Raw genomic sequence first — 142,928 nt, forward strand, 5'->3', positions numbered from 1 at the left:
CCCCGACCCTGTCCCCCCCGTGTGTCCCCGACCCTGTCCCCCCCGTGTGTCCCCGACCCTGTCCCCCCCGTGTGTCCCCGACCCTGTCCCCCCCGTGTGTCCCCGACCCTGTCCCCCCCGTGTGTCCCCGACCCTGTCCCCCCCGTGTGTCCCCGACCCTGTCCCCCCCGTGTGTCCCCGACCCTGTCCCCCCCGTGTGTCCCCGACCCTTTCCCCCCGTGTGTCCCCGACCCTGTCCCCCCCGTGTGTCCCCGACCCTGTCCCCCCCGTGTGTCCCCGACCCTGTCCCCCCCGTGTGTCCCCGACCCTGTCCCCCCCGTGTGTCCCCGACCCTGTCCCCCCCGTGTGTCCCCGACCCTGTCCCCCCCGTGTGTCCCCGACCCTGTCCCCCCCGTGTGTCCCCGACCCTGTCCCCCCCGTGTGTCCCCGACCCTGTCCCCCCCGTGTGTCCCCGACCCTGTCCCCCCCGTGTGTCCCCGACCCTGTCCCCCCCGTGTGTCCCCGACCCTGTCCCCCCCGTGTGTCCCCGACCCTGTCCCCCCCGTGTGTCCCCGACCCTGTCCCCCCCCGTGTGTCCCCGACCCTGTCCCCCCCCGTGTGTCCCCGACCCTGTCCCCCCCGTGTGTCCCCGACCCTGTCCCCCCCGTGTGTCCCCGACCCTGTCCCCCCCGTGTGTCCCCGACCCTGTCCCCCCCGTGTGTCCCCGACCCTGTCCCCCCCGTGTGTCCCCGACCCTGTCCCCCCCGTGTGTCCCCGACCCTGTCCCCCCCGTGTGTCCCCGACCCTGTCCCCCCCGTGTGTCCCCGACCCTGTCCCCCCCGTGTGTCCCCGACCCTGTCCCCCCCGTGTGTCCCCGACCCTGTCCCCCCCGTGTGTCCCCGACCCTGTCCCCCCCGTGTGTCCCCGACCCTGTCCCCCCCGTGTGTCCCCGACCCTGTCCCCCCCGTGTGTCCCCGACCCTGTCCCCCCCGTGTGTCCCCGACCCTGTCCCCCCCGTGTGTCCCCGACCCTGTCCCCCCCGTGTGTCCCCGACCCTGTCCCCCCCGTGTGTCCCCGACCCTGTCCCCCCCGTGTGTCCCCGACCCTGTCCCCCCCGTGTGTCCCCGACCCTGTCCCCCCCGTGTGTCCCCGACCCTGTCCCCCCCGTGTGTCCCCGACCCTGTCCCCCCCGTGTGTCCCCGACCCTGTCCCCCCCGTGTGTCCCCGACCCTGTCCCCCCCGTGTGTCCCCGACCCTGTCCCCCCCGTGTGTCCCCGACCCTGTCCCCCCCGTGTGTCCCCGACCCTGTCCCCCCCGTGTGTCCCCGACCCTGTCCCCCCCGTGTGTCCCCGACCCTGTCCCCCCCGTGTGTCCCCGACCCTGTCCCCCCCGTGTGTCCCCGACCCTGTCCCCCCCGTGTGTCCCCGACCCTGTCCCCCCCGTGTGTCCCCGACCCTGTCCCCCCCGTGTGTCCCCGACCCTGTCCCCCCCGTGTGTCCCCGACCCTGTCCCCCACGTGTGTCCCCGACCCTGTCCCCCACGTGTGTCCCCGACCCTGTCCCCCACGTGTGTCCCCGACCCTGTCCCCACCGTGTGTCCCCGACCCTGTCCCCCCCCGTGTGGAAACTAATATCCAGTCGCTAATTCACAGCCCTTCCTCCGGACAATTACATTTCGGGTCAGACTCCCTGAGGACGTGTTTAAAAAATGATCTGAATACAGAACATGTTTTGATAATGTTACTGTCTGTTGCTTTTGCTCATTTTATGTCGGGTGCTATTAAATTTAATTTTGATCTAACTTATGACAACAAATTAGTTTAAAGGAGATATCGATGGCCCTGATGCTGAGTCCCTTTGGTAAATTGAGGTGATAATTGTGATCTGGAATTGAGTTGTGATGTTGGGAAGTCAGTTCCCGCTTCACTTCAGCCGTTTTCCTCATTTGACCAATTTACCAATTAGAGTAAACGGATATTTAATCACATTGAGCAGCTCCTCTCTGAACTTACTCTGGGTCACTGTGCAAATGGCCGTGTTCGTGCAGGAACTCAGAAGCTGAAGCATAATTCCCGCTTGTTCGAAGGTTGCAAAAGGGTTATAGAAAGATCTGTGTTTAAAGATGCTTTTAATTCGATAACATAAAAAATATACGACCGTTGTCATCCAGAGCAGGATAAAACTGCCGGATATGGCAAAAAGTAAAACGATGGACCTTCTGCGGTTCTTCATCTCAGGGTCCTTGTCATTCTCACCATTGCTGAGGTCCCGGAGGCTCCTTCGGGCCCGACTGGCCACTAAAATGCGTCTGACGGTGAGAGCATTAAACAATAAAATCAAACAGAATGGAAGCAACGGGGTTAACAGCTGTTCAATCCAAGAAAATGCGATCCATGTGGGTAGATTATAAAACTGTGATGATACAAGGCAACCCCACGGTATATTGTTAATTGTTACATACGGATACGAATTATACACGAAGGGCCGGGGAATGTTCTTTAAACCGAACAGCGCGCTCAAAGTCACGATAATCACAAGTGAAGTTTTCTCGGTGCAATATTTTGTTTTCAGCTTCTGACAACTAATGGCTACAAAACGATCAAAGGTAAAAGCGACCGTTAACCAAACAGAACTGTCTGTGGCAGTAGGAGCCAGGAAGAGAATGAATCTGCAAACAGGAGTGTAGAGCAGGAAAGTGTCCCGCCAATAAAGATGAGCAATCCGATATAAGATCACATTACAGGCAATCACCAGGAGATCCGCCGTCGCCATGGCCACCAGGTAGCGAGTGATACATTTGGAGAGACCGCACTTTCCACGGGACAGGATCACAATCGCCAGCAAGTTCACTGAGAGAAAGAGAGAAACAGAAACAGTGAAATCACCAACCGGGCTGATCAATGAGCTCTCAGTTTAACCGATGTACATGGGCTATGATTGTGTTTATTTATTGGTTTTGCCCCTTGGCTTCTGCCTTCTGTTCCGAAGGAGCAGCTCATTCTGGGAGGTTCCTTTCGGGTGACGGTGGCCCCGGGATCCCTCACCCGACAGCTGAGTCCTCACTTGTGATCCTTGAGATTAAGTTTATTCAGTCGATTCCGACACTGGGAGGTCCACGGGACAGGACGTCAACAAATTTGAAAGCAAATGCGACAAGATAATTTCCCGTAAATTAGGCAGACAGGCAGGTGGAATGGGCGGGACATGGCAGATGAAATTTAATGCAGAGAATTGTGAAGTGATACATTTTGGCAGGAAGCATAAGGAGAGGAAATATAAGCTAAATGGTACAATTCTAAAGGTGGTGCAGGAACGGAGAGATCTGGGGATATATGTGCACAATTCTTTCAAAAAGGAATTGGATAAATACTTGAAAGGAAAGAAAATTGCAGGGCTGCGGGGAAATGGGACTAACTGGATTGCTCTGACAAAGAGCCGGCACCGGCTCGATGGGCCGAATGGCCGCCTCTGTGCTGTAACAACTCTATGATTCTAAGAGATGGATCCCAGAAGCCGCGCTATATAAGAACAAATGACCGCCAACTCTCATTCATGTTCTCCAGCTAAACCCCTCTTGAATTAATGCCAAGTCTGGTTTCCCCCACTCTCCACAATAACATACATGGGCAGCAGCATGCAGTCATTAGTACATAAGTACATAAGAACATAAGCAATAGAAGCAGGAGTAGGCCATCCAGCCCCTCGATCCTGCTCCGACATTCAATAAGATCATGGCTGATCTTCGACCTCAACTCCACTTTCCCGCCCGGTTCATTCTCTTGGAATCTAAAAATCTATCGATCTCAGTTTTGAATATATTCAATGACTCAGCATCCACAGCCGACTGGGGTGGAGAATTCCAAAGATTCACAACCCTTGGAGTGAAGAAATTCCTCCTCATCTCAGTCTTAAATGTCTGACTCCTTATCCTGAGTCAATTATCTCTAGTTCTGGACTCTTCAGCCAGGGGAAACAGCCTCACAGCATCTACCCTGTCAAGCCCTCTCAGAATCTTACATATTTCAATGAGATCACCTCTCAATCTTCTGAACTCCAGAGAGTATAGGTCCATTCTACTCAATCGCTCCTCACAACCCTCTCATCCCAGGAATTAATCGAGCGAACCTTCTATTTATAAGCTATAGTTCAATTGGGAGCACTCTCGCCTCTGAGTCAAATGGTGGTGGGTTCAAAGCCCCATTCCACGAAAGTTGCACCAACAATCTCGGCCGATCTTCCAGTGTCGGACTGAGGGTGTTGCTCTGTCAGTAGATACTGTCTTTCAACCAACATCACTAAGAAATCAAATTATTTGGTGATTATCACATGGCTATTTGTGGGACTGTACTATGAGCAAATGAGCTGCTGTGGTTCCTACATTACAACAGCAGCTACACTTCAAAAGTACTTTATTGGTTGTAAAGCGCTTTGGCAGGTCGGGAAAGGCGTTAGGTAAATGCAAGACTTTCTTTCTTTTCTTCATTGCATCCCCTCGAAGACAAGTATATCCTTCCTTAGGTAAGGAGACCAAAACTGTACACAGTATCCAGGTGTGGTCTCACCAAAGCCATGCACAATTGCAGCAAGACTTCCTTACTCTTGTACTCCAACCCCTTGCAATAAAGGCCAACATTCCATTTGCCTTCCCAATTGCTTGCTGTAACTGCATGTTAACTTTCTGTGTTTTGTGTACAAGGACACACAAATCCCTCTGAACATCTACATTTAATAGTTTCTTATCATTTAAAAAAAATCTGTTTTTCTATTCTTCCTACCAAAGTGAATAACCTCACATTTCCCCACATTATACTCCATCTGCCACCTTCTTGCCCACTCACTTAACCTGTCCATCTCCCTTTGCTCACTCTTTGTGTCCTTCTCACAGCTTACTTTCCCACCTAGCTTTGTATCGTCAGCAAACTTGGATACACTACACTCGGTCCCTTTATCTAAGTCATTCATATAGATTGAAAATAGCTGTGGCCCAAGCACTGATCCTTGTGACACCCTACAAGTTACAGCCTGCTAACCTGAGAATGATCCGTTTATTCCAACAGTCACCTTTTTTCACCAAGCCCTTACAATACTTTAAACATCAAATGCATAAAAGTCCTGTAAAGTCATTGCAGGATTATAATTATGATCTGAGAGGAACATTTGATGGGAATACAAGATTGTACCTTCAACTCAGGAGGACAGTTTCTGTCACATGTTTTATTTATCTGATGCGTATTCCATTTGTTCCCTGTCCTTCTATCCTGAAGACACTGAATCATGCCGGGATACACAGCCGCAATCTGCTCTCCGGAACCCCAGGCGATCGGTCCTCGGGAAACACAACAATCTCACCCGGTCCTTCCTCACCCGATCTCCACAACAGGCGCGCTTTCCACCAGGAGGTAGTGGATTACACTCAGGACTGTGCGCCCTGCCTGTTTTACCCCTGCCTGGCCAGGGAGCACCAAGGACACATTTAGACCCCAGACTCGACAGGTCAGCACAGAGCGAGGGTGAGTTACTCGGTGCATTGACCAATGGGATAAGAATGAAAGTTTTAGCTGTATCACAAAACTTTGCAAAATAACATTCTATGTTTACCAGACTCAGCGTTGAAATAGTTCAATGTTCTGTTACTTACACCATACGTGCTGATAATGACCTACCAGGTAACCCAATTGCTGCGAGAATAGGGTAATAAACTGCTTCTGTCTCTGCAATTGCAGGCACATGCATTTCTCTGTGGAGACGATTAATTTCGATGCTGTAAAGAGGTATGCGGACTTCAATGTCAGGTAACGAAGTTAAAGCAGCGAGATACTTATAGTTTAAGTAAACCTCTCATGAGACAATTAGATCGCATATCTGCTGATATTACTTACAGACTCTTGAACAAACAGGTTTTGGTCCCATCTGACCTTTGACTATCACAATCATTAAGGAGACGGAACATTACACATCGACCAGCTGAGTAACCTTTTGGAACAATGAATTGTACAAAGGCAGAGCCACAATTTCTAAGTTAAATATATTAAATGAAGATTCAAACCACAAGCACACCGTGCAAGAAATATCGAAACTCAGTTCACCAATGTGAAAGTTCTACTTGAATTTTCTGTACTCCCATTGCCAGCCTGGTCCGACTATTCCCTCTATCGCCACCGGTAGTTTGTGAATTGTAATTCAGTTTAAATGGAAAAAAACAAAATTAACCTGGAACAAAAAGTGACCACGAAGCTGTCAGGTTATCCTAAGTGGTTCACTATTGTCGTTTAAGGCAGGAAACCTGCCGTGCTTACCGGTCTGGCCTATACGTGATGATGAACTGCCCTCTGAAATGGCCAAGCAAGACACTCAGTTGAATCAAACCGCTATAAAAAAGGTTAAGGAGAATAAAATCGGACGGATCACTTGGCTGCCTCCTGAGCATCGAATTCGGACATGACAAAGGCACACCCAGCCCAGTCGAGCATGAAAACTCTTCCAACATCTGGGGACTGGCGCCAAAGTTGGGACAGCAGTCCCACATTCTAGTCAATCTTACAGAATCAAAGCTATCAGCAAAAGTCCCACCATCATCCTTGGGTACATCCTCCCCACCGGCAGGCCTGACCCACCTGAAGTGGATATACAGTGTGGTGCGAGTGACCCTGTAATTCTTCAACATTGTCTCTGGACCACATGAAGTCTCAAGGCCTCAGGTCAAACATGGGCAAGAAAACCTCTTGCTGATTATCACCTATCACCTCGCCTCAACTGATGAATCAGTTCTCCTCCATGTTGAACACCACTTGGAGGAAGCACAGAATATACTTTGGGTGGGGATTTCAATGTCAGTCACCAAAAGCGGCTCAGTAAAACCACCATTGACAGAGCTGGCAGAATCCTGAAGAATATAGCTACTAGACTGGGCTTGTGACAGATAGTGACAGAAACAACACGAGGTAACAATCTACTTGACACCGTCCTCACCAATCCACCTGTCACCAATGCATCTGTTCATGACAGTATTGGTGGGAGTGACCACCGCACAGTTCTTGTGGAGACCAGGTCCCAACGAGGAAGCCCTCCATCGTGTCATGTGACATTCTCAACTTGCTAAATAGGAAAGATTAAGAACAGATCTAGCAGCTCATAACTGGGCATTCACGAGGCACTGTTTTGCCATTGGCAGCAGCAGAATTTTAATCCACCACAATCCGTAACCTCATGTCCCGGCATATCTCTCACTCCTCCATCACCATCAAGCCAACCCTGGTTCAATGAGTAGTGAAAAAGTGCATCTCTGGATCAGCATCAGGTGTAGCGGAAAATGAGATGTCAACCTGGTGAAGCTTCAACACAGGACTACATGCTAAACAGCGGAATCAGTAGGCGATAGACAGCTAAATGATCCCATAACCAACGTATCTGGTCCAAATTCTGCAGTCCTGCCATATCCAATCAAAAATGGTGGCGGAGAATTAAGAAATTAACGGGACGCAGAGGCTCCCTGAACATAAGAAATAGGAGCAGGAGTAGGCCAATCGGCCCCTCGAGCCTGCTCCGCCATTCAATAAGATCATGGCTGATCTGATCTTAACCTCAAATCTAAATTCATGTCCAATTTCCTGCCCGCTCCCCGTAACCCCTAATTCCCTTTACTTCTAGGAAACTGTCTATTTCTGTTTTAAATTTATTTAATGATGTAGCTTCCACAGCTTCCTGGGGCAGCAAATTCCACAGACCGACTACCCTCTGAGTGAAGAAGTTTCTCCTCATCTCAGTTTTGAAAGAGCACCCCCTTATTCTAAGATTATGCCCCCTCGTTCTAGTTTCACCCATCCTTGGGAACATCCTTACCGCATCCACCCGATCAAGCCCCTTCACAATCTAATATGTTTCAATAAGATCGCCTCTCATTCTTCTGAACTCCAATGAGTAGAGTCCCAATCTACTCAACCTCTCCTCATATGTCCGCCCCCTCATCCCCGGGAAAAAGAGAGAAAGAGAGAGAGACAAAGAATGGCCAGTTGTATTAAAAACAGATAACTTTTTTTTTCTCTTTTTTCTCCCCCCCGGTGGGATTACATGTAGCGTGACACGAACCCACGATCCCGGTTGAGGCCGTCCTCATGGGTGCGGAACTTGGCTATCAATTTCTGCTCGACGATTTTGCGTTGTCGTGTGTCTCGAAGGCCGCCTTGGAGAACGCTTACCCGAAGATCGGAGGCTGAATGTCCTTGACAGCTGAAGTGTTCCCCGACTGGGAGGGAACCCTCCTGTCTGGCGATTGTTGTGCGGTGTCCGTTCATCCGTTGTCGCAGTGTCTGCATGGTCTCGCCAATGTACCATGCTCCGGGGCATCCTTTCCTGCAACGTATGAGGTAGACAGGCACCTTAGCCAGTGCGTGCAGTTTCTCCTGATTTACTCTATCAAAACCCCTCTTAATTTTGAACACGTGGATTACTTCTACCCTTAACCTTCATTGCTCCAAGCAGAACAATCCCAGGTTCTCGATTCTCTCCACACAACTAAACCCCATCCCTGGTATAATTCTGAAAATCTCCTCTCCATCCTCTCCAAGACCTTGACCTCCTTAATAAATTATAGTGAGATGAACTAACATATCACAGGCCAGGGATCCAACTTGCCCTGTGGGGCTCAGTACCACACGGGTGAATCCAGGTAACTTAGCTCAGGCCGAGGACTGAGCCTCGGCTTTTCTTGCTCCGTGTCTCAGGAGCACACCTCGTGAGATCAGCTCACTCAGTACAGGCTGGAGATTGAACATGTGCCCATCCTGCTCTGTGTGGGACTCAGTAGCACACCAGTTGAGATCAGCTCACTCAGCACAGGCCGGGATGTTGGAGAGAGAGACAGAGACTCGTGTTGTGATCTGTAACTTTTTATAAACACTTCAGTTTATTTCACTCCGTGTCCAACACCGTGCGATCTCCCCTGGTGTGTCAGCTTTCTGTGTTTATACAGAGTGTAATGTATTGAATTGTCTCTTGGATCACACGGGGTGGTAGACGGGGGTCTGTGTGCGGAGGGTTCAGGGGGTGAGCTCTGATTCCCGCCCTCTTCTGGATTGAAAGGAGAAAAGAATGAATGAGAGAGAGAAGCGATGTGGGAGAAGGGATGATGGAAGGATTTGTCCATGAACCTGATTAAAGTGGCCCAAAAACAAGATAATATTAAGATATCATCAGCAGAACATTAATACAAGCTGTAAAACAAAAGCAAAATACTGCAGGTGCTGGAAATCTGAAGTAAAAACAGAAAATGCTGGAAATACTCAGCAGGTCAGGCAGCATCTGTGGAGAGAGTTCTGATGAAAGGTCATCGACCTGAAAGGATGTTTCTCTCTCCACAGATGCTGCCTGACCTGCTGAGTGTTTCCCGCATTTTCTGTTTTTATTATTAATATAACCTGAGCTCGGTCGAGCGTTTGTTGTTCGATTCACTGATAAAGCTGGGAATTGAGGGGAAGCTGGTTCATGGCGAACCCCAGCTCTGAATCCCCCCGGCAGAGAGTTCAAGGAATGTTTAATATAAATGAGATTCAACGACAGTCTCAGAAAATCTCTCCTTGATGTGAGGAATGAGCGGGAGGGGCAATTCCACCCGGGGTTATATTTTATTCCAAGAGGCTGACCCAAAAGATCAGTTTGCAGTGGGGCCGAAATAGCTCAGTTGGGAGAGCGTTAGACTGAAGATCTAAAGGTCCCTGGTTCGATCCCGGGTTTCGGCAGTTTTGGGTTATTTTGTTTCTTCTTTTTTGGGCCGATTCTCGAACATTTATTCACACTGACATTTTTACCCGACACTGAACGGTTGGGGATGGAATAGAGAGACATCAAGGATGTCTGTATTTCGCTTTTATTTCTCTATTTCCTTCTGCCTTTCTCTCTGGTTTTTGTCTCTCTCGGTGCCCGATGAACATTTGATTTGATGCATTTGTCCTAAACTGATGCCTTTTCCACATCTCAGGGCGGTCAGACACGCTCTGTCTGTCTGTTACTGCTTGTGACCATTAACAGGAACAGGCCGCGAGTTAAACATTTATCAGCAAACCGCCAGAGAGATAACACAGCGGGAATAAAACACATTGCCTCACATTGTTAGACACCGAGTGACACAGCTTGTAATGTGTGTCAGTAAACAGACCCGGAAAACAGAGTCCGAGAAAGGAAAGAAATAGAGAGATAGAAAAGAGTCATAAAAAGAAAGAAAACCCTTTCTCCACCCCAACAACAACAACAACTTGCATTTATATCGCGCCTTTAACGGAGTAAAACGTCCCAAGGCGCTTCACAGGAGCGATTATCAAACAAAATGTGACACGGAGCCACATAAGGAGATATTGGGACAGGTGAGGTAGGTTTTAAGTGTCTTAAGGGAGGAGAGAGAGGTAGAGAGGCGGGGAGGTTTAGGGAGGGAAATCCAGAGCTTTGGGCCCAGTCGGTTGATGCGCAAGAGGCCTGAATTGGAGGAGCTCAGAGATCTCGGAGGGTTGTAGGGGTGGAGGAGGTTTCAGAGATCGGGAGGGGCGAGGTCATGGAGGGATTTGAACACAAAGATGAGAATTTAAAATTTGAGATGTTGGTGGACTGGGAGCCAATGTAGGTCAGCGAGCAGAAGGGTTCTCCTCCTGAACGGTGGTTTGAATATTTGGAGGGGGAGGTGATAAGTAGCTCGATTTGATATCATGATCCCACTTTTCAACTCAGTTGGAGATGGGGGCGGTAGTTTGCAAGGACCGAGGGGTCAAGGGTGAGTTTTTTGAGGAGGGTGTGATGACGCCAGATTTGAAGGGGAGGGGGACAGTACCTGAGGAGAGGGAACCGTTCACAATATTGGGCTTACATGCTGGCCAAGAAGGGAAGTTGGGGGGTCAGCAGTTTTGTATGAATCGGGTCGAAGGAGTAGGGGGTGGGTCTCATGGTCAAGATGAGCGCGGAGAGAAACTAGAGAAAGATGTGAGTTCAGGGCTGCGGCAGGGGGAACCTTAGGGGAAGTTTGGCTTGTGGGCTGGGGAAAGGGAGAGAAGCAGCAGAGGCAGCTGAACGGATGGTCTCAGTCTTAGTGACAAAGAAATCCATGAGCTCCTCGCACTTGTTGTTGGAGGTGAGGGGGGAGGGGCAGAGGAGAGGGGTTTAAGAAGATGGTTTGTAGTGAAGAGAAGCCGGGGTTATCTTTACATTCCAGGATGATCCTGGAATAGTGAGCAGTTTTGGCAGAGAGCAGGACCTGATGGAGCTTTAAGTGTTCCCGCCAGATCTGGCGATGAATGGCTGAACCAGTTGTCCGCCATAAACGTTCAAGTCTGCGACCTTGGTCTTAAAGGATGGGAGATGAGGCTGCACATCACATCCCTTAAACATTGTTACCCGTTTCTGTCTGAAACTAGTGAGTGTGTAAATAGAAAGGAACAGAAAAAAAACATTTTAATCCATCAAACTTAATTCTGATCATTATTATAGCATAAAACCTGAACAGCCCATCCCTCAAACACTGATATAAAACCAGTCCCAGGACCCTGAGCCGCTGTGAAAATGCTGTGATCCCGACCTGATTCGAACTCGCAGTTTTCTGATCGGGAGTCAAACGCTTTCGGTTTTGGCACGAGTTAAAGCCGGGTCCGTAAGAGGGAGATCGGTACCGACCGCCGCCGGGACTCTCGGAGGGCGAGAGGCGGAAGCAGCAGCAGCCAGACCGCCTCAACAACAGCTCAGGATCCCCGCTCTCTAATCCAGCCGCTGCCGGCCGAGAGCTGCCGGTCCCGGCCTGAGCCGTGTCTGGGAGCCGCCTGCCGGTCTCTCTTTACTGAACGGGACCGATCCAGGTCCAGCTCACACACAGGCCCAGGAATCCCACTCCGGACAGATTCACTTCTTTAAACCTTGTTTAGATTCAGTGAATTGGGATTTAATTCAATCCTCATCTGCCCTCCGCTCTGTCAGTTCAGGACTTTATTTAAACCGATACTTGGAGCTCTGTTTTACAGGGTGTCGGCTGTTTCAGTATTTCTCAGTCCCACTACTCCCATTAATAACACTTTTTGCTGCTAACTGCTGCTTGATACAAAGTGCCCAGGAATTAGAGAATTTCTCCCGGGGATCGGGGAACTGACTCGGATTCGGCTCAACCCTCAAATCCACAAAGTTTTTGTCACTGCTGCTGTACAGGATTAAAGGAAGGGACCGAACCAGAAGCGGTTTTAAATTATTACTGACAAATCAGGGTCAAAGGCAAAGGATACAGTCTGCTTATCTGCAGGGCTGAGTCCCTGCCCGCTTCACTGTCTGTCTGTCTGTCTCCCGGTCTATCTGTCTGATTGAGTCTCTGTCTTATTCTCTGTTTATTTTTGTTTGCTGACTGGGACCGGACACGTTCTCTGACACCAGTGCTCCCGTCAGACACCTTCAATTTCGGCTTCTTGATTAACACTTTTTTCATGGTATTTAAGGAGGATTTGGGGCAAGTGGGAGCTGAAACTGAGAATCTCTCCCGGCTGTCGCTGGCTGAAGAGACGGGCGTTATTTTGTTTGAAAACTGACGCTCGGAACTTTCCCTTCGAGAAGTGCGACAGGAGATTGTGGTTGGTGGCAGTTGTCGGGGAAATTCAGAGGAGAGGGAGGAAAGCGTTCGTGCAAAACGGGCGTTAGAGCAAAGCAGGCGTTAGTGCAAAGCAGGCGTTAGTGCAAAACGGGCGTTGGAGCAAAACGGGCGTTCGAGCAAAGCAGGCGTTAGTGCAAAACGGGCGTTGGAGCAAAACGGGCGTTAGTGCAAAACGGGTGTTCGAGCTAAGCAGGCGTTAGTGCAAAACGGGCGTTAGAGCTAAGCAGGCGTTAGTGCAAAACGGGCGTTAGAGCTAAGCAGGCGGTAGCGCAAAACGGGCGTTAGAGCTAAGCAGGCGGTAGCGCGAAACGGGCGTTAGAGCTAAGCAGGCGGTAGCTCAAATCGAGCATTAGAACAAAACGGGCGTTAGAGCAATTGCAGCCATTTTACATTCTGCCATTTATTTTCTTGGGGTCATTTTAACTTTCGGCAATTGTATAAAACGGGCTCTATGGGAATGGCCGCCCGTTCTACACCCGCCTCACTTTCCTTTTCATTCACTTCAATAGAAAGGAGACTCGGGCGAGGTCTTGGATTTTCAATTTGCCCGGGTGTAAAACTGGCGTTACGGATCCGCCGCCCCTCCGAGAAACTGCCGGATTTTCATTCCCACTGATCGAAATTGAAATGGGAAATTGAGCAGTTTCTATAACGAATAGTGGATCCAGAACGCCAGTTTTACGCAGGGGATTAAAACTGTTCATCTACCCGGACCTGTGATCATCAATGAATTTCCATAACGTACGATGAGCAAATTTAGGCGGTGACTTCAGATTGAATTGAGTTGTGATGTTGGGAAGTCAGTTCCAGCTCCACGGCAGCCGTTTTCCTCTTTTGACTAATTTACCAATTAGAGTAAACGGATATTTAATCGCATTGAGCAGCTCCTCTCTGAACTTACTCTGGGTCACTGTGTAAATGGCCGTGTTCGTACAGGAACTCAGAAGCTGAAGCAGAATTCCCGCTTGTTGAAAGGTTGCAAAAGTGTAATAGAAAGATCTGTGGTTAAAAGTGGCTCTAATTCAAGTTACAACTCAGTTGCACCTTTCTCTCTCCCACTGTTGGTGTTTCTCCGTTTCACTCATTATTCTCAGTCACCCCTCTCTCTATCACTCTGCCGGCCCCTCTCTGTGTCACTCATTATTCTCAGTCACCCCTCTCTCTGTCACTCTGCCGGCCCCTCTCTGTGTCACTCATTATTCTCAGTCACCCCTCTCTCCATCACTCTGCCGACCTCTCTCGCAGTGTCTCTCTATGTCACTCATTATTCTCAGTCATCCCTCTCTACCTCCATCTCCTGCTGCCTCTCTCTGTATCACTCATTATTGTCGGTTATGACTCACTCTCTCCCACTGTTGGTGTGTCTCTATATCACCCACTCTACTCAGTTGTGCATCTCCAAATCCCTCATCCACTGTCTCTCTGCGTCACTCGCTGCATCAAGTACACACATTCACCATCAGAAACATTAATAAAGCAGATTCTGTCTTAAATATTCTCTGGTAATTTGACGGATGAACCATTTACAGGAGAACATTGACGGGTATTTAGGACATCCTTATACGGTGTTTGCAGAAAGTAACCAAGACTTTATTGGACAGCTCAACACAAATTATTTTTCTTGAATATAAAAACTTCTCAATTTTCTTGACATTAACAAAATTGATTTATTTGAATTCTGCCAGTGATGTGTTAATGTGGAAGGTGTTTGGTGACAATATCACTTAAATCTCCAAAATAAGTGAATCTGAGACACTTTCAGGAGCAGCCGTTGATCATCAAAGTGGAGTCAGTCGACATCAGTTATCCAAACGGTTGTGTAGACAACACTCTCCATAAATCCTTCACAATCAGCCTGCATCCAACCGAGCCTCACTAATACAGAGAGGGGCTCTGATTTGGGTCAATCTGGTTCAATAAACCCGAAAGTTTATAGAGACTAAAATAACCAAAGGGAAAGTTTTTAAATTGTGCAATCTTGAAATAGAGCAAGTGTCTTGGGAATGTGGAGCTGATCAGTCAGTGCCTGCAGGAGAAAGTGCCCGACTCAGGATATTGTGGAAGGGGCTCTCCAGGAACATTCAGCTCTCTGATTGACCTGCTGTACATTTCTGGCATTCTCGGGTTTTAATGAAAAAAGGACAGAAATCATCAGGCGAGTCGGGCACTTCCGCTGTTCGTCTCTTTGTCTGATTCTGTTCAACTCACAGCGACATCCACAAAACTAACGCTGTATAAGAGCGGTTGATTTTCGTTCACAAATCCATTTCCAACGCGTGACGCAGCAATCGTCGTTCCAGCCCCAGTAATCGGTGGTGGCGCAGTTCTCATCCTCACAGTGTGCGCTCTTGTGGTTGTTCGGTTCACCTCTGCGCCAAAATCTGTAGGGACCAATCAAAGATCCACACAAATAAGTGCGGCGTAAATATGCCTTTTAGTTAAATGGAAGTGAATATTTAGTTGTCTCCGATTGGAATCCAGTTCCTCAGTTATAGAAATTGACCTCCTCATAACCTCAATCACTCGGCACTATAGGTGTCTCAGGGGCTCAGTCCCCTTTCCAGGGGCTAATGTGCTGCACAGGAACAGAAGGCCCTGGGTTCCAGTGCTGGCTTGTCTGGAGTCAGCTGATTGGAAAGGTTGGTGGTGGGTGATGGATTTATCCTCAGTCATCCCTGAGCACAGGGTGGATTCAGACCCCTGACCCAATCCCAATCGCTGCCCAGTGGCCTCGGCTGCAAACCAATGAGGTGAATGTTTGAGGTTCTCCGACTGCGCTGCCGTAACTTTGGTGGGATTTCGGCGGAAACCCCATTCACGTGTCTAAATGGACGTCAGACAAAGTTACAGCAGCAGAGTGGGAGAGTCCGGAGGAAATTCAGCCCCGCACGTCTGAGGGCCATCTGTCCAGGAGAGGGAAGGATCTGCTCTGCTGGGTCCGACGGACAGAGCCTGTCAAAGCTCATTGGGGGTGAATTCACCATGGGCCGTGGCACAAAATGGGCGGTAATGAATTGGGAGCAGGTCCGAGAAATTACCGAATATCTGGGGGTTTCTGCGGATCTTCTCCGAGGTTACTGTCGGCCAATGGAGAGAACCACAGAGGGAATTACTGGCCAATAGTAATGAGCATTTCCCATTGGTACAGAAGTACAGGGTTTATCGGGGATGTTAGTGTAGGGGTTAAAGGATACACTGGTGTAGTGATGATAGGGGACGGTTATGTAGGGATTATCGGGTTTGGTGTAGGGGTTATAGGGTACGGGTGATTAAGGGTTGTAGGGTACGGGGGATTAAGGGTTATAGGGTACCCAGGTGTTGGCCAGAGGCTGCAGAAACCTATTGAGGTTAATTCGAATTGCTAACAAAGACACAGACTTTTGAACTGGGGTGACCTGGAGTTCAGTCACTGGTCTGAACTGGCCAGAACCGGTTTGAATTCGTTCCGCTTCTTACAGGGACAAAGGAACTGTGATGAGACACCAGTCCTTATTTAGAAAAGGAGTATGAGGTGATGCTACCTCGGCCCTTGGAACAGAGCCAATCAGGGGATGACATCGATCACTCCAGCAACTTTGAGCCAACCAGAGAAGACAGCATCTTTCGAAAAGACAGACTTGGGAATAAAACTGAAGAATTGCTGGCTTGGTCGCAGTTTGTTTGTGAGGGAGACTCCGGAGACTGACCATCGTGGAAGTAGGGACCCTACGTCAGGGACGTAGAGACGATGTCGGGAGTGAGAGAGAGAATTGCCTGGCCAGCAGTATCTCTCCTTTCCGGGTAATATAATATCCTTTCTATTCTGTGACCACTCAGGGAGTGTTTGTCAGAGAAACCTAGTGGGTGTGCTTTTAAATCCTAATACTCAGGGAGTGTTAGTCAGGGAATCCTAGTTTGAGTATAAAACTATATAACCTGCTGTAAACTGCATACCTATATCTAACTAGACGTATAAGCGGTATGTACATGATCTAATAACGATAATAAAGCAAATTGAGAATTAAGAGAGAATTGACTCTTCCTCTGTGTACTAAGCCAAAACCGTTAACCGGTGACTTCCGGTCAACACAGGATTAAGGGTTATAAGGTATGGTAGTGTCTGGATTATAGGGTACGGTAGTTTAGGGGTTATATGGTACAGTAGTTTAGAGGATATAGGTTGATAGGGTATGGTAGTGTAGGGGTTATAGGGTACGGTTCTGTAGGTACCCTATAACCTGTATATGTTAGTGCAGAGGTTATAGGGTATGGCCTTGTAGTGGTTATAAGAGTACGGTAATGTAGGGGTTCTAGGGTACTGAAGTATGGGAGTTAACGGTATGTTAGTGATTATGCAGCACTAGTTACAGCCTGCCAACCTGAAAATGATCCGTTTATTCCTACTCTTTGTTTTATGTCCGTTAACTAATCCTCTATCCATGCTAATGTACTACCCCCAACCCCATGAGCCCTCGTCTTGCAACAATCTTTTGTGTGGCACCTTATCAAATTTCTTTAGAAAATCCAAATATACGACATCTACTGGTTCCCCTTTATCTACCCTGCTGGCTACATCCTCAAAAAACTCCAATAAATTTGTCAAACACGATTTCCCTTTCATAAAATCATGTTGACTCTGCTTAATCATATTATGATTTTCTAAGTGCCCTGTTACCACTTCCTTAATAATAGATTCCAGCATTATCCTGACCACTGATGTCAGGCTAACTGGCCTGTAGATCCCAGTTTTCTCACTCCCTCCTTTCTTGAATAGTGGTGTTACATTTGCTACCTTCCAATCCAAGAGGACCGTTCTCGAATCTAGGGAATTTTGGAAGATCAGAACCAATGCATTCATGATCTCTGCAGCCACCTCTTTTAGAACACAAAATATAGGCCATCAGGTCCAGGGGATTTGATGTCTTTTAGTCCCATTAATTTCTCCAGTACTTTTTCTTTATTAATATTAATTACCTTAAATTCCTCAATCTCATTAGACCCTTGGTTTCCCACTATTTCTGGGGTTTTTTTGTGACTTCTACTGTGAAGACAGATACAAAATATTTATTTAACGTCTCTGCCATTTCCTTATTCCCCATTATAATTTCTCCTGCCTCACCCTCTAAGGGACTCACGTTTACTTTTGCTACTCTCTTTCTTTTTATATACTTGTAGAAGCTCTTACAATTGTTTTTATATTATTTGCTAATTTACTCTCATATTCGATTTTCTCCCTCTTTATCAATTTTTTTGCTCATCCTTTGCTGATTTCTATAACTCTCCCAATCCTCAGGCTTACTACGCTTCTTCGCAACATCATAGGCTTCTTCTTTTAATCTATTACTATCCTTAACTTTAGTTAGCCATGGACAGATCACTTTTCCCATGGAGTTTTTATTCCTCAATAGAATGTATATTTGTTGAGAATTATGAAATATTTCTTTAAATGTCCGCCATTGTTGATGTACCATCATATCTTTTAATCTAATTTCCCAAGTAACCTGAGCCAACTCACCCCTCATACCTATTTAATTGGCTTTGTTTAAGTTTAAGACTTCAGTTTCAGACTTGAGTTCATCACTCTGGAACTAAATGTGAAATTCTATCATATTATGATCACTCTGCCACAGAGGATCCCTTACAATGAGATTACTAATTAACCCTGGCCCATTACACAAGACAAGATCTAAAATAGCCTGTTCCCTGGTTGATTCCACCAAGTATTGTTCTAGGAAACCGTCTCGAATGCATTCCATGAGCTAGTCCTCCAAATTACTTTTGCCAATTTGATTTGCCCAATCCACATTGAGATTATAAAGTCCCCCCGATTATTGCTTTACCTTTGTTACAAGCTCCTCTCATTTCTTGATTAATATTTTGTCCAACAGTATAACTACTGTAGCGGGGCCTATAAACAACTCCCACCAATATTTTCTGCAGCTTGTTATTTCTTATCTCCACCCATACTGATTCTACTTCCTGATTTTCCGAGCCAAGATCCTTTCTCACTGCTATCTTAATGTCATCCTTTATTATCAGGGCTACCCCACCCCACAACTTTTCCATTTTGTTTCTCTTTTCCAAAAGTCAAGTACCCGGAATATTTATTTCCCAACCTGGGTCACCTTGCAACCACGTCTCAGTAATGGCCATTATCAAACCCATTTATCTCTATTTGTGCCATTAATTCGTCTATCTTGTTACGAATGCTTCATGCATTCAAATGAATCGTCTTTAATTTTAACTTTTTAACTTTTTACTCTGATGTGACCTTATTCACTGACGCATTATTACCTCAAAACTCTCTGTCTCTTCCTGACACACTCTGCTTATCTTTAGGCAAATCGCAACACCTGACTTTTCTCTTTAGATTTATAAATTTACCCTTTCCTGAAACCATCCCGCCCCCCTGCAACTTTTTAGTTTAAAGCCCTATCTACCGCCCTAGTTATTCGATTCGCCAGGACACTGGTCCCAGCCCGGTTTAAGTGGAGCCCATTCCAATGGAATAGCTCCCTCTGTTCCCAGTACTGGTGCCAGTGCCCCATGAATTGAAACCCCTGTCTCCCACATCACTCTTTGAGCCACGCATTTAACTCTCTGAATTGTTCGACCTTCTGCCAATTTGCGTGTGGCTCAGGTAGTAATCCAGAGATTATTACCTTTGAGCTTCTGCTTATTAATTTGGACCCGAGCTCCTCAAACTCCCTCAGCAGAACCTCATTCCCAGTTCTACCTATGTTGTTGGTTCCCACGTGGACCACAACAGCTGGATCCTCCCCTCATGCTCCAAGTTCTTCTCCAGACACGAGGAGATATCCTTAACCCTGGCACCGGGTGGACAGCTCAGCCTTCGGGGTCCCGGTTGCGGCTGCAGAGAACAGTCGCCATCCCCCTGACTATACTAATCCCCACCACTACCACATTCCTTTTTACTCCCCCCGCTTGAATGGCCTCCTGTACCACGGTGCCGTGGTCAGTTTGCCCATCCTCCCCACAGTCTTTCTTCTCATTCACACAGGTAGCAAGTATCTCGCACCTCTTGGACAAGGTCAAGGGCTGAGGCTCCTCCCTCACTACACCCTGGGTCCCCATACCTGCCTGACTCACAGTCACATCCTCCTGTCCCTGACCACTGACCAAATCTAAACTATGATCTAAACTAAGGGGTATGACTGCCTCTTGGATCAAAGTGTCCAGATAACTCTCCCCCTCCCTGATGCATCGCAATGTTTGCAGCTCAGACTCCAGCTCAACAACTCTGAGCCGAAGTTCCTCGAGTTGTGAACACTTACTGCAGATGTGGTTGCTCAGGATCTTGCTGGTCTCCACCAACTCCCACATACTGCAGTGACGACAAACCACCACCTGTCCTGCCATCTCTCTCTAACCTTGATTTATATCGTTAATTAGATAAAGTCTTTATTCACTCGATATTGTTAGTTCTATTAACAGTTAGTTTATCTAGTTTAAGTTCTGAATTTAATAAAATAACAGCGAGTTATAGTTTCCAAGCTCTTGGTTTGAACGACTGCCCGAGATCAGAGAGCAAAAAAAGCGGCAACACTCACCAACCAACCACCTGCCCGCTGTCCCGTGGCCTCACTCCTCCATTAGTTTTTGGTTTTGATTTCAGCCTTTAATAGGGAGCGTTTCCTGGGCCTCCCGCTCAGGTCCGCTCTCCCACGCTACTCAACTTATAAGTTACAGTGGTTATAGAATATGGTAGAGCGCGGGCCGTGGGGGCACGGGAGAGCGCGGGCCGCGGGGGTACGGTGGAGCGCGGGCTGCGGGGGCGCGGCAGAGCGCGGGCCGTGGGGGTACGGTGGAGCGCGGGCCGTGGGGGTACGGTGGAGCGCGGGCCGCGGGGGTACGGTGGAGCGCGGGCCGCGGGGGTACGGTGGAGCGTGGGCCGTGGGGGCGCGGCGGAGCGCGGGCCGTGGGGGTACGGCGGAGCGCGGGCCGTGGGGGTACGGTGGAGCGCGGGCCGCGGGGGTACGGTAGTGCGCGGGCCGCGGGGGTACGGTAGTGCGCGGGCCGCGGGGGTACGGTGGAGCGCGGGCCGCGGGGGTACGGTAGAGCGCGGGCCGCGGGGGTACGGTAGTGCGCGGGCCGCGGGGGTACGGGAGAGCGCGGGCCGCGGGGGTACGGTGGACCGCGGGCCGCGGGGGTACGGTGGAGCGCGGGCCGCGGGGGCACGGGAGAGCGCGGGCCGCGGGGGTACGGTGGAGCGCGGGCCGCGGGGGCACGGGAGAGCGCGGGCCGCGGGGGTACGGTGGAGCGCGGGCCGCGGGGGCACGGGAGAGCGCGGGCCGCGGGGGTACGGTAGTGCGCGGGCCGCGGGGGTACGGTGGAGCGCGGGCCGCGGGGGTACGGTGGAGCGCGGGCCGCGGGGGTACGGTACTGCGCGGGCCGCGGGGGTACGGTGGAGCGCGGGCCGCGGGGGCACGGTCGTGCGCGGGCCGCGGGGGTACGGTGGAGCGCGGGCCGCGGGGGTACGGTAGTGCGCGGGCCGCGGGGGCGCGGGTGTTACAGGTAAAATAGTGCACGGGTTATAGTGTTCGGTAGTGAAGAGTTAAATATCCTTTTATCATTTCCTACTGCAGTTGATAATTCAGTCGGGAACTACACGCTGTGCGGTTCATTTTCATTCTTCCCGCCCGACGGTAAACGGGTGACAGGAGATCCGCCGCCCGGCTGACATTCCGCTCGATAGTCGTTCCCATCGAAGTGAGTGGAGATTAAAATCCTACAGAATGTAAAACCACCGGCCGATTCGCTCCCGCCCGTTTTATCCCGACGGTAAAAGTGAACATTCAGCCCAGAATGGTTTTTCAGGCCCCACCCCCGGCCCAGGGGCTAATTTTAACATTTTCACAAAGACAATTGGAAAGGAAAATGGTGGGAGGTGTAGAACGGGCGGCCGATCCGATATCGCCCGTTTTACACTATCGCCTGAAGTTAAAATGAAGCCCAGACTGTTCCTTGTACAGTCAGACTGTGCAGACTAATCACACAGTGAACATTAGAACCGACAAACACACGGGATTTTATCCCGGGAATCTGATTGGATTTGAGGTCGAGCTCCGAAGATCACTGAGCCGAGGTCTCACCACCCAGTTTCCCGGGAATATTGTTCTGCGTCCCCTCCATTCACTCACACCTCTCAGTACTCACTCAGGTTCAGAGAGCGGGCCTGCACCATCCACCCATTGCCAGGTGCCTTCCTTTTCCTCGTCCGTCAATCCAATCCAATGTGCATAATATCCGCCCTTAACAAAATCCTTCAGGGAATGTGAAAATATTACACAGCTTGTAAGATTATTATTAATTGAAAAACTAGGAGCAGGGTCAGTGCTTATTGTGTAACACTGCTCAATGGTTATAGACAATAAGGAAGGAGACAAGGCAATTAAATAACAGTGAGTATGTGATGTTTAACTTGTTTTTTAAAAATATGTTGATTGTAGGAGGAAGAGAAAAAAGAAAGAAAGGAAAGTAACCCCGCTGTTCAAGAAAGGAGGGAGAGAGAAAACAGGGAACTACAGGCCAGTTAGACTGACATCAGTCATCGGGAAAATGCTGGAATCCATTATTGAGGAAGTGGTAACAGGGCACTGAGAAAATCATTATATGATTAGGCCGAGTCAACATGGTTTTATGAAAGGGAAATCATGTTTGAGAAATCTATTAGAGTTTTTTGAGGATGTAACTAGCAGGGTCGATAAAGGGGAACCAGTGCATGTCGTATATTTGGATTTTCAAAAGACATTTGATAAGGTGCCACATAAAAGGTTCTTACGCAAGGTCAGGGCTCATGGGGTTGGTTAATGGACAGAAAACAGAGAGTAGGGATAAACGGGTCATTTTCAGATTGGCAGGCTGTAATTAATGAGGTGCCACAAGGATCAGTTTTGGGCCTCAGCTATTTACAAACTATATTAATGACTTAAATGAAGGGATCGAGCGTAATGTATCCAGGGATCGAGCGTAATGTATCCAGGTTTGCTGACGATACAAAGCTGGTGGGAAAGTAAGCGGTGAGGAGGAAAGGGATTATAGACAGGTTAAATGAGCGGGCAAGATGGTGGCAGATGGAGTATAACGTGGGGAAATGTGAGGTTATTCACTTTGGTCGGAAGAATGGAACAACAGAATATTTTTTAAATGGTGAGATACTATTAAATGTTGGTGTTCAGAGAGATTTGGGTGTCCTCGTACAAGAAACACCAAGTTAACATGCAGGTACAACAAGCAATTAGGACGGCAAATGGCATGTTGGCCTTTATTGCAAGGGAGCTGGAGTACAAGAGTAAGGAAGTCTTACTGCAATTGTATAGGGCTTTGGTGGGACCACACCTGGAGTACTGTGTACAGTTTTGGTCTCCTTATCTAAGGAAGGATATACTTGCCTTAAAGGCAGCGCAACGAAGGTTCACCAGATTGATTCCTGGGATGAGAGGGATGTTCTATGAGGAGAGATTGAGTAGAATGGGCCTATATTCTCTGGAGTTTAGAAGAATGAGAGGTGATCTCAGTGAAACATATAAGATTCTGAGGGGGCTTGATAGGGTCGATGCTGAGAGGCTGTTTCCCCTGGCTGGAGATTCTAGAACTAGGGGGCATGGTCTCAGGATAAGTGGTCGGCCATTTAAGACTGAGATGAGGAGGAATTTCTTCACTCAGAGTTGTGAATCTTTGGAATTCTCGACCACAGAGGGCTGTGGATGCTGTGTCATTGAGTGTATTCAAGGATGAGAGAGATAGATTTTTGCAATTTGGGGGAATCAAGGGATATGGGGATCGGGCAGGAAAGAGGAGTTGAGGTCAATGATCAGCCATGATCTGATTGAATGACGGAGCAGGCTCGAGGGGCCGTATGGCCTACTCCTGCTCCTTATTGTTATGTTCTTATGTTCCTAAATAAAGAAAGACCTTGCATTTATACAACGCCTTTCACGACCTCAGGACGCACCAAAACATTTCACAGCCAATTAAGTACATTTAAAGATTAGTGACTTTTGAAATGAGGGGAAACGCAGCAGCTAGTTTGAGCACAGCAGGACACCACAGTAATTAGATAATGACCAGATCAACTGGTTTAGTGATGTTGGTTGAGAATAAGTAATAGCCAGGATGCCGGAAGATCTCCCCTGCTCTTCTTCGAATAGTGCCATGGGATCTTTTACACCCACCTGAGAGGGCAGATAGAGCCTTGGTTTCATAGCATCATAGAATGATACAGCACAGAAGAAGGCCATTTGGTCCATTGTGCCTTTGAAAGAGCTATCCAATTCGTCCCATTCCCCTGCCCTTTCCCCATCGCTCTGCAAATTTTTCCCCTTCAAGTATTTATCCAACTCTCTTTTGAAAGTTATTATTGAGTCTGCTTCCACCACCCTTTCAGGCAGTGCATTCCAGATCATAACAACTCGCTGTTTAAAACAATTTCTCCTCATCTCCCCTGTGGCTCTTTTGCCAATTACTTTAAATCTCGTTCTGCCACTGGAAATAGTTTCTCCTTGTTTACTGTATAAAAACCCTGCATGATTTTGAACACTTCTAATAAATCTCCCCTTAACCTTCTCTGCTCTGAGAAGAACAATCCCAGTCTCAAAAAGGATTGAGGAATCAGAGAGGACTTAAAGCTATAATGGGAGTTGTCTACAGGCATCCTGACAGCGGCAATGAAGTGGTAGAATGTATTAATTCAGAGATTAGAGAGGCATGGTCGCAAAAGCAGAGTTGTTTTAATGGGAGACTTTAATTTTCATATTGATTGGGAAGAGCAGAGCAGCTCAAGTCAGAAAGGTCGTGAATTTTTAGAGTGCATTCAAGAGAGTTTTCTGGAACAATGTGTTCTAGAGGGCAGGACTTACTAGATTTAGTATGTTAATAATCTAACAGTAATGGAAAATTTATCTGACGGGGGATCGTAATATGATCGAATTCAATGTTACGTTTGAGAAGGAGAAATGTAACACAATTACTAAGATTCTAGATTTTGCTAACTTCAAAGGGATGAGACGGAGACTGACGGCAGAAAACTTGTCGAAAGTGTTATCAGGTAAAACTACCGATGAACAGTGGGAGTTGTTCAAAAAATAATTCAGCTTAATACACAAGTAGAGTATACTCATAAGGGGCAAGAGCTCTACTTCCCAAATAAAACAGCCATGGTGGACAAAAGAGGTGAGAGATAAGATAATTCTAAAGGAGGGAGCGTACAAAAGTGTAAACAATAGTGTAGATCCAGGGGACTGGGAGAAATATAAAGAACAGCAAAGGAAGACAAAAAAGATAGTAAGAGCCGCAAAAATGGAATATGAAAAGAAACTTTAAGGGTAACAAGATTAACACAAAAAGATTTTACAACTATATTACAAGAAAAAGGGTAGTCAAGGGTAATGTGAGTCCTTTAAAAACAGATGTGGGTAATATTGCAAATGAAAATAAGGAAATGGCAGACTTGTCAAATGGTTACTTTGTGTCAGTCTTCACAGTAGAGGAAGAGGATAATATACCTGACATTCCAGGGAAACTAATAATAAGTCAAGGACTGGAACTCACTAAAGTTAACATAAGCAAGAAAACAGTATTGGAAAATATAATGGCACTAAAGGCTGACAAATCCCCAAGTTCTGATGGTTTCCACCCCAGGGTTTTAAAGGAAGTAGGTGGGGAAATTGCAGATGCTTTAGCCGTGATCTTCCAAAACTCTCTCAATTCAGGAATTGTCCCTTTAGATTGAAAAATTGCAAATGTAGCTCCATTATTTAAGAAAGGTGAGAGAGAGAGAAATCAGGAAATAATAGACCTGTTAGTCTAACATCTGTTGTGGGGAAGTTATTGGAATATATAATTAACTAATGACAGATTGACTGAACACTTAGAGAAATTGAGCTGATTAGGGAGAGCCAACATGAATTTATAAAGGGTAGCTCATGTGTAATAAAGGTAACTGAATTTTTTGAGGAAGTAACTGAAGTAGTAGACAGGGGAATGTTTATGGATGTGGGTTATATGGACTTCCAGAAGGCATTTGATAAGGTTCCACATAAGAGACTGTTAGCTAAAATTAAAATTCATGGAATTGAAGGCAAATAATTGACCTGGTTAGGGGATTGGTTCGGCAGTCGAAGACAGAGTGTAGGAATAATGGGTATGTACTAGAATTGGAAGAAAGTGACTCGTGGTGTCCCACAAGGATCTGTGCTGGGGCCTCAAATATTCACTATTTTATTAATGACTTGGATAACACAATAGAGAGCCATACATTCGAGTTTGCCGATGACACAAAGATTGGTGGCATAGTTATTAGTGTAGAGGGGAGCTTAAAATTACAAAGACATTGATTGATTAAGTGAGTGGGCAAAACTGTGGCAGATGGATTTCAACGCAGGAAAATGTGAGGTCATCCATTTTGGACCAAGAAAGGATTGATCCGAGTACTTTTTAAAATGGTGAAAATCTAGGAACAGTGGAGGTTCAAAGAGATTCAGGTGTCCATGTGCACAGATCACTAAAATGTCGCGGTCAGGTAAAAAAAAAATCATAAATGATAATGGAATGTCAGCCTTTATAACTGGATGGCTAGAATATAAAAGGGAGGAAGTTTTGCTACAGCTATAAAAGCCCTGGTTAGACCACATCTGGAGCACTGTGCACAGTTCTCGGCACCACATCTAAGAAAGAATATATTGGCCTTGGAAGGGGTGCAGCGTAGATTCACCAGAATGTTACCAGGGCTCCAAGGATTACATTATGAGGAGAGATTACAGACACTAGGCTTGTATTCCCTGGAATATAGAAGGTTAAGGGGTGATGTGATTGAGGTTTTTCGGATTTGAAAGGATAGGGTAGATAGAGAGAAACTTTTTCCGCTGGTGGGAGAGTCCAGGACAAGGGGACAGAACCTTAAAACCAGAGCACGGCCATTCAGGAGAGAAGTTCGAAACACTTCTTCATAGAAAGGGTGGAGAAGTGTGGAACTCTCTCCCACAAAAAGCAGTAGATGCTAGCTCAATGAATAATTTTAAATCTGAGATCGATAGAATTTTCCTGGCCAAGGGTACACCACTGTATACTTCCCGCCAGTCTGAAAAACAACCGTTATCCACGACTCTCTGCCTTCTGTCCCCAAGCCAATTTTGTATCTGCGCAGCCACTGCCCCTTTAATCCCATGGACTTCAATTTTGTTAACAAGTCTATCATGTGGTACTTAACAAACAGCATTTGAAAGTCCATTTACACAATATCAACCGCACTACCCTCATCAACCCTCTCCGTTACTTCATCAAAGAACTCAATCAAGTGAGTCAAACACGATTTATCTTTACAAATCCACGCTGGCTGTCATTTATTAACCCATATTTTTCCAAGTGACTGTTAATTTTTTCTTGGTTTATTGTCTTTAAAGGTTTACCCACCACTGTCGTTAGGCTGACTGGCTGCAGTTACCAGGATTATCCCTCGCCCCTCTTTTGAACAGACATGTAACATTTGCAATCCTCCAGTCCTCTGACACCACTCTTATATCTAAGGAGGATTGGAAGATTGTGGCCAAAGCCTCAGCTTCTCTACCCTTACTTCTCTCAGCAATCTAGGATGCATCCCATCCGGACCGGGTGACTTTCCTACTTTCAGCGCTGTCAACCTTTTTAGCACCTCCTCTTTATCTATTTTTATCCTATCCGATTTCTCTACTACTTCCTCTTTACCGTGACATTGGCAGCATCTTCTTTAGTGAAGACAGACGCAAAGTATCAACTTCATACCTCAGCCATGCCCTTTGCCTCCACAAGAGGATCTACTTTTTGGTCCCTAATCGGCCCTACCTTTCCTTTGACTGCCCTTTTAGTATCTATATGTTTATAAAAGACTTTTGAGTTCCTTTTTATGTTTCCCGCTAATCTATTCTCATACACTCTCTTTGCCCCTCTTATGGCCATTTTCAGTTCTCCTCTGGTTTAATGTCTCATCCGAAAGCCGTTACCTCTGACAGTGCAACACTCCCTCAGTACTGTATTGGAGTATCAGACTGGATTCCGTGCTCACATCTCTGGAGTGGGACTTAAACCCATGACCTTTCGACTCCAAGGTGATTGTGCTAACTCTGAGCTAAGGCTGGCACCTAAAATATGGAGAGAGCTAAGAAGTCCACAGTTTTAGATCTTGGGGTTAATGAGCGTGACCACAAGGAGGTGATGACCCTGGATTTAAATGCAGAGCAGATTCATAGAGCAGGGGTGGGGAGAATGTACGGGGCATCGAGGTAAGAGGAAGAAGAGATGAATAACTGTAAATATATTGTAACAATAGAAGACAAAAGAATAGTTACAACGCAGAGAGAGGCAGAGATAGAAAAGGAGGTAGAAATAGAGACAGTGGCAGATAGAGTGCACATCGGAATGGTCTTCTCTTTAGAAGAGAATGGGCTCCTGCTAGCATCCTCTCATTGGTTTGTTCGAAACTGACCTGTGTGTGTCTGACCTGTGTGTGTCTGACCTGTGTGTGTATGAATGAAACTGTGGCGACCGTGTGTTACACTGGAACTCTTAACTTGGTTTTGTACAGTCCTACAGGAAAGGTCTTCGACCTGAAACGATCTGTTTCTTTCTCCACAGATGTTGCCTGACTTGCTCAGTATTTCCAGCATTCCAGCATTGTCTGTTTCCTACAGGAAATCTGATAGTTAATCTGTTGGGAGTATGGAAATATGGGGTATAAATTCATCTTGCACTGTGGCATAAACCGAGTGATAGTAAATCGGCCGCCCATTTCACCCCCCCACCCGTTCCATCCACCGCCATTGAAGTCAATGAAAATGAAAATCAGGTGGAGTATAAAATGGGCGGCCGATTCTCTCTCGCCCGTTTTGCGCTACTGCTGCGCCGAATTTATACCTCACCATGCCGGGGGAGTCTACGGGGTGATATCTGACCTGCCGCCAGTCCCATAGAATTGGCATTGCAGATCGAGCGCCCGTTATTGACACCGCCCGATACCCCTCAGGTGGTGAAGACAAAATCTACCCCGGGGGGGGGAAATTCCACTTCTTTGCTCCTCTGCACACAGTTCTTCATCCATTTATTTAATGACGAGTGCAGGATCGAAATATCTACCCCATAATCATTGGTCTAATTAAAGTGATATTATATTCTCACGGTACGATGAACTCTCACCTGTTCCTCTTGACTAGTGATCACCACAAGATGGGATTTGTTCCCACTGCAATAATTCGCACTTTCAGTCCAATTTCGTCGTTCAGTTGAAAAAAAGTAACAACTTCCATTAAAAAACTTCCATTCCTTCGGACAAAAGATCTCATCACACTCTGTAAGACAACAGATTTTGTTGGCATATTTCACCAGAGATAGAGAAATAATTGGATTATATAGAGGGATGGATAGAGAGAGAAATAGATGGGCAGATCGAAACACAAACAGAGATGAATAAATAGACAAATTGATGGATTGCTAGTTGGATAGATAAAAGGATATGAGAAAGACAGAGAATGGATACATAGAGGGTAAAATTAAACCAGGGCGGGGGGTGCGACTGACGGGAGCGGATCGACCGCCCGTTATACACACGCCCGATTTCCCTTCTGTGGACTTCAATAGGGGGCGGGCGGCCAATCCTCTACGGCCTGTTTATCTGCACAAACTGAAGTTTAATTTCACCTCCGAGGGTGGAACTAAACACCTTGGGACATTTTACTACATTAAAGGTGTTTTTTAAATGCAAATTGTTTTAGATAGATATACAGATAAATAAATAACCAAATGGATGGATGAGTGTGTTTATATGGATAATGGAATGAATCGGTGGGGACATGGATGAGTGGGTGGTTATATAAATAGGTGGATGGATGAATAGATTCCTGAAATATGAATAATTATTATACATACCCGGAGCACGATTCTGATCACAAAACCTTATCCAAAGTTGTGTATATTTTTCCTGGAGGTGTGTAAAATTGTGGTTCAGTTTCTCCAGGGTCGTAAATGTCGTCTCAAGTTCCTTGCGGGTGAAATATCCTTAAAATAAGAGAAACTCTTTACAACGTGAAAAGAATAACACACAATTAATGTGATGATGTGGAGATGCCGGTGATGGACTGGGGTGGACAAATGTAAGGAATCTTACAACACCAGGTTATAGTCCAACAAATTTATTTTAAAATCACAAGCTTTTGGAGATTATCTCCTTCGTCAGATGAATGAATGAAAAGGTTCTCAAATCGCATATCTTATACTATGTTGGGACAGCATCACACCAATCAAAAGGTGTCGTTGTTATTCAAACAGGCCAGTCACGGAGAACAGCACGTCCCAGTACACTAGATATACATTGTGTCGATTACACAGGCAGGCAGAAAGAAACTCAAAATGGCAGAGAGAGAGAGAGAGAGAATTTTTAAAAACATATAATTTTTTTCCCCCTTTTTGCTGGTGGGGTTACGTGTAGCGTGACATGAACCCAAGATCCCGGTTGAGGCCGTCCTCATGGGTGTGGAACTTGGCTATCAACTTCTGCTCGACGATTTTGCGTTGTCGTGTATCTCGAAGGCCGCCTTGGAGAACGTCAAGGACATTCAGCCACCGATCTTCGGGTAAGCGTTCTCCAAGGCGGCCTTCGAGACACACGACAACGCAAAATCGTCGAACAGAAGTTGATAGCCAAGTTCCACACCCATGAGGACGGCCTCAACCGGGATCTTGGGTTCATGTCACGCTACACGTAACCCCACCAGCAAAAAGGGGGAAAAAAATTATATGTTTTTTAAAATTCTCTCTCTCTCTCTCTGCCATTTTGAGTTTCTTTCTGCCTGCCTGTGTAATCGACACAATGTATATCTAGTGTACTGGGACGTGCTGTTATCCGTGACTGGCCTGTTTGAATAACAACGACACCTTTTGATTGGTGTGATGCTGTCCCAACATAGTATAAGATATGCGATTTGAGAACCTTTTCATTCATTCATCTGACGAAGGAGATAATCTCCGAAAGCTTGTGATTTTAAAATAAATTTGTTGGACTATAACCTGGTGTTGTAAGATTCCTTACAATTAATGTGAAATAAACAAGTAACCTGGGATAAACTATAAAACACGGCTGGTGATATATTGTTGCACTGCTTCTGAAATCCTTAGAAATTATATAAAACTACAAATACTGACAGGCACCAGTGGACTTCAAAAATACGATAGCAAGAGTTGTGAAATATTGTGGGGAAAAACTGTATCTCAAGACTTTACATTGCTTCCAACCTGCTTTTTGGGACACTGTAATGAAAATGATAATCTGCATTTAACCCCTGCTCTACCTGATTAGGAACGATTGTTGAGGAAATTTATTCCATATTAAATCTGAAGTGTATCAGTCCGGGTCGCATTTCACAGTGAAACTGTCTGGATCGAATGTATGCTGCAGCTGAGCGAGGAGTGTTTGATGGGACAGTGTAGAGGGAGCTTTACTCTGTATCTAACCCGTGCTGTATCTGCCCTGGGAGTGTTTGATGGGACAGTTTAGAGGGAGCTTTACTCTGTATCTAACCCATGCTGTACCTGCCCTGGGAGTGTTTGATGGGACAGTTTAGAGGGAGCTTTACTCTGTATCTAACCCATGCTGTACCTGCCCCTGGGAGTGTTTGATGGGACAGTGTAGAGGGAGCTTTACTCTGTATCTAACCCATGCTGTACCTGCCCTGGGAGTGTTTGATGGGACAGTTTAGAGGGAGCTTTACTCTGTATCTAACCCGTGCTGTACCTGCCCCTGGGAGTGTTGAATGGACAGTGTAGAGAGAGCTTTACTCTGTATCTAACCCGTGCTGTATCTGCCCCTGGGAGTGTTTGATGGGACAGTACAGAGGGAGCTTTACTCTGTATCTAACCCATGCTGTACCTGCCCCGGGAGTGGTTGATGGGACAGTTTAGAGGGAGCTTTACTCTGTATCTAACCCGTGCTGTACCTGCCCCTGGGAGTGTTGAATGGACAGTGTAGAGAGAGCTTTACTCTGTATCTAACCCGTGCTGTATCTGCCCCTGGGAGTGTTTGATGGGACAGTACAGAGGGAGCTTTACTCTGTATCTAACCCGTGCTGTATCTGCCCCTGTGGTGTGTTTGATGGGACAGTATGGAGGGAGCTTTACTCTGTATCTAACCCGTGCTGTATCTGCCCCTGGGAGTGTTTGATGGGACAGTACAGAGGGAGCTTTACTCTGTATCTAACATGTGTTGTACATTTCCTGGGATTATTTTGATTGGACAGACAGCTCTAATGATCCCTCCTCCCCCTTTGGGTCACCAACGTGAACCAGGACAAGTTCGGAAAAAGTGATGAAGAGAAAAATAATAAAATCAATTTTACTAACCAGTTGTTATTTGTGAAACAATTGCTGCAATTAGAACAAAGCAGATGACCAGAAGGACTATCGCCGGCACCTTCCAGGAGGCAGGTTTCTTGGTATCTAAAATGAGAAATTATTTGGCGAATGAAAAAATGGAACAAAAGCACTGGAATGTACACGGCTCTGGGCTGATCATTTAAATCAAAGGAGTTTGGAAAACTTTCAAGAGCAAAAAACTAATTAGCAACAAATTTAATTTGTTGATGACACAAAATCACAAAACATTTATATAAAAAGGAAGAAAGGAGCACAATTTTACACTGAATTTATCATTTTAAGGCCATGGATTTGGTAATCAGGAAATGTTCTGTCCCGTATTGAGAGACAGGGAATTTGATGAAGGACAGTTGTAGTATTTGTGTGTGAGGAGTTTATGTTTTTCAGGAATGCCGGGGATACTGGGCTTGTTCTGTTTGGAAAGTAAAGCTCACGGGTAATTTTAACTTTTAGCGATGGTGTAAAACGGGTGATATCAGATCCACCGCCCATTATACTCCCGGCCATTTTACATCATCGCTGAAATTTAAAATGACCCCCCAGACTTCGAGATATTGAGGGACATTTTCAATTTGCCCCTCGGGGGGTAAATCTGAAATCGGTGGAAATGGAAATCAGGAGGTTTCTATAATTGGTGCCGATTCACAATCCCAGTTTTATGCTCGGGCAGCAAGTTGAAAAGGGGCGATTTTAACCCACCCCACCCGGCGTAGTTCACCTTCTGTCCTCTCTGCTTAACCTCTTTACCTGCCTCAGTCACCTTCTCCCCTTCCCAGTTCACCGTAATGGGCCACAATTCACTGTAGCCAGTGAACAAACGGCGCCCATCGTTCATTGGACTTGCCTGTGCCCGTTCAGTTTCCATGAGCTTTTGTACAGCAAGTTGCTGTAAGTGAGAGAGCCAAACAGTGTGGCGCCCTCGACAGGGCATCTGGGATCTCTGTGAACAGGACAAGCAACTGTGATTAAAGCATCGTTAATGAACAGTGCAGAGTCTGAACCAGGAAATGTAAGTGAGAATAATGAATTCAATGTCAAATCAGTTACAGAAAGTGAAATCAAGAGAGGGAAATGAAAGATTGAATTAAGAGAGAGAAAAAAGAGACAGAAAGAAAAATTAAAACAAAAAGTTTTAATTTAACTTTTTTAAAAATAATCTCCAACAATTAAAAGCTGAAGGACTGAGACTCCACACTGGTGAAAGTTAATTTTCAGTGCCAGAGAGATTGTTTGGCAGTAATTAAGATTTATCACACCATTAAAATCGGTACTTAGACTGAAATGGACAAGCCCTAACTTTCTGTGGTGAGTTTAGTTCCTATCACCCACACAAATACAGGAACTTCACACTGTTCAATGTATTTGAACAGTGAGTCAGACAGCGAGATTCTGTTTCGTGAAGTCAACGGTGGAGCGGCGCATCTCGGACAGCAACTCCCCGATTTTCCCATTTAACCACGCATCTGCCCCTCGCCTGAAATTGCCGTGCGATTTATGGATGAGTGATGGAAGGTGTCGTCGACAGTGCTATCAAGTGGCACTTACTCACCAATAACCTGCTCACCGATGCTCAGTTTGGGTTCCACCAGGACCACTCGGCTCCAGACCTCATTACAGCCTTGGTCCAAACATGGACAAAAGAGCTGAATTCCAGAGGTGAGGTGAGAGTGACTGCCCTCCCTTGACATCAAGGCAGCATTTGACCGAGTGTGGCACCAAGGAGCCCGAGTAAAATTGATGTCAATGGGAATCGGAGGAAAAATCTCCAGTGGCTGGAGTCATACCTAGCACAACTTGGTGTTGTAAAGTTGTTTACAAAGGAAGATGGCAGTGGTTGTTGGAGGCCAATCATCTCAGCCCCAGGACATTGCTGCAGGAGTTCTTCAGGGCAGTGTCCAAGGCCCAACCATCTTCAGTTGCTTCATCACTGACCTTCCATCCATCATAAGGTCAGAAATGGGGATGTTCGCTGATGATTGCACAGTGTTCAGTTCCATTCGCAACCCTTCAGATAATGAAGCAGTCCGTGTCCGCATGCAGCAAGACCTGGACAACATCCAGGCTTGGGCTGATAAGTGGCAAGTAACATTCGCGCCAGATAAGTGCCAGACCATCTCCAACAAGAGAGAGTCTAACCACCTCCCCTTGACATTCAACGGCATTACCATCGCTGATTCCCCCACCATCAACATCCTGGGGGTCACCATTGACCAGAAACTTAACTGGACCAGCCACATAAATACTGTGGCTACGAGAGCAGGTCAGAGGCTGGGTATTCTGCGGTAAGTGAATCACCTCCTGACTCCCCACAGCCTTTCCACCATCGACAAAGCACAAGTCAGGAGTGTGATGGATGAGTGCAGCTCCAACAACACTCAAGAAGCTCGACGCTATCCAGGACAAAGCAGCCCGCTTGATTGGCACCCCATCCACCACCTTGAACATTCACTCTCTCCACCACCGGCGCACAGTGGCTGCAGTGTGTACCATCCACAGGATGCACTGCAGCAACTCGCCAAGGATTCTTCGACAGCACCTCCCAAACCCACAACCTCGACCACCTAGAAGGACAAGGGCAGCAGGTACATGGGAACAACACCAACTGCATGTTCCCCTCCAAGTCACACACCATCCCGACATGGAAATATATCGCCGTTCCTTCATCATCGCTGGGTCAAAATCCTGGAACTCCCTCCCTAACAGCACTGTGGGAGAACCTTCACCACACGGACTGCAGCAGTTCAAGAAGGTGGCTCACCACCACCTTCTCAAGGGCAATTAGGGATGGGCAATAAATGCCGGCCTTGCCAGCGACGCCCAGATCCCATGAATGAACAAAAAAAAATGCATAAATAATGGTGAGCATCATCAGCCTCACCGTTATTTGGGCAGTAAATTCTGACCCATTACGTTTCTATTACAATTTCTCAAAAGCCAAGTTCACGCTCTCCCTTGTCTGGTTGATCTTCCTAGCTGTGCACATCACATCCTCACTCATCTGGCTTATCTTCACATCTGTCTCCAACACCACCTTATTCATCTAGATCTGCTTCTCACCCACCAAGGAACATTGTCACTTTCCGAGTTCATCTCATATCTAGGTTACTTTCTCTCTTGTAATAGTTGCCCTTCAAGGGATGTCCAGCGCACCCTCTCCCCTGTCCAGCGCGCCCTCTCCCCTGTCCAGCGCGCCCTCTCCCCTGTCCAGCGCGCCCTCTCCCCTGTCCAGCGCGCCCTCTCCCCTGTCCAGCGCGCCCTCTCCCCTGTCATAAGAACATAAGAACATAAGAAATAGGAGCAGGAGTAGGCCAATCGGCCCCTCGAGCCTGCTCCGCCATTCAATAAGATCATGGCTGATCTGATCCTAACCTCAAATCTAAATTCATGTCCAATTTCCTGCCCGCTCCCCGTAACCCCTAATTCCCTTTACTTCTAGGAAACTGTCTATTTCTGTTTTAAATTTATTTAATGATGTCGCTTCCACAGCTTCCTGGGGCAGCAAATTCCACAGACCTACTACCCTCTGAGTGAAGAAGTTTCTCCTCATCTCAGTTTTGAAAGAGCAGCCCCTTATTCTAAGATTATGCCCCCTAGTTCTAGTTTCACCCATCCTTGGGAACATCCTGACCGCATCCACCCGATCAAGCCCCTTCACAATCTTATATGTTTCAATAAGATCGCCTCTCATTCTTCTGAACTCCAATGAGTAGAGTCCCAATCTACTCAACCTCTCCTCATATGTCCACCCCCTCATCCCCGGGATTAACCGAGTGAACCTTCTTTGTACTGCCTCGAGAGCAAGTATGTCTTTTCTTAAGTATGGAGACCAAAACTGTATGCAGTATTCCAGGTGCGGTCTCACCAATACCTTATATAACTGCAGCAATACCTCCCTGTTTTTATATTCTATCCCCCTAGCAATAAAAGCCAACATTCCGTTGGCCTTCTTGATCACCTGCTGCACCTGCAAACTAACTTTTTGATTTTCTTGCACTAGGACCCCCAGATCCCTTTGTACTGCAGTATTTTCCAGTTTCTCGCCATTAAGATAATAACTTGCTCTCTGATTTTTCCTGCCAAAGTGCAGAACCTCACATTTTCCAATATTGTATTGCATCAAAAGGCGGGATTTCAGAGCGCTGAGAACAGCTGAGAGGAGCCGAGCTGAGCGGAGGGAGCGTCCGATAAAAGGCGGGATTTCAGAGGGAGCTGCGACCGAGTTCGAAGTGACGTCAGGAATCAGATCGGGACGCGACACAGGGGAGGCACCTGATTGGTGAGTAGGTTCAGGTGAGTATTTCTACTTATCTACAGTAACTAAAGTAAAAAGAAAGGGAAGGTCTGCAGGTCTTATAGGAAGTAGCATTTTTTTTAGTGAATCAAGGTCCCTAGTGCAGTTAACATTCACTAAATTAAGAACAATTTAAAGGAGTAAACTCCTTAAAGGGAGTGGTAAGTAGTTTTTCTTTCCTTTTTTTCTCTTGACATTGTAGTTGTTGTTAAGCTAACTTAAGGGTTAAGTCATGGCAGGAGATCCCACAGCCGTGTCATGTTCCTCTTGTGGGATGTGGGAATTCAGGGATCCTTCCTGTATCCCTGATTCCTTCACCTGCGGGAAGTGTGTCCAGCTGCAGCTATTGTTTGACCGCTTGACGGCTCTGGAGCTGCGGATGGACTCACTTTGGAGCATCCGCGATGCTGAGAAAGTCGTGGATAGCACGTTCAGTGAGTTGGTCACACCACAGATAAAAATTACTGAGGGAGATAGTGAATGGGTGACCAACAGACAGAGGAAGAGTAGGAAGGCAGTGCAGGGGTCCCCTGCGGTCATCTCCCTCCAAAACAGGTATACCGTTTTGGATACTGTTGGGGGAGATGGCTCACCAGGGGAAGGTGGCAGTGGCCAGGTTCATGGCACCGTGGCTGGCTCTGCTGCACAGGAGGGCAGGAAAAAGAGTGGCAGAGCTATAGTGATAGGGGACTCGATTGTAAGGGGAATAGACAGGCGTTTCTGCGGACGCAACCGAGACTCCAGGATGGTATGTTGCCTCCCTGGTGCAAGGGTCAAGGATGTCTCGGAGCGGCTGCAGGACATTCTGGAGGGGGAGGGTGAACAGCCAGTTGTCGTGGTGCATATAGGCACCAACGATATAGGTAAAAAACAGGATGAGGTCCTACAAGCTGAATTTAGGGAGTTAGGAGTTAAACTAAAGAGTAGGACCTCAAGGGTAGTAATCTCAGGATTGCTACCAGTGCCACGGGCTAGTCAGAGTAGGAATGACAGGATAGCTAGGATGAATACGTGGCTTGAGAGATGGTGCAAGAGGGAGGGATTCAAATTCCTGGGACATTGGAACCGGTTCTAGGGGAGGTGGGACCAGTACAAATTGGACGGTCTGCATCTGGGCAGGACTGGAACCAATGTCCTAGGGGGAGTGTTTGCTAGTGCTGTTGGGGAGGATTTAAACTAATATGGCAGGGGGATGGGAACCGATGCAGGAAGTCAGTGGGAAATAAAGTGGTGACAGAAACAAAAGGCAGTAAGGGAGAGTGTACAGAACATGACCGGACAGATGGTCTGAGAAAGCAGGGCAAAGACCAAGGGAAGTCTAGATTAAACTGCATTTATTTCAATGCAAGAAGTCTGATGGGCAAGGCAGATGAACTCAGGGCATGGATGGGTACATGGGACTGGGATGTTATAGCTATTACTGAAACATGGCTAAGGGAGGGGCAGGACTGGCAGCTCAATGTTCCAGGGTACAGATGCTATAGGAAAGATAGAGCAGGAGGTAAGAGAGGAGGGGGAGTTGCGTTCTTGATTAGGGAGAACATCACTGCAGTAGTGAGAGGGGATATATCCGAGGGTTCGCCCACTGAGTCTATATGGGTAGAACTGAAAAATAAGAAGGGAGAGATCACTTTGATAGGATTGTACTACAGACCCCCAAATAGTCAACGGGAAATTGAGGAGCAAATATGTAAGGAGATTACAGACAGCTGCAAGAAAAATAGGGTGGTAATAGTAGGGGACTTTAACTTTCCCAACATTGACTGGGACAGCCATAGCATTAGGGGCTTGGATGGAGAGAAATTTGTTGAGTGTATTCAGGAGGAATTTCTCATTCAGTATGTGGATGGCCCGACGAGAGAGGGGGCAAAACTTGACCTCCTCTTGGGAAATAAGGAAGGGCAGGTGACAGAAGTGTTAGTGAGGGATCACTTTGGGACCAGTGATCATAATTCTATTAGTTTTAAGATAGCTACGGAGAAGGATAGGTCTGGCCCAAAAGTTAAAATTCTAAATTGGGGAAAGGCCAATTTTGATGGTATTAGACAGGAACTTTCAGAAGTTGATTGGGAGAGTCTGTTGGCAGGCAAAGGGACATCTGGTAAGTGGGAGGCTTTCAAAAGTGTGTTAACCAGGGTTCAGGGTAAGCACATTCCTTATAAAGTGAAGGGCAAGGCTGGTAGAAGTAGGGAACCTTGGATGACTCGGGAGATTGAGGCCCTAGTCAAAAAGAAGAAGGAGGCATATGACATGCATAGGCAGCTGGGATCAAGTGGATCCCTTGAAGAGTATAGAGATTGCCGGAGTAGAGATAAGAGAGAAATCAGGAGGGCAAAAAGGGGACATGAGATTGCTTTGGCAGAAAAGGCAAAGGAGAATCCAAAGAGCTTCTACAAATACATAAAGGGCAAAAGAGTAACTAGGGAGAGAGTAGGGCCTCTTAAGGATCAACAAGGTCATCTATGTGCGGAGCCACAAGAGATGGGTGAGATCCTGAATGAATATTTCACATCGGTATTTACGGTTGAGAAAGGCATGGATGTTAGGGAACTTGGGGAAATAAATAGTGATGTCTTAAGGAGTGTACATATTACAGAGAGGGAGGTGCTGGAAGCCTTAACGCGCATCAAGGTAGATAAATCTCCGGGACCTGATGAAATGTATCCCAGGACGTTATGGGAGGTTAGGGAGGAAATTACGGGTCCCCCAGCAGAGATATTTGAATCATCCACCGCTACAGGTGAGGTGCCTGAAGATTGGAGGGTAGCAAATGTTGTGCCTTTGTTTAAGAAGGGTGGCAGGGAAAAGCCTGGGAACTACAGACCGGTGAGCCTGACATCTGTAGTGGGTAAGTTGTTAGAGGGTATTCTGAGGGACAGGATCTACAGGCATTTGGAGAGGCAGGGACTAATTAGGAACAGTCAGCATGGTTTTGTGAGAGGAAAATCATGTCTCACGAATTTGATTGAGTTTTTTGAAGGGGTAACCAAGAAGATAGATGAGGGCTGTGCAGTGGACGTGGTCTACATGGACTTCAGCAAAGCCTTTGACAAGGTACCGCATGGTAGGTTGTTACATAAGGTTAAATCTCACGGGATCCAAGGTGAGGTAGCCAATTGGATACAAAATTGGCTTGACGACAGAAGACAGGTGGTTGTAGAGGGTTGTTTTTCAAACTGGAGGCCTGTGACCAGCGGTGTGCCTCAGGGATCGGTGCTGGGTCCGCTGTTATTTGTTATTTATATTAATGATTTGGATGAGAATTTAGGAGGCATAGTTAGTAAGTTTGCAGATGACACCAAGATTGGTGGCATTGTGGACAATGAAGAAGGTTATCTAGGATTGCAACGGGATCTTGATAAATTGGGCCAGTGGGCCGATGAATGGCAGATGGAGTTTAATTTAGATAAATGTGAGGTGATGCATTTTGGTAGATCGAATCGGGCCAGGACTTACTCCGTTAATGGTAGGGCGTTGGGGAGAGTTATAGAACAAAGAGATCTAGGAGTACAGGTTCATAGCTCCTTGAAAGTGGAGTCACAGGTGGATAGGGTGGTGAAGAAGGCATTCGGCATGCTTGGTTTCATTGGTCAGAACAGTCTTGTTGAAGTTGTACAGGGCATTGGTGAGGCCACACTTGGAATACTGTGTACAGTTCTGGTCACCCTATTATAGAAAGGATATTATTAAACTAGAAAGAGTGCAGAAAAGATTTACTAGGATGCTACCGGGACTTGATGGTTTGACTTATAGGGAGAGGTTAGACAGACTGGGACTTTTTTCCCTGGAGAGTAGGAGGTTAAGGGGTGATCTTATAGAAGTCTATAAAATAATGAGGGGCATAGATAAGGTAGATAGTCAAAATCTTTTCCCAAAGCTAGGGGAGTCTATAACGAGGGGGCATAGATTTAAGGTGAGAGGGGAGAGATACAAAAGGGTCCAGAGGGGCAATTTTTTCACTCAAAGGGTGGTGAGTGTCTGGAACGAGCTGCCAGAGGCAGTAGTAGAGGCGGGTACAATTTTGTCTTTTAAAAAGCATTTGGACAGTTACATGGGTAAGATGGGTATCGAGGGATATGGGCCAAGTGCAGGAAATTGGGACTAGCTTAGTGGTATAAACTGGGCGACATGGACATGTTGGGCCGAAGGGCCTGTTTCCATGTTGTAACTTCTATGATCTATGATCTGCCAAATCTCCGCCCACTCACCCAGTCTGTCTATATCCCCTTGTAGGTTTTTTATGTCCTCCTCACTCTCTACTTTCCCTCCCATCTTTGTATCATCTGCAGACTTTGATATGTTACACTTGGTCCCCTCCTCCAAATCATTAATATAGATTGTAAAGAGTTGGGGACCCAGCACCGACCCCTGCGGAACACCACTGGCTACAGGTTGCCAGTCCGAGAATGTACCATTTATCCCAACTCTCTGCTTCCTGTTAGATAACCAATCCTCCACCCATGCCAGAATATTACCCCCAATCCAGTGATTCTTTATCTTGAGCAATAATCTTTTATGTGGCACCTTGTCGAATGCCTTCTGGAAGTCCAAATACACTACGTCCACTGGTTCCCCTTTGTCCAGCGCGCCCTCTCCCCTGTCCAGTGCACATTCTCTCTTGTCTAGTTCACCTTCTGAACATTTATGCCTCACCTTCTCATCTATCCAGTTCACCTCCTCACTTGTTTTGTTCTCCTGCCCATCTATTGAATTCACCTCATCACCAGCTCAGATTCCAGACTCTCAAATTCACCTTCTCACTTGTGTAGTTCAACATCTCACCTGTATAGGCCTCCTCCTCCCTCGTCTATTTCACCTTCACGTTGTCTATTTCACCGTCTCACTTTACTAATTCAATATCTCACGTGTAGACCAGACTGATTTGTGGGCAGGGTCCTTCTGTGAAACGATTGTTTTTTTTCACGACAATCTGGAAGCTTTCCTGGCTATTTGGGCCTGTTGCACAAATTCCCAGATTGATTGAATTGAATTTAAACATTTTGTCCTGGTGAGATTTCAGTTCCTGATCTCTAGGTTTCTAGCTCAGAACCATAACCACTGGGCTCCCGTTTACCTTCTCAACTGCCCTGTTCACCATCGCACTCGTCTTCTTCACCTTCTCACCTGCTAATTCACCTTATTACTGACCAGTTTATCTACTCACCTGAACAGTTCACATACTCACCTGTTAATTCACCTTCTCACCTGCTTAGTTTATCATTTCACCAGTCTGTTCAATCTTATCTCTTGTCTTGTTCACTTTCTCACTTGGCTAGTTCACTCTCTCACTTGCCTTGTTCAACTTCTCATTCTCCAGTTGACTTTATAACTGGTTCCTTGGGCTGACAAGTTAACTGGATGACGACACAGATCCAGTCACGCAGCCACTTTCTCCCACCTCCACCTAATCTAGAGATTTCAGGTAAGACTGTGGATTGGGTGGAGCGATTCCCGTATCCAGGATCACTGATCCACGAGTCATGTTGAAGCATCCCAGAAATATTACATAGAATTTACAAAACAGAAACTGGCCATTTCGCCCAACTGGTCTGTGCTGGTGTTTATGCTCCACACGAGCCTCCTCCCACCCTATTTCATCTAACCTTATCAGCACGTCCTTCTATTCCTTTCTCCCTCATGTATTTATCTAGCTTCCGTTTAAATGCATCTATGCTATTCGCCTCAATATCCCATGTGGTGGTAAGTTCCACATTCTAACCACTCTCTGGGTAAAGAAGTTTCTCCAGAATTCTTTGCTGGATTTATTAGACACTATCTTATATTTATGGCCCCCACAAGTGGAAACATCTTCTCTACGACCACCCTATCAAACCCCTTCATAATTATAAAGACCTCGATTAGATCAAATACGATGCAGAACTGCTCTGATGCGCCAGGTGATGGTGGACATGGTCAAGAAAATATGGTCATCACATCTTCCGCTTCCAACAAAACTTGGCCTGTATCAAATCTGCATCACACCAGTTCTCCTGTATACATCAGAGACTTGAACCGTTTCACAAGCCCACCAGGCAAACATTGATGCAGTGGGCCAGTGGCATATTCGGTGGTTAGTCAGGTCAGCAATATGACCTTCCCTAGGTGTCATAAGGCGTTAATCGCTGTTTGGGCACATGGCCAGGTTTGACGGCATACGACACCTCGAGGAAACTCAGCCTGTCCTCTGAAGACCCGGAAAGGCCCCCCTGGAAGAAGCACTTGGTTCTCATCGGTCACAGTTTACCTCAGGTCCCAGAATACAGGGATCTTCTCCACCCTGAGGAGAGCCACGGCCCGTGATAGGTGGAGTTGAATGATTCAGCAAGCAATGCCCTGAGGAGCCTTCTGCAATCGTCATCATGCTCACCGTCTACATTTGTCTTGTTCGCCATCTCAGCTGCATCGTTCACCTATTCACTAGAAAATTTCACCTTGTCACTTAATCTAGTTCACCTTCTGTTCTGTCTTGTTCACTTTCTCACTTGTCTTGTTCACGTTCTCCCTTTTCTAGCTCACCTTCTCACTATTCAAGTTCATCTGCTCATCTGTATCAATCACCTTCTCACCAGAATAGGCCTCACACTAAACTGGTTAGTTCACCTTCTCACCGGAATAGGCCTCACACTAAACTGGTTAGTTCACCTTCTCACCGGAATAGGCCTCACACTAAACTGGTTACTTCACCTTCTCACCGGAATAGGCCTCACACTAAACTGGTTAGTTCACCTTCTCACCGGAATAGGCCTCACACTAAACTGGTTAGTTCACCTTCTCACCGGAATAGGCCTCACACTGAACTGGTTAGTTCACCTTCTCACCGGAATAGGCCTCACACTAAACTGGTTGATTAGCGGGCAGCAGCATTTTTCTTTTTATTTGCCAGGGGGATGGGCACCAGGATGTAGAACTGGAAAGGAGAAACAAGGTGCACAAAGGATTGGGAGCGACAGATCGCACTAGGTTAAGAAATAGTACAGTATTAGATAGGATCAGACTAAGAGAGAATACAAGATAGGTTCGCAGTGCATGTGTGTAAACACACCACAAGGTTGGTGAGCTACAGGCACAAATAGCCACGTGGGAATATGATGTTATGACGATAACGGAGACCTGGTTCAATAAAGGGCAGGATTGGGTACTAAATACTCCGGGATACAAAGTGTTCAGGAAAGAAAGGAGGGGAGTGGCAGTATTCATTAAGGAGAATATTGCAGTGCTGGAGAGAGAGGATGTCCTGGAGGGGTCAAGGACAGAATCTATTTGGTTAGAGTTAAGAAACAGTAGAGGTGCCATTACACTACTGGGTGTATTCTATAGGCCACCAACTAGTGGGAAGGATATAGAGAAGCAAATTTGCAGGGAAATTACAGAGAGGTGCACGAGCCATAGAGCAGTGATAATGGGGGACTTCAATTATCCTAATATAGACTGGGATAGTAACAGTGTGAAGGGCAAAGAGGGGGGGAAGAATTTCTGAAGTGCGTTTAGGAGAACTTTCTTGATCAGTAAGTTTCCGGCCCAACGAGGAGGGAGGCATTGCTGGATCTGGTTCTGGGGAATGAGGTGGGTCAAGTGGAGCAAGTGTCGGTAGGGGAACAGTGGCCATAGTATCATAATGTTTAGATTATCAATCGAAAAGGACAAGGAGCAATCGAGAGTAAAAATACTCAATTGAAGGAGGGCCAATTTCAGTGGTTTGAGAATGGATTGAGTAAATTGGAATCAAAGATTGGCAGGTAAAACTGTAATTGAACAATGGGCGGCCTTTAAGGAGCAGATGGTTCAGGTACATTCCCACGAGGGGGAAAAGGTAGGGCAACGAAAGTCAGAGCTCCCTGGATGACGAAAGAGAGAGAGAGAGAAAGATGAAGCAGAAAAAGGGGGCGTATCACAGATGTCAGGTTGATAATACAAGTGAGAACCAGGCTGAATATAGAAAGTTCCTTTTTCACTTCCCCTCTGAAATAAGAGGGACAAAGAGAAGTATGAGAATAGACTGGCAACTAACATAAAAGGGAATCCAAAAGTCTTCTATAGGCATATAAATAGTAAACAGGTCATCAGAGGAGGGCTGGGGCCGATAAGGGACCAAAAAGGAGATCAACTTATGGAGGCAGAGGGCATGGCTGAGGTACTAAGTAAGTACTTTGTATTTGTCTTTACCAAGGAAGAAGATGCTGCCAAAGTCTCAGCAAAAGAGAAGGTAGTTGAGATATTGGATGGGCTAAAAATTGATCAAGAGGTGATGCTAGAAAGGCTAGCTGTACTTAAAGTAGATAAGTCACCAGTCCAGATGGGATGCATCCTCGGTTGCTGAGGAAAGTAAGGGTGGAAACTGCAGAGGTTCTGGCCATAATCTTCCAATCATCCTTAGATATGGAATGGTGCCACAGGACTGGAGATTTGCAAAGGATAAACCCAGCAACAACATGCCAGTCAGTTTAAGCTCGGTGGTGGGGAAACTTTTAGAAGTGATAATCTGGCACAAAATTAACAGTCACTTGGACAAGTGTGGATTAATTAAGGAAAGCCAGCACGGATTTGTTAAAGACAAATCGTGTTTAACTAACTTGATTGAGTTTTTTGATGAGGTAACAGAGAGGGTCGATGAGGGCAATGCGGTTGATGTGGTGTATATGGACTTCCAAAAGGCATTTGACAAAGTGCTGCATAATGGGCTTGTCAGAAAAGTTGACGACCATGGAATAAAAGTGGCGATGGCAGCATGGATATGAAATTGGCTAAGTGACAGGAAACAGATAGTAGTGGTGAACGGTTATTTTTCAGACTGGAGGAAGGTGTACAGCAGTGTTCACCAGGGGTCAGTACTAGGACCACTGCTTTTCTTGATATATATTAATGACTTGGACTTGGGTGCACAGGGTATAATTTCAAAATTTGCAGATGACACAAAACTTGGAAGGGTAGTGAACAGTGAGGAGGATAGTGATAGACTTCAAGAGGATATAGACAGGCTGGTGGAATGGGCGGACACGTGGCAGATGAAATTTAACGCAAAGAAGTGCAAAGTGATACATTTTGGTAGGAAGAACGAGGAGAGGCAAAATAAACTGAAGGGTACAATTCGAAAGAGGGTGCAGGAACAGAGAGACCTGGGGGTATATGTGCACAAATCGCTGAAGGTGGCAGGGCACGTTGAGAAAGTGGTTAAAAAACCATAGGGGATCCTAGGCTTTATAAATAGAGGCATAGAGTACAAAAGCAAGGAAGTTATGATGAACCTTTATAAAGCACTGGTTCAGCTACAACTGGAGTTTTGTGTCCAATTCTGAGCACCGGACCTTAGGAAGGATGTGTCGGCCTTAGTGAGGGTGCAGAAAAGATTTACCAGAATGGTTCCAGGGATGAAACACGGGGTAAAAAACACAGGAAACCTCAGCTGGCCCGGATATGGAAAGGATTGACAGATTGATAGCTCTTTCTCAATTCTGTGGGTGATGGTGCATGGCCGTTCTTAGTTGGTGGAGCGATTTGATTGGTTAATTCCGATAACGAATGAGACTCCTCCAAGCTAAATAGTTACTTGACCCTCGAGCGGCTGCGGATGCTGAGTCAATGAATATAGTCAAGGCTGAGATGGATAGATTTTTGGACTCTAGGGGAATCAAGGGATGTGGGGATCAGGCGGGAACGCAGAGTTGAGGTCGAAGATCAGCCATGATCTGATTGAATGGCAGAGCAGGCTCGAGGGGCCGTATGGCTTTTTTCTCATTCGCTCATGGGATATGGGCGTCGCAGGCAAGGCCAGGATTTATTGCCCATCCCTAATTGCCCTTGAGGAGGTGGTGGTAAGCCACCTTCTTGAACCGCTGCTGTCCGTGTGGTGAAGGTTCTCCCACAGTGCTGTTAGGGAGGGAGTTCCAGGATTTTGACCCAGCGACGATGAAGGAACGGTGATTTTTCCCAAGTCGGGATGGTGTGTGACTATGGTGGTGGGGGGGGGGGGTGAAGAGAACGTGCAGGTGGTGTTGTTCCCATGTGCCTGCTGCTCTTGTCCTTCTGGGTGGTCGAGGTTGCGGGTTTGGGAGGTGCTGTCGAAGAAGCCTTGGCGAGTTGCTGCTGTGCATCCTGTGGATGGTACACACTGCAGCCACAGTGAACTGGTGGTGAAGGGAGTGAATGTTTCGGGTGGTGGATGGAGTGCCAATCAAGCGGGCTGCTTTGTCCTGGATGGTGTCGAGCTTCTTGAGTGTTGTTGGAGCTGCACTCATCCAGGCAAGTGGAGAATATTCCATCACACGCCTTGTAGATGGCGGAAAGGCTTTGGGGAGTCAGGAGGTGAGTCAGCCGCCGCAGAATACCCAGTCTCTGACCTGCTCTAGTAGCCACAGTATTGATGTGGCTGGTCCAGTTAAGTTTCTGGTCAATGGTGACCCCCAGCTTACTCCTGCTCTTATTTCTTATGTTTCTATGTGGGACTTCAGTTACATGAATAGACTGGACGAGTTGGGTTTGTTCTCCTTATAGCAGTGAAGGTTGAGAGGAGATTTGATGGAGATGTTCAAAATCATCAGGGGTCTAGACAGTGTCGGTAGAGAAAAGCTGTTCCCATTGGCAGAATGGTTGAGAACCACAGGACACAGATTTAAGGTAATTGGCAAAAGAACCAAAAGCGACATTAGGAAAAGCATTTTTACCCAGCGATTGGTTATGATCTGGAATAAACTGCCTGAATGGGTGGTGGAGGCGGATTCAATCATGGCTTTCAAAAGGGAATGGGATAAGTACTTGAAAGAAAAAGAATCTCGGGGCTACGGGGAAAGGGCGGTGGTGTGGGGCGAGCTGGACTGCTCGTGCAGAGAGCCAGCACGGACTCGACAGGCCAAATGGCCTCCTTCTGTGTTGTAACCATTCTATGATTCTATTTGCAAATTAGGATTCTTTTCTAAACCAGTTGTGAAATAATGAGCAGTCGGTAAGCAAATTATAGAACGTTTATAGTAAATGTGCTGCAACTTCACTTTGTTCTGCTGTGTCCCAGGAAACTTCTGTTTTAAACCATGAACATACAATTAAATCAGGAAGTCACTGCAGCCCACAAGAGAGTTAGGGGAAACAACGATTGCCGCAAGTTCCTGGTTCTGTACAAAATTAACGTCCAAAACAAGATTGTCACCAAGATAAGGTTCACTTCAGTCACAAAAGGCTGTGGCTACTGTTCCTGGTAGTGAATGATACTGAGGCTCAGGATGATACCGGGGTTTAGAGGGTTAAATTATGACGACAGGTTGTATCAACTCGGCTTGTATTCCCTGGAGTATAGAAGATTGAGGGGTGATCAGATCGAGGTGTTTAAAATATTAAGAGGATTTGATAGGGTAGATACGGAGGAACTATTTACTCTGATGAGGGAAATCAAGAACAAGGAGACAATCTTAAAATTAGAGCTAGGCAATTCAGGAGCGAAATCAGGAAGCACCTTTGAACACAAAGGGTGGTAGAAATCTGGAACTCTCTCCCCCAAAAGGCTGTTGATGCTCGGACAAACGGGGATTTGAAGACTGACATTTTTGTTCGGTAAGGGTATCAAGGCACATGGATCAAAGGCAGGTAAATGGAGTGGAGGCGCAGATCAGCCATGATCTAATTGAATGGCGGAGCAGGCTCGAGGGGCTGAATGGCCTACTCCTGTTTCCAATGTTCCCGTGTTCTTTTGTTCCAGTGCCGAAATTAACAAAGGTCATGGTGAACTGCAACAGGACAGCAATGCAGGGACAGCAATGTCTTACTGAGAATAATCACTGCTTGAAATATAGTGCCAGATTGAGTTACTATTTACACACAAACATATATATTTAAAATACTTAAAATACCCCACCACCCAAAAACCCTCCTTTACCCTCAGCTCAATCAGATCTGAACATTGTTTTAGTGACATCGGTGATGTTTCTGGTCGCTGGCCTGAGCGGTCATTCTTCCTGTAGGAGCCGGTCAGTGAGCGTTGTCTGAATATTTAAGCCTGAGGGAATCCCGACCAATGCAGCTCCCATTAGGGCCTCTCACCCACTGTTTCCTGCCAGAGTAACTGGATGGCAAACCCACAGCTCCAATCCTCGCTCACCCTCCTCCCTAAAACAAGAGCCCTCCGATCCTTAATATTTCGCTGTCAGGACCGTGTCCCGGATCAGCAAACTCTGAGGAGAACAGGCTTCCGACCTGGAACCTCCGTGGCCCTTTGTGACTTCGGTGCCACTCCGACACTCTCAAGAATCTCAGAGATAAACTGGCACGAGTTCAAAAGGTGAGAATAAAATGGGACATTCCTGTCCGCAGAGCATCACAGTGAAACTAAAATAACAGCCTGGTCACATTAAAGCTACGTTACTATTGACTGAACAGGTGGGTCAGGTACCTGCATTGCTGGGAGAAGGTGCTGGAAGTTGTTGCTTCAGAGAAGATTGAGAGAACTTCAGTTCTGCATAAGTGATATCAGCTTCCATTCCGCCGATCAGCCTGCAGCATCTGTGAAGCTGTATTGTTGAGGGGCGGTGTGATAGTGAACAGTGTCAGACAGGATGGGATGTTAGTCAGAGGCGGGGTTCACTATTTCTCCTTTTCTCTCCTATGCTGAAGATGTGACGGGTTTTTGGAGGTTTTACAAGTGTCTCGAACATCTGTTGCAGCAGAGATCAGTTTTGTTTCGTTGAAATGTAACAGAACACGGTTATAATTATTAGATATTACTTCACAATAAACATCATGGGGGTAGAAATTCACTCGAGCGGTGGCTCAAAACCAGCGGTTCCAGGCCCCGCCCCACGTACAGTTCCATCGGCCGCGATTTTAACCCCCACCCTCCGATATTAACCCCCACCACGGCCGACCACCCCCCCGACATAAACTACCCCACCTACCCCCTCGATATTAACCCCCACCCACCAATATTAAACCCCCGCCTGCCCCCCCCGATATTAAACCCCCGCCTGCCCCCCCCCCGATATTAAACCCCTGCCACGGCCTCTCCCCCTCGATATTAACACCCCCACGTCCCCCCTCGATATTAACCCCAAACGCCTCCCCCCCACCCCGAGCCACCCACGCCCCGAATCCCCCCCCCCCCACCGTAACAGGGAACGTGACCCCACCCCACTGCGTGCGCGCTTGTCATCGGTTTCACAGTGGTGGGTTTTGTGGCGTCCGATTAGCCCAACGTGGAGAGGTGAGAAACCTCATTATGCCTCTATTTATACATTAGGAGTACAAAGGCAACAAAGTCATGATGAATCTTTATAAAACACTGCTTCGACCACAACTGGAGTATTGTGTCCAATTCTGGGCACCGCACTTCAGGAAAGGTGTGAAGGCCTTCGAGAGGGTGCAGAAAAGATTTACTGGAATGGTTCCAGGGATGAGGGTCTTCTGTTATGTGGATGGACTGGAGAAGCTGGGGTTGTTCTCCTTAGAATGGAGACGGTTGAGAGGAGATTTGATAGAAGTGTTCAAAATTATGAAAAGTTTAGATAAAGAGAAATTGTTCCCATTGGCGGAAGGGTCGAGACCAGTGCACACAGATATCAGGTGATTGGCAAAAGAACCAAAGGCAACATGAGGAAAATCTTTTTTTTAATGCAGCGAGTGATTATGGTCTGGAATGCACTGCCTGAAAGGGTGTTGGAAGCAAATTCAATCGTGGCTTTCAAAAAGGAATTGAATAAATACTTGAAGGTAAAAAAAATTGCAGGGCGACGGGGAAAGAGCGGGGGAATGGGACTAACTGGATTGCTCTTACAAAGAGCCGGCACTGGCTCGATGGGCCAAATTGCCTCCTCTGCGCTGTAACCATTCTATGATTCTGTGATTCTATGAGGTGTCATCAAATCATAGAAAGGTTACAGCATGGAAGGAGGCCGTTCAGCCCATCGATTCCATGCCGGCTCTATGAAAGAGCAATCCAGCTAGTCCCACTCCCCCGCCCTATCCCTGTAGCCCTGCATTTTTTTTTCCTTTCAAGTACTTATCCAGTTCCTTTTTGAAGGCCATGATTGAATCTGCCTCCACCACCCCCTCGGGCAGTGCATTCCAGATCCTAATCACTCGCTGTGTAAAAAAACTTTTCCTCATGTCACCTTTGGTTCTTTTGCCAATCACCTTAAATCTATGCCCTCTGGTTCTTGACCCTTCTGCCATTGGGAACAGTTTCTCTGTATCTACTCTGTCTAAACCCTTCATGATTTTGAATACCTCGATCAAATCTCCTCTCAACCGTCTCTGTTCCAAGAAGAACAGCACCAGCTTCACCAGTCTATCCAAGTAACTAAAGTCCCTCATCCTTGGAATCATTCCAGTAAATCTCTTCTGTACCCTCTCGAAGGCCTCTAAGGTCTTTCCTGAAGTGCGGTGCCCAGAACTGGACACAATACTCCAGTTGTGGCCGAACCAGTGTTTTATAAAAGGTTCATCATGACTTCCTTGTTTTTGTACTCTATGCCTCTACTTACAAAGCACAGGATCCCGTATGCTTTTTTAACCGCTTTCTCAACTGGCCCTGCCACCTTCAACAATTTTTGCACATAAACCCCCAGATCCCTCTGTTCCTGTACCCCTTTTAGAATTGTGCCCTCTAGTTTATATTGCCTCTCCTCGTTCTTCCTACCGAAATGTATCACTTCACATTTTTCCGTGTTAAATTTCATCTGCCACGTGTCCACCCACGCCACTAGCCTGTCTATATCCTCTTGAAGTCTATCACTATCCTCCTCACTGTTCACTACCCTTCAAAGTTTAGGGGTAGAGGTGGGTGTTGTCAGTTCACGTGAAGAATCGGACATTGTGTTTTCGGTTGATGTCACCGAGGGGCAGCATATGGATGAGAAACAGGAGGGGGCCAAGGATAGATCTTTGAGGAACTCCAGAGGTAACGGTTCGGGAGTGGGAAGAGAAGCCACTGCAGGCGATTCTCTGGCTATGACTGGATAGATCGGAATGGAACCAGAAAATGGCAGTCCCACCCAGCTAGACAATGGAGGAGAGGCATTGGAGGAGGATGGTGTGGTCAACCGTGTCAAAGGCTGCAGACAGGTCGAGAAGGATGAGTAGGGATAGTTCACCATGGTCACACTCGCATAGGATGTCATTTGCGACTTTATGAGGGCCGTTTCAGTGCTGCGGCAGGAGTGGAAACCTGATTGGAGGGGTTTAAACATAGGAACAGGAGTAGGCCATTCAGCCCCTCAAGCCTGTTCCAGCATTCAATTAGATCATGGCTGACCTGTATCTTAACTCCATCTACCAGGCAATGACCATCTCCAACAAGAGAGAGTCTAACCACTTCCCCTTGACATTCAACGGCATTACCATCGCCGAATCCCCCACCATCAACATCCTGGGGGTCACCATTGACCAGAAACTGAACTGGACCAGCCATATAAATACCATGGCTACAAGAGCAGGTCAGAGGCTGGGTATTCTGCGGCGAGTGACTCACCTCCTGACTCCCCAAAGCCTTTCCACAATCTACAAGGCACAAGTCAGGAGTGTGATGGAATACTCTCCACTTGCCTGGACGAGTGCAGCTCCAACAACACTCAAGAAGCTCGACACCAATACAGGACAAAGCAGCCCGCTTGATTGGCACCCCATCCACCACCCTAAATATTCACTCCCTTCATCGTCGGCGCACGTGGCTGCAGTGTGTACCATCCACAGGATGCACTGCAGCAACTCGCCAAGGCTTCTTCGACAGCACCTCCCAAACCCGTGACCTCTACCACCTAGAAGGACAAGAGCAGCAGGCACATGGGAACAACACCACCTGCACGTTCCCCTCCAAGTCACACACCATCCCGACTTGGAAATATATCGCCGTTTCTTCATTGTCGCTGGGTCAAAATCCTGGAACTCCCTTCCTAACAGCACTGTGGGAGAACCTTCACCACACGGACTGCAGCGGTTCAAGAAGACGGCTCACCACCACCTTCTCAAGGGCAATTAGGGATGGGCAATAAATGCCGGCCTCGCCAGCGACATCCACATCCCATGAACGAATAAAAAAAAAGACGCATCAGTTCCATAATCCTTAATATTCTTGCCAAACAAAAATCTATCACTCTCAGTTTTGACATTTTCAATTGACCCCCAGCCTCAATAGCTTTTTGGTGGAGATTTCCCAATTTCCACTGCCCTTTATGTGAAGAAATGCTTTCTGACATCAGCCCTAAACAGCCTAGCTCTAATTTAAAGGTTATGACCCCTTGTTCTGGACTCCCTGCCTGCCCCGCTCCCCCCACCAGAGGAAATAGTTTCTCTCTATCTACCCTATCAACTCCTTTGATCATCATAAACACCTCAATTAGATCACCCCATAATCTTCTATACTTAAGAGAATACAGGCCTAATCTATATAACCTGTCCTCAATATTAACCCTTTTAGGTCCAGTATCATTCTGGTGAATCTGCACTGCACCCACTCCAAGGTCAATACATCCTTCCTGAGGTGCACTGCCCAGAGCTGAATGCAGTCCTCCAGATGGGGTCCAACTCGAGCACTCAACAGCTATAACATAACTTCCAACCCTTTGAATTCCAGCCCTCTTGAGATAACGGCAAACATTTGAATTATTTTTAATACCTGTCCGCTGGATTTTAGTGATTTTCGTACTTGGATCCCTGAATCTCTCTGCCCATCCAGTTCCCAGCTTCTCACCATTTAGATAATATTCTGATCTATCTTTCTTAGGGCCAAAATTGATGACCCTGCACTTTCCCACGTTGAACTCCATCTGCCACCATTTTGCCCATTCGCTTAATCTATCAATGTTCTTTTGCAACTTTCTGTTCCCATCTGCATTATTAAGTGTGACCTAACTTAGTGTCATCAGCAAACTTAGATATACGGCTCTGTATTCCTTCATGCAAGTCATTTATAAATACAGTGAAAAGCTGAGGCCCCAGTACAGATCCCTGAGTGACACCACTAGTCACATCCTGACAATTTGAGCACATACCCATTATCCCTACTCTGTCTGCCACCTCCTGACCAATTCCCGATCCAAGCCAATGAGTTGCCATCAATCCCACGCGCTCTCACTTTAGTTAACTTTCTCTTATGTGGAACCTTGTCGAATGCCTTCTGGAAGTCTATTTAAATATCAACAGAGACTCCTTTATCTACCACTTTTGTTACCGCCTCATAAAACTCAACTCGGTTCATTAAACATGACTTACCCTTTACAAATCCATGCTGGCTTTCTCTGATCAGCTCATATTTGTTCAAATGCTCAGTCACTCTGTCCCTAACAAGAGATTCTAGTAACTTCCCCACTACTGATGTTAGACTAATAGGTCTGTAACTTCCTAGTTTATTTCCCCTAACCTGAAACAATGGAGTAAAATTGGCAGTTTTCCAATCCAAGGGAACAATTCCTGAATCAAGAGAGTTTTGGAAGATCTTGAAGCATCAACAATTTCCTCACCTACACTGGGATGGAAACCATCGGGTCCTGGGGTTGTGGGAGAGATGGGCACAGATAACAGAAAAGATGGAGAGAGAGTCTGTGTGTTTAATGGAATTGGTGGAGAGAGAGTCTGTGTGTACAATGGAATTGGTGGAGAGAGAGAGTCTGTGTGGAAAATGGAATTGGTGGAGAGAGAGAGTCTGTGTGTATAATGGAATTGGTGGAGAGAGAGTCTGTGTGTATAATGGAATTGGTGGAGAGAGAGTCTGTGTGTCTAATGGAATTGGTGGAGAGAGAGAGTCTGTGTGTCTAATGGAATTGGTGGAGAGAGAGTCTGTGTGTACAATGGAATTGGTGGAGAGAGAGTCTGTGTGTATAATGGAATTGGTGGAGAGAGAGAGTCTGTGTGTCTAATGGAATTGGTGGAGAGAGAGTCTGTGTGTACAATGGAATTGGTGGAGAGAGAGTCTGTGTGTATAATGGAATTGGTGGAGAGAGAGTCTGTGTGTGTAATGGAATTGGTGGAGAGAGAGTCTGTGTGTATAATGGAATTGGTGGAGAGAGAGTCTGTGTGTATAATGGAATTGGTGGAGAGAGAGTCTGTGTGTATAATGGAATTGGTGGAGAGTCTGTGTGTATAATGGAATTGGTGGAGAGAGAGTCTGTGTGTGTAATGGAATTGGTGGAGAGAGAGTCTGTGTGTACAATGGAATTGGTGGAGAGAGAGAGTCTGTGTGTATAATGGAATTGGTGGAGAGAGAGTCTGTGTGTATAATGGAATTGGTGGAGAGAGAGTCTGTGTGTACAATGGAATTGGTGGAGAGAGAGTCTGTGTGTGTAATGGAATTGGTGGAGAGAGAGTCTGTGTGTATAATGGAATTGGTGGAGAGAGAGTCTGTGTGTATAATGGAATTGGTGGAGAGAGAGTCTGTGTGTACAATGGAATTGGTGGAGAGAGAGTCTGTGTGTATAATGGAATTGGTGGAGAGAGAGAGTCTGTGTGTATAATGGAATTGGTGGAGAGAGAGTCTGTGTGTACAATGGAATTGGTGGAGAGAGAGAGTCTGTGTGTATAATGGAATTGGTGGAGAGAGAGAGTCTGTGTGTATAATGGAATTGGTGGAGAGAGAGTCTGTGTGTATAACGGAATTGGTGGAGAGAGAGTCTGTGTGTATAACGGAATTGGTGGAGAGAGAGTCTGTGTGTATCATGGAATTGGTGGAGAGAGAGAGTCTGTGTGTATCATGGAATTGGTGGAGAGAGAGTCTGTGTGTATAATGGAATTGGTGGAGAGAGAGAGTCTGTGTGTATAATGGAATTGGTGGAGAGAGAGTCTGTGTGTACAATGGAATTGGTGGAGAGAGAGTCTGTGTGTATAATGGAATTGGTGGAGAGAGAGTCTGTGTGTGTAATGGAATTGGTGGAGAGAGAGTCTGTGTATAATGGAATTGGTGGAGAGAGAGTCTGTGTGTGTAATGGAATTGGTGGAGAGAATTGTGTGTGAGAGAGAGAGAAAAGAGGAGGCAGAATCTGAGAGAGAAGGGGAGACAGTGTATGAGTGAAAGAAGGGACAGAGAGCTTGTGTGTCAGAGCAAAGGAGAGAACAAGTCAGGGTGTATGAAAGGAGGTTGAAAGTAGGGGTTGATTTTAAACCCCAAGAACGGGTGGGTTGGGGGCGGGTGGGTGTTGAAAGTAGTTTTTTGGGTCGCGACCACAACTCGGCTTTATTTCCGGGTTGAGCGCCGGCGTGTAAAAGTACAGGCTTCCCATTGGGGATGCAAAGTCTGAAAATGTTGCGGTTGTGACCCAAAAAACCATCTATTTTCAACTCCCACCAATCCCCAACCGGCCGATTCTTGGGGTTTAAAATCATCCCCCGAGGTGTCTGTGCAAGACATGGGAGAGAGAATCTGTGTCTAAAAGAGGAGACCAAGGACCTGAGTACAACAGTGTGAGATAGTGAGTCTCAGAGAGTCTGTGTATGAGGGAGTGAGTCTGTGAGACAGACTCTCAGAGAGTCTGGATGTGGATGAGGGAGAGTCTGAGAGATAGGGTGGGAGGGAGATATGGGGCCCGATATTAGAAGGGAGGTGGGTTGGCAGTGGGGGGTCGACTGGGCGCGTGGGTAACCCACCCAGTGAAATATGTGGGTTTGGCACGTGGTCATAAGTAAATTGAAGCCAATTACCTTGGCTTCCGGGTTTCATGCTGGAAAGCTGCGCCGTGGGTGGACTGCACACCCGCATCATAGGCTGTCAGCTGGAGGAGCCCTATTTAAAAGGGGCAATCCTCCACTGACTGGTGCTGAAGAAAATAGGCAAAATTACAGCATGGAGCAGCCCAGGGGGAAGGTTGCTCCCAGGTTTAATGATGCCTCACTCCAGGTCTTACTGGATGGGATGAGGAGGAGGAGGAGGAGGAGGGAGATCTTCCACCCGGCGGACAGGAGGAAGTGGCCTGCCTCTGCCACCACGAAGGCCTGGCTCAAGGTAGCAGAGGAGGTGACCAGCACCACCAACATATCACACACCTGCACACAGTGCAGGAGGCGCTGCAATGACTGAACCAGGTCAGCCGAAGTGAGTACTCTTACTCATTCCCCTACACTCCGTCTGCCACATCACCGCCACCACCCCACATCTCCTTCTGCACTGCCAACACTTCTCAATCACATCACTCCTCACACCCACTGAACCCTCATCCTCATCTTACATGCACTTCCTCACTTCCCCAGTATTTATCTCACCACGACCACTCAACCCAATCCGTAAACAATCTCATGGCTGTATCTCATACTCACCCTCCCATGCATCTCTTTCACGGTCAGTCTCTCCCCACCTGCCACTACCTGTGCTGCAGCTACAGGGCATCTATCATGTATGTGTAGTAGGAAGCATAAGGCAAACGTGTCGTGAGCATGAAGGGGATGCACAAGGGTGTTTGAGGGTTTGTCATGGTTTTTACTTATATTTGATTTCTGATCAACTCACATTACATATTATATTGTCATCACTACTGCTACATCTTGGCCATTCCTGACTGGCTTGTCCAATAAGGCCCTTTCATGAGGTTCTCCATGAACACCCTTGATGCCACCCATTCGGTCACCCTACAGTGGGTGTCTGTGTAGTTGCATGACTACTTTGTGCAGGTGCCTGTTGCGCAGCACTGTGTTGTGTAGCTCCATGTGGCAGAGGTGGACGGCGTGCCTGGCGAGGCTGGTGATGTTGCTCGTCCTCCAATGGAGTGATCAATGCAGCTATGGAACCCCCCACCCCCATCCTGACGCTGTGAGTGTGAGGGGGTCCGCAAAGTAGGTAAATGTGTTTGGACAGCAGAGTTTAGGGTATGATGTAATAATTTTGAGTGTGGAGACAACGGTGTGGCAGACAAAACTTTGTCTGAGGTGACAGAGTGCCCTGCTGCAATGAATGAGGTATTCCCCCCAACTGTCAAGGAATCCTCTGCATCTCCCAATGGCTGCTGACTGAAACACGTCTGCAACAACAGGGAGTATTTCCCACAGCATGGGAAACACGCTGAGGATAGTCCAAAATCACATCCCTGCTAAAATCTCTTCCCAATGAGGTATGTCAACGACCTCAAGTACCTCCCTAACTATCTAAACTGTCATCCCGCCGGCTTTAATTGGCGGTGGGAGTCCCGCATGCGGGGGCTGCGCACGCACCGATTCGCGTCATTGGGGAAACCAGAAGTGGGCAGGTTGGAGCCGGGCTCCGGACCCGCTCCGGGATTCCCCAATTTTAGGAACCCCCCACGCCATGAACGCACCCGATCGGCCAACCTAAAATTGACCCCATGGTGTGTGTATATAAGAGTGAGAAAGGAAAAGAGAGGATACGGGAGACAAGGGAGAGAAACAGTCTGTGTGTATGAAAGAGAGGAAAGGGGAAGAGTCTGTTTGTGTATGAGAACTGATGGATAGAAATATGAGAAGTTGGAGAGGAGAAATGAGAGAGGGAGAGAGAGGGGATGGGTAAAGGACAGAAAATTGAGAGTTGTGGTTAATGGATGTTTCTTGCACTGGAAGGGTTCAAACCGTGGTGATCCCCAGGGTCAGTGTTGGCACCATTGCTTTTCTCAATATCTGTGGATAGAAATGATCTGGACCTTTACAGCTGCCACAAAGATAAGGAGTGAGATTAACCATGAAGATGATTGTCAACAACTTCAGGAGGAGGCAGACAGGTGAGCAGAATGGGCAGATAGATGTGAGATAGAATTTAATGGGGAGAGATGTGAGGTGAGAAGAATAAGGAGAGGAAATAGACACTATACTGTAAAACTGTAAAAGGAGTAGAGGAGCAGAGAGATTTAGTGATTCAGATACACAAATCTTTAAAAGTGGGGGGACAAGTTGATAAAGCTGTTTTACAAAAACCCCCATGGGATCCTCGGATTTATAAATAGGGGCATAGAGTATAAAAGGAAAGAGTTAATGCTACACCTGGACAAATCATTGGTTCGGCCACAGTCAGAATATTGTGTCCAGTTTTTGGTGCATTACTTTAGTAAGAATGTCGCGGCCATGGAGAGGGGCAGAAGAGATTCACTAAGATGATCCCAAGGATGAGAGTCTTCACATAACTTTTCATGAGAGCAGAGAAGTTTAAATAAGATCTGAGAGTGGGGATCAAAATTATGAGGGGGTTTTGATAAAGTAAATGAGGGAAATCTATTTCCACCAGTTTGTGAGTCGGTAACTGGAGGGCATCAAATTAAGACCAAAAGAATGAAGTGAGAGGTTGGTTTTCTTTTTGATGCAGAGGGTTGTTCGGACAATGGAATGTCCGACCAGAAACACTGAGGGAAGCAGAATTTAAAAAGGAAGTGAATAAATATCTGTAAAAGAAAACCTTGAAAGGCCTTCGATAAGGTATCGCATAGTGGACTCATGACCAAGGTCAGAGCTTGTGGAGTCAGGGGACAGGTAGCAGAATGGATAGCAAGCTGGCTACAAAACAGAAAACAGACAGTAGGGATTAAAGGTAGTTACTCAGATTGGCAAAAGGTGTGAAGTGGTGTTCCACAAGGATCGGTGCTGGGAACACTGTTGTTCACCATTTGCATAAATGATTTGGACTCAGGAATCGGGAGTACAATTTCAAAATTTGCTGACGACACCCAATTGGGAGGTATAGTTAATACTGAAGAGGACTATGACAAAATACAGGAAGACATTAATAAATTTGCAAAATGGACGTGTAATTGGCAAATGAATTTCAATGTAGATAAGTGTGAGGTGGTACATTTTGGTCGGAAGAATAAGGAGGCCGCATACTGCTTGGATAATAAGAGTCTAAATGGGGTAGAGGAGCAAAGGAATTTAGGGGTACAGGGACACAAATAATTAAAAGTAGCAAAGCAGGTTAATAAGGCATTAAAAAAGCAAACAAGGCACTTGGGTTCATATAAAAATGATACAGAGGCACCGGAGAAAGTGCAAAAAAGATTTACTAGGATGATACCAGAACCGAGAGGTTAAACCTATCAGGAAAAAGTGAACAGACTGGGACTTTTTTCTCTCGAAAGGAGAAGGCTGATGCGGGGGGGGTGCACTTGATAGAGGTTTTTAAGATTATGAAAGGGTTTGATTGGGTAGAGATGGAGAAGAAGTTTCCACTTGTGGGGGAGACCAGAACTAGGGGCCATGAATATAAAATAGTCACTAATAAATCCAGTAAGGAATTCAGAAGGAATTTATTTACCCAGAGAGTGGTTAGAATGTGGAACTTGCTAACACAGAGAGTTGAGGCAAATAGCATAGATGCATTTAAGGGGAAGCTAGATAAGTACATGAGGGAGAAAGGAATAGAAGGATATACAGATAGGGACAGATGAAGAGAGGTGTGAGGAGGCTCGTGTGGAGCATAATCACCAGCACAGACCAGTTGAGCCGAATGGCCTGTTTCTGTGCTGTAAATTCTGTTGAATTCCAAAGAGTCCATAAATACGGAGAATAAAAGTGGGCCCAGCACTGACCCCTGGGGGAACCACTTCCAACCCTTCTCCAATCTCAGCAACTCCCATTAACCCGGACCCTCTGTTTCCGGTCCCCAGACAACTTTCTCCCCTGCACTGTTCCATTTCCTTTTAAACAGCCCACCTGAACAGACTGGACATTACCCCGGGGATCCCCCAGTTACCTTCACACCGTTGCTCGCCATGTCCCTGATTTCACTTGACATCCTTCACAGTCTCATCGAATTGTCTTGGTGCCTCCCGGCCGTGTGAACATCCAAAGAGGTTTCCAGTCAGCCTCAAGTATTTTCCAGCAGATTGCTTCAAATCCAGTGCGGTTTTCCTCAAAACTCCTGGAAGTTCAGGCACGAATTCTCCTGTGGAAGAAAGTCACATCGTGTTACGGGACGGAAGAATTAACGACCCTTCTGAAGTACTCGGTGTTGGCCTTGGCTCATTTGTATCACTCTCTCAACTCTAAAATCATAAAGGTTGTGGGTTAAAGCCCCCCCTCCAGAGACCTGAGCACAAAATCGAGGCTCACACTCCAGTGCAGTACTGAGGGAGTGCTACACTGTCGGAGGTGCCGTTTTTCAGATGAAATATTAAACCGAGGCCCCGTTTGCCCTCTCAGGTGGCTGTAAAAGATCCCATGACACTATTTGGAAGAAATGCACGGGAATTCTCCCCAGTGTCCTGGCCAATATTTATCCCTCAACCAACATCACTAAAACAGATTATCCGGTCATTATCACATTGTTGTTTGTGGGATCTTGTTGTGCAAGAAATGGTTGCCTACTTTACAACAGTGACATTATTTCCAAAGCCCCCGACTGGCTGCGAAGATTTGGGACACGAGGATGTGAAAGGCGCTGGAGAAATGCAAGATCCCCCTCCCCCTATCCGGGGCCGCCCTTCCCTTTAATCACATTTCCCATCTCTCAAATCTCGGCCGCTGCAGGGCCCTTTAAGAGGCCTTGGGCCGATCTCCAGGGTCAGGGTCCTGAGTCAGGGTTCATAGGGTGGGCTCTTTAGCGCTGAGTGGAGGATGGAGACGGTCTGTAACCTCTGACCCTGAATCCAGGTGAGAATCCGCCAATCACGGGACCCATGATGCCACAGAAAGGATTGTGGCGTCATCCACCGCGTGACGGCCATGTTTGCGTGACGGTCACACTGCGCATGTGTGCCGTTAATTTACATAGAATTACATAGAATGTACAGCACAGAAACAGGCCATTCGGCCCAACTGGTCTATGACGGCGGTTGTGCTGCACACGAGCCTCTTCATCGAACCCTCTCAGCATAACCTGCTATTCCTTTCTCCCTCATGTGTTTCTTTAGCTGCTCTTTAAATGCATCTATGTTATTTGCCTCAACTGCTCCTTGTGGCAGCACGTTCCACATTCTGACAATTCTTTGTGAAAAGAGGTTTCTCCTGAATTCCCAATTACATTTATTAGTGACGATCTTAGATTGATGACCCCTTGTTTTGGTCTCCCCCACAAGCAGAAACATTTTCTCTACGTCTCCCCTATCAAATCCTTTCATTATCTGAAAAGACCTCGATCAGGTCACCCCTCAGCCTTCTCCTTTCTCGAGAAAAGAGCCCCAGCCTGTTCAATCTTTCCTGATAACTCGATCCTCTCAGTTCTGGTACCATCCTTGTGAATCAGTTGGGTGTTATTGATTGATTGCTGTGATTTGTTTAGTGATTGATTATTGATTAGTTGGGTGTTATTGATTGATTGCTGTGATTTGTTTAGTGATTGATTATTGATTAGTTGGGTGTTATTGATTGATTGCTGTGATTTGTTTAGTGATTGATTATTGATTAGTTGGGTGTTATTGATTGATTGCTGTGATTTGTTTAGTGATTGATTATTGATTAGTTGGGTGTTATTGATTGATTGCTGTGATTTGTTTAGTGATTGATTATTGATTAGTTGGGTGTTATTGATTGATTGCTGTGATTTGTTGAGTGATTGATTATTGATTGCTGCTCTGCCCATACCTGATGTCTGTCAGGAGCCTGCAGTCGAAGGCTGCGTGTGCAGAGCCGCAGAAGGTCAGGGCCCAGGCGCGGATCCTCATGGTTTTGGCGGAAGTTTTCTCTTCTTTGTTTAACGGTGCCTCGAACTCGAAAGACTGGAGTCGGCGGTGAGACTGGAGGCGGCGGGTGTCGCCATTCTCCGCCCAGGGCCGCAGCGGCTCACAGGCCTCGCCCGTCACCCCCAGCAACGGCCCCCCGCCCTCCCCCCGCCCCGTCGCCTCCAGCAACGAAGAAGAGCAGGGGAGTTCTCCCCGGTGTCCTGGCCAATATTTAATCCTCCACCAACACCTATAAACAGATTATCTGGTCATTTATCACATTGCTGTTTGTGGGATCTTGCTCTGCACAAAATGGCTGCCCACATTACAACAGTGACCTCATTTCCAAAGCCCCCCATTGGCTGCGAGGCTTTGGGTCGTCCTGAGGATGTGACAGGCGCTGGAGAAATGCAAGTTCCCCCTCCCCGGGGCCGCCCTCCGCTCTAATCCCATTGCCCGTCTCTCGGTCCTGTCCCCGGGCTCGGGGACTCTCGGCCGGTCCAGGGCCCTTTAAGAGGGACGCGCCACACTGCGCATGTGCGCCGTTTATTTAAATCAAACCGCGCGATTCAAAGGAAAAGTGACGTCAGTTTCCGTCACAATAAAAACCGCTCGTTCTCAACCGAAAAAACGGAAAGTTTGTCTCGCGACACAACAGGAAGCGGTCACTGATCCGGCGGGTGATGTGCGCATGTGCGAACATTCTCCCAGAGTGCAGCGCGGCCTGTCTCACAGATGGGGCCTTTTCTCTGCCGCTCTGCATTGTGGGAGATTCGGCCGCCATGACGGGCCCGGGTCACCGAGTTCATCCAATCACAGGTGAAGCTTCCCGGATTGGTGGAACCGACAGAGTGCAGGTGGTCTGTGGAGCGAGAGAATCTCTGAGAAGAGGGGCAGCCAATTGGGGAAATCACAGGAGGTGGTGACCGGTCATAAACCCAATCGGTGAATGACGGATTGAACCAAGGAAAGGAATGAAGAAACTCGACTGGGACCTGTGGGAACAGGCGGACTAATAAATTTAACCCGTGTCCAGTTCAGGTCACCACATTACAGGAAAGATGGGATTGGACCAGAGAGGGTCCAGAGGAGATTTACAAGGATGGTCCAGGACTGGAGAATTTTAGCTATGAGGAAGGATTGGATCGGCTGGAGTTGTTTTCATTGAAACAGAGGATGCTGATGGGGGATTTAATTGAGGTGTATAAAATTATTGGGGGCCACGCGGACTGCGTCACTTCAAGGCGGCAACTCACCCCCACCTTCTCAAAGGCAAATGGGATGGGCAATAAATGCTGCCCTTGCCAGTAACACCCACATCCCATGAACAAATAAAAAAAGAATATGAAGGTCCGATATCCCTTAGCAGAGAGGCCAATAACCAGGGGGCATATATTTCAAATAATTGGAAGAATTCGAAGGGATCTGGGGATAATTTTTTTCACCCAGAGGGTGGTGTGGGTTTGAACCTGACTCGCTGAAAGGGTGGTAGAGGCAGAAACCAACATCGCTTTTTATAAGTACTTGGATGCGCACTTGAAGTCCCGTCACCTGCAAGGCTGCGGACCAAGACAAAGAGTGCGATTAGGCTGAATAGCTTTTTCAGCTGGCACAGACAATGGGCCGAATAGCCTCCTTCTGTGCTGTAAATTTCTATGATTCTATAACCCCTAGGTTCAAATGTAACATGGCAAAAGATACATGTCTACGGTTCAAAAAAATATCTTTATAGGGAGGGGACAATGTAGAGTTCTGCCCGAAAATGTTGTTCACACAGACTCCATGAATTATTTTAAATGGGAATAATAGTGGAGGCACCTTGGAACAGAGGAACATTAAATTGGATGAGGGGGCGAGAGGAAAGTCACCTGTTTCTGTCCTGTAAGATCCTAAGCTTCATTGAGAATGAATTCATGAAGCATTTCTACATGGTATTTTGTTGCAACATTTTAAAAATACCCCAAAGTAGTTCTCCTGGTGTCCTGGTCAGTATATCCAGTTTGTAAAGCCTCCCTGAAATGTTTACATGTAAATCAGACAAGAGTCAGAAGAGGGTAGGATGGCCCTTCACTACACTACAATGTATTGTCATCTATTGGGTTTAATGTTTCCTAACATTATTCATCAATAGTGTGAGGAAGCTCAGAGTGAAAGTGAGGAGGGGCCGTCTGACTGCAGTTTCCACTGGAAGAAAAATCACCTTGTGTGTAGTGAGCAGAAATGAATTGCTATTGTTAAAAGTTCCCACTAACTTATTGTGATTCTACTGCAACAGAACGAGCCTGGATCTCCTGCTATGTTTAAACACTAAACTTCAGTGATTATAGCTGAAGTAAAATATTACCATGATTTGATTTAAATGGAGAAGTGGTTTCCACCCACCAAAGAATGTTGTCTGAAGCGAGGGTGTTTACTGCTAACAGCTCCCATCCTGTTTAATAGACCCCCTGAATGTCTGATTTACCAAAAAGAAAAACCCAGCTCAGTAAAGATAAACAAATATGCTCTTATTAAATCTGAAGAACATTTTATGAACAAATTTCAGTATTTCAAAGGCAAGGTTGTCCCAGACATGGATTGTACCCAATTCACTGTAAAGTTATAGAGACACAGCCAGTTTAACGACCAGGGGACATAACCTCGAAGTTCGAATTAGGACTTTCAGGAATGAAGTTAAGAGACACTTCTACACACAACGAGTGGGAGAAGTTAGGAACACTCTTCCACAAATGGCAGTTGATGCTAGCTCAATTGTTAAATCTATTATCTCAGGTTAAAATTTTGTTAATCAAAAAGGTGAGGGATATGACTAAGGCAGGTATATGGAGTTATGTCACAGATCAACCATGATCTCATTGAATGGTGGACCAGGCGAGAGGGGCTAAATGACCTACTCCTGTTCCTATTGCCACCCCTCAAATATAGTGAATGATAAACAATAACGTAATCTGAAAAATAGGACTAACTACTTACAATACAATCCTGAGGGCCTGCCGTGAGGGGAAGCTGAGGATAACGAAACTTCAGTCTGTGCTCACGAGAAGACAGGTGAAATTCAAATCCAACAGAGGTAAATCACAACCGCTGGGCTCCCCGTCCCTCGCACTCTGTGCCTGTACCCAATGAGCACAACATTGCCCCCTGTGAACATTAATCTTTACACTGGGCATTGGAAATTTACTTGGAGCCCCAGCCCAACAAAACAAAGATCTTCACACCAGGGACAGAGATCTTCAATCTTGGAAGAGAGTTCAAGTCCACCCACTTTCAATCCTATTGGTGTTTGGACAATTAGCTCCAAATGGGAAAGTTTAGGAGTTTGGAGCCCATGTGCGGATTCGAGTGATCAATGGCCACAGAGCACCAAGGGAATGATTGGGCAGTCAACCACCCGGCACCAGTACTTCAGGCCAGTCCCACTGTCCCTTCAGAGCTCATTGACCTGCACAATGAGGGCCTGGCAAGCCTTCACCCATTGCTGCAGCCATCCCTGGACTGGGCCTGGATACACTATTACCAGCCACTCTGCCACTAGTTACATGGACCCATTTCAACCCATTTCACTAACAGGAGGAACTGACGGAGGAGTGCAGTGTGTTACTAACACGGTATTGAGCACTCATTGTGTCGTTGACTGGAGACAGTGAGAAATGAGCAACCAGCCATTAGAAGATACAAGTGGTCACTGCTTTATTGGTCATTTGATAACTAGTTAAACTGGGTTTGCTTGTGTTTCCTGTTCAGGAACAAGGCAATCCAAGAAGCAGAGATCAGAGAGACAGCGCTCACAGTCAGGGCCAAGATCAGGACCACCTCAGACGCCACACCTATAAAGCAACAAGAAACCAATGGTTAGTGAAGGAAATACTGAGGGGAAAATGGAAACGAGCAGTCGGCCAACTCACCACCTGGAGACCTCTCCTGCACCCTTGGCTCAACATCATTCAGGGGCTCAGTTGCCAGGTCTGTCACATGAGGATCCAGAATGACCAAGGGTCGAAGTGAGGCCTCACCCTCCCACTTCAACTCAGCATCACTCTCTGCAATATCAAACATTCCAGTTAGAGAGGGTAAAGGGTGACCTCCAACAATCAAGAGGATCAATGTCCTACCAGGTCCAGATACAAGATCCCTCCTTCCTCTGGAATCAACGAGGAAATCCCTTGTGGCACTGCAGTTGCCCAGATGACAACAGGCACACACGTCATTGGTCGATTCTTCCAATGGGGTCCAGCTCAACCAGAGAATCAGTTTATCAACCAGGTTGTCCATCATCCTTTAATCAACACATCCCTGAGCGAGAGAGGGCACTTACATATTCTGGAAAGTACAAGCTTTGTTCATGGAATCTCTCCGATCCACTGCAGCAACTTTCAGGTGACAGGTGATGAAAATCTGAGGGACACATTCAATACAAGTTGTTATTTAGTGACCTCCTCCCAACACGGGGAACCCAATGTTTGGCTTCCTCTTACCAAGGAACGGTCATCTCCAAAGAAGCGGAACGCATCCAGATCAAACTGGAGTTTGTCCAGCTCACGTTCACCTCTTGGCAACACAAAGGTTGAAAAGGAGTCCTCAGCTTTGCTGTCCAGGAGGCAACTGAAGAAAGATTTAAAAAGGGACAAAGTGAATTAAGTGAACCGATTGAGACAGAACCAGCTGGAGAAAGCAGAGAGCTCCTAACCCATGGGAGTCAATGATGTTGTATCTTGGGGTGGAATCCTTGTCTGGGCTCAATGTAGCTGCACAGCTGTCAATGTAGAGCTTCAAGGGCATGTGGTTGGTCATTGAAACAGAGGCCTCAATGTGAATGAGGTCACCCAGGTAGTAGACAGTCGAGGTGCGCTCTGTAAGCCAGTCATCTGAAGTACAAGAGGAAAAGGGTTGGAGACAGTGGGTGTAACTCCCAGTGGGAGACGACAGAAAAGCACTCCCCATCCACCCATCACATACCGTTCATAAGACGCAGTGAGAATGACAGAAGCCCTTCTCCAGACTTGGTCGAGCTGAATGGGATCCAGGTGGGCTTGATAGGGTCACTGCTCACATTGCCCTTCCTGAAAGGACAGTACAGTAATTTCAGGACAACTTCACAGAACTGCACCTGCTGTAGACCTTATTTGCAATAGAGCAAAGATTCTTACCTAAAATAGTGGCACTCAATGGGAATGACTGCTCCATTAGTTCTCACAATAACAGATCCACGAGCATTTGGGGTGTGGTTCAGGTGGGTGGTGCCATGAACCAATTGTCCCAAAAGCTATTTCTGGTCATTTTCCTGCCCTGTTGAGCAGCAGTTTGAGGGGTTTCAGTTGCTCCTCAATGACACATGATTGAAGTAGCTCCACCATTGGTGGAAGTTGCCTGGAGCAGCCTCTGTTACTCTGCTCAGTCCACCTTCTATTTTTGGGGACTTCAGGCCTGCCGTCAGAAACCCTGAAATGATTGGCACTGCCAGATTTGATGAGCATTCTTTCCCATATAGATTAGAGCTTTCACCTTAAGGGGCTCAAGTTACCCCTGATATGGAGCACAAAACACAACATCACTTTTAAATCTCATCTGTGTCCGTGGAATCAATGGTCTTGGCAGGTGTAACAACCAAAAGTGGAGTTCCCCTTTAATACAGTGCATCCCAATTATTGTTCCACTTGTTTCATCTTTCAAGGGAAGTCTCAACAGGAACTTCCACACTGAACATTCATTGACCACAAGTTGAGGCAACAGGCCTGAATATCCACAGGAAGGAACGGAAAAGATAAATCAATTGAGGCACAAAAGAACAGAGTGGTTTGGAGAAATGCAGGTGAAGGTTCAAGGTCAATAGAATTGAATCTCAGAGTTAGAGAGTAGCAATGACCCATTTAAGAAAGATGCAGTCCCTCAGTGACAAGTTGAAGTTCTTTTTAAATATAAAGCGAAGATTGACATGTCAACATAAAGAAGTAGTTTCACACAGGGTGATACTTCACAGTGGGCAAAAAATTTATACACAGATTTCATTCAGGGATCTCCTCAGTGGCTGGAGTTTCACCCGATGTTAATGAGTTCAGAGTGGGCAGTAATCTGCACAGTGAAATTGGAGCAAGAGTTGAGGAATCACATTACCTGCAATCTGCTGCCACATTCATGGAGCCCATTGTCAAAGAGGACAGTGTGGTTCTGTGAGTAGATCCCAGTTGGCCGACAACCTGCTGTCCCCAGGGTCAGGTCAGCAGCTTTAATCAGGTGCCTGGTTCTAAATAAATCCATGTCTCCCCTCACCAGCAGGTTCTGCTCTCCACACTGCACCATCACAGTCTGCAGTGGAGAGAGACTTCTCCCCTCAGACACACTGAAATGGGAACCAAAGGGAGGCACAGGGGGAGGGACTCTCTGGGGCACAGGGGTGGGTTTTACTCTTCTCCATGGAAATCTCTGGCCTCTAAACTGTTGCCAAATATCAGAGCAACAAACCGCTCCAACTAACACCAGCACTGGGAACAAACCTCTCACTACAAAATCCCCCATGATACCAAACAACTCAACTATCACTTTACCCACCAACCAGCACCTTTTTTTCTTCTTTTTTTTTGTGTTTTTTAGGCCCCCCTTTTATAAGAAGGGTGGGGGGTGTAGGGTGTGCTTAAGTACAAAAAACCAAATAAAACGAAACCAGGCATCAAATTAAAATTTTATTTTCCTCGTCCAGGATGCACTCCAGCCCCTGCGGTGCCCACCGGTCGCGGAAAGCCTCAAGCGTACCGGCAGACACCGCGTGCTCCATCTCCAGGGCCACCCGGGCGCGGAGCAACCCGCGAAAGAGAGGCAGACAGGCCGAGCACCCGCCCCCACGGACCGCGAGCATCCTGGACCTGTGGATATCCAGGATGCACTCCAGTTTCGTCTAGTTTTCTGGTGGGTCAGTGGCGGGTGGAGTCCCTGCCGGAGGAGCTCAGGCCTTTCGCCTGGAGTACCACGCACCTCCGGTACCTGGGAGTCGACCTCGGCCCTGCCGAGGAAGCCTGGCCGGCGAACTGGGAAGAGCTGGAGGCCAAGGTCGCCGCTCGCCTGGCGCGCTGGACAGGACTGCTCCGAGTGTTATCCTACAGGGGTCGAGTGCTGGTCATAAACCAGCTGGTGGCCGCCATGTTGTGGTACCGGTTGGTCACTTTGACCCCACCCCCCGAGTTTGTCGCCAAGATTCAGAGGAAGTTCGTCGACTTCTTCTGGGCCAGAGGGATACACTGGGTCGCTGCCGCGGTCCTGAGTCTCCCGCGTAGGGAGGGCGGTCAGGGGCTGGTGTGCGTCCGCACCCAGGTGGCAACTTTCCGCCTTCGGACGCTGCGGCGATACCTGTACGTTGAGCGTCCTCTTAGATGGCGTGCGCTGGCGACGTATTTTTTCCGCCAGGTGCACGGCCTGAACTACGACACGCAGCTCCTGTTCGTCTCGCTGGTGGGCGGCCGCACGTCTTTGCAGGAGCTGCCTGTCTTTTACCAGGATCTGCTCAGGGTCTGGAACACGGTCGCCTCCGGTCGGAGCTCTCGCCCGTCAGGGGTAGCGGCCGTCCTGCAGGAGCCGCTGCTCGGGAATCCGTTCCTCCGCGATATCGGCTTCGGCCACTCGCGGCTGTCGGTGCGGAGGGCCGTGGCCGGTCGGGTGACCAGAGTCAGGGACGTCCTGGATGGCGGTGGGTCGGGTTGGTTGGAGCCGTGGGCGCTCGCCGCACGGATGTCCTCGTGGCATGCCGGGGACGCGGCCATCGCCATCCGGGCGTTGAAATCGGCGCTCGGCCCTGACTCCACTCGGGATGTGGAGGCGGCTCAGGCGTGCGGAGCCATCCCGTCCGACCTGACCCCCGTTCGGACGGAGTTCCTCCTCGGCGCCAAACCCCGGAACCTCCCTCGGGGGGCCGCGCCTCACAACTTGAGCCGTCTCTCGGAAATTCCCTCCGTGCCGTTTCACACCGCGCGGAGGGATTTCCTGTACGGGCTGCTCCTGCACACCATCCACTTCCTCGCCCTCGTCTCTCGCCCGGACACGCCCTGGCGTGCCAGCCTGCCGTCCGGCGGAGACGGGGGTCCCCATTGGGAGGCTCTCTATACAGGGGTCCTCCCGTGTTACTTTGGGGATCTGGGGTGGAGGGTGGCGCACGGAGCAGTCGCGTGCAACCGGCGGTCACGCCATTTCACGGACACCCAGGCCGCTTGTGATTTCTGCGGCCTGGAGGAGTCCGTGTTCCATCTGTACACTGGGTGTGCGAGACTGCAGCCCCTGTTCCATTATTTGAAGGGGCTGCTCCTCAAGTTCTGGCTGCACTTCAGTCCCACGCTCCTGATCTTTGGCCGCCCGGTGAGGAGGGGGGCGGGCAGGTCGGTGGACGTTCTCGTGGGCCTGCTCCTGGGCCTGTCCAAGGTGGCCATCCACAGGTCTAGGATGATCGTGGTCCGTGGGGGCGGTCGCTCGGCCTGTCTGCCTCTCTTCCGCGGAATGCTCCGCGCCCGGGTGGCCCTGGAGATGGAGCACGCGGTGTCTGCCGGTACGCTCGAGGCTTTCCGCGACCGGTGGGCACCGCAGGGGCTGGAGTGCATCCTGGACGAGGATAATAAAATTTTAATTTGAACACTTGGTTTTGGTTTATTTGGTTTTTTAGTATTTAAGCACACCCCACACCCCCCCTTCTTATAAAAGGGGGGCCTAATTAAAAAAAAAGAACAGAGTTGATCAGGAAAATTAAAATTCTTATTTGACTCTGGTTATTGATTTGTATTAAAAATAAAGTTGTCATCCTAAACCTACCCCCAGCCAAAGGGGCTTAAATAAAATCAAAAGCAAAAGAAATATCTAAATAAACCCGTTTAGGAGACACTGGGTTTGCCCTCGTGTCATCAACCCAAAATAAAGGATATCTAACAAAGGGGCACAACTAATAAACACCAAAATCAAACAAAAGACAAAGAAAACTTAGCAAATTAACTCATAATATTATTGGCAGTGTCTACCATACACTCCAGTCCCTGCTGTGCCCATCGGTCGTGGAAGGCCTCAAGTGTACCTGCAGACAACGCGTGCTCCTTCTCCAGGGCCACCCAGGCATGGAGAAAGCCGCGGCAGAGAGGTTCGCAGCCAGAGCGACAGCCCCCATGGGCCATATCCAACCTGGACCCGTGGCTGGTCACCTTGGCCAGGCCCAGGAGCAGACTCATGAGTAGGTCCTCCGACTTGCCTCCCCCACTCCGCACCGGGCAGCTAAAGATCAGGAGCGCAGGACTGAAGTGCAAAATTCAATTAACTGTGATGCTGAGACAATATTCAAAGCAATCAAGTAGCCTTGAGTGAATTTGCAAACCAACCATTGGACAGAGAAATGGAAATTCCATCCCATTGGATGGTGGGAATCGCCCCCAGTTCTAATATAGAGAATGGGTGTGTCTGAGGATTGGCAGCATGGGGGCATCAACTGGGCAAAGCATTGTGGGATGTGTCATTTTTAGTTTTGATTCTCATGAAATGTTGTTTGGTAAAATTCAGGATATTCAGCGAGAATGAAAGGGAGTGAAGATTACTGAATGCAATGTCACCCACACAAACATCTCCATTTGTGTCAGCTGTGGCTCAGTGGCAGCACTCTCACCTCAGAGTCAGAAGGTTGTGGGTTCAAGTCCCACTCCAGGGACTGGAGCACAAAGTCTAGACTGATACTTCAGTGCAACACTGAGGGAGTGCTGCACTGTCAGACATAAAAACATAAGAAATAGGAGCAGGAGTCGGCCATATGGCCCCTCGAGCCTGTTCCGCCATTCAATCAGATCATGGCTGATCATCGACCTCAAATCCACTTTCCTGCCCAATACCCATATCCCTTGATTTCCCCTTGAGTTCAAACATCTATCTGTCTCAGCCTTGAACATACTCAACAACTCAGCTTCCATGGCCCTCTGGGGTAGAGAATTCCAAAGATTCACAACTCTCTGAGTGAAGAAATTCCTCCTTGTCTCACTCTGAACGGCCGACCCCTTATACTGCGACTATGCCCCCTAGTTCTAGACTCTCCAACCAGGGAAAACAATCTCTCAGGCCTGTCAAGCCCCCACAGAACCTTATATGTTTCAATGAGATCATCTCTCATTCTTCCAAACTCTAGAGAGTTTGGGCCCATTCTACTCAACCTCTCCTCAGAGGACAACCCTCTCATCACAGGAAATAATTGAGTGAACCTTCACCTCGAAGGCAAGTATATCCTTCCTTAGATAAGGAGACCAAAACTGTACGTAGTCCTCCAGGTGAGGTCTCACCAAAGCCCTGTATAACTGTAGTAAGACTTCCTTAGTCTTGCACTCCAACCCCCTTGCAATAAAGGCCAACATGCCATTTGCTTTCCAAATTGCTTGCTGTACCTGCATGCTAACTTTTTGTATTTCTTTGTACGAGGACACCCAACATTTCTCTGAACACCAACATTTACTAGTTTCTCACCATTTAAAAAATATTCTGTTTCTCTATTCTTCCTACCAAAGTGAATAACCTCATATTTCCCCACATCACATGTGCCATCTTTCAGATGAGACATTATACTGAGGCCCTCTCTGCTCTCTCAGTTGCCTGTAAAAGATCCTATGGCACTAATTTGAGGAAGAGCAGGGGAATTCTCTCCAGTGGCCAATATTTATCCCTCAACCTACATCACTAAAGCAGATTATCTGGTCATTATCACATTGCTGTTTGTGGAACCTTGCTGTGCACAATTTGGCTGCCCCGTTCCCAACATTACAACAGTGACTCGACTTCAAAAGTACTTCATTGGCTGTGAAGCACTTTGGGGCGTCCTGAGGTTGTTAAAGGTGCTATAGAAATGGGAGTCTTTCTTTCTTTCTATTTTCTCCATCGTGTTCCTTTTATGATCAGCGTTCAATGAGGCTAAAGAATATTTAAATCTGATTGAAATGAGACTCTGATGTTCTCTAACAGTCTGGCTCATCACATTGGTGTTTCTCTGAGATCCAAAGTCTTGACAGCTGGTTTCATTGCAAAATGGTTGAGGTTTTCAGTCCTGGATTATGTGATGAGATATGTTGCCTTGGAATAAAACTTTTTTTTTTAGATGGGCTGGAGGGGATGGAAGTGATTCACAGCTGGAGCCACCAATCATTGTACAAACACTAGTCTTTTGGGAGATGCAACCCATGAGCATCGTTGACCCACATGAACTGGAAATATAGCTGGTATTTATACCTGTATTGGCCAGAAAGGATCCAAGATGTAGCGAATGACCTGCAGTCATGCAGAGCTTCGACCAAATGGATGGACACCACAAGTTCATCCTCAACAGCCAGGCAGGTGCACACCAGAGACTTCAATTAAGTCCTTTGATTCCTGGCTCTGCGAGTACTTGATTTATGCTTTGCACAGGACCTTTAAATTATGTATGGAATACTTGTAGGGAGTCTACCTACAAAGAAGCAGAGCTCTGCCTCGTTGTAGGCAGACTGTAGGAAACATCAGTCGGGTACGGGGTGATTATGAACCTAATTGTATGGTGTGAACAGTTAACCAGTGTTAGCCCAGTTGAAATCTGTGGAGGGAATACTTGCAGCTGATGCACATGGAAGTTCAGCACATTAAAGACTGGTTTGTCTGAACAATGAAGCCATCAAACCCACCAGCAAATCCAACCCAACTCGGTTGCTGCTCAGCAACATATGAAATGTTTAATATGACATCATATACTTCTAACGTATCCAGACAGTTAAAAAGTTTTTTTTGGGTTCACAAAACTGCAATCCTCTACTACATTCTTAACTTCAGTTGTAAATTCTGGATAATTACAGCTATTGCATCCAGAGTCTTTGAATCCACTCCTAAGTGTGAAGGAGACAAAGGGAGAGCTGGTAGGATTTGGAAAGGATGATAGATTTATGGAGGAGCGATTGTATTGACTTTATGAATTGATGGATGAGTGGTGTGGAACAACAAAAAAGTTACAATATCTAATATTTTGTTACATCAAAGACAACACACAACACCAGTGACAACAGTAACTTCTATTACAGCATTGCTCTTTACTTCTGCTTTCAACACAATCATTCAAATGCATGAATGAAATTTGCATTCAAGGTTTACACAGAATTGAAATTTGACCTTCAACACATGGCCCTGAACATCTAATTCTTCAGAATTACTCCAAAAGGGAAGAAAAACAACTCAGAAATGAACCCGACACTGGAGCTGTTAAATGTCATTAATCTGAAAAAGCTACTACTCAATTTAAGAGACAAAACCCAGTGCAATGTTAGAAACAGTTTATTTCCAGTTAATGACAATTACACATCAAGAGTCCAGATCTCACCTCTTTGTAGAAAGTCAAAAGCTATCAATCCTACAGGATGGGGGTCTGACTAGACTATAAACAGGAGTACTAAACACAATAGGCTTTATCCCTGCAGTCAGTTTAATCACTCTCCCCCAATGTGTGCTTGTCAAACAGGTACACTCCCATGCCATTCGCAGGGGCTCCCAGTCTCTTCATGTTGGTGATGTGATCTCCAAGCTTCTTGATCATCTTCACTTGTTCATCCAAGTAGTGGGTCTCCAGGAAGTCTCACAACTGGAAGAAAAGATGGAGAATAGTTATGTCCAGCAGGAGATATCGTGGGACATCTAAGTTTCCCCTGGAGCGTTTGGATTTTAATCCTCTTGGTCTGGAGGATTGGCAAGTGTTGCACTTCAGATTGATGCATTTTTTGCATCATTGGAGCAAACTTACTGTACAGTAAGTGCTTAGATCCTGGGGTCACTGGGACACACTTACTGCTAATGTACACAATAGGCCAACTTGCCTGTCTCCCCCCTCCCCAAAAAATTCCAAGAAAGACACAAACAAACAAACCGATTAGGAATGAAGATCTTTTGAATAGGCTCAAGGACAGCAAGGTTCCTCCATCTCTAACTTACCCAAAAGCCCACATTAACAGCATTAGGAACTTACATGAGGGTCTGTCCTCAGTGGACAGTTTGTGCAGATCCAGCAGACTCTGGTTCACATCCTTCTCCATCTGCAGAGCTCTCTGCATCGCCTCCAGACCATTGCTCCACTCATCCTGCTCTGGCTTCTGAAAAGGAAGTCTCAGCCAGTTCACTTAATGGATTAAACAAACGAACAATACACCAGAAAGCATTGAAGGAAAATAGGGTGGAAAAAGTAAAAGTCCATGTTACCATGAACCAATTGTGTTAAGAATATAGAATTACTGAATTAAGCCATCACAACCACAAGAGTCAAATTAATGACAATTAGTATCGATGCATTTAAAGGGGAGCTCGACATGTACATGAGTGCAAAAGAAATAGAAAGATATGCTGATCACATTCGATCATGTAAAGTGGGAGGAGGCTTTTCTGGAGCATGGACATAAACATAGACCAGTTGGACCAAATGACCTGTTTCTGTGAAGCAAATTCCATATAAATTGGAACTAATTGCTATGGAAATTTGAAACAAGCAAAGTGGTGCCATGTAAAAGACCACTTGTTTGCTGAACCCAACCTGGATATCCTCCAAGATGATTCTGGAATTTCAGCAATTTCTCAGCATCCTCATGTTTCTCCTGTGACTGCTCCTTGAAGAACTTGACAAAGTGATGCAGGGCAACATCATCCCGGTCAAAGTAATAGGACTGTGGAGAGATCAAAAGTAGTTGGATATCTCAAAGACCAATCATGGGTATTGTACATGAAGCCAACTTCAATATTTTGCTTTCTGGCTCACTCAACTGGTCTGCAGATTGTTATGAAAACTAGCACAGGCCAACTTGCTTCACTAATCTGGTAAAGATGGTGGATAATTTCATTCCCAGCAATTGGGAAGCTAGCCAATGGAAAATAATCACCAATTCAGCTTTAATTAAAATTTTACTTGAATATGCTCACAAATCAATACTTGCTTAACTTGAAATTATGACACTCAATAGTATATCTGGAAATTAGTGAAGGACCAATAATAACATTCCTTTCACCAGGATCATGCCCCCATTGAATGCAGTGTATTCCAAAAGTAAATTTGAAGAAGCTCAGAGCCCAGGAACGTGAGTCAGAGATTGAAGAAACTCAGCCTATAGTACAATTACTGTAAGGAACAGGGAGACAGTTTGTTTATAACAATTCAATTTAACTTGCACAATTACAGGTTTCAAAAATACACCCACTGTGCATAGATTGAGGGATTGAATAGGGTCCAAAAAAAAGACTCACTATGGAGAGATAAACATAGGAGGAATAGAGCTCCATATTGATCTGCTTGTTGACACCATCCTCACTCCTTGTGATAGTTCTAACACACCTGGGAATCCATTCTAACTGTCTAAGAAGGTATTTTAACTAGCTGAACCAGGCTAACGTCTTCCCAAACTCTTTTTTTTTTCTTTTTTTTCTTTTTCCTATTAGGCCCCCCTTTTATAAGAAGGGGGGTGTGGGGTGTGCTTAAATACTAAAAACCCAAACAAACCAAAACCAAGTGTTCAAATTAAAACTTTATTATCCTCGTCCAGGATGCACTCCAGCCCCTGCGGTGCCCCCCGGTCGCGGAAAGCCTCGAGCGTACCGGGAGACACCGCGTGCTCCATCTCCAGGGCCACCCGGGCGCAGAGCATTCCCAAACTCTTCTATTTATATGTCTGGGGACAGCCTGCCTGTAATACAAGGCGTGGCATTCCCGATGATGAGTAAAAACTCACACTAGCCATTCAGAGCTCTACGCCCACTGAGGACACCAATCAAGAAAGAGGCGTAGTCGAGATTGTATTTAAGGCCAATCAGAACATTTTTTTTTCAATTAAGTAGATTTGTTTTGAATCAGGTTGACTTTTTTTGTATGTTTCGATCCCCTTTTATGAGATTGAGGGAGGGAGGTTCAGGATGTAACTTTATTATTTTTTAAAAAAATCCAAAAACTAAATGATAACAGAGTCAAATAATAATTTTAATTTTTTTTTTATGGGCAGTCAGCTTTTTTTGTGTGTTTTAGGCCCCCCTTTTATAAGAAGGGGGGGTTAGGGTGTGTTCATGTGCAGTAAATCCAAAAAAAAAATAAGTGTCAAATTATAGTTTTATTATCTCGGTCCAGGATGCACTCCAATCCCTGCGGTGCCCATCCGTCGCGGAAAGCCTCAAACGTACCGGCAGACACCGCGTGCTCCCTCTCCAGGGCCATCGCGGTGCGAAGAATGCTGCGGAAGAGAGGCAGACGGTCGGAGCGACCGTCCCCATGGGCCGGGTCGAGCCTGGACCTGTAGATGACCACTTTGGACAGGCCTAGGGCCAGACCCATGAGAATGTCCTCCGACTTGCCTGCGCCCCCCCCCCCCCACAAACTCCCCACTCCCCTCAACGGGTGGCCAAAGATCAAGAGCGTGGGACTGAAGTCCTCGTGGGTCTGGTCCTGGGCCTGTCCAAGGTGGCCATCTACAGGTCCAGGCTAGACATGGCCTATGGGGGGGCGGTCGCTCCGACTGTCTGTCTCTCTTCCGCAGCATTCTCCGTGCCCGGGTGGCCCTGGAGAAGGAGCACGGAGTGTCTGCCGTTATGTTTGAGACCGGGGACTGGAGTGGATAGTTGATTACGACAGTGACATTTTGGTTTAATTCGGTTTCATTGCTATGATTGGGTGTGCCACAAGAAAAAATTCTTACAGCACTTGAATAGGTTTTCGGGGTTCCTGACACTGGGGCTCAAAGACCCATTAGAAAAAAAGAGAAACTCAGTGTCTCCTTCTTGTTCAATTAAAAGAGTAACATTGAGACAATGGCACCGAGGGACTGGATAGCATGCTCGTAGTGGAAGGAATATTTTTTGTTGAAGAGAGTGACTCAGGCTGACTGAAGCACAGGGACATGGATACACAGGCTGCAGACTGCACAGTGTTACAAGGGGACATGGGAATGGGTGGGATTCTGGGGAATGGGGGAGATGGGGAGAAAAGAACAGAACAAATGAGGAGCAGGGGGAGAAATCATTAGAAAGAGAGGTTAAAAAACAGACAGGTCACAGAATAAAAACAAACAGCAGGTTAAAATGAAGTGAAGAAACTTATGAAATAGAACAAGAGAAGTGATTGAATGAAAGGAGGATCCTGAAGATATTGGGTTTTTGTGTGTTTTTCCTTTTATTTTGGTGTTTTTAGGCCCCCCCCACTTTTTTCAGGGGGAGGGGTTAGGGGTTTTTTCCGTTCGTGTGATGAGAAAGCAGCTATTTGATTGGCTGCCAAATATTTATCATCAGTGATGTCACATCCTGTAGTTAAAGATGGGTTGGGTCTGAAAGAATAAATATAGCAGCTTAGGTTTGAGGTCCTTATGTTCATATTGTTTATAGTCAGTTGCTGGTCTATTAAAAAAAAAAGTAGTTTGGATGGCTTCTCAAGTGTGTCAGAATTACCACAAGGAGTGTGAGGATGGTGTCAACAAGCAGATAAATATGGAGCTCTATTCCTCCTATGTTTATCTTTCTATGGTGAGCTTTGGGTTTCTTTGGGTATTTTGTCTTATTAACTAATGTAGACTTACTGAATTCTAGTGAATTAACCTTTTAAATTCAGTAAAATAATTGAATTTGCTGTTCTAATATTTCTTTTAAGTATCTTTATAGTTGTGATGTTTCATTATCCTTTCAAATGGATTGTCTGGGTCCTTTTTTATATAGTTTCCATGTTGGAGTTTACATTGAGACTGTGAAATGCATTCCCCACCCCCCAAAAAAAAATAAAGCCTATTCAGTACATTGGCCAGTGAGTGTCTTTTGAGTTACACGTGACTTGCCCATAGTTGGGGTCTTTGAAACACCTGTGGTGAAATCTTTAGTCAAAACACAAATCCATGGGCATTCTTAGCCATAGCTCCATACTCTTGATCTTGTAACCTGTCTTTTCCAGCCAAAAGCTTAATTGAACTTCTCAAAGTTTCTAAAATCAAATTGGGAATTTTCAAAATGGGTGGAGTTTCTTGCTTAATGAAGGGAGTTTTGTTCAGGTTTGGGATGGAGTGTAACCCTTGTCTGTACAATAGCAAGAAACTTGTAATTGATGGAATGTATAGAACACAGTGGAGAAATGTGTGCCTTTTTTAATCAAGTAAGGCTGACATTGGGTTGCTCTCTGTTGTTATCAGGAAAGTGCCCAATTGCTACAAAGCAATGAACATAAAGCCTAATTTGAGCAAAAGGAAATTTATATCTCACTCTTCACTGGTGCCTACTGGTCATGGCCTCAAATGAGTGTACTGGTGGACACTGCATGCTCCCTCTCCTGGACCACATGGGACTGGGCAAGACCATGAACGAAGCAGGTCAGCCCTCCTTGGGCTGTGCTGATCCTTGACATGTGAATAGGGGGTGGGGGTTTGTGGTGAGTTCAGATTATTGATTTGGACAAGTTTTTCAGATGTCAAATGTACATCTAAATTTTCCCTAATTTAGTGATCTGAACTAATTTGAGTTTTATCCTCTCACATTGTTTGTCTCTGTTACAACTTATTTTCTTGGAATGTCACAAGTTCTGATCTAGTACACTGACCCTCTAAAAGGAGGAGACTCATTGCATGAGTTAATTGACTAATTGTGCACCCTGGTCTTTCTGAATCACTTGTGGTGGAACAGGTAGCTTTCGGCACCTTGGTCACAGTATCCAACACTTAAGGAGGACCTGTCATGTGACTTCCTGGTTAATGCTTTGTATAAATTGAGATGTGGGCAGGAGGTACCTGAATGGCCAAGTAGCTGAAGCTTGGGTTTAAGTTGAGTTGCTCAGTGTGGTCAAAGACTGAGGTGATTCCATTCTCCACTGGCCACCTGTTGTCGACTTTCACCAGGTGAACTGAGTTAGGAAATATGAGTACTCTTTAAAAATGATCAAACTCCTTGGTTCCCTGATCCATGGTGAAATCACTGTACTGATGTTTGTTCTCTATCTTAATTTGGTATGATTGTTTAATTGACTCTTGTGCCTACAGTCCTATTACTTTGACCGGGATGATGTTGCCCTGCGTCACTTTGCTGAGTTCTTCAAGGAGCAGTCACATGAGGAACGGGAGCACGCTGAGAAACTGCTGAAATTCCAGAATCAGCGTGGAGGCCGAATCATCTTGGAGGACATCAAGGTTTGTTCATAGAATCAGGCCATTTGGCTCATAGTGTCTGTGCTGGCTCTTTGAAAGAATATCCAATTAGTCCCTCGTGCCCTGCTCTTTCCCCATAGAGCTGTAAATTATTCCTTTTCATGATTCTATACATAAAAATCTGTTCTGACAGTTGCTATTGAATCAGCTTCCCTTTCAGGCATTTCATTCCAGATTGTAACAATTCACTGTTTGTATATGAAATCTCTATCTTCCCTCTGGTTCTTTTGCCCATTATCTTCAATGTGTGTCCTCTGGTTAATGACCCACCTGCCAGTTGTTGAGTTCATGACTGGACCAAATGTAATTTATTGAGGCTTATTTTCATATTGAATGATTGGTCCCCAGTGCAGCCTCTATCCAGCTTTCAGAATGTGGAAAATTTCTCCACAGCAGAGAAGATGTTTTCTCATTAATGAGCCACATGTTCTACATTATAACTGAACAGAGTACTTGTTGCTAACATCAGGGCAAAAATCAATTTTCTTCCACTCTCCAGTCATCCTCTTGTTTCAGGCTAGTTTGAGATTAATACTGCATGGGATGCAGATGGGAGCTTGAGCATTTTGTGACTTGAAAGACTTCCCTTTTCAGAAGCCAGAGCAGGATGAGTGGGGCAATGGTCTGGAGGCGATGCAGAGAGCTCTGCAGATGGAGAAAGATGTGAACCAGAGTCTGCTGGATCTGCACAAACTGTCCACTGAGAGGACAGACCCTCATGTAAGTCCTTAGTGCATCAGTGACATTTCGCTTTTGGGTTTATTTTTAATTTGGGATTGTGTAATTTAGCACTGTCCTTTAAAATCACATCAGACTGAATGCAGCTCAATACTTTCCATTTCTAAATCTGAGGTTTGTTAAATCTACTGAAGGTGAGCATTAAAATCTGTCCTTGAAATCAATCTGTTTCAAGGGTTGAGATATCTTGGGCTTGAAGGGAACCTTCAAATGGATACTGACTTTAGGTGAGGGACTGGGGCAGGGCAGCATTTATTTTCAATACCAGTGGCTGGGAGGGCAAGGAGTCTCTTGGCCATATTTTGTAATGAGACCTTGAGTATTCCCCAGTAGGGAAGTGAGATTAAAGGAACCTAATGATTCAAGTAGCTAGCTTGATTTTTATTTTTCCCTTTCCAGTTGTGTGACTTCCTGGAGACCCACTACTTGGATGAACAAGTGAAGATGATCAAGAAGCTTGGAGATCACATCACCAACCTGAAGAGACTGGGAGCCCCTGAGAATGGCATGGGAGTGTACCTGTTTGACAAGCACACCCTGGGGGAGGAGTGACTGGACTGTTGTCCATGTTGCAGATATTCAACTTGTGTATTGAAGTTTTATGTTGCCATCTCTCTGAACTGGGAATGGAATTCAAAGTCTAAGATTAACTTCCAAACATTGTAGTTGAGTGTTCTTGCAGCTGAAATAAAACATTTTGATGTTGAACTGGTTCCTTTTCTTCAGTAATTGAGCTCATTCTAACACTGATGCACGTGGCCTTGCGTCAAACAAAAAAAAATTCTAAGAAATAGGTTGTCACCGTGATAAAATCTGATTTCTTTGGGCACATGGATGTTTTAACCCCTTCCCCTCCAGAAGGCTTAATTTGGTTTTGTAGCAGCCTAGGATGGCCATCAGGCCAAAATTAGATTTGTACCTAACAGCTTTCAATATTTGGTGTTCTGTAGTAGAGATTAAAGTGTAATCTGATTACAGTAAGACCTCTTCCTCCACATAGGCTTGAATCCCTTTTGGAGAGTGTGCATTTTTTTATTACTATTCGTTCATGGGATGTGGGCATCAATGGTGATTACAGTAGTTAACCTTCTGAATAAACAACCCCACATATTGCTGCTGACTTGTCCATTGTAGGACATGAGGGAAGTGTTCCCTGAAGCAGGTATTCAAATTTAAGTAGTTACAAAAATCCTGGAGCAAAGTAAGACCAAATCTCCAATTGTTCCTGCTAGGGTTACCTGGCTCTTTCATCCTTCTCTTCAGCCCATCTTTTTCTTCCTGTGCAGAACTTTGGTCCAGCTCCTGCTATTTGTTTCAATCTCAATTTTTATTTTCCAGTCTCTGTTCACCTCATGCACCTTTTATATCCTGGACCCCATAGCCTCTAAAATACTTCCATTTGCTGTTGCAAATCTAAGAGCCCCTCTAAGTTTCCCTTGCTGGATTCTGTTTCATTAAACAGTTCTTGCCCCATTCCCCTCTCCTTGCGAATACAATCTTTGTGTAATCTTATTTGGCCTGGAACCAAATAACACTAGATCCCAATTGCCAAAACTGCCACTTATAAGTCTACTGAAGAGTTGGAGAATACAGCCATCTAATTAAAGGCTAAACCACCAACTACTTGGTCTGTTCAAAGCTTTAACTGAGTTTGCACCAGTGATGTTCAGGTTATTCTCACACAGGGATCATATGATCAGATCAGTCCATCGACCCCACTTTTCGTTGCTTCATCTTTCCTTCACTAGGTTCCACCTTTGATTTTTTAGCCTGCTGTTTGTTGTTGATCCGACAGTATTCTGATGTGATCTGGAACACAAAATATCCACGGGGCCCCATCCTTCCCTGACCGGATTTAGGGAAATATCAGTAACTCCCCTTTCTAATGAGAAAATTCACCACTCGACTCTTTCCACTTGGTGTTTGACTGTCCAAAAAGTACAAGAGATTAATCATTGAAACAAGGGATTACCAAACCCAGGAAATACCAGATAGTCTGTTCACCACTGTCGCTCACTGTATATACAACCAACACTACACACAGTGTTTGCCTCTCACCGCAATCCCTCCCAACACCAAACCCCCCCCCCCCCCCCCGCCCCAAATCCCTTCAGTCAATGGTCCACAGTCTCTTCCCCGTGGAGTGCTCTGCATTTTATTGTTTGTAAAATGTCATGATGACAAAACAAGAACTCAACATGCCGTGGCCCCCTTCACTTTCCAGCCGATGTGTGTACAGATGCTCACTGACCCTAGAATTGATGGAGTATTGAAGGACTTGTGTTTAACACGTTCATCACACCCACTTTCCATTCGCCTGACTCGCTGTTGGTTGCTGTTCACAGGCTCTGATCTGTTTGGATGTTGCCTCAAACCCGCAGCTACTTGCCAAATAACCAACTCACGGATCCATCCAGAATTATTCAAAGACACTGACCCGCAAACAACAATTAAACCTGTGGTTCTGGATCTTTGAACCGTCACGATCAGTGACCATAACCGATGGGATGGGGGCCGATCCATCAATTGACAATTTGGTCCATGATGGTCAAGTGCCCGGGTGGCCCCGGAGAGGGAGCATGTGGTGTCCACCGTTACGCTTGATGCCTTCCGCGACCGCTGGGCACCGCAGGGTATAGACTGTCTTTCAGACATCAATAATAGAATCCTGATTTAATTGGGAAAGTATCCTGTTGTTTTTGGTGGCACTTGATGCTTATTTTGGTATCTTTTCAGTTTGATTGGACCATCCAATATGAGTGGTGCCCTGAGAGGGCCACTTGTGATGGTTTATGTTTGGTGACCCTGGGGCAACCCAGAGTCTCCCTTATTGGTCCATCAAAGAAAGGTCGATTATGGTCAAGAATATGGTCACTATCAGATTTTTTTTTCTTTGGAGTGTGGGATGGAAGATCAGCCATGGTTTTTTTGCTTTTCCTTTTTTTGTGTTTTAGGCCCCCCTTTTATCAGAAGGGGAGGGGGGGTTGGTTGTGTTTATGTGCAGTAAATCAATAAACCCAAAATAAGTGTCAAATTATAATTTTATTACATCGATCCAGGATGCACTCCAGTCCCTGCGGTGCCCACCGGTCACGGAAACAGATTTTACAGTTTGAGGAAAGTCAAAGCAATTGGATCTTTATTGAATTGTCAGCCAATGATGCTCCTCCTTCAAAGTTCTGACTGGCTCTGGGTGTCATCTCCCCTCCTCCCTTTTCTTGATTGGTGTTCTGAGAGAGGATGTAATTTCTGATTGGGTATTGCCAACTGTCACTCATCATCTAGGCTGCCACGCCCAGGATTAACCAGCAGTATAAATATGGAGCTTTGGGTGGCTGTTTTTCAGTTTCTTGCTTCAATCGAACTGTTTAGTTTTGTTAAAGTTAATTTAAAGATGGCTTCCCAAGTGTGTCAGAACTATCACAAGGAGTGTGAGGATGGTGTCAACAAGCAGATCAATATGGAGCTCTATTCCTCCTATGTTTATCTTTCTATGGTGAGTTTTGTTTCTTTGACCCCTTCACATTGGAGATTCTAATGTGACATTACAAAATTCTGTTTTCTCCAACTCATCTATTGCCTTTTCTCTAATCTGCACCCCCTCCCCCCAATTGATGGATGGTGAGTGTCTTTTTAAAGCTGTAATATAATGTGATTTATTGTACAGTCATTATCAAAATGTCTCCCTCTTCCTTGCAGTAGTTGCACCACATTCTATATCTTAAATCTCAATTGTTCACTTTCCTGGTGTCTGAGCTTTCTATTGAAGTTGTGTTTTGCAATACACTCTGCATTCAATGCCTGGGATTCATATTTCTTACCCTCTATTCTACATCTCTCCACAGTCTTTCCCCACATTCTCCTTGCAATGGTGGGGGTCATAATCTTAAATTAGAGCTAGTCCATTTAGGAGGTAAGTGAGGAAGCACTTTTCCCCTCAAAGGTACTGGAAATCTAGAACTCTCTCCCTTGAAAGTCTGTGGATGTTGGGGATTAATTGGTGCTTTCAAGACTGAAATCTTTTGTTGGGTCAGGGTATTGAAGGATGAGTTGATGTACAGATCCATGTTCTAATTAAATCATTGAGTTGGCTCAAATGGCTGTATGTCCCACTTCTGTTTCTATGCTCTGAACCTTCACTTTTTAAGTACCAGCTTGTCCCTGTCTGTCTTCTCTCTCTGCCTTTGCTCTATTGGTGGTAGGGCCTTCAGCCATTTTGGTCCTACTCAGTGTAACTGTTAATCCCTTTGCCTTCCTACCTCTGTCTGTCTCTCAAAGCATTCAAATGCTAACAGTTTCTAGTCATGCAACTCTTACTGCTTGGTATCTGTTTCTCCTCTGAAATGCCTTGATGTTTAGTGTTGAAGGTGCTAAGTTAATGCTGTTTGTGGTAGTTGTAGAAAGGGGTTTGTTTCAAATTTCAGTCATGAAAAGGATGTAAGCTTTTATGTTCCTTCACTAATTTCTAGACATATAATTCAGTCTTGGGTGTGAAGATTAAAGTGAAATATTGTGTTGAGCATGTTCAAAGCTGAATTGGTAATTTTCCATTGGCCAGCTTCCCTATTGCTAGGAGTGAGATTATTTCACTACCAGGTTAGTGAAGCAAGTCAGCCTGTGCTAGTTTTCAGAACCATCTGCCTACAAGCTCAGTGAGACTTGAACCCTTGACAGAAAGCAAAATATTGAGGTTGGCTTTATGTACAATACCCATGATGATGATTTTGATACCCAAATACTTTTGATCTCACCAGTCCTATTACTTTGACCGGGATGATGTTGCCCTGCGTCACTTTGCTGAGTTCAAGGAGCAGTCGCATGAGGAATGGGAGCACGCTGAGAAACTGCTGAAATTCCAGAATCAGCGTGGGGGCCGAGTCATCTTGGAGGATATCAAGGTTAGATTTAATGGAGTGGCCTTCTGAATGGCTCCCCTTAAATGGACAATTTTAAATATTTCTAAAGCAATTTGTTCTAATGCACATAATTACATGGAATGTCCAGCACAGAATCCGGACATTTAGCCCAATTGGTCTATGCTGGTGTTTATGCTCCACATGAGCTGCCTCCCACCTTCATCTTGCCCTATCATCACATCCATCTATTACTGTCTCCCTCAGTACTTCTCCTTAAAGACATTTATACTATTTGACTCGTGGTTGTGGTGGTGTAATTCTATATTCTTGGGACAATTGGTTCATGGCAACATGGACATCTGATTGCTTTTCACCCCTATTTTCCTTCAGTACTTTCTTGTGTATTTTGTTTAATCCATTAAGTGAACTGGCTGAGACCTGATTCCCTTTTCAGAAGCCAGAGCAGGATGAGTGGAGCAATGGTCTGCAGGCGATGCAGAGAGCTCTGCAGATGGAGAAGAATGTGAACCAGAGTCTGCTGGATCTGCACAAACTCTCCACTGAGAGGACAGACCCTCATGTAAGTTTTTAATGTGGGCCTTTGGATAAGTTCGAGGTGGTGGAAATTTACTGTCCTTGAGCCTATTCAAACGATCTTCATACCCAATAGCTTTGTTGGTGTCATGCTCAAATTTTATTGGGGAGGGGAGACAGGAAAGGGAGATTGCCCTACTGTCTGCATTAGAAGTAAATGTATCTGATCCCAGGATCTAAGCACTTAATAGAGCAAAGTTACTGTATAAAATGCATCAATCTAAAGTGCACCACTTGACTATCCTCCAGACCAAGAAGATTAAAATCCAAACCCTTGGAGAAGCTCAGATCTTCCTCCATCTCTTGCTGGACATAACTATTTTCCATCTTTTCTTCCAGTTGTGTGACTTCCTGGAGACCCACTACTTGGATGAACAAGTGAAGATGATCAAGAAGCTTGGAGATCACATCACCAACCTGAATAGACTGGGAGCCCCTGAGAATGGCATGGGAGTGTACCTGTTTGACAAGCTCACCCTGGGGGAGAGTGATTGAACTGACTGCAGGGATAAAGCTTATTGTTCAGTACTCCTGTTTATAGTCTGAAGAACCCCTATCCTGTAGCAATGGTGACTTTGTACTAAGAGCTGTGAGACCTGGGCTCTTGATGTGAAATGTAATAGTAACTGGAAATAAACTGTTACAGAAGACTGGGTTTTGGCTCCTTGTAAATTGAGTGATTGCTTATTTTTCAGATTAACATAATTCAGCTGTTGTAACAAATTACATTGGGCTATGTATTGGCTTTCGGGTGAGATTCTGCCCTATGACATTTTTTCTTCTGGGGTCATATCAATGTAGTGACTTGGGTGTTGAGGGCCAATGTGTCTGCCTTGAGTGTAAATTGTATTTATGCAGTAAAATGATTACTGCTGATTTCAATGCAAAGAACAATACAGTAATGAGTTACTGTTCCTATTAGTACTGCATATTATCAACTGTTTAACTCATTAATGATGCAAAATCAGCTGCTGTAACATTTTGTTCCAATAAAACACAAGGAAAGTGAACTAGTAATTTCAGTCCAATAGGCAATTTTTTTAAGAATAGTATCTGCCCGGGGAAGAACAATCCAGATGCTTTTTTTTCAAAGATGCGACAGTCCTCAGTAGGTAGTTGGGGTAGCTTATGAAATCACTCACTATTACTCCTAATAAACTGTTTGTTTGGAGTCAAATAGGTCTCATATGGGGGAGTGCAGGTTCCCTGTTTGTCTATTTCCCTTCATTTTCATCTTCTGCCCCCCAACCCCCTGTTAATCTCCCCCATGAATAATAAATTGGGTATGGTACAGAAAAAATATCTCGAACTAAACTCCAGCAAACAAAATCTTCCTTCTGGGAGACGTAGTAAATGCACTAAACAACTAACTTGAACCATTAAGTTAAATAGATAAGGCTCCTAAACTCTTCCATACCACTACTGTTCCATCAATTCATAAACCCAATATAAGCAGCTCATCCATAAATCTATCAATTTGTATTTATCCCATTGTGCAGTTAATACTAGATTACAATTCTAAATTCTACTGTATCACCATTTCATTTAAACCAAGTTAAATAGATATTTTGCCTGAAACTCCACATCCCAATGCCATCAATTCATAAACACAATACAATCAGCTCCTCCATAAATGTGTCGATTTGCCTCTAGTCCTATTGTGTGTTCCATACCAAATTGTAATCAACCTTTCCAAATCCTGATGTGGAGATGCCGGTGATGGACTGGGGTTGACAATTGTAAACAATTTTACAACACCAAGTTATAGTCCAGCAATTTTATTTTAAATTCACAAGCTTTCGGAGATTTTCTCCTTCCTCATTTGCCTGAGGAAGGAGAAAATCTCCGAAAGCTTGTGAATTTAAAATAAAATTGCTGGACTATAACTTGGTGTTGTAAAATTGTTTACAATTTCCAAATCCTATGGGTTCTCCCTTCATCTCCTTCACCCCTATGAATGGATTCAAATGTTGATGCTGTAGCTGTAATTATCCAGTGTTTCCAAGTGAAGTTTAGGAACTTGTGACTTGCACTGGGTGTGATAGAATTGCCGTCTTCAGTCAGTCCATGTTAATATCTTTATATTGATGGAGTAAATAAGGGGAAACTGATTCCAGTAGCAGACCGGTTAGTAACCAGCAAACACAGATTTAAGGTGATTGGTAAAAGAACCAGAAGTGACACGAAACTTTTTTCAGTGTTCTGATCTGGAATGCATTGCCTCATCGGGTGGTGGAAGCAGATTTAATAACTTTCAAAAGGAAATTGGATAAATACTTGAAGGGGGAAAGAGCAGGGGAGTGGGACTAATTGGATAGCTCTTTCAAAGAGGCAGCATAGGCACAATGGGCTGAATGGCTTCTTTCTGTGCTGTAATAGTTGGATATTATGATCTCTAAAGGCACTTTCGGGATATCAATGTCACCACATTTCATACGTTGTTGAGCCATAATTTTACGAGTCAGTGTGGATTATCTGGTAGCTTTGACTGCTGCATAGTTCGCACCTTTGAGGTGTGGTCCCTGTTGTAAGGTAAGAAATGCGGCAGTCAATTTGCCTCCAGCAAGGACCCAAAAACAGCAATGAAATATTGACCTGATAATCTGTTTTAGTGATGTTAGTTGAGGGATAAATATTGGTCCAGATATTGGGGAGAACTCCGCTGCTCTTCCTCGAAATAGTGCTGTGGGATATTTTACGTCCACCTGAGAGAGCAGATGAGGCCTCGATTTAATATCACATCCAAAAGACGGCACCTCCGACAGTACAGCACTCCCTTAGTCAGCCTAGATTATGTGCTCAAGTCTCGAGATGATGACTTGAACCCACAACCTTCTGACTCTGAGGTGAGAGTGCTGCCACTGAGCCACAGCTGACACAAATGGAGATGTTTGTGTGGGTGACATTGCATTCAGTAATCTTCACTCCCTCTCATTCTCGCTGAATATCCTGAATTTTACCAAACAACATTTCATGAGAATCAAAACTAAAAATGATGCATCCCACAATGCTTTGCCCAGTTGATGCCCCCATGCTGCCAATCCTCAGACACACCCATTCTCTATATTAGAACTGGGGACGATTCACACCATCCATGGGATGGAATTTCCATTTCTCTGACCAATGGATGGTTTGCAAATTCACTCAAGACAACTTGATTGCTTTGAATATTGTCTCAACATCACAATCACTAACAAGTAATAAACTTGACCAGATTATGAAAAGCCACTTCAGTGAAAATATCAAATTATTATCAAATAATTCAAAGTTATGATTCCAAGAGATTGAAACAAAGAAACTTTCAGATTGTTTTTTTTCATTTTTTTTTCACTTTCAGATTTATATTTTTTTCCTTTTTTCTTCTTTTTTATTTTGTTAGGCCCCCCTTTTATAAGAAGGGGGTGTGGGGTGTGCTTAAATACTAAAACCAAACAAACCAAAACCAAGTGTTCAAATTAAAATTTTATTCTCCTCGTCCAGGATACACTCCAGCCCCTGCGGTTGCCCACCGGTCGCGGAAAGCCTCGAGCGTACCGGCAGACACCGCGTGCTCCATCTCCAGGGCCACCCGGGCGCGGAGCATTCCGCGGAAGAGAGGCAGACAGGCCGAGCGACCGCCCTCACGGACCACGATCATTCTAGACCTGTGGATGGCCACCTTGGACAGGCCCAGGAGCAGGCCCACGAGAACGTCCACCGACCTGCCCGCCCCCCTCCTCACCGGGCGGCCAAAGATCAGGAGCGTGGGACTGAAGTGCAGCCAGAACTTGAGGAGCAGCCCCTTCAAATAATCAAACAGGGGCTGCAGTCTCGCACACCCAGTGTACAAATGAAAAACGGACTCCTCCAGGCCGCAGAAAATGCAAGCGGCCTGGGTGTCCGTAAAATGGCGTAAACGCCTGTTGCACGGGACTGCTCCGTGCAACACCCTCCACCCCAGATCCCCAAAGTAACACGGGAGGACCCCCGTATAGAGAGCCTCCCACTGGGGACCCCCGTCTCCGCCGGACGGCAGGATGGTACGCCAGGGCGTGTCCGGGCGAGAGACGAGGGCGAGGAAGTGGATGGTGTGCAGGAGCAGCCCGTACAGGAAATCCCTCCGCGCGGTGTGAAACGGCACGGAGGGAATTTCCGAGAGACGGCTCAAGTTGTGAGGCGCGGCCCTCCGAGGGAGGTTCCGGGGTTTGGCGCCGAGGAGGAACTCCGTCCGAACGGGGGTCAGGTCGGACGGGATGGCTCCGCACGCCTGAGCCGCCTCCACACCCCGAGTGGAGTCAGGGCCGAGCGCCGATTTCAACGCCTGGATGGCGGCGGCCGCGTCCCCGGCACGCCACGAGGACATGCGAGCGGCGAGCGCCCACGGCTCGAGCCAACCCGACCCTCCGCCATCCAGGACGTCCCCGACTCTGGTTACCCGACCGGCCACAGCCCTCCGCTCCGTCAGCCACGAGCGGCTGAAGCCGACATCGCGGAGGAACGGATTCCCGAGCAGCGGCTCCTGCAGGACGGCCGCTACCCCTGACGGGCGAGAGCTCCGACCGGAGGCGACCATGTTCCAGACCCTGAGCAGATCCTGGTAAAAGACAGGCAGCTCCTGCAAAGACGTGCGGCCGCCCAGCAGCGAGACGAACAGGAGCTGCGTGTCGTAGTTCAGGCCGTGCAGCTGGCGGAAAAAATACGTCGCCAGCGCACGCCATCTAAGAGGACGCTCCGCGTACAGGTATCGCTGCAGCATCCGAAGGCGGAAAGTTGCCACCTGGGTGCGGACGCACACCAGCCCCTGACCGCCCTCCCTAAGCGGGAGACTCAGGACCGCGGCAGCGACCCAGTGCATCCCTTTGGCCCAGAAGAAGTCGACGAACTTCCTCTGAATCTTGGCGACAAAATCAGGGGGGGGGGTCAAAGGAACCAACCGGTACCACAACATGGCGGCCACCAGCTGGTTTATGACCAGCACTCGACCCCTGTAGGATAACACTCGGAGCAGTCCTGTCCAGCGCGCCAGGCGAGCGGTGACTTTGGCCTCCAGCTCTACCCAGTTCGCCGGCCAGGCTTCCTCGGCAGGGCCGAGGTAGACTCCCAGGTACCGGAGGTGCGTGGTACTCCAGGCGAAAGCCCTGAGCTCCTCCGGCATGGAGTCCACCCGCCACTGACCCACCAGGAGTCCGGAACATTTCTCCCAGTTGATTCTTGCGGAGGACGCGGCAGAGTAGACCTCTTGGCACTCGCGCATTCTCCGCAAGTCAAGGGGATCGGTGACCATGAGGAGCACGTCGTCGGCGTAAGCCGAAAGGACGACCTCCACGCCCGGCTCGAGCAGAGCCAGTCCCGACAGCCTCTTTCGCAAGAGGTGCAGGAAAGGCTCCACGCAGACGGTGTATAATTGGCCGGACATGGGGCACCCCTGACGCACTCCTCTCCCGAAGCGAAGGGGCGCCGTCAAGGATCCGTTAACCTTAATCAGACACTCCGCGGCGGCGTACAGAAGTCGGATCCGGGCGACGAAATGCGACCCGAATCCGAAAGCGCGCAGAGTCCCGAATAGATACTCGTGATCCACCCTGTCGATCGCCTTCTCCTGATCCAAGGAAAGGAAGGCGACCGACAGACCAGCCCTCTGGGAATGGTGGATCAGGTCCCGGACCAGGTGGATGTTATCGTGGATCGTCCGGCCCGGGACCGTGTAGGACTGGTCGGGGTGGATCATGTGGTCCAGCACGGTGCCGAGGCGAGCAGACATCGCCCTGGCGAAGACCTTATAATCCGTGCTGAGGAGGGAGACCGGGCGCCAGTTTTTAAGGTTGCGGAGATCCCCCTTCTTAGGCAGCAGGACCACGACCGCCCTGCGCCACGAAAGGGGCATCTCCCCGGTCGCCAGACATTCCCCCAGGACCCGCGCGTAGTCGCCCCCCAGGACGTCCCAGAAGGCCCTGAGGAACTCCACGGTCAGCCCATCCAGCCCCGGGGATTTGCCCCTAGAGAGCTGGTGGAGGGCGCCCGTCAGCTCCGCCAAACTGAGCGGAGCGTCCAGACGCTCGGCGTCCTCCGGGCCGACCTTCGGCAAGTCCTCCCACAAAACTCTGCGCGCCTCCTCGCTGGACGGATCCGGAGAGAACAGAGCCTCGTAGAAAGATCGAGCCCGGGCCCTGACTCCCTCCGGGTCCGAGACGAGGGACCCGTCGTCGGCCAGCAGCGTAAGGAGCTGCTTACGAGCCCCCCGCCGCTTTTCCAGCGAGTAGAAGAAGGGAGAGCCGCGGTCCAGGTCCCGCAGGAGCTGGAGCCGCGACCTCACGTACGCTCCTCGGGACCCGACCAGTTGCAGGTCCCTCAGAGCGTCCTTCCTCTCCTCGTACACCTGCCGCAGGGCCGGATCCTCGGCGGCCTGACCGAGACGGGACTCCAGGCCAAGCACCTCCTGCTCCAACCGCCTGACCTCGGACTCCCGCCTCTTAGTCGACCCCCTCGCGTACTCTTGACAGAAGAGGCGGACGTGAGCCTTGCCCACGTCCCACCATAGCCTCAAGGAGGAGAAGCCTCCCCGCTTCCCTCTCCAGTCGCTCCAGAACAGACGGAACGAGTCCCGGAACCGCGCGTCCTCCAGCAGCCGGTTGTTAAAGTGCCAGTACGCGGACCCCGACCGGGCACGGAGCAGAGCGAGCTCCATCCACACCAGGTGGTGGTCCGAGCACGACACCGGCCGGATGGAGGCCGACGGGACGCAGGAGGCGTACGCCCGCGAAACGTACAGGCGGTCGATTCTGGTGCTCCCCCCTCCGGCCCTCACAAAGGTGAACTGGCCGGAGTCGGGATGGAGATTCCGCCAGACGTCCACCAAGTCGAAGGACCCGACCAGGTCCCTCAACTTCCCCGTCGCCGACCGGCGATCCGCGGGACCGGAGCGGTCCCTCGCCTCGAGGGTACGGTTAAAATCCCCCCCGAGGATAATGCACTCGCCGGCGTCGACGGAGTTCAGGTAAGTAGACACTTCTTCAAAGAAGCTCACTTGCTCGGCTCCGGACCAGGGGGCGTACACGTTCACCAGGTGAAGCGGCACGTCCCCGTGGCGAAGGGCTACGTGGAGCAAGCGGCCCGGCACCGGCTCCTTGACCCCCAAGATCTCCGGCTGAAAAGTCGGGGCCAACAAGATGGCCACCCCGCTCGAAACGCTGGCGAGGTGACTCAAGTAGACCCCCCCTCCCCATTCCAGGATCCACGTGGCCTCGTCTCCCGGAACGGTGTGGGTTTCCTGCAGAAAGCACACCGCATACTTCCCGTCCCGCAGGACCGAGAACTTGTCAAATCTACGGCGGGCGTCTCTGCCGCCGTTGATGTTGAGGCTGGCTATGGTTATATCCATGGCAAGAGCACAGCGCAACCTACTTAAACCTAACGCGCGGAGGGAGCGGGGCCGCTAGTCGACCGCCACTCCCTCAAGAGCCCGGTGAGGAGGGATCTGAGCCGACACAGCCCGACCCCGCCGCCGTCCCCTTCCGCGGCCACGGACGCGACGGCGGCCAGGACCGAGCGGATTAACAGCGCCGGCTCTGACCAACGGTCGAGGGCCAGCCGGACGCCATCGCGACGACGGCTCCAAACGAACACAAAATCCCGGAGTTCCTCAACGGGGATGAGGGGAGACTCGGTGCAGGGCACGAGGGCGTCCACCACCTCACTGGCGGCGAACTCCAAATCCTCCCCAGTGCCCACCACCGAGTCCCCGTCCTCCTCCGGGTCATCGTCGCTCGCGGCCGACCCACTCCCCGCACAAAGCGCGGAGAACGAGACGGCCGCGCCGGCCGGCCCCGCCTCCGCAACGATCCCACCCCCAGGATCGTCGGCAGAGGAGTCCTCCCCGGGCTCCACCGGGGGGTCCGGGTCAGAGGGCGGCGCCGGGCGGGGACCCTCCCCAGCCTCCGAGCGGTGAAAAACCGGCACCCGGATATAAGGGGAACCCGGGGAAACCGGGGAGAACGTGTACTCAAGTTCTCCCACCTCCCCCGGCTCCGAGCCCAGAGACTGAGAGGAGGGGGTCTCCCCACCCACGTCGCCACCGACCGACCCGGCCGGCGAGATATTTTGATTAAAACCCACCACCAGGTCGAGCAGGTCCTGGGAGAGGTCGAGCCGGGGGCAGACGAATTCGGCCGCAACGGCCTCGCCCACCCCGACACCCAGGACGCCCGACCCGGTGAACAGGGTAGTGTTGGGTAAATGCGGAGCCGCGACCCCCCCTATCGGCGGGGTCTCTCCATCCCCCCCGGGAGGCACGGGCACGATCTCCTCCCCCCGAGAGGTGGATGACCCCCGCCGCTGTTCGGATGTCACGGGCGGGGCCGCAGGATCCGCGACCGGCACCGACTCCCCTTCCACGGGGGGCCGTCCCTTAGCAGGGAGCCCGTTCGCTTCCGGGGAGTGGCGCCTCTTTTTCTTCCCGGGGGGTCGCGGAGGGAGGGGGAACTCCATGTCTGCTGGGACCCCCGCCTCCGCTCCCTCCTGATCACCCGCCAGCCCGGGCTCTGTCGCGACCGCGAGATGTTGACTGGCCGCGGTCACGGCCTCGGGCTGACTCAGATCTTCTCTGTCCCGGGGACCAGCCTCTAAATTCTTCCTCTTTCTCCGCGCTTTCTTCTGGCGAGGGTTCCCCTCCTCCCCCCTGGCGGAGGCCTCGACGCCAACCTCCACCCGCGCAGTTGACTGTCCCGACGCGGGGGCGGAGTTGGGGGGAGGAGCGGTGGCGGCGCCAGCCCCGGCCGCCGTAGCTGTTTTGGCGGCCTGAGAGGCAGGGCAGTTCCTCTTCAGGTGCCCCACCTCCTTACAGGCATGGCACCGCCCACCCTCTGCCGTCCAAAAGACGCGGTAAGGGGTCCCCTCGTGGAGGGCGTTAAAGCCCCCCTCCGTAACCTCCTCCCGTGCCAGCTTGACGAATGCCTGGCGACGGAAGGAGTAAACATGCCGGAGGCTGTTCTCCCTGAGTCCGAGCGGCAGCGGCGTTACCCCCGACCTCACCTCCCCCAGTTGACGTAGGTGGGGGAGGAGGAGCTCGTCCGACAGGAAAGGCGGGACGTTGGATAAAATGACTCGCTGCGCGGTGGCCTCCAGCGGGTCCACCGGCAGAAAGGTCCCGCCAACCGTGAGCCCCTTACTAAGGGCCAGGGACACCGCCCGCTCGGACCTCAGGAAGAACACCGCCCTCCCGTACATTTTTGAGGCCGCGACGATGGCCGAGGGGCCGACAACCTCGGCCATGGCCTTTACGCAGGCCTCAATGGTCATGTTGGGGTGGGCGTAGCTCTTCACCCCATGCTTCCTCGTAATGAGGCGGAAAGGCGCCGGCCCAGCAGGAGCGGCACGAACTGTAGGAGCGGCCCCCGAGGTAACCGCCGCATACGTCCTGCTGGGTCCCGGCACCGGCGAAGATGGTGAAGCCATGACCTAAAGAGCCACACCCACCCCAAGTCTCGGGCCTACTGATGAAATTAGGCCTTTTTAAAAGAAGCCCTGAGGAAACGTCTCTCCCCGAATCCCAGAGCTTGGTTGGGAGAGGGGCCCATTTGCTGGTTTTATTTTCCCCCAGAATATCCGGGAGAGCAAGAGAAGGTGGGAGGGATTAATGGTGGAATGGGAAGGAGGGAGTCTGCAGGGGTAGGCTGCTGCAGAAGTGGGTGGAAGAGGGGCGGGGTTGCACCTTAAAAGGTGGATCTTCTTCTGCCTGTCTTCCAGTGGGCAGGGGGAGGAGATGTCTCCCCCAAGACAGCTGGAGCTGCCTAGGCTCAGTCCTCCAAAGATTGAAAAAGTAACTTCACCCAGGCAGCTCCAGCTGTCCTGGGCCAGACACTTGGGGGAACCCCCTGTCCTCTAAGGTCTTCTTCCTCCCCCTACCTTCAGCCGACGCACCTCACTGCACCGACCTCCTCTTCCTCCCTCTGTTCGGTGTCGCAAACCAGCAGCAGCAGCACACCCCTCCCGGCTGCTGTTTGGTCGTATTCTTCTTCTCCCTCCCTCCTTGTTGATGGTGGTTTCTCCTTCTCCTTCTCCTTGACTCAGAGGGACCCGGGCAAGGGCCTGCTCTCTCAGCTCTCCACTCAGTGGCAGTTCAGCCACAAACACCTCCAATGCCGAGCTGGTGTGTCTCAAAGACAACCCAACAGAGATGTGATCAGATTCCGTCTGAGGAAAGTCAAAGAAACCAACAGCAATGGCATCACAGAATAATTCTCCAATCCCGCCTGTATTCCAAAGGTCTGATTGGTTCTGGGAATCACACCCCACCTTCTGTCCTTTGTTAATTGGTGCCTGTTTTTTTTTTTCTCTTTTCTTTGTGTGGGGTGTGCTTAACAACTAAAAACCAAACAAACCAAAACCAAGAGTTCAAATCAAAATTTTATTATCCTCGTTCAGGATGCACTCCAGCCCCTGCGGTGCCCACCGGTCGCGGAAAGCCTCAAGCGTACCAGCAGACACCGCGTGCTCCATCTCCAGGGCCACCCGGGCGCGGAGCAACCCGCGAAAGAGAGGCAGACAGGCCGAGCGCCCACCCCCGCGGACCGCGAGCATCCTGGACCTGTGGATAGCCACCTTGGACAGGCCCAGGAGCAGGCCCACGAGGACGTCCACCGACCTGCCCGCCCCCCTCCTCACCGGGCGGCCAAAGATCAGGAGCGTGGGACTGAAGTGCAGCCAGAACTTGAGGAGCAGCCCCTCCAAATAATGGAACAGGGGCTGCAGTCTCGCACACCCAGTGTACAAATGAAAAACGGACTCCTCCAGGCCGCAGAAAATGCAAGCGGCCTGGGTGTCCGTAAAATGGCGTAAACGCCTGTTGCACGGGACTGCTCCGTGCAACACCCTCCACCCCAGATCCCCAAAGTAACACGGGAGGACCCCTGTATAGAGAGCCTCCCACTGGGGACCCCCGTCTCCGCCGGACGGCAGGATGGTACGCCAGGGCGTGTCCGGGCGAGAGACGAGGGCGAGGAAGTGGATGGTGTGCAGGAGCAGCCCGTACAGGAAATCCCTCCGCGCGGTGTGAAACGGCACGGAGGGAATTTCCGAGAGACGGCTCAAGTTGTGAGGCGCGGCCCTCCGAGGGAGGTTCCGGGGTTTGGCGCCGAGGAGGAATTCCGTCCGAACGGGGGTCAGGTCGGACGGGATGGCTCCGCACGCCTGAGCCGCCTCCACACCCCGAGTGGAGTCAGGGCCGAGCGCCGATTTCAACGCCCGGATGGCGGCGGCCGCGTCCCCGGCACGCCACGAGGACATGCGAGCGGCGAGCGCCCACGGCTCCAACCAACCCGACCCACCGCCATCCAGGACGTCCCTGACTCTGGTCACCCGACCGGCCACAGCCCTCCGCTCCGTCAGCCACGAGCGGCTGAAGCCGACATCGCGGAGGAACGGATTCCCGAGCAGCGGCTCCTGCAGGACGGCCGCTACCCCTGACGGGCGAGAGCTCCGGCTGGAGGCGACCATGGTCCAGACCCTGAGCAGATCCTGGTACAAGACAGGCAGCTCCTGCAAAGACGTGCGGCCGCCCAGCAGCGAGATGAACAGGAGCTGCGTGTCGTAGTTCAGGCCGTGCAGCTGGCGGAAAAAATACGTCGCCAGCGCACGCCATCTAAGAGGACGCTCCGCGTACAGGTATCGCTGCAGCATCCGAAGGCGGAAAGTTGCCACCTGGGTGCGGACGCACACCAGCCCCTGACCGCCCTCCCTAAGCGGGAGACTCAGGACCGCGGCAGCGACCCAGTGCATCCCTTTGGCCCAGAAGAAGTCGACGAACTTCCTCTGAATCTTGGCGACAAAATCAGGGGGGGGGGTCAAAGGAACCAACCGGTACCACAACATGGCGGCCACCAGCTGGTTTATGACCAGCACTCGACCCCTGTAGGATAACACTCGGAGCAGTCCTGTCCAGCGCGCCAGGCGAGCGGTGACTTTGGCCTCCAGCTCTACCCAGTTCGCCGGCCAGGCTTCCTCGGCAGGGCCGAGGTAGACTCCCAGGTACCGGAGGTGCGTGGTACTCCAGGCGAAAGCCCTGAGCTCCTCCGGCATGGAGTCCACCCGCCACTGACCCACCAGGAGTCCGGAACATTTCTCCCAGTTGATTCTTGCGGAGGACGCGGCAGAGTAGACCTCTTGGCACTCGCGCATTCTCCGCAAGTCAAGGGGATCGGTGACCATGAGGAGCACGTCGTCGGCGTAAGCCGAAAGGACGACCTCCACGCCCGGCTCGCGCAGAGCCAGTCCCGACAGCCTCTTTCGCAAGAGGTGCAGGAAAGGCTCTACGCAGATGGTATATAATTGGCCGGACATGGGGCACCCCTGACGCACTCCTCTCCCGAAGCGAAGGGGCGCCGTCAAGGATCCGTTAACCTTAATCAGACACTCCGCGGCGGCGTACAGAAGTCGGATCCGGGCGACGAAATGCGACCCGAACCCGAAAGCGCGCAGAGTCCCGAATAGATACTCGTGATCCACCCTGTCGAACGCCTTCTCCTGATCTAAGGAAAGGAAGGCGACCGACAGACCAGCCCTCTGGGAATGGTGGATCAGGTCCCGGACCAGATGGATGTTATCGTGGATCTTCCGGCCCGGGACCGTGTAGGACTGGTCGGGGTGGATCATGTGGGCCAGCACGGTGCCCAGGCGAGCAGACATCGCCCTGGCGAAGACCTTATAATCCGTGCTGAGGAGGGAGACCGGGCGCCAGTTTTTAAGGTTGCGGAGATCCCCCTTCTTAGGCAGCAGGACCACGACCGCCCTGCGCCACGAAAGGGGCATCTCCCCGGTCGCCAGACATTCCCCCAGGACCCGCGCGTAGTCGCCCCCCAGGACGTCCCAGAAGGCCCTGAGGAACTCCATGGTCAGCCCGTCCAGCCCCGGGGATTTGCCCCTAGAGAGCTGGTGGAGGGCGCCGGTCAGCTCCGCCAAACTGAGCGGAGCGTCCAGACGCTCAGCGTCCTCCGGGCCGACCTTCGGCAGGTCCTCCCACAAAACTCTGCGCGCCTCCTCGCTGGACGGATCCGGAGAGAACAGAGCCTCGTAGTAAGATCGAGCACGGGCCCTGACTCCCTCCGGGTCCGAGACGAGGGACCCGTCGTCGGCCAACAGCGTAAGGAGCTGCTTACGAGCCCCCCGCCACTTTTCCAGCGAGTAGAAGAAGGGAGAGCCGCGGTCCAGGTCCCGCAGGAGCTGGAGCCGCGACCTCACGTACGCTCCTCGGGACCCGACCAGTTGCAGGTCCCTCAGAGCGTCCTTCCTCTCCTCGTACACCTGCCGCAGGGCCGGATCCTCGGCGGCCTGACCGAGACGGGACTCCAGGCCAAGCACCTCCTGCTCCAACCGCCTGACCTCGGACTCCCGCCTCTTAGTCGACCCCCTCGCGTACTCTTGACAGAAGAGGCGGACGTGAGCCTTGCCCACATCCCACCATAGCCTCAAGGAGGAGAAGCCTCCCCGCTTCCCTCTCCAGTCGCTCCAGAACAGACGGAACGAGTCCCGGAACCGCGCGTCCTCCAGCAGCCGGTTGTTAAAGTGCCAGTACGCGGACCCCGACCGGGCACGGAGCAGAGCGAGCTCCATCCATACCAGGTGGTGGTCCGTGCACGACACCGGCCGGATGGAGGCCGACGGGACGCAGGAGGCGTACGCCCGCGAAACGTACAGGCGGTCGATTCTGGTGCACCCTCCTACAGCCCTCACAAAGGTGAACTGGCCGGAGTCGGGATGGAGATTCCGCCAGACGTCCACCAAGTCGAAGGACCCGACCAGGTCCCTCAACTTCTCCGTCGCCGTTCGGCAACGCACGGGACCGGAACGGTCCCTCGCCTCGAGGGTGCGGTTAAAATCCCCCCCGAGGATAATGCACTCGCCGGCGTCGACGGAGTTTAGGTAAGTGGACACTTCCTCAAAGAAGATCACTTGCTCGGCTCCGGACCAGGGGGCGTACACGTTCACCAGGTGAAGCGGCACGTCCCCGTGGCGAAGGGCTACGTGGAGCAAGCGGCCCGGCACCGGCTCCTTGACCCCCAAGATCTCCGGCTGAAAAGTCGGGGCCAACAAGATGGCCACCCCGCTCGAAACGCCGCTGAGGTGACTCAAGGAGACCCCCCCTCCCCATTCCAGGATCCACGTGGCCTCGTCTCCCGGAACGGTGTGGGTTTCCTGCAGAAAGCACACCGCATACTTCCCGTCCCGAAGGACCGAGAACTTGTCAAATCTACGGCGGGCGTCTCTGCCGCCGTTGATGTTGAGGCTAGCTATGGTTATCTCCATGGCAAGAGCACAGCGCAACCTACCTAAAAACTAATGCGCGGAGGGAGCGGGGCCGCTAGTCGACCTCCTCTCCCCCCAAGAGCCCGGTGAGGAGGGATCTGAGCCGGCGCAGACCGACCCCGCCGCCGTCCTCCTCCGCGGCCACGGACACGACGGCGGCCCGGACCGAGCGGATCAGATGCGCCGGCTCCGACCAACGGTCGAGGGCCCGCCGGGCGCCATTGCCATGATGGGTCCAACCGGACACAAAATCCCGGAGTTCCTCAACGGGGATGAGGGGAGACTCGGTGTCGGGCACGAGGGCGTCCACCACCTCACTGGCGGCGAACTCTAAATCCTCCCCAGTGCCCACCACCGAGTCCCCGACCTCCTCCGGGCCATCGTCGCCCGCGGCCGACCCACTCCCCGCACAGGGTGCGGAGAACGGGACGGCCGCGCCGGCCGGCCCCACCTCTGTCACGATCCCACCCCCAGGATCGTCGGCAGAGGATTCCTCCCCGGGCTCTACCGGGGGGTCCGGGTCAGAGGGCGGCTCCGGGCGAGGACCCTCCCCAGCCTCCGAGCGGTGGTAAACGGGCACCCGGATATAATGGGAAACCGGGGAAACCGGGGAGAACATATATTCCAGCTCTCCAACCTCCCCCGGCTCCGCGCCCAGAGACTGGGAGAAGGGGGTCTCCCCACCCACACCGCCACCGACCGACCCGGCCCGTGACATTTTCGTGTTAAAACCCGCCACCAGGTCGAGCAGGTCCTGGGAGAGGTCGAGCCGAGGGCAGACGAATCCGGCCTCTTCGGCCTCGCCCGCTCCGGCACCCAGGACCCCGACCCGGTGAACGGGAAGCTCGCGTCGGCGCACGAATCCACGGCCCCCCCTTTCGGCAGGGTCTCTCCATCCCCCCCGGGAGGCACGGGCACGATCTCCTCCCCCCGAGAGGTGGATGAGCCCCGCTGGCGGTGGGAAATGGAGGGTGGGGTCGCAGGATCCGCCGCCGGCGCCGACTCCGATTCCCTTTTCGCGGGGGGCCGTCCCTTGGCAGGGTTCCCCTCCGCTTCCAGGTAGCGGCGCCTTTTCTGCTTTCCGGAGGGTGGCGGAGGGAGGGCGAGCCCCATGTCTGCTGGGGCCCCCCGCTCCCTCCTGAATACCCGCCAGCCCTGGCTCTGCCGCGACCGCGAGTTGTCGTTTGGCCGCGGTCACGACCACGGCCTCGGGCTGGCTGGAAGGATTTCCAACCTGGGGACCAGCCTCCCGATGTCTACTCTTCTTCCGCGCCTTCTTCGGGCGAGGGTTCCCTCCCTCTCCCCCGGCGGAGGCCTCGTCGGCACCCTCCGCCCGCGCAGTTGACTCTCCCGACGCGGGGGCGGGTTTGGGGGGAGGAACGGTGGCGGCGCCAGCCTCGCCCGCCGGAGCTGCTTTGGCGGCCTGGGAGGCGGGGCAGTTCTTCCTCAGGTGCCCCACCTCCTTGCAGGCATGGCACCGCCCACCCTCTGCCGTCCAGAAGACGCGGTAGGCGGTCCCCTCGTGGAGGGCGTTAAAGCCCCCCTCCGTAACCTCCTCCCGCGCCAGCTTGATAAACGCCTGGCGACGGAAGGAGTAGACATGACGGAGGCTGGTCTCCCTGAGGCCGAGCGACAGCGGCGTTACCCCCGACCTCACCTCCCCCAGTTGACTCCTCCAGCGGGTCCACCGGCAGGAAAGTCCCGCCCACCGTGAGCCCCTTGCTAAGGGCCAGGGACACCGCCCGCTCGGACCTCAGGAAGACTACAGCCTTCCCGTACACTTTCGAGGCCGCGACGATGGCCGAGGGGCCGACAACCTCGGCCATGGCCTTCACGCAGGCCTCAATCGTCATGCCGGGGTGGGCATAGGCCTTGACCCCGTGCTTCCTCGTCACGAGGCGGAATGGCGCCGGGCCAGCAGGAGTAGCACGAGCTGCGGGAGCAGCAGCCGCAGTAACGCCCGCATACGTCCTGCTGGGTCCCGGCACCGGCGAAGATGGTGTTGCCATTCTCTTGTACGCCACGCCCACCCCAAATCTTAGGTCTTCCAGGTATTTTTCTTTTTTTTTTGTTGGACCAAAAGCCCAAGGAAACCTCCTCTCCCCAAAATGGTACTGATCTATTGGGAGAGGGGCTCCTTTTCTGGGGCGTTTTTTATTTTTGTTTTTAAATGCGGAAACCACAAGAGAGAGAGGGAGGGATGTTCCTTAAAGAGGAAGGAGGGAGTCTGCAGGGGCGGGCCGCTGCAGAAATGTCTCTGGAGGGAAGGAACGTACACGTACACGGGTGGCCGATAACGTGGAGTCTTCCGGTGGGCAGGGGGAGGAGATGTCTTCCCCTAGACAGCCGGAGCTGCCTAGGCTCAGTCCTCCACAGATGGCAAAAGTAAGGAACTTCACCCAGGCAGCTCCAGCTGTCCCGGGCCAGACACTTGGGGGCGGAATCCCCTGGTCGAAAAAAGTTCTTCTTACCTCCCCCTACCTTCAGTCGGCCACCCCGATCGCCGTCGACCTCCTCTTCCTGCTGTTTAAGGCTGACAGCAGCAGCAGCAGCACACCCCTCGCAGCTGCTTGATATTTTTTTTTCGCCTCCTTCTTTCTTTCTCCCTCCTTCCCTCTCGATGGCTCTCCTCTCCTCTGTGCTCAGCACCTGCTTGCAGCACTTCCGCAGGGCCACACTCGATTGGCTGGCAAGTGGCTCGCCAATACCGACCGGCCCCAGCACTCTACTCACAGGCCTCTCTCCGTGGGAGACGTGTGGATGTTGTCAGAGTCCGTGAGCCACGGACTCTGCTTCAGGCTGATTGGGACAGACAATTACTGCCAGTTAACAGCCCGCAGTTCGCACCGTCACTGATGTTGAGACCCAAAAGGTCAATCCTTTTTTTTTCCAAAGAAACTTGTGAAATAGGACAATGGAAGTGATTGAAAAAAAAAGGATTCTAAAGACATTGAGTTTTTTTTCTGAAAGACATCTTTTTTTTTAAAAGGTTTTTTTTTTCCTTTTTTTTCTCCTTTTTTTTCTAATTAGGCCCCCCTTTTATAAGAAGGGGGTGTGGGGTGTGCTTAACAACTAAAAACCAAACAAACCAAAACCAAGAGTTCAAATCAAAATTTTATTATCCTCGTTCAGGATGCACTCCAGCTCCTGCGGTGCCCACCGGTCGTGGAAAGCCTCAAGCGTACCGGCAGACACCGCGTGCTCCATCTCCAGGGCCACCCGGGCGCGGAGCAACCCGCGAAAGAGAGGCAGACAGGCCGAGCGACCGCCCCCACGGACCACGATCATCCTGGACCTGTGGATGGCCACCTTGGACAGGCCCAGGAGCAGGCCCACGAGGACGTCCACCGACCTGCCCGCCCCCCTCCTCACCGGGCGGCCAAAGATCAGGAGCGTGGGACTGAAGTGCAGCCAGAACTTGAGGAGCAGCCCCTCCAAATAATGGAACAGGGGCTGCAGTCTCGCACACCCAGTGTACAAATGAAAAACGGACTCCTCCAGGCCGCAGAAAATGCAAGCGGCCTGGGTGTCCGTAAAATGGCGTAAACGCCTGTTGCACGGGACTGCTCCGTGCAACACCCTCCACCCCAGATCCCCAAAGTAACACGGGAGGACCCCTGCATAGAGAGCCTCCCAATGGGGACCCCCGTCTCCGCCGGACGGCAGGATGGCACGCCAGGGCGTGTCCGGGCGAGAGACGAGGGCGAGGAAGTGGATGGTGTGCAGGAGCAGCCCGTACAGGAAATCCCTCCGCGCGGTGTGAAACGGCACGGAGGGAATTTCCGAGAGACGGCTCAAGTTGTGAGGCGCGGCCCTCCGAGGGAGGTTCCGGGGTTTGGCGCCGAGGAGGAATTCCGTCCGAACGGGGGTCAGGTCGGACGGGATGGCTCCGCACGCCTGAGCCGCCTCCACACCCCGAGTGGAGTCAGGGCCGAGCGCCGATTTCAACGCCTGGATGGCGGCGGCCGCGTCCCCGGCACGCCACGAGGACATGCGAGCGGCGAGCGCCCACGGCTCGAGCCAACCCGACCCTCCGCCATCCAGGACGTCCCTGACTCTGGTTACCCGACCGGCCACAGCCCTCCGCTCCGTCAGCCACGAGCGGCTGAAGCCGACATCGCGGAGGAACGGATTCCCGAGCAGCGGCTCCTGCAGGACGGCCGCTACCCCTGACGGGCGAGAGCTCCGGCTGGAGGCGACCATGGTCCAGACCCTGAGCAGATCCTGGTAAAAGACAGGCAGCTCCTGCAAAGACGTGCGGCCGCCCAGCAGCGAGACGAACAGGAGCTGCGTGTCGTAGTTCAGGCCGTGCAGCTGGCGGAAAAAATACGTCGCCAGCGCACGCCATCTAAGAGGACGCTCCGCGTACAGGTATCGCTGCAGCATCCGAAGGCGGAAAGTTGCCACCTGGGTGCGGACGCACACCAGCCCCTGACCGCCCTCCCTAAGCGGGAGACTCAGGACCGCGGCAGCGACCCAGTGCATCCCTTTGGCCCAGAAGAAGTCGACGAACTTCCTCTGAATCTTGGCGACAAAATCAGGGGGGGGGGGTCAAAGGAACCAACCGGTACCACAACATGGCGGCCACCAGCTGGTTTATGACCAGCACTCGACCCCTGTAGGATAACACTCGGAGCAGTCCTGTCCAGCGCGCCAGGCGAGCGGTGACTTTGGCCTCCAGCTCTACCCAGTTCGCCGGCCAGGCTTCCTCGGCAGGGCCGAGGTAGACTCCCAGGTACCGGAGGTGCGTGGTACTCCAGGCGAAAGCCCTGAGCTCCTCCGGCATGGAGTCCACCCGCCACTGACCCACCAGGAGTCCGGAACATTTCTCCCAGTTGATTCTTGCAGACGACGCGGCAGAGTAGACCTCTTGGCACTCGCGCATTCTCCGCAAGTCAAGGGGATCGGTGACCATGAGGAGCACGTCGTCGGCGTAAGCCGAAAGGACGACCTCCACGCCCGGCTCGAGCAGAGCCAGTCCCGACAGCCTCTTTCGCAAGAGGCGCAGGAAAGGCTCCACGCAGATGGTGTATAATTGGCCGGACATGGGGCACCCCTGACGCACTCCTCTCCCGAAGCGAAGGGGCGCCGTCAAGGATCCGTTAACCTTGATCAGACACTCCGCGGCGGCGTACAGAAGTCGGATCCGGGCGACGAAATGCGACCCGAACCCGAAAGCGCGCAGAGTCCCGAATAGATACTCGTGATCCACCCTGTCGAACGCCTTCTCCTGATCTAAGGAAAGGAAGGCGACCGACAGACCAGCCCTCTGGGAATGGTGGATCAGGTCCCGGACCAGATGGATGTTATCCTGGATCTTTCGGCCCGGGACCGTGTAGGACTGGTCGGGGTGGATCATGTGGGCCAGCACGGTGCCCAGGTGAGCAGACATCGCCTTGGCAAAGACCTTATAATCCGTGCTGAGGAGGGAGACCGGGTGCCAGTTTTTAAGGTTGCGGAGATCCCCCTTCTTAGGCAGCAGGACCACGACCGCCCTGCGCCACGAAAGGGGCATCTCCCCGGTCGCCAGACATTCCCCCAGGACCCGCGCGTAGTCGCCCCCCAGGACGTCCCAGAAGGCCCTGAGGAACTCCACGGTCAGCCCATCCAGCCCCGGGGATTTGCCCCTCGAGAGCTGGTGGAGGGCGCCGGTCAGCTCCGCCAAACTGAGCGGAGCGTCCAGACGCTCGGCGTCCTCCGGGCCGACCTTCGGCAGGTCCTCCCACAAAACTCTGCGCGCCTCCTCGCTGGACGGATCCGGAGAGAACAGAGCCTCGTAGTAGGATCGAGCCCGGGCCCTGACTCCCTCCGGGTCCGAGACGAGGGACCCGTCGTCGGCCAGCAGCGTAAGGAGCTGCTTACGAGCCCCCCGCCGCTTTTCCAGCGAGTAGAAGAAGGGAGAGCCGCGGTCCAGGTCCCGCAGGAGCTGGAGCCGCGACCTCACGTACGCTCCTCGGGACCCGACCAGTTGCAGGTCCCTCAGAGCGTCCTTCCTCTCCTCGTACACCTGCCGCAGGGCCGGATCCTCGGCGGCCTGACCGAGACGGGACTCCAGGCCAAGCACCTCCTGCTCCAACCGCCTGACCTCGGACTCCCGCCTCTTGGTCGACCCCCTCGCGTACCCTTGACAGAAGAGGCGGACGTGAGCCTTGCCCACGTCCCACCATAGCCTCAAGGAGGAGAAGCCTCCCCGCTTCCCTCTCCAGTCGCTCCAGAACAAACGGAACGAGTCCCGGAACCGCGCGTCCTCCAGCAGCCGGTTGTTAAAGTGCCAGTACGCGGACCCCGACCGGGCGCGGAGCAGAGCGAGCTCCATCCACACCAGGTGGTGGTCCGAGCACGACACCGGCCGGATGGAGGCCGACGGGACGCAGGAGGCGTACGCCCGCGAAACGTACAGGCGGTCGATTCTGGTGCTCCCCCCTCCGGCCCTCACAAAGGTGAACTGGCCGGAGTCGGGATGGAGATTCCGCCAGACGTCCAAGTCGAAGGACCCGACCAGGTCCCTCAACTTTCCCGTCGCCGACCGGCGATCCGCGGGACCGGAGCGGTCCCTCGCCTCGAGGGTACGGTTAAAATCCCCCCCGAGGATAATGCACTCGCCGGCATCGACGGAGTTCAGGTAAGTGGACACTTCCTCAAAGAAGCTCACTTGCTCGGCTCCGGACCAGGGGGCGTACACGTTCACCAGGTGAAGCGGCACGTCCCCGTGGCGAAGGGCTACGTGGAGCAAGCGGCCCGGCACCGGCTCCTTGACCCCAAAGATCTCCGGCTGAAAAGTCGGGGCCAACAAGATGGCCACCCCGCTCGAAACGCTGGCGAGGTGACTCAAGTAGACCCCCCCTCCCCATTCCAGAATCCACGTGGCCTCGTCTCCCGGAACGGTGTGGGTTTCCTGCAGAAAGCACACCGCATACTTCCCGTCCCGAAGGACCGAGAACTTGTCAAATCTACGGCGGGCGTCTCTGCCGCCGTTGATGTTGAGGCTGGCTATGGTTATCTCCATGGCAAGAGCACAGCGCAACCTACTTAAAGCTAACGCGCGGAGGGAGCGGGGCCGCTAGTCGACCGCCACTCCCTCAAGAGCCCGGTGAGGAGAAGCCTGAGCCGGCGCAACCCGACCCTGCCGCCGCCACCCTCCGCGGCCACGGACGCGACGGTGGCCCGGACCGAGCAGATTAATTGCGCCGGCTCCGACCAACGGTCGAGGGCCAGCCGGACGCCATCGCGACGATGGCTCCAAACGGACACAAAATCCCGGAGTTCCTCAACGGGGATGAGGGGAGACTCGGTGTCGGGCACGAGGGCGTCCACCACCTCACTGGCGGCGAACTCTAAATCCTCCCCAGTGCCCACCAGAGTCCCCGTCCTCCTCCGGGTCATCGTCGCCCGCGGCCGACCCACTCCCCGCACAGGGTGCGGAGACGGCCGCGCCGGCCGGCCCCTCCTCTGTCACGATCCCACCCCCCCGGATCGTCGGCAGAGGAGTCCCCCCCCGGGCTCTACCGGGGGCTCTGGGTCAGAGGGCAGCGCCGGGCAGGGACCCTCCCCATCCTCCGGGTGGTGAAAAACAGGCACCCGGATATAGGGGCAAACCGGGGAAACCGGGGAGAACGTGTACTCAAGTTCTCCCACCTCCCCCGGCTCCGAGCCCAGATACTGGGAGGAGGGGGTCCCCCCACCCACGCCGCCACCGACCGACCGGCCCGTGAGATGTTTTTATTAAACCCCGCCACCAGGTCGAGCAGGTCCTGGGAGAGGTCGAGCCGAGGGCAGACGAATCCGGCCTCTTCGGCCTCGCCCGCCCCGGCACCCAGGACGCCCGACCCAGTGAACGGGGTACTGTTCCCTCTGCCCGGATCCGCGACCCCCCCTATTGGCAGGGTCTCTCCATCCCCCCCGGGAGGCACAGGCTCTGTCTCCTCCCCCCGAGAGGTGGATGACTCCTGCCGCTGATGGGAAATGGTGGGTGGGGCCGCAGGATCCGTTGCGGGCGCCGACACCCCTTCCACGGGGGGCCGTCCCTTTGCAGGGTTCCCCTCCGCTCCCAGGGAGTGGCGCCTCTTTTTCTTTCCGGAGGGAGGGGGAGCTCCATGTCTGCTGGGGCTCCTCCCTCCGCTCCCTCCTGATTAACGGCCAGCCCGGGCTCTGTCGCGACCACGAGGTGTTGACTGGCCGCGGTCACGACCACGGCCTCGGGCTGACTAGGAGAATTTGTTTCTCGGGGACCAGCCTCTTGATGTTTTGATTTGCTCCGCGCTTTTTTCCGGCGAGGGTTCCCTCCCTCCCCCCCCCGGCGGAGGCCTCGACGACAACCTCCGCCCGCGCAGTTGACTCTCCCGACGCGGGGGCGGGGTTGGGGGGAGGAGCGGTAGCGGCGCCAACCTCGGCCGCCGGAGCTGCTTTGGTGGCCAGGGAGGCGGGGCAGTTCTTCTTCAGGTGCCCCACCTCCTTGCAGGCATGGCACCGCCCACCCTCTGCCGTCCAAAAGACGCGGTAGGTGGTCCCCTCATGAAGGGCGTTAAAGCCCCCCTCCGTCACCTCCTCCCGCGCCAGCTTGACAAATGCCTGGCGACGGAAGGAGTAAACATGCCGGAGGCTGCTCTCCCTGAGCCCGAGCGGCAGCGGCGTTACCCCCGACCTCACCTCCCCCAGTTGACGTAGGTGGGGGAGGAGGAGCTCGTCCGGTAGAAAGGGCGGGACGTTAGATAATATAAGCCGCTGCGCGGTGGCCTCCAGCGGGTCCACCGGCAGGAAGGTCCCGCCCACCGTGAGCCCCTTACTAAGGGCCAGGGACACCGCCCGCTCGGACCTCAGGAAGAACACCGCCCTCCCGTACATTTTTGAGGCCGCGACGATGGCCGAGGGGCCGACAACCTCGGCCATGGCCTTAACGCAGGCCTCAATGGTCATGTTGGGGTGGGCATAGGTCTTCACCCCATGCTTCCTCGTGATGAGGCGGAAAGGTGCCGGCCCAGCAGGAGCGGCCGCCGCGGCAACTCCCGCATACGTCCTGCTGGGTCCCGGCACCGGCGAAGATGGTGACGCCATAGTCTCAGGCCGATGGATGCAGACGGCCTTAATGGACGTCGGGATAACCGCCTCTCCCACGTCTGCCAATATTAAGTTGGGAGAGGGGCTCCTTTGTCCGATGTTTGTGTCTTAAAAAAAGGTGTAGCTCGCAAGAGCAGGAGAGCAAGTGAGGGAGGGATGGCGCCCGAAAAAAAGGAGGGAGTCCGCAGGAGTGGGCTGCCGCTGAAGTGGGTCGAAGAGGGGCGGGGCTGCACCTTCTTCCTTCTTCTTTCCTTCCGGTGGGCAGGGGGGAGGAGATGTCTTCCCCTAGACAGCTGGAGCTGCCGAGGCTCAGTCCTCCAAGAATGGAAACAAAGAAAAGTAACTTCACCCAGGCAGCTCCAGCTGTCCCAGGCCAGACACTTGGGGGGAAACCCCCTGTCCTTTTATGGTCTTCTTCCTCCCCCTACCTCCACACGGCGCCGACCTCCTCTTCCTCCCTCTGTTTGGATGACCGAAACCGGCAGCAACACACCCCTCACGGCTGATGTTGATGTTGATGGTGATGGTGTTCTCCTTCTCCCTCCTTCCCTGTCGATGGTTCCTCTCGTCTCCTTCTCCTCTGGCTGACTCTGCTCTGCTCTGCCCTGCCCTGCCCTGCCCTGCTCTGCTCTGCTCTGCTCTCAGCAAGTTGTTAGTGTCACAGTGATTAACCTCTCACTACAAAATCCCCCATGATACCAAACAACTCAACTATCACTTTACCCACCAACCAGCACCTTTTATACACAACCTGCAGTCAGCTGACTCCAATTGTCCCAGATGAGGCTAAACGAGAAAACTGGACGAAACTGGAGTGCATCCTGGACCGAAATAAAAAAATTATTATTTGACAGTTATTTTGGATTTATTGGTTTCCTGCACATGAACACACCCTGAACCCCCCCTGCTTATAAACGGTGGGCCGAAAAACACACATAAAAAAGAGGAGGAAGAAAAGAAAAAGAATTGAAGCCAACAAAAAAAGGAAGAAAAATCAAGCATCATTAATGCCAGTCACTGAACAAACAGATTGAGTTAACCCCTTTCACTCAAGCAATGTAAATGTTCCAAAAAAAAAGAAAAACACACAAGGAAAAAGGGAAAAAAAAAGCCTCATTCTGACTGAACTTCCAGTCGACAAAAAAAAACCACCCAAACCCCCCCTTCTTGTGAAAGAGGGCCGAAAACACAAGGGAAAAAATTATTATGACACATATTCTGGGTTTATTGTTTACTGCACATGAACACACTCGAAGAATAAAAAAACAACACAAGGCCTCCGCTGGGGGGGAAGGAGGGCACCCACGCGGAAAAAAGGCGGGGAGGAAAATCAAACATCTGGAGGCTGGTCCCCAGGATGCTGAACAATCGAGTGAGCCCGAGGCTGCGATCGTGACCGCGGCCGATCTACATCTCGTGGTCGCGACGGAGGCCGGGCAGATCGTTGGTCAGGAGGGAGCGGAGGAGGGGGCCCCAGCAGACCCTCCCGCCGCGAGCCTCCGGAAAGAAAAAAAGGCACCATTCCCTGGAAGCGGAGGGGAACCCTGCAAAGGGACGGCCCCCCGTGGAAGGGGAGTTGGCACCTGCTACGGATCCAGCGGCCCCACCCTCCATTTCACACCATCGGCGGGAGTCGTCCACCACTCGGGGGGAGGAGACCGAGCCCATGCCTCCCGGGGGGGATGGGGAGACCCTGCCTATAGGGGGGGTCGCGGATCCGGGTGTGGAGGAGAGTATACAGTTCACCGGGTCGGGCGTCCTGGGTGCCGGGGTGGACGAGGCCGATGAGGCTGAATTCGCCCGCTCGCGGCTCGACATCTCCCAGGACCTGCTCGACCTGGTGGACGGTTTTAATAAAAACGTCTCACCTGCCAGGTCGGTTGCTGGAGGTGTGGGCGGGGGGAGCCCCTTCTCCCGGTCTCTGGGCACGGTGCCGGGTGAGTTGGGGAGCTGGAGTTCACTCACTCCCCGGTTTCCCCGACCGGTGGGCACCGCAGGGGCTGGAGTGCATTCTGGACAAAAATAATAAAATCTTAATTTGACACTGGTTTTGGTTTTCTTTGGGTGTTTTTGCACATAAACAAACCCTAAACCCCCCCCTTCTTATAAAAGGGGGGCCTAAAAACACACAAAAAAGAAGAAAAAAAGAAAAAGAAAAAAAGAGTCGCTGTTTTGAAACGATTGGATGTCTTTCAGGGCCCCATTTGCTTTTTTAACAGCCTTCTCAACTTGTCCTGCCACCTTCAAAGATTTGTGTAACTACACCCCCAGGTCTCTCTATTCATCCACTCCATTTAAAATTGTTGTCTCTCCTCAATCTTCCGACCAAAATGTATCACTTCACAATTCTCTGCAGTAAATTTCTTCTGCCATGTTTCTGCCCATTTCACCAGTCAGTCTCTGTCCTCCTGAAGTCTGTTACTGTCCTCCACATTGTTTATTACATTTCTGAGTTTCGTGTCATCTGAAAACTTTGAAATTATACCCTGTACTCCCAAGTCCCGGTCATTAATATATATCAAGAAGAGCAGTGGTCCCAATACCGAGCCCTGGGGGACACCACTGTATACTTGTCTCCAGTCTGAAAAACAACCGTTCACCACTACTCTCTGTTTTCTGCTCTTGAGCCAATTTTATATCCACGCTGCCATTGTCCGTTTAATCCCATGGGCTTCAATTTTTAAAACAAGTCTATTATGTGATACTTTATCCTCCCTTAATCTCTCCCTGCATAGAAACTCCCCGACCCATATTCATGGCCACCCCCTCGACCTTGCCATCTCACGTGGCCTCTCTCCCCCCGATCGTGTCAATCATGGATAAGGCCATCTCTGATCACTTCCTTGTATCCCTCTCCACCCACATGGAATCATAGAATCATAGAAAGGTTACAGCACGGAAGGAGGCCATTCGGCCCATCGGGTCCATGCCAGCTCTATGCAAGATCAATCCATGTCGTCCCACTCCCCCAATGCACATCACAGAATGAACTCAGGAATCCCACGCCACTTTCTATGAGCGGTAACAGGCTGCGGTTATGGTGCAGACCGGGACCCAGGGCTGAGGCTGTGGTCATCAGTTACTCTGGGAGTGGCACAGTCTGGTTCATGACCAGGCGGGGGTGAGAGTAACACCAGGGAGTCAGGCTGGTGTTTAGAAGGGTGTGGGTTCCAGCTCCCGTTCCAGGACTGGGACACATGATCCAGACTGACTGTGTCGTGCTGAGAGGGAGCTGCATCGTGAGAGGTGCTGTCCTTTGAATGAGGTGTTTAATGGCGGTCCCTTCTTTCTGCTCCGAAGTGTAAAAGATCCCGTGACAATTTGTGAAGAGCCCATGTCTCGTTCCTTGTCTCATTGAGACTCTCAGTTAATTGGTCTGTTCTCTCCACAGATTCGGCCTGACTCGCTGAGTGTTTCCAGAATGTTCTGTGTGTATTTCACTGAGACTCGGGTTTTACAGTAAATGATAAAAGGATTGTCGTCAAACACTTGGCCATGAGCTGCTGAGTGACCTGTCGGGACATTGTTGCTTGCTTCCCTTCAGCTTGTGGGACTGGGTATTCAGTGCACTGTCCCTTTAAGAGCTGTGGTCCGTCTCACTTCTCAGTGTGATTGTGGGACTGACACAGAAGCGAGGGAGGAAGCAGCAGCCACAGCCCGGACTGCAGGCAAATTGTGAGGCTGGGACTAAAAGGCTGTTATTCCCACACCGGGAGTCGAACCCGGGCCGCCTGGGTGAAAACCAGGAATCCTCACCGCTAGACCACATGGGAACTAAAAGAACAACCAGCAGGAAGGGCACTGAGACGACACTCAGCAGGTTGCAGGGCGATTTCATGGACGTGTTCACAATTATGAAAGATTTCGACAGAGTAAATTAGGAGAAACTGTTTCCAGTGATGGGAGGGTTAATAATCAGAGGACACAGATTTAAGATCAATGGGCAAAAAAGCCACGGGCGGGGGGAATGAGGAGAGATTTCTTCACACAGTGAGTTGTTATGATCGGGAATGCACTGCCTGAAAGGGAGGTGGAAGCAGGTTCAATAGTAACTTTCAAACGGGAATTGGATAAATACTTGACGTGAAAAAATTCACAGGGCTGTGGGGAAAGAGCCGGGGAGTGGGACTAACCCACTTCCTTCTGTGTTCATCCCTGGGAAAAAACTCTCCCCCCAGGTCACTGACAACGGCACTTTCAAATTCCCAACTGTCCAGCCTTTGTCCCTCCATTCACCACGACATTTCTGCAGCTACTGATTTGCTCAATCACACCCTCACCTCCACCTTTGACGCTCTTGTACCCATTAAAACAATCACTCCCCCTCACCCTGGTCGCTCTCCCTGGGTCTGCCCTCATTTCCACTCCCCAAAGTCCAAGGGACACAGCTTTGAACATTTATGGTGGACAACTGGTTTGGCCATTCATCGCCAGATCTGGCTGGACCACATAAAGCATATCGGGTCCTGTCTCCTCTGACAAAACTGCTCACTGTTCCAGGATCATCCTGGAATGTAAAGATAACCCCTGGCTTCTCTTCTCCACTACAAACCGTCGTCTTAAACCCCACTCCCCTCACTCCTCCACCCTCACCTCCAACAAAATGTGCGAGGAGCTCATGGACTTCTTGGTCACTAAGATTGAGACCATCCATTCAGCTGCCTCTGCCGCTCTCCTCCTTTCCCAAGCCCACCAAGTTTCTCTCCTATCTCCCCTCATGCCCTCTCTGAGCTCTCTTGACAATGAGACCAACATCCTGCTCCCTCGGCCCTATTCCCACCAAACTGCTGACCACCCAACCTCCCTTCCTGGCCCCATGTTAGCTGACAATGTTAATTATCCCCTCTCCTCAGGTGCTGTCCCCCTCCCCATCAAATCTACTCTCATCGCCCTCCTTCATAAAAGACCCACCCTTGACCCCTGTATCCTTGCAAACTACCACCCCATCTCCCACCTCCCTTTCCTCTCCAAAGTGTTGCCGCCTCCCAAATCCATGTCCATCTTTCCCACAACACCATGTTTGAATCCCTCCAATCAGGTTTCCACTCCTGCCACAGTACTGAAACGGCCCTTGTCAAAGTCACAAATGACATCCTCTGTGACTGTGTGGACGGAGATTTAATCTTGATCTAACCCTTGATGCACCTGCCCACGGAGTGTTTGATGGCACAGTGTAGAGGGAGCTTTACTTTGCCATGTACTGTACAGTATCAGTCTTGATGTGGAGATGCCGGTGATGGACTGGGGTTGACAATTGTAAACAATTTTACAACACCAAGTTATAGTCCAGCAATTTTATTTTAAATTCTGTGATTTTAAAGCTTGTGAATTTAAAATAGGAATTTAAAATAAAATTGCTGGACTATAACTTGGTGTTGTAAAATTGTTTACAGTATCAGTCTGTAATGGAGCAGAGCCCTGCTCTTTAATAGAAATCATTCTTTCGAAGAGCCACTGAGCCACTAAAGCAGCCTCCAAGATCCAAAGTCTGATTTCCATCCCACAGTTCCAGCAGTTTGCGAGGGCTGGGCCACGTTAACAGCAGCTCTCTGTTCCTGGTCTGGAGCTGAGGTGTTGTGTATTGTCCCTGACACAGGGACCAGACGGTGAGCTGCTGGCTCCTATTGTTCTGGGATCATTCCCTGCTGCTCTGTTCTCACCTCTTCACTGGGTCTCAGATTATTACCAGCCATCTTCCTGATCAATAAATCATTTTTCACATCGTTCACCTGACGAAGGAGGAAGCCTCCGAAAGCTTGTGAATTTAAAATAAAATTGCTGGACTATAACTTGGTGTTGTAAAATTGTTTACAATGATCAATAAACAATCGGCAGTCTGACCGAGGAGATTTGAAATGTGTGAAACATTTCATGTGTCTCATCCCTCTCCATGGCCACAAATAAATAGACCATCATGAAATGTTCACAGTCCGTTTCTTGAGCCTTCTCCTCCTTAGAAGAATCTTTTAAACTCCTTGCTAAAGTGACCTTTGATCTTAATGTCTTGTTTTGCGGTATGTTCGAGATTGTTCCAGGTCAGCATTGTAATAATTCGGTGGTCGTTCAAAAGTGGGATCATTATATTAAATCTAGATATTTATCACAGCCCCGCCCCCCAAATATTCAAACCACCGTTCAGGAGGAGAACCCCTCTGCTCGCTGACCTACATTGGCTCCCAGTCCACCAACATCTCAAATTTTAAATTCTCATCCTCGTGTTCAAATCCCTCCATGACCTCGCCCTCCCTATCTCTGTAACCTCCTCCACCCCTACAACCCTCCGAGATCTCTGAGCTCCTCCAATTCAGGCCTCTTGCGCATCCACGATTTTCATCGCTCCACCATTGGCGGCCGTGCCTTCAACCGACTGGGCCCAAAGCTCTGGATTTCCCTCCCTAAACCTCCCCGCCTCTCGACCTCTCTCTCCTCCCTTAAGACACTTAAAACCGACCTCACCTGTCCCAATATCTCCTTATGTGGCTCCGTGTCACATTTTGTTTGATAATCGCTCCTGTGAAGCGCCTTGGGACGTTTTAGTCCGTTAAAGGCGCGATATAAATGCAAGTTGTTGTTGTTGTTGGGGTGGAGAAAGGGTTTTCTTTCTTTTTATCACTCTTTTCTATCTCTCTATTTCTTTCCTTTCTCGGACTCTGTTTTCCGGGTCTGTTTACTGACACACATTACAATCTGTGTCACTCGGTGTCTAACAATGTGAGGCAATGTGTTTTATTCCCGCTGTGTTATCTCTCTGGCGGTTTGCTGATAAATGTTTAACTCGCGGCCTGTTCCCGTTAATGGTCACAAGCAGTAACAGACAGACAGAGCGTGTCTGACCGCCCTGAGATGTGGAAAAGGCATCAGTTTAGGACAAATGCATCAAATCAAATGTTCATCGAGCACCGAGAGAGACAAAAACCAGAGAGAAAGGCAGAAGGAAATAGACAAATAAAGCTAAATACAGACATCCTTGATGTCTCTCTATTTCATCCCCAACCGTTCAGTGTCGGGTAAAAATGTCAGTGTAAATAAATGTTCGAGAATCGACCCAAAGAAGAAACAAAATAATCTAAAAACTGCTGAAATCCGGAATCGAACCAGCGACCTTTAAATTTTCAAGCAAACGCTCCCCCAACTGAGCTATTTCAGCCCCACATCAAACTGTGCCTTGGTTCATCCTTTTGGAATAAAATATAACCCCGGGTGGAATTGCCCCTCCCGCTCATTCCTCACTTCGGGAGAATGAGACCGACCATCAAGGAGAGATTTTCTGATCCTGTCGTTGAATCTCATTTATATTAAACATTCCTTGAACTCTCTGCCGGGGGGATTCAGAGCTGGGGTTCGCCATGAACCAGCTTCCCCTCAATTCCCAGCTTTATCAGTGAATCGACCAACAAACGCTCGACAGAGCTCAGGTTATATTAATAATAAAAACAGAAAATACGGGAAACACTCAGCAGGTCAGGCAGCATCTGTGGAGAGAGAAACATCCTTTCAGGTCGATGACCTTTCATCAGAAAAAGGAGATATTCTGTTTTTGCTTCAGATTTCCAGCACCTGCAGTATTTTGCTTTTGTTTTACAGCTTGTATTAATGTTCTGCTGATGATATCTGAATATTATCTTGTTTTTGGGCCACTTTAATCAGGTTCATGGACAAATTCTTCCATCATCCCTTCTCCCACATCGCTTCTCTCTCTCATTCATTCTTTTCTCCTTCCAATCCAGAAGAGGGCGGGAATCAGAGCTCACCCCCTGAACCCTCCGCACACAGACCCCCGTCTACCACCCCGTGTGATCCAAGAGACAATTCAATACATTACACTCTGTATAAACACAGAAAGCTGACACACCAGGGGAGATCGCACGGTGTTGGACACGGAGTGAAATAAACTGAAGCGTTTATAAAAAGTTACAGATCACAACACGAGTCTCTGTCTCTCTCCACCATCCCGGCCTGTGCTGAGTGAGCTGATCTCAACTGGTGTGGTACTGAGTCCCACACAGAGCAGGATGGGCACATGTTCAATCTCCAGCCTGTACTGAGTTAGCTGATCTCACGAGGTGTGCTGCTGAGGCCCGGAGCAAGAAAAGCCGAGGCTCAGTCCTCGGCCTGAGCTAAGTTACCTGGATTCACCCGTGTGGTACTGAGCCCCACAGGGCAAGTTGGATCCCCGGCCTGTGATATGTTAGTTCATCTCACTATAATTTATTAAGGAGGTCAAGGTCTTGGAGAGGATGGAGAGGAGATTTACCAGAATTATACCAGGGATGGGGTTTAGTTGTGTGGAGAGACTCGAGAACCTGGGATTGTTCTGCTTCGAGCAATGAAGGTTAAGGGTAGAAGTAATCCACGTGTTCAAAATTAAGAGGGGTTTTGATCGAGTGAATAAGGAGAAACTGCACGCACTGGCTAAGGTGCCTGTCTACCTCATACGTTGCAGGAAAGGATGCCCCGGAGCATGGTACATTGGCGAGACCATGCAGACACTGCGACAACGGATGAACGGACACCGCACAACAATCGCCAGACAGGAGGTTTCCCTCCCAGTCGGGGAACACTTAGCAGTCAAGGACATTCAGACTCCGATCTTCGGGTAAGCGTTCTCCAAGGCGGCCTTCGAGACAAAATCGTCGAGCAGAAATTGATAGCCAAGTTCCGCACCCATGAGGACGGCCTCAACCGGGATCTTGGGTTCATGTCACGCTACATGTAATGCCACCCGGGGGGGGGGGGGGGAAAGAGAAAAATAAGTTATCTGTTTTTAATACAACTGGCCATTCTTTGTCTCTCTCTCTTTATCTCTTTTTCCCGGGGATGAGGGGGCGGACATATGAGGAGAGGTTGAGTAGATTGGGACTCTACTCATTGGAGTTCAGAAGAATGAGAGGCGATCTTATTGAAACATATAAGATTGTGAAGGGGCTTGATCGGGTGGATGAGGTAAGGATGTTCCCAAGGATGGGTGAAACCAGAACTAGGGGGCATAATCTTAGAATAAGGGGCTGCTCCTTCAAAACTGAGATGAGGAGAAACTTCTTCACTCAGAGGGTAGTAGGTCTGTGGAATTTGCTGCCCCAGGAAGCTGTGGAAGCTACATCATTGAATAAATTTAAAACAGAAATAGACAGTTTCCGAGAAGTAAAGGGAATTAGGGGTTACGGGGAGCGGGCAGGAAATTGGACATGAATTTAGATTTGAGGTTAGGATCAGATCAGCCATGATCTTATTGAATGGCGGAGCAGGCTCGAGGGGCTGATTGGCCTACTCCTGCTCCTATTTCTGATGTTCTTATGTTCTTATGTCTTTGTAATCTGACCGCTTGCGTATTCAGTGGTCTTGGGTGCAATGTTCCCCTGTCTGAACACCATCCATGCAGCGGTGTGATAACGGGCAGTTGGAAAGATTATCTGTAATCACCAGGCATTGTTCTGTGACGATATATGCGGAGCTTTTATGGAAACCTTCACACACCTGACGAAGGAGGAAAGCTCCGAAAGCTTGTGATTTTCAATTAAAACTGTTGGACTATAACCTGGTGTTGTAAGATTCCTTACATTTGTCCACCCCAGTCCATCACCGGCATCTCCACATCATATATTCTTTCAGTTCTGGTATCATACTTGTGAATCTTTTTTGCATCCTCTCCAATGCCTCTATATCCTTTCTATAATATGGAGACCAGAACTGTGACCAGTACTCCATGTGTTCTATAAGCGTTTAACATAACTTCTCAGCTTTTGAATTCTTTCCCTCGAGAGATGAACCCCAGTGCTTGATTTGCCTTTTTATGGCCTTATTAATCTGCATCGCTACTTTTAGTCATTTGTGTATCTGTACCCCTAGACCATTTGGTCCTCCATCCAATTTGGACTTTTATTATCCAAGTAGTGTGAGGCCTCCTTATTCTTCCTACTGGTAGATGCCAGTGTTGTCGATGTAGTGGAACAGCTTGGCTGGTTCTGCAACACGTTTTCAGCTGGGATGTTGTTGGGGCACATAGTTTTAATGTGTCCAGTGCGTTCATCCGTGACTTGATATCTTGTTGAGTGAATCGAATTGGCTGAAGACTGGCATTTGTGATGGCGGGGATCTCAGGAGGAGGCCGAGAAGGATTATCCCTTTGGTGCTTCTTGCTGAAGGTGGCTGCGAACACTTCAGCCTTGTCTTTTGCACTCACATACTGCGCTCCACCACCTTTGAGGATGGGGATGTTCAGGGAGCCTCTGCGTCCCGTTAATTTCTTAATTCTCCGCCACCATTTTTGACTGGATATGGCAGGACTGCAGAATTTGGACCAGATACGTTGGTTATGGGATCATTTAGCTCTGTCTATCGCCTACTGATTCCGCTGTTTAGCATGTAGTCCTGTGTTGAAGCTTCACCAGGTTGACATCTCATTTTCAGCTACACCTGATGCTGATCCAGAGATGCTCTTCTACACTACTCATTGAACCAGGGTTGGCTTGATGGTGATGGAGGAGTGAGAGATATGCCGGGACATGAGGTTACGGATTGTGGTGGATTAAAATTCTGCTGCTGCCAATGGCAAAACAGTGCCTCATGAATGCCCAGTTATGAGCTGCTAGATCTGTTCTTAATCTTTCCGATTTAGCAAGTTGAGAATGTCACATGACACGATGGAGGGCTTCCTCGTTGGGACCTGGTCTCCACAAGGACTGTGCGGTGGTCACTCCCACCAATACTGTCATGAACAGATGCATTGGCGACAGGTGGATTGGTGAGGATGGTGTCAAGTAGATTGTTACCTCGTGTTGTTTCTGTCACTATCTGTCACAAGCCCAGTCTAGTAGCTATATCCTTCAGGATTCTGCCAGCTCTGTCAATGGTGGTTTTACTGAGCCACTTTTGGTGACTGACATTGAAATCCCCACCCAAAGTATATTCTGTGTTTCCTCCAAGTGGTGCTCAACATGGAGGAGAACTGATTCATCAGTTGAGGCGAGGTGATAGGTGATAATCAGCAAGAGGTTTTCTTGCCCATGTTTGACCTGAGGCCTTGAGACTTCATGTGGTCCAGAGTCAATGTTGAAGAATTCCAGGGTCACTCGCACCACACTGTATATCCACTTCTGGTGGGTCAGGCCTGCCGGTGGGAGAGGATGTTCCCAAGGATGATGGTGGGACTTTTGCTGATAGCTTTGATTCTGTAAGATTGACTAGAATGTGGGACTGCTGTCCCAACTTTGGAGTCAGTCCCCAGATGTTGGAAGAGTTTTCATGGTCGACTGGGCTGGGTGTGCGTTTGTCATGTCCGAATTCGATGCTTAGGAGGCAGCCAAGTGGTCCGTCCGATTTTATTCTTCTTAACCTTTTTTATAGCGGTTTGATTCAACTGAGTGTCTTGCTTGGCCATTTCAGAGGGCAGTTCATCATCACGTATAGGCCAGACCGGTAAGCACGGCAGGTTTCCTGCCCTAAACGACAATAGTGAACCACTTAGGATAACCTGACAGCTTCGTGGTCACTTTTTGTTCCAGGTTAATTTTGTTTTTTTCCATTTAAACTGAATTACAATTCACAAACTACCGGTGGCGATAGAGGGAATAGTTGGACCAGGCTGGCAATGGGAGTACAGAAAATTCAAGTAGAACTTTCACATTGGTGAACTGAGTTTCGATATTTCTTGCACGGTGTGCTTGTGGTTTCAATCTTCATTTCATATATTTAACTTAGAAATTGTGGCTCTGTCATTGTACAATTCATTGTTCCAAAAGGTTACTCAGCTGGTCGATGTGTAATGTTCCGTCTCCTTAATGATTGTGATAGTCAAAGGTCAGATGGGACCAAAACCTGTTTGTTCAAGAGTCTGTAAGTAATATCAGCAGATATGCGATCTAATTGTCTCATGAGAGGTTTACTTAAACTATAAGTATCTCGCTGCTTTAACTTCGTTACCTGACATTGAAGTCCGCATACCTCTTTACAGCATCGAAATTAATCGTCTCCACAGAGAAATGCATGTGCCTGCAATTGCGGAGACAGAAGCAGTTTATTACCCTATTCTCGCAGCAATTGGGTTACCTGGTAGGTCATTATCAGCACGTATGGTGTAAGTAACAGAACATTGAACTATTTCAACGCTGAGTCTGGTAAACATAGAATGTTATTTTGCAAAGTTTTGTGATACAGCTAAAACTTCCATCCTTGTACCATTGGTCAATGCACCGAGTAACTCACCCTCGCTCTGTGCTGAACTGTCGAGTCTGGGGTCCAAATGTGTCCTTGGTGCTCCCTGGCCAGGCAGGGGTAAAACAGGCAGGGCGCACAGTCCTGAGTGTAATCCACTGCCTCCTGGTGGAAAGCGCGCCTGTTGTGGAGATCGGGTGAGGAAGGACCGGGTGAGATTGTCGTGTTTCCCGAGGACCGATCGCCTGGGGTTCCGGAGAGCAGATTGCGGCTGTGTATCCCGGCATGAGTCAGTGTCTTCAGGATAGAAGGACAGGGAACAAATGGAATACATATCAGATAAATAAAACATGTGACAGAAACTGTCCTCCTGAGTTGAAGGTACAATCTTGTGTTCCCATCAAATGTTCCTCTCAGATCATAATTATATTCCCGCAATGACTTTACAGGATTTTTATGCATTTGATGTTTAAAGTATTGTAAGGGCTTGGTGAAAAAAGGTGACTGTAGGAATAAACGGATCATTCTCAGGTTAGCAGGCTGTAACTTGTAGGGTGTCACAAGGATCAGTGCTTGGGCCACAGCTGTTTTCAATCTATTTGAATGACTTAGATAAAGGGACCGAGTGCAATGTATCCAAGTTTGCTGACGATACAAAGCTCGGTGGGAAAGTAAGCTGTGAGGAGGACACAAAGAGTGAGCAAAGGGAGATGGACAGGATAAGTGAGTGGGCAAGAAGGTGGCAGATGGAGTATAATGTGGGGAAATGTGAGGTTATTCACTTTGGTTGGAAGAATAGAAAAACAGATTTTTTTTAAATGATAAGAAACTATTAAATGTAGATGTTCAGAGGGATTTGTGTGTCCTTGTACACAAAACACAGAAAGTTAACATGTTGGTACAGCAAGCAATTGGGAAGGCAAATGGAATGTTGGCCTTTATTGCAAGGGGTTGGAGTACAAGAGTAAGGAAGTCTTGCTGCAATTGTGCAGGGCTTTGGTGAGACCACACCTGGATACTGTGTACAGTTTTGGTCTCTTTACCTAAGGAAGGATATACTTGTCTTCGAGGGGATGCAATGAAGAAAAGAAAGAAAGTCTTGCATTTACCTCACGCCTTTCCCGACCTGCCAAAGCGCTTCACAACCGATAAAGTACTTTTGAAGTGTCGTTGCTGTTGTAATGTAGGAAACACAACAGCTCATTTGCTCATAGCACAGTCCCACAAATAGCCATGTGATAATCACCAAATGATTTGATTTTTTAGTGATGTTGGTTGAAAGGCAGTATCTACCGACAGAGCAACACCCTCAGTCTGACACTGGAAGATCGGCCGAGATTGTTGGTGCAACTTTCGTGGAATGGGGCTTTGAACCCACCACCATTTGACTCAGAGGCGAAAGTGCTATCAACTGAACTACAGCGTATAAATAGAAGGTTCGCTCGATTAATTCCTGGGACGAGAGGGTTGTGAGGAGCGATTGAGTAGAATGGACCTATACTCTCTGGAGTTTAGAAGATTGAGAAGTGATCTCATTGAAATATGTAAGATTCTGAGAGGGCTTGACAGGGTAGATGCTGAGAGGCTGTTTCCCCTGGCTGAAGAGTCTTGAACTGGAGAGCATTGTCTCAGGATAAGGAGTCAGACATTTAAGATGAGGAGGAATTTCTTCACTCCAAGGGTTGTGAATCTTTGGAATTCTCTACCCCAGTAGGCTGTGGATGCTGAGTCATTGAATATATTCAAAACTGAGATCGATAGATTTTGAGATTCCAAGAGAATGAACCGGGCGGGAAAGTGGAGTTGAGGTCGAAGATCAGCCATGATCTTATTGAATGTCGGAGCAGGATCGAGGGGCTGGATGGCCTCCTCCTGCTTCTATTGCTTATGTTCTTATGTACTTTTGTACTAATGACTGCATGCTGCTGCCCATGTATGTTATTGTGGAGAGTGAGGGAAACCAGACTTGGCATTAATTCGAGAGGGGTTTAGCTGGAGAACATGAATGAGAGTTGGCGGTCATTTGTTCTTATATAGCGCGGCTTCTGGGATCCATCTCTTAGAATCATAGAGTAGTTACAGCACAGAGGAGGCCATTCGGCCCATCGAGCCGGTGCCGGCTCTTTGTCAGAGCAATCCAGTTAGTCCCATTTCCCCGCAGCCCTGCAATTTTCTTTCCTTTCAAGTATTTATCCAATTCCTTTTTGAAAGAATTGTGCACACATATCCCCAGATCTCTCCGTTCCTGCACCACCTTTAGAATTGTACCATTTAGCTTATATTTCCTCTCCTTATGCTTCCTGCCAAAATGTATCACTTCGCAATTCTCTGCATTAAATTTCATCTGCCATGTCCCGCCCATTCCACCTGCCTGTCTGCCTAATTTACGGGAAATTATCTTGTCGCATTTGCTTTCAAATTTGTTGACGTTCTGCCCCGTGGACCTCCCAGTGTCGGAATCGACTGAATAAACTTAATCTCAAGGATCACAAGTGAGGACTCAGCTGTCGGGTGAGGGATCCCGGGGGCCACAGTCACCCGAAAGGAACCTCCCAGAATGAGCTGCCCCTTCGGAACAGGAGGCAGAAGCCAAGGGGAAAAACCAATAAATAAACACAATCATAGCCCATGTACATCGGTTAAACTGAGAGCTCATTGATCAGCCCGGTTGGTGATTTCACTGTTTCTGTTTCTCTCTTTCTCTCAGTGAACTTGCTGGCGATTGTGATCCTGTCCCGTGGAAAGTGCGGTCTCTCCAAATGTATCACTCGCTACCTGGTGGCCATGGCGACGACGGATCTCCTGGTGATTGCCTGTAATGTGATCTTATATCGGATTGCTCATCTTTATTGGGGGACACTTTCCTGCTCTACACTCCTGTTTGCAGATTCATTCTCTTCCTGGCTCCTGCTGCCACAGACAGTTCTGTTTGGTTAACGGTCGTTTTTCCCTTTGATCGTTTTGTAGCCATTAGTTGTCAGAAGCTGAAAACAAAATATTGCACCGAGAAAACTTCACTTGTGATTATTGTGACTTTGAGCGCGCTGTTCGGTTTAAAGAACATTCCCCGGCCCTTCGTGTATGTTCCGTATCCGTATGTAACAATTAACAATATACCGTGGGGTTGTCGTGTATCATCACAGTTTTATATTCTACCCACATGGATCGCATTTTCTTGGATTGAACAGCTGTTAACCCCGTTGCTTCCATTCTGTTTGATTTTATTGTTTAATGCTCTCACCGTCAGACGCATTTTAGTGGCCAGTCGGGCCCGAAGGAGCCTCCGGGACCTCAGCAATGGTGAGAATGACAAGGACCCTGAGATGAAGAACCGCAGAAGGTCCATCGTTTTACTTTTTGCCATATCCGGCAGTTTTATCCTGCTCTGGATGACAACGGTCGTATATTTTTTATATTATCGAATCAAAAGCATCTTTAACCGCAGATCTTTCCATAATCCTTTCGCAAACTTCGAACAAGCGGTAATTATGCTTCAGCTTCTGAGTTCCTGCACGAACACGGCCATTTACACAGTGACCCAGAGTAAGTTCAGAGAGGAGCTGCTCAATGCGATTAAATATCCGTTTACTCTAATTGATAAATTGATCAAATGAGGAAAACGGTTGAAGTGAAGCAGGAATGGACTCCCAACATCACAACTCAATTCCAGATCACAATTATCACCTCAATTTACCAAAGGGACTCAGCATCAGGGCCATCGATATCTCCTTTAAAGACATTTGTTGTCAAAAGTTAGATCAAAGTTAAATTTGACAGCACCCGACATAAAATGAGCAAAAGCAACAGACAGTAACATTATCAAAACATGTTCCTGTATTCAGATCATTTTTTAAACACGTCCTCAGGGAGTCTGACCTGAAATGTAATTGTCCGGAGGAAGGGCTGTGAATTAGCGACTGGATATTAGTTTCCACCGGACCGGACTAATAATCGAGCCCCGCCTACAGCATCTGTGGGGTTAATTCTCTCTTTTAACTATTTCTGGGCCCCCTGAAAACATTCCTGTAATTCCGTGTCTGTGATATTTTAACAGCCGTTGGTCCTCAATAGTCTGGGAATGACTGGTGTTGATCACAGTGAAGGAATGTTTCCACATTCAGTCGCTGTTCTTTTTAAGGGGCACAACTAATTAAACCCAAATCATACAAAGAAGGACAAAAGAAACTTATTTAATTGAATCATTAAGTTGTTGCTGATGTTGACTGTACGGTCCAGCCCCTGCGGTGCCCACCGGTCGCGGAAAGCCTCCAGCAACCGGCGGACACCGAGTGCTCCTTCTCCAGGGCCACCCGGGGCGGACAAGGCCACGGAAGAGAGGCCGGCAGTCAGAGCTACCACACCCTCGGGCCAGGTCTAACCTGGACCTGTGGATGGCCACTTTGGCCAGGCCCAGGAAGAGATCTTTCGACTGACCCGCCCTCCTCCTCAGTCGGTGGCCAAAGACGAGGAGCGTGGGACTGAAGCGCAGCCAGAAGTTGAGGAGCAGCCCCTTTAAATAGTGGAACAGGGGCTGCAACCTCTCACACTCCTTGTCGACATGAAACACGGACTCATCCAGGTCGCAGAAGGTCCGTTGCTGTTTTAAAACGGCCGTTAAGTCTTTTAAACAAAATTATCAGGCTGATGACTCAGTTAGAATAGTCGATAGAGGAATTTCACAGGAGGAGATGCAGTTTCCGTTAGTCAGTATATTTATTTTCTATAATGGGAGGAGAGAGGCCGCCAGGCGGAAGGGTTTAACAGAGAGTAAAGCCGGGTTAGCTGCAGGCACTGCCGCAGAAGGGGAACCGAGGAACGAGTGAATGCACAGAAGGCCAGTGTTGGAGGGCCAAAGAGTGTGGGACATGGAGATGGAGGCGTTTGCAGAGGTCGGACAGGCAAACCTTGGAGGGACTGATTTGTTTCCTGTCCCTCAACATATTACCTATGAGATCTGATCAGTGGAGCAATGGGAGGGTGGGGTATGGGGATCGGCAGGGAGGTGATCGAAGAGGAGGAGTCCAGAGATAATGCTCAAAGGAAGAGACGTTGACAAAGCAGGAAGGGGTGAGGCCAATGTGTGTTTGGAAGAAATCCACGGCAACACCACAGAGGTTAGGGGGAGAAGGTGAATTGTACAGACAGGCAGTGAGGATTCAGAAAGTACCTTGTATGACAGTGTTACCACTCATCAGACAAGTTTCAGTCAAAGAAAGAGACAGTGAAAGGGGAAAACGCCAAATACAGGGTGAGGGACACACAGGGAGACAGGGTGAGGGACACACAGGGAGACAGGGTGAGGGACACACAGGGAGACAGGGTGAGGGACACACAGGGAGACAGGGTGAGGGACACACAGGGAGACAGGGTGAGGGACACACAGGGAGACAGGGTCAGGGACACACAGGGAGACAGGGTCAGGGACACACAGGGAGACAGGGTCAGGGACACACAGGGAGACAGGGTCAGGGACACACAGGGAGACAGGGTCAGGGACACACAGGGAGACAGGGTCGGACACAGAATTTTAAAAGTAAACATGGCTCAAGTTAGCTCAGTTCCTGCAGACAGCAAGTTGTACAAAGGGCGTCATCACTGAAAGATGAATAACCCTCTTTGTAACTCAGTGACAAATTTCAGGAGTTTGTTGGATCCCTTTTGTACAATGTGTGACTTTGCCAGTAAGGGGTTGGACTTTGTAAGAAATCTCCATGTGCTGTGTTAATAAAACTCTGGTCCTGGTGTCACTGGGGACCTGCTCTCTCTTCACTGTAAGAAATCTCCATTAAATGAATAATCTGTGAATCTAAATAGCTGAGATCATCTTAAAGAATGGCTGACCTGCAGCATGAACACAGCTGTCCGTGGGCCTGTCTCTCTGTCTCCCACCTTCCCGTTCGAGTCTCTATCTCTCTCTCTGACACGGTCTGTATCTGTCTCCATCCCTCTCTATCTCCCATTGCCTATCTCACTATTCCTGTTCCCCTGCTTATTTGCCTCCAACTCCTTGCACACTAGTGTATCTCTCTTCCTCCCTGTCCCTTTCACTCGATCCGCACCCCTCCCTACCTTGCTCCCCATCTCCCATTCTCTCCCAACCGAGTTCTCACCTCTGAGTCCACCTCACTGTTTCCCTACCCCTCACTCTCTCACTTCCTTTTCATCCCTCTCTATCATCCCCATCAATCACTCTTTACCCTCTCTCTTCCCTCCCACTCTGTCCCTATCCACTTTCTCTCTGTGCCTGGCTCTGTTCTCTGCAATTTTGAAGACCCGTTTTCGACATAATCCCCACATTTTGCCCCGTTCCTAGATCTCTCTGTCTGCCGTCCACCCCTCTCTGTTTAAGTCGCTCCCCTTCTTTATTCACCCTCCCTCCTTCTGAATTTCCTTTTCTCTCTCTCCACATCCCTCCCTCTCCCTACCCGTCTCTCTCTACATATTCCATTTCTCTGCCTTTAACTGCAGCTGCCACCTATTTGTTCACTCCACTCCATGGTTGATGTTCAGACATTATGAGGGTGATTTGAGGTCAGGAAACCCATTAGTACGGGTTTCCTGGACGTCCTTAAGATTTTGACGTAAGGACATCTTTTATTTTTTTTGTTTCCTGTCTGACTGACCCCAGTGGGACGGGAAACCAGCCAGGGAGAGGACGTCTTCAGGTAAGTCTTTGTTTGCATGGATGGGGGGCACGGGTGAGCACGGGGCATGGATGGGCATAGGTGGGCACGGGGGTCGCAAGTCATGTGGGATGGGATCGGGGGTCAGTCATGGGGGGGCTGGGATCAGGGGTCATTGCAGGGGTCAGCGATCGTTGAGGGGGAAGGTCGGGGGTCGGAAGGGGACGATCGGGGTTGGAGGGGAACGATCGGAGTCGGGGGTCCAGGATCGTGGGAGGGGTGTCGGTGCAGGTAGGCTTGTTGGGCCTGGGGGAAGCACTCTTGCTCCTCCGGGCCCACAAGCTGTGCCTTTCTAGGCACCTACCTGTTACTCTCGGGCCTTCTCACCTCCTTTCACGAGGAGTAAAACAGAAGGCCCAGGAATCCTGGCCACCCAGGGTGGAAATCGGGAATTAGTAAAAAATGGATGCCTGAAGCCTCCTTGAAAGGTTATGAGGCCCGACCCGCCCCCTGGGAGCAGGTTGGTCGTCCGGCCCCGTGAAAACGGGAAATGGGCGGGTTGGAGGCGGGTCTGAAATGGTGGCAATTTTCAATGAACCCCCACCCCCAACCCACCTGTTCTTTACTTTTAAAATCGAGCCCTATATTTTCAGGCTGGTGATACATCAACACAAGTTGCTCAGTTTCCGTTAAACTTTGTGGACAGTCAGTTGTAATTTTACTCGCAGGGCCTAGGTTCATTATTCACGAACTAAGCAAAGATATGCTCTGCATATTAGAAGATTAAATGAGTGAAGTTTTGTTACTATTATTAATTCTAAGGAAGGTGATGCGGCCCCAACACCCCAGTAGCACCGACATTTTCACCAGTTTGACACTGATTCACTTTTAACACCAGCCATGCTGCAGCCTATCTTACATAGAATGTCCGGCACAGAAATAGGCCATTCCCCACAACAGGTCTATGCCGGTGTTTATGCTCCACACAAGCCCCCTCCCTCCCTGCTTCATCTAACCCTATCAGCATATTCTTCTATTCTTCTCTCCCTCATCTGCTGATCGAGCTTCTCCTTAAATGCATCTCTGCTATTCGCCTCAACTACTCCTTGTGGCAGCGAGTTCCACATTCTAATCACTCTCTGGGTAAATATGATGTGGAGATGCCGGTGATGGACTGGGGTTGACAATTGTAAACAATTTTACAACACCAAGTTATAGTCCAGCAATTTTATTTTAAATTCACAAGCTTTCGGAGACTTCCTCCTTCCTCAGGTAAATGGGTAAATAGGTTTCTCCTGAATTCCCGATTAGATTTATTAGTGACTATCTTATATTTATGGCCCCTAGTTCTGGTCTCCCCAGCAAGTGGAAATATCTTCTTTACGACTCCTCTATCAAACCCTCTCATAATCTTAAAGATCTCTATCGGGTCACCTCTCAGTCCAGAGAAAAGAGCCCCAGCCTGTTCAATCTTTCCTGTTAGGGATAACCTCTCGGTTTTGGTATCATCCTCGTAAATCTTTTTTTCACCAACTCTCTAGAGTGCCTCTATATTCTTTTTATAATATGGAGACCAGAACTGTTCACAGTACTCCAAGTGTGGTCGAAGCAAGGTTCTGTACAAGTTTAACACAACTTCTCTGCTTTTCAATTCGATCCCTCTGGAAATGAACCCCAGTGCTGGTTTGCTTTTTTAAATGGCCTTATTAACCTGTGTCGCTACTTTTAGTGATTTGTGTATCTGTACCCCTAGACACCTCTGCTCCTTTACCCCATTATTGAAGCAGTGGCCCACTTATTCTTCCCATCAAAATTTAAAACCTCACACTTATCTATATTGAGATTCATTTGCCAATTACACGCCCATTGTGCAAATTTATTTATGTCTTCCTGTATTGTGTCGCACTCCTCCTCAGTATTAACTATACCCCCCCAGTTTGGAGTTGTCCGCAAATTTTGAAATTATACTTCCAATTCCCAAGTCCAAATTGTTTATATAAATGGTGAAGAACAGTGGTCCCAGCACCAATCCCTGTGATTCACCACTCAGACCTTTTGCCAGTCTGAGTAACTACCTTTAACACTTACTCTCTGTTTTCTGTTTTGTACCCAGCTTGCTATTAATTCTGCTCTTTGTCCCCTGACTCCACATGTTCTGATCTTATCTGAGTGAGATCATTAATTAAATACAATATTTGCAGTGGGCCCATTCCCAGCAAGTAATGGATTGATGCTGTCCAGACTGTTTCATGTGGGATCCTTACAAGCAGCAGGTGGAACAGATTTGCCTCCTGTCAGTGTGGGCTGTGTCCAAACACAGGCATTAGAGGCTGAAATTACCAACATCTAGCCCACAGGAACCCACAGACACCTCCATAAGGACAGAAACTCACACAGTAATAGTATAAAATACAAGAGAAATGGATTGTGTGTCACAACAAACTATTGGGGCACAGAAGTACGTAACGTGGATACAACATTAACAATCCTTAGTGTTCGAGTGGAAGGATTTCCCCATTGTGCAGCAATGAGGCTTTCTGCCAAAGTCATCTGGCAGAACACCTCATCGCCAGAGCTTTTAAACAAGCACCAAGACATAGCTTGGCTGGTGGTGAGAAGGGCCCTTCCCGCCAGATCCTTCATGCACTCCTGAAGTCTCGGTGCCGCCGCGCGCTGCCCCCGAGGAAATTGCGGTGGAGATGAGACAGTCACCCATCTCCTTCTGGAATGTGCCTTTGCAAAGAAGGTTTGGAGAGAGATGCAGTGGTATCTGTCCAGATTCATCCCAAGCAGTTCCGTAACACAGGACTCTGTGCTGTACGGGCTGTTCCCAGGGACCCACTCCGAGACAGATATCAACTGCTGCTGGAAGATCATCAACTCGGTGAAAGAATCTGTAATCAATAAGCTTATTGGTTGTAATGCAATGAGGCACCCGAGAGTGTCATGAACTGTAATTATGTACAATGTGTACCTGTATTGTTGGAATCATATTTGAACTGTACATCATGTATCTTAAATTGTATAATCTGTATTGTGTATGTTTGAAATGTGATGACAACTGTATTGTATGTATTGTTACAAATTTTATGAATAAAGTATATTTTTTGAAAAAAAAAATCTGTTCTTATCAGTTTAATATCTGATACGTCCCTTATCTGGGGACCGTATATTAAATTGATTTTTGGAACAGGGAGATGGAATAGGGGCTTGCTCCGTCCACTCCACGCATCGACCCAGTATTGCAGTGTCTCTGGGAACGGTGCACCTCCCTGTGGGGAGATATTCAAAATGAAAAACAGGTTTTTCCAGTGTCTCTGTATGTATTATAACTGAGAATAAAGTTGATATATTGCACTTAAAAAAATGTGGAATAAATCCTCAATTAAAGCTGTGAAGATTAATTAGATAAATATTGAGGTGGAAATGATATTGAAGATTTCCAAACTGGACCTGAAACCTAAACTGACCAGAATTACAAAGTGACCCAGAACCCCAATCTTCTGGAGACACTTGCACGACAAGGCAAACACACAATGTTACAATCCAAAACTGACACTGAAACATAAATTGACTTAAATCCCCAAACTAACCCTTAATCAGACACTGAACCATTTCCCCAAACTGAAGCAGAACCAGAGCGAGTCACAAACCTAAACTTAACCAGAACCCAACAATGACTCTGAACAAAACAAGCAACAACTCTCAATCTGATCCTCAAACCTAAACAACATGGTGCCCAACACTGGAAGACCCTAAACTCACATACAAACCTCAAATAAATCAGGAACTGTAAAATGACCCAGAGACACAACCCGACCTGAACCCAAACTGAACTGAACTGAACATGAATGCCCAAACTTCTGAACAACCCCAACTTGATCTGGAACTTAAAAGTGCCCTGGAATCCTGAACATACACAGAACTCCCTGTGAACAAGAGCCCTCTGCCCTTCTTGAGACCCTCTGATCCAAAGTACTTTAGAGACCAAAAACACTAAGCTGCACAAAACCCTAAATCAGCTCACAAATCCCTAGTGACCCAGAAACTTAAACTGACCTGGAACCCTAAACTGATCCAGAATCCCAAAAGTGACAGGTACCCTAAACTGACCATCAACGGAATACTGAGTCAGAACCTTAAAATGACCCAGAATCTTACACTCAACATAACTACAAAGTAACCCACAATTCCAAACTTACATTAAGTCCCAAATGAAAATGTAAATTGAAATGACTGGATACCCTAAACATCCCAAAACACAGTGATCCAGAGCCCTAAATCGACATAAAACCCTAAACCTGTACAGAAACATAAACTGACCCAGACCCTCATACTGACACTTTCCGTAGCCTAAATTGTTAAAACTCCAAAGGAACCCGAGTCAATCCAAGAGCTCCGGCCCTCTGGTTTCCCCTCTCAGAGCGGAAGAACGTTAAACTGTTCCAGAATCCTAAACCGACCTGGAACCCTGAACCAAAGCAAAACTGCAACCAACTCAGAATCACAGGCTGATCCAAACCCTAAACTGATCCACGATCCTAAACGGACTCAGAATATTAAAATACGGCAAACCCGAAACAGACCCGAAACACCAAGCAGACCTGGAAACCCGACCTGGCCCAGAACCCTAGCTGACTCCACTGGTTCACTTGTTATTTCTGTAGTTTGTTTCAGGCTCTTCTGCTGTTTTTAGGTATGATGTATGTTAGGGGTCATTGAGATCAGTCTGTGAGTATCAGTCTTTGCCGGGGTCCTGTGGAATATTTTGCAGTGCTGGGTGTTTTTGGATGCGTGGAGAATGTTCGTCTTGAGGGTCCTGAGTTAATTGGAGCCCTTATGGTCAGTTTGAGTGCAGTATGTTACAACCAGATAATGAGCCAGAAACGCAAAACAACACAGAATCTCAAATTGACCAAACTGACCCAGAATATAAAACTGAACTGGGACCACTAACCAATCCCAATTCTAAAGTGACCAACTCATGTAAAATGAATTATAAACATAAAGAAAAGCCAAGAACCCAAATTTGTGTTGAAACTCAAAACAAGCCCAGAATCCAAGACTGAATCAAAGTCTTACACTGATTCATAAGCCTAAAAATATTCAATGCATGAAACATATCTCGAACCCAGAATGAACCCACATGACGAGGCTGAGACCGAAGGCTGAGCGTCAGGGGTTTCTACAATCCCTCAGTGTTGGCATCAGTCTGGGCGTGTTGAGTCATCAGAGATCGTTGTCTATGTTTGTTGTTCTGTGTCAGTTTGTGGGTGTTGTGGTTTGGGGTTTCTCTGCTCAGTATTGGGGTAATGTGCACTGTTTAAGGTCCATTTACAGATGCTGTGGTTTGCTGTGACAGTGCAGTTATCATTTTACAGGATGCAGAAGCCCAATGTGTGGTGCCATTGTTAGCTTTGGGTGTTTGATCAATGTGTGGATGGTGAGGTAAGTGTGTGGGGACTGGGTCAGTTTCTGGGTATTGTGTTTTTTTGCGGATGATGTGATTGGTTTGGGGCGTATTGTGGACAGCTTTAGGATGCTGACTCATTTGGGGAGATGGGATAGTCAGTCATTGAACACTGCCTCAGTTATGGTCCCTGAACACAGTTTGCAGTGCTATAGTCAGTTTCAGGGTGCTGTGGTCAGTTTCAGAGATACATGGTATTAGCTTGAGGTGCTGCATCAGTCTGAAGTGCTGGGCCAGTTAGAGGTACTGTACTACTTGAAGAGCGAGGTTAGGTTCAGGTGCTGGACTAACTTGAGGTGCTAGGTTAGCTTGAAGTGTTGGATTAGTTTGGAGGCTGTATTATTTTGAAGTATTAGGTTATTTTAGAGGTTCTGGGCTGGTCTGAGGTACTGCCTTTTTGAGGTGCTGTTTTTTCTTGAGGTATTAGATTATGTTGAGGTGCTGGATTACTTAGGGCGGCAGCTTTAGTTTGAGGTAATCTATTTACTGCAAGTGCAGTTTCAGCTTAAGTTACTGGGTTAGTTGGAGGTGCTGTATTAGATTGAGCTGCTGGGATAGTTTAAGCTTTTGTAAATGTCTGAGATTCTTGATCAGTATGTTTCCAGCCTAATGAGGAAGGAAGCAGTGCTGGATCTAGTTCTGGGGAATGAAGTGGGGCAAGTTTCAATGGGAGAGTGTTTTGGAAACAGTGATCGTAATATGATTAGGTTTAGAATAATTATGGAAAAGTACAAGGACAATGAAAGTTGAAGATACTTAACCGGAAGAGGGTTAATTTCAGTGAGTTGAAAAGGGATCTGGCCCTTGTGGAATGGAAACAAAGATTATCAGGTAAAACAGTTAAAGAGCAAAGGGAGGCCTTCAAGGAGGAGAAAGTTCAGGTACTTCATCGAACCCTATCAGCATATCCTTTTCCTCCTTTCTTCCTTATGTATTTATCTAGCTTCCCCTTAAATGCATCTATGTTATTCACCTCAACTACTGCATATAATAGCAAGTTCTACATTCTAACACGTGTCTGGGTAAAGAAGTTTCTCCTGAATTCTTTATTGATTTTTAGTGACTAACTTATATTTATGTTGCCTAGTTTTGGACTCTTCAAAAGTGGTAACACCTTCTCAAACTCTACCCTATCAAAACCCTTCATAATTTTAATGATCTCGATTAGATCACCCTCTGCCTTCTCTTTTCTAGACAAAATACAACTATCCTGTTCAGTCTTTCCCAACAGTTAAAATTTCTTAGTTCTCACATTATTCTTGGAAATCTTGTTTGCACCTTCCCTCGTGCCTCTATATCCTTCTGGTAATATGTAGACCAGAACTGTGCATGGTACTCTAAGTGTGCTCTATACAAGGTTCTGTACAAGTTTAATATAACTGCTCGGCTTTTCAATTCTGTTCAAGAAATGAACCCACTGCTTTGTTTACATTTGTACGATCTTGTTAACCTGCGTTATTAGTTTGAATGATTTGTGAATCTGTATGCCTCGATCCCTTTGCTCCTCTACCCATTTTGACTCTTATTTCCCAAGGATTATGTGGCCTCCTTATTCCTCCTACCAAAATGCACCACCTCACACTTATCTACATTGAAATTCATTAATCATTTACACACCCATTCTGCAAGTTTATTAAAGTCTTCTTGAATTTTATCACAGTTTTCTTCAGTATTAACGATGCCCCCAAATTTAGTGTCATCCACAAATTTTGAAATTGTACTTTGGATTCCAGAGTCCAAATCATTTATGTAAATGATAAACAACAGTGGTCCCAGCACCGATCCCTGTGGAACACCGTTTCCCACCTTCTGTCAGTCTGAGTAAACACCTTTAACCACTACTCTCTGTTTTCTGTTTTGTAGCCAGTTTGCTATCCATTCTGCTACTTGTTCCCTGACTCCACCTGCTCTGACCATAGTCATGAGACTACTATGTGGTACCTTATCAAAGGCCTTTTGAAAATCCCTTATCTACTCTTTCTGTTACTTCTTCAAAGAATTCAATAAGGCTTGTCAAGCATGACCTTCCCTTTTGAAATCTGTACTGACTATTCTTTATTATATTTTCAGTTGCTAGATATATTTCTATTACATCTGTGAGGAAAGATTCCATTATCTTTCCTACCACCGAATTTAAGCGAACTGGGGTATAGTTCTTTATAGTCGCTGTATCGTCTATTTTAAACATAGGAATAACATTAGCTGTTCGCCAGTCCTCTGGCAGCATTCCCTTCTCCAAAGAATTGATTATATATACATATATGTAATAGTGCCTCTGCTATTTCTTCCATAACTTCTTTTAATGTAAGGAATCTTACAACACCAGGTTATAGTCCAACAAATTTATTTTAAAATCACAAGCTTTCGGAGATTATCCCCTTCGTCAGGTGAATGAGTGAAAAGGTTCTCAAATCGCATATCTTATACTAGGCTGGGACAGCATCACACCAATCAAAAGGTGTCGTTGTTATTCAAACAGGCCAGTCATGGAGAACAGCACGTCCCAGTACACTGGATAGACATTGTGTCAATTACACAGACAGACAGAAAGAAAACCAAATGGCAAAGAGAGAGAGAGAGAATATTAAAAACATAACTTTTTTTTCCCCCCTTTTTGCTGGTGGGGTTACGTGCAGCATGACATGAACCCAAGATCCCGGTTGAGGCCGTCCTCATGGGTGCGGAACTTGGCTATCAACTTCTGCTCGACAATTTTGCGTTGTCGTGTGTCTCGAAGGCCGCCTTGGAGAACGCTTACCCGAAGATCGGTGGCTGAATGTCCTTGACTACTAAAGTGTTCCCTGACTGGGAGGGAACCCTCCTGTCTGGCGATTGTTGCGCGGTGTCCGTTCATCCGTTGTCGCAGTGTCTGCATGGTCTCGCCAATGTACCATGCTCCGGGGCATCCTTTCCTGCAACGTATGAGGTAGACAACGTTGGCCGAGTCACAGGAGTATGAACCATGTACCTGGTGGGTGGTGTCCTCTCGTGTGATGGTGGTATCCGTGTCGATGATCTGGCATGCCTTGCAGAGGTTGCCGTGGCAGGGTTGTGTGGTGTCGTGGACGCTGTTCTCCTGAAAACTGGGTAACTTGCTGCGAACGATGGTCTGTTTGAGGTTGGGTGGCTGTTTAAAGGCGAGTAGTGGAGGCGTGGGGATGGCCTTAGCGAGGTGTTCGTCGTCATCGATGACATGTTGAAGGCTGCGGAGAACATGGTGTAGTTTCTCCGCTCCGGGGAAGTACTGGACGACGAAGGGTACTCTGTTGGTTGCGTCCCGTGTTTGTCTTCTGAGGAGGTCTATGCGATTCTTCGCTGTGGCGCGTCGGAACTGTCAATCGACAAGTCGAGCGTCATATCCCGTTCATTTGGGTTTCTATCTGTCTGTCTGTGTAATTGACACAATGTATATCCAGTGTACTGGGACGTGCTGTTCTCCGTGACTGGCCTGTTTGAATAACAACGACACCTTTTGATTGGTGTGATGCTGTCCCAGCCTAGTATAAGATATGCGATTTGAGAACCTTTTCACTCATTCACCTGACGAAGGGGATAATCTCCGAAAGCTTGTGATTTTAAAATAAATTTGTTGGACTATAACCTGGTGTTGTAAGATTCCTTACATTTGTCCACCCAAGTCCATCACCGGCATCTCCACATCATGGCTTCTTTTAATGTGTGTGGACGCAATCTACCTGGACAGAGGTTTTATCTTTTCTGCTTTTGACTCATTTATCAATTATCTCCCCTTTTCTATCATAAATGTCTTTATATCTTTTTTGATTTCTGCTTCTAATGTCTTATCCATCTTGTTAGTGTCCCTGGTAAATATTGAGGCAAAGTAATGATTCAACATTTCTGCCATTACCTGTTAGTTTACCTTGTGCATCCCTTAGTGGCCCTACCCCTATCATGATTTTCCTTTTGTTATTTATGTGTCTGTAGAATACTTTACTTTTAAAAAAATATTTTTTAATAATTTAATTTTGTAGTTCCTCTTTGCCTTCTTAATTGTTTTTTTTTACTTATTTCCTAACCTCTTTGTATTCCCTTTTGTCATCCTCTTCTTTATTGTCCAGGTTCTGAGTGTATGGTGTTTCATTAATGGTGTCACTGTCCGTGGAACTGTACCCCAGTGGGTGTCAGTGTTCATGGGACTGTATCCCAGTGGGTGTCAGTGTTCATGGGACTGTTTACCAGTGAGTGTCAGGATCCACGGAATAGTATTCGAGTGACAGACAAGGTCCACGGTACTGTGAGAGTAGGTCCTCATAGAACTGTTCCCCAGTGAGAGTCAGAGTGCACAGAACTGTAGCCCAGTGAGAGTCAGGGTGCATAGAACTGTACCCCAGTGAGAGACAGGGTGCAGAAACTGTACCACAGTGAGAGTAGGTGCCCATGGAAATGTACCCAGTGAGAATCATCGCCCATGGAACTGTACCCCAGTGACTGTCAGGGTCCATGGAACTGTACCCCAGTGACTGTCAGGGTCCATGGAACTGTACCCCAGTGACTGTCAGGGTCCATGGAACTGTACCCCTGTGAGTGTAGGCACCCATAGAACTGTATCAAGTGAGAGTAAGGGCCCATTGAACTGCACGCTCACCCTCATATCCCACTGCACTCTCACACCCACAGGAATAGACCATTCCTGCCCTCGATTCTGTTCTGCCACTCATTTAGATCATGGCTGATCTTTATCCTAACTCTTTTTACACATCTTGAATGTAATTTATATGGATTAGATGTAATATATTTGGATTAAATGTAATATATTTGGATTTCCAAAAGGCCTTCGATGAGGTATCGCATTGTAGTCTCATGGCTAAGGTCAGAGCTTGTGGAGTTAGGGGACAGGTAGCAGAATGGATAGCAAGCTGACTACAAAACAGAAAACTGAGAGTAGGGGTTAAGGGTGGCTAGTCAGACTGGCAAAAGGTGGGAAGTGGTGTTCCACAGGGATCGGTGCTGGGATCATTGTTGTTCACAATTTGCACGAACAATTTGGACTCGGGAATCCGAAATACAATTTCAAAATTTGCGGACGACACCAAATTGGGGGCAGTAGATAATACAAAGGAAGAATGGGTCAAAGTGCAAGAGGACATTAATAAACGTGGAGAATGGGCGTGTGATTGGCAAATGAATTTCAAAATGAATAAGTGTGAGGTGATGCATTTTGGTAGGAAGAATAAGGAGGCCACATACTGTTTGGATAATAAGAGTCCAAATGGGATAGAGGAGCAAAGGGATCGCGGGGTACAGTTAAACAAATCACTAAAAGTAGGGATGCAGGTTAATAAGGCCATAAAAAAAGGCAAACCAAGCACTGGGGTTCACTTCTAGAGGGGTAGAATTGAAAAGCAGAGAAGTTTTGTTAAACTTACATAGAACCTTGGTTAGACCGCATTTGGACTACTTTGCACAGTTCTGGTCTCCATCTTATAAAAAGGATATGGAGGTATTGGTGAAGGTGCAAAAAAGATTCACAACGATGATACCAGAACAGAAAGGATTATCTTATGAGGGAAGGATGAACAGGCTGGAGCTCTTTTCTCTGAAAAAGAGAAGGTTGAGGGGTGACCTGATCGAAGTCTTTAAGATAATAAAAGGGTTTGATCGGGTGGACGTGGAGAAAATGTTTCCACTTGTGGGAAAGTCCAAAACTAGAGGTCACAAATATAAGATCATCACTAATAAATCCAATAGGGAATTCAGGAGAAACTTCTTTACCCAAAGAGTGGTAAGAATGTGGAAATCACTACCACAAGGAGTAGAGTAAATAAGGGGAAACTGTTTCCACTGACAGGAGGGTCAGTAACCAGAAAAAAACAGATTTAATATAATTGGCAAAAGAACCAGAGGGGAGACGGGGAGAATTTTTTTCACAGCGAGTGTTTATGATCTGGAATGCGTTGCCTGAAAGGGTGATGGAAGCAGATTCAATAGTAACTTTCAAAAGGGAAAAAGATATAAACTTGAAAGGGAAAAAATTGCAGGGCTATGGGGAAAGAGAAGGGGAGTGGGACAAAATGAATAGCTTTTTCAAAGAGCCGGCACAGGCCGATGGGCCGAATGGCCTCCTTCTGTGCTCAATCATTCCATAACACTATACAGCCATGGAGCAGAAGCAGAAGGAAAATTGCAGTTGACAAGACAATGTTTAGTGGATATTGTTCATCTCATGCCAAAGCCATCAATATGAGAAAGTTACTAGAATCTGTCATTAGCGATAGAGTGAAGGAGCATTTGGACAAATATATAACTGATCGGAGGGAGCCAGCATGGATTTGTAACAGCGGTTGGAATTGGAGGCAACGTATTGACATGGGTAGGGAATTGGTTTGGAGGTGGGAGACAGAGACGAGGGATAATGGGTATATACTCCAATTGGCAGGATGTGACTAGTGGTGTCCCCCTGGGGCCTCAGCTTTTCACTGTATTTATAAATGACTTGGATGAAGGAATAGAGAGCCTTATATTCAAGTTTGCTGATGACACTAAGCTGGGTGGCACAGTAAGTAGTGCAGATGGGAGTAGAAAGTTGCAAAGGGAGATTATAGACTAAGTGAGTGGGTAAAACTGTGGCAAATGGAGTACAACGTGGGGAAGCGTGAGGTCATCCACTTTGAACCTAAAAGATAGATCAGAGTATTTTCTAAATGGCAAGAAGATAGGAACTGTGGAGGAGCAGAGAGATTTAGGGGTCCAAGTACAGAAATCACTAAAAACTAGAGGATAGGTACAAAAAATAATTCCAAATGCCAACTGAGTGTGAGCCTTCAGCTCAAGGATCTGGAATACAAAGGGGTGGAAGTTATGGTACAGTTATATAAAGCTTTGGTTAGACCCCATCTGGAGCACTGTGTTCAGTTGTGGGCACCGCACCTCGGGAAGGATATATTCGCCTTGGAGGGGGTGCAGCGCAGATTCACGAGAATGATACCGGGGCTAAAAGGGTTAAATTATGAGGACAGGTTGCATAGATTAGGCTTGTGTTCCCTCGGGTATAGGAGATTAACGTGTGATAGAATTGAGGATTTTCAGATGATTGCAGGATTTGGTGGGGTAGACAAATAGAAACTATTTCTTCTGGTGGGGGAGTCCCGAACAAGGAGGCATAACCTTAAAATTAGAGCGAGGCCGTTCAGGGGCGATGTCAGGAAACATTTCTTCACATAAAGGGTAGTGGAAATCTGGAACTCTCCCCCGCTAAAAGCTGTTGAGGCTGGGGGTCAACTGAAAATTACAAAAAACTAAGATTGATAGTTTTTTTGTTAGGCAAGGGTAGTAAAGGATATGGAACCAAGAGTTACATCGAGTCTACAACACAGAAACGAGTCATTCAGCGCAACTGGTCTATGCCGGCATTTATGATCCACACGATCCTCCAACTTCATCTAACCCTATCAGACAGACAGACCAAAATAATGCCACGGTATTTGCCAGCATTTCAGCTGGCAGAAAGGTACAGAGAGAAATATGTGTTGCTTAATCACCCCAACAATGTTTCAGTGAGTGATGGGGAGATGGGCTGAGATTTATAAATAGACTTGCAGTACATTCTCTCTCTCTCTCTCTCTCTCTCTCTCTCTCTGGTGTATAATAGAAATGAGTCACAGTGACAGGAGCAGAAAACTGCTTGGATAGAGGATCTGACACAGCACATTAAAGCTGGCGATGACTGGTGTGGAAGGATTGTAAATTTAAAGGGACATTACCATCTGGCTGGAGAGTTTTTAAGAGAAACTCGACTCCTCGAAGAGCCCACTTCTACCCGCATGATACGTTGGCTGCGGTGGACAATTTTCTCCGTGTGGACAATATATTTGCTGAATTGTAAACTATTCCACAGTGATTAACACTGAGCCTCGGTCATTTCTATATCTGAGGCCGTTTCTCCCCTTCTCTGGGTCTTAGACCTCCACCATTGCTGGTCTGAATCCAGTCACTATTAGAGGGTGTAAGAGCAACCTGGGCAATTCTCCCTTGATCTCCCCCCACCACCTGTGGAGAGTCCCTGCCTCCCTGGCCCAGCCTTTGCTTGGTATCTTCCCCAGTGGTAAGGTTGGGTTTAGAAACATGGCAGGTGGGTGAAAACCCGTATCTTACTGCTGGACTGGTCTTTTAAATTCAATTATAATTTTTATCCCTCAACCAACATCACTAAAACAGATGATCTGGTCATTATCACATTGCTGTTTGTGGGACCTTGCTGTGTGCAATGTACTGCCGTGTTTCCTACAGTAAAGCAGCAACTACACTTCAAAAGTACTTAATTGGTAGAGAAACCACCTAGGGAACAGGCTGTTTCAGATCTCGTATTGTGTAATGAGACAGAGTTAATTAGTAAACTTATAGTAAAGGATCCTCTGGAGGAGAGTGAAGATAATATGATAGAATTTCATATTCAGTTTGAGAGTGATGTGGTTAAGTCCGAAACTAGGGTCTTAAATATAAATAAAGCCAATTATGTAGGTTTGAGGGGGCGAGTTGGCTGAGGTAGATTGGGAAATTAGATTAAAAGATATAACGGTAGACAAACAATGGCAAATATTTAAAGAAATAATTCATAATTCTCAACTAATATACATTCCCTTGAGGAATAAAACTCCACGGGAAAAGTGGTACAATTGTGGCTAATTAGAGAATTTAAGGATAATATTAGATTAAAAGAAGAGGCTTACAATGTAGTCAAAAAGTGTAGTTAGCCTGAGGATTGGGAGGGTTTTAGAAATCAGCAAAGGATGACCAAAAATTCATAAAGAGGGAGAAAATTGAATCTGACAGTAAACCAACAAGAAATATAAAAACAGATTGTAAGAGCTTCCACAAGTATGTGAAAAGGAAGAGATGAGTGAAAATAATCGTGGGTCCCTTAGAGGCAGAGACAGAAGAAATTATAATGGGGAGAAAGGAAATGGCAGAGATGTGAAACAAATATTTTGTATCTGTCTTCACAGTCGAAGAGACAAAAAACATACCGGAAATAGTGGGGAACCAAGGGCCTAATGAGAGTGAGGAACTTAAAGTAATTAATATTAGTGAAGAAAAAGTGCTGGAGAAATTAATGGGACTAAAAGCCGAGAAACCCCCTGGACCTGATGGCCGACATCCTCGGGTTTTAAAAGAGGTGACTGCAGAGATAGTGGATGCATTGGTTGTGATCTTACAGAATTCCCCAGATTCTAGAATGGTCCCTGTGGATTGCAAGGCAGCAAATGTAACCGCGCCATTTAAGAAAGGAGTGAGAGAGAAAAGAGGGAACTGT

At 48.5% G+C, this 142,928-nt stretch overlaps 4 protein-coding genes, 2 non-coding genes and 1 pseudogene across 8 annotated transcripts; 4 read left to right on the top strand and 3 right to left on the bottom strand.

Moving 5' to 3' along the window:
• Positions 1-1,919: 1,919 nt before the first annotated feature.
• Positions 1,920-11,630, bottom strand: LOC137302224 (probable G-protein coupled receptor 139). Its single transcript, XM_067971880.1, has 3 exons — positions 11,533-11,630; positions 8,174-8,327; positions 1,920-2,827 (listed from the first exon to the last, which is right to left on the bottom strand). Exons 2-3 carry the CDS (start codon positions 8,319-8,321, stop codon positions 1,920-1,922), a joined length of 1,056 nt encoding a protein of 351 aa, XP_067827981.1. The 5' UTR covers positions 8,322-8,327; positions 11,533-11,630.
• trnaf-gaa (transfer RNA phenylalanine (anticodon GAA)) lies at positions 9,640-9,712 on the top strand. Its single transcript has one exon. It is a non-coding gene; the product is annotated as a tRNA-Phe (tRNA).
• A 2,594-nt stretch (positions 11,631-14,224) lies between the features above and the next one.
• Positions 14,225-61,905, bottom strand: LOC137302343 (CD209 antigen-like protein C). 3 transcript variants are annotated; one of them, XM_067971978.1, is made up of 8 exons: positions 61,676-61,905; positions 59,847-60,038; positions 48,639-48,900; positions 31,942-32,037; positions 29,476-29,604; positions 28,747-28,898; positions 21,739-21,845; positions 14,225-14,963 (listed from the first exon to the last, which is right to left on the bottom strand). In XM_067971978.1, the coding sequence occupies exons 3-8, from the start codon at positions 48,724-48,726 to the stop codon at positions 14,807-14,809; spliced, it is 729 nt and encodes a 242-aa protein (XP_067828079.1). In that variant the 5' UTR covers positions 48,727-48,900; positions 59,847-60,038; positions 61,676-61,905; the 3' UTR covers positions 14,225-14,806. The 3 variants fall into 3 exon arrangements, with proteins under 3 accessions (XP_067828079.1, XP_067828080.1, XP_067828081.1); XM_067971980.1 differs by lacking the exon at positions 21,739-21,845 and having other exon boundaries at positions 14,892-14,963; XM_067971979.1 differs by lacking the exons at positions 48,639-48,900; positions 59,847-60,038; positions 61,676-61,905 and adding an exon at positions 42,633-42,684.
• Positions 61,906-78,049: 16,144 nt separating this feature from the next.
• Positions 78,050-81,752, top strand: LOC137302021 (ferritin heavy chain, oocyte isoform-like). The gene is made up of 4 exons (XM_067971727.1): positions 78,050-78,240; positions 79,734-79,880; positions 80,493-80,618; positions 81,036-81,752. Exons 1-4 carry the CDS (start codon positions 78,139-78,141, stop codon positions 81,186-81,188), a joined length of 528 nt encoding a protein of 175 aa, XP_067827828.1. The 5' UTR covers positions 78,050-78,138; the 3' UTR covers positions 81,189-81,752.
• Positions 81,753-84,036: 2,284 nt separating this feature from the next.
• LOC137302022 (ferritin heavy chain-like) lies at positions 84,037-86,935 on the top strand. Its single transcript, XM_067971728.1, has 4 exons — positions 84,037-84,132; positions 85,391-85,534; positions 85,947-86,072; positions 86,426-86,935. The coding sequence occupies exons 1-4, from the start codon at positions 84,097-84,099 to the stop codon at positions 86,579-86,581; spliced, it is 462 nt and encodes a 153-aa protein (XP_067827829.1). The 5' UTR covers positions 84,037-84,096; the 3' UTR covers positions 86,582-86,935.
• A 26,180-nt stretch (positions 86,936-113,115) lies between these two features.
• On the bottom strand, positions 113,116-113,187 carry trnae-uuc (transfer RNA glutamic acid (anticodon UUC)). The gene has a single exon. It is a non-coding gene; the product is annotated as a tRNA-Glu (tRNA).
• Positions 113,188-131,287: 18,100 nt separating this feature from the next.
• On the top strand, positions 131,288-131,460 carry LOC137302580 (U2 spliceosomal RNA; annotated as a pseudogene).
• The last annotated feature ends 11,468 nt before the right edge of the window (positions 131,461-142,928 follow it).

Source organism: Heptranchias perlo, chromosome 35 (genome assembly GCF_035084215.1).
Source record: "Heptranchias perlo isolate sHepPer1 chromosome 35, sHepPer1.hap1, whole genome shotgun sequence".
Classification (NCBI taxonomy): domain Eukaryota; kingdom Metazoa; phylum Chordata; class Chondrichthyes; order Hexanchiformes; family Hexanchidae; genus Heptranchias; species Heptranchias perlo.

Coding starts and splice junctions, on each gene's coding strand:
- LOC137302224 (XM_067971880.1), bottom strand. CDS start 8,321: ATGCCCCGGAGCATGGTACATTGGCGAGACCATGCAGACACTGCGACA. Junction 2,828..8,173: donor ATTCAGCCTCCGATCTTCGG/GTAAGCGTTCTC, acceptor TCTTTCTCTCAG/TGAACTTGCTGGCGATTGTG.
- LOC137302343 (XM_067971978.1), bottom strand. CDS start 48,726: ATGGAAGCTGATATCACTTATGCAGAACTGAAGTTCTCTCAATCTTCT. Junction 32,038..48,638: donor ACCTTCTCCCAGCAATGCAG/GTACCTGACCCA, acceptor TTCTCATTTTAG/ATACCAAGAAACCTGCCTCC. Junction 14,964..21,738: donor GGCCCGCTCTCTGAACCTGA/GTGAGTACTGAG, acceptor TGGTCCCTACAG/ATTTTGGCGCAGAGGTGAAC.
- LOC137302021 (XM_067971727.1), top strand. CDS start 78,139: ATGGCTTCTCAAGTGTGTCAGAATTACCACAAGGAGTGTGAGGATGGT. Junction 78,241..79,733: donor CCTATGTTTATCTTTCTATG/GTGAGCTTTGGG, acceptor TTGTGCCTACAG/TCCTATTACTTTGACCGGGA. Junction 80,619..81,035: donor CTGAGAGGACAGACCCTCAT/GTAAGTCCTTAG, acceptor TTCCCTTTCCAG/TTGTGTGACTTCCTGGAGAC.
- LOC137302022 (XM_067971728.1), top strand. CDS start 84,097: ATGGAGCTCTATTCCTCCTATGTTTATCTTTCTATG. Junction 84,133..85,390: donor CCTATGTTTATCTTTCTATG/GTGAGTTTTGTT, acceptor TGATCTCACCAG/TCCTATTACTTTGACCGGGA. Junction 86,073..86,425: donor CTGAGAGGACAGACCCTCAT/GTAAGTTTTTAA, acceptor CTTTTCTTCCAG/TTGTGTGACTTCCTGGAGAC.